This window comes from Eleutherodactylus coqui, chromosome 3, assembly GCF_035609145.1.
Source record: "Eleutherodactylus coqui strain aEleCoq1 chromosome 3, aEleCoq1.hap1, whole genome shotgun sequence".
Lineage (NCBI taxonomy): Eukaryota > Metazoa > Chordata > Amphibia > Anura > Eleutherodactylidae > Eleutherodactylus > Eleutherodactylus coqui.
Genome location: NC_089839.1, coordinates 148792991 through 148937169, shown reverse-complemented (window position 1 = coordinate 148937169; position 144179 = coordinate 148792991). Strand labels below are relative to the sequence as shown.

At 44.5% G+C, this 144179-nt stretch overlaps 2 protein-coding genes across 2 annotated transcripts; both read left to right on the top strand.

Annotated features, from left to right (window-relative positions):
* Positions 1 to 25492: 25492 nt before the first annotated feature.
* RAC2 (Rac family small GTPase 2) lies at positions 25493 to 119119 on the top strand. Its single transcript, XM_066594572.1, has 7 exons — positions 25493 to 25645; positions 81055 to 81126; positions 90217 to 90334; positions 92285 to 92347; positions 97659 to 97818; positions 104476 to 104608; positions 118792 to 119119. The coding sequence occupies exons 1-6, from the start codon at positions 25611 to 25613 to the stop codon at positions 104604 to 104606; spliced, it is 579 nt and encodes a 192-aa protein (XP_066450669.1). The 5' UTR covers positions 25493 to 25610; the 3' UTR covers positions 104607 to 104608; positions 118792 to 119119.
* A 7899-nt stretch (positions 119120 to 127018) lies between these two features.
* Positions 127019 to 128346, top strand: SSTR3 (somatostatin receptor 3). The gene has a single exon (XM_066594571.1). It carries the CDS (start codon positions 127102 to 127104, stop codon positions 128311 to 128313), a length of 1212 nt encoding a protein of 403 aa, XP_066450668.1. The 5' UTR covers positions 127019 to 127101; the 3' UTR covers positions 128314 to 128346.
* The last annotated feature ends 15833 nt before the right edge of the window (positions 128347 to 144179 follow it).

Here is a 144179-nt window from a genome sequence, read left to right as displayed (position 1 = left end):
GCACTGGGTCCCTTGTGTTTATTGATGACATAACAGCAGACAAGAGTAGCCGGATGAATTCTGAAGTGTACCGGGATATACTTTCAGCCCAGATTCAGCCAAATGCTGCAAAGTTGATCGGACGGCGCTTCACGGTACAGATGGACAATGACCCCAAGCATACAGCCAAAGCTACCCAGGAGTTCATGAGTGCAAAAAAGTGGAACATTCTGCAATGGCCAAGTCAATCACCAGATCTTAACCCAATTGAGCATGCATTTCACTTGCTCAAATCCAGACTTCAGACGGAAAGACCCACAAACAAGCAAGACCTGAAGGCTGCGGCTGTAAAGGCCTGGCAAAGCATTAAGAAGGAGGAAACCCAGCGTTTGGTGATGTCCATGGGTTCCAGACTTAAGGCAGTGATTGCCTCCAAAGGATTCGCAACAAAATATTGAAAAAAAAATATTTTGTTTGGGTTATGTTTATTTGTCCAATTACTTTTGAGCTCCTAAAATGTGGAGTGTTTGTAAAGAAATGTGTACAATTCCTACATTTTCTATCAGATATTTTTGTTCAACCCTTTAAATTAAACGTTACAATCTGCACTTGAATTCTGTTGTAGAGGCTTCATTTCAAATCCAATGCGGTGGCATGCAGAGCCCAACTCGCGAAAATTGTGTTACTGTCCAAATATTTCTGGCCCTAACTGAATGTTTAAGTAGGCTTGAGGTGACAAGTGTATGAGTGCAGGTTCATGATAGTCATATGATCTTAATAACATACCAAGTGCCAAAATAATGTACCAATATATGTAAAATTAATTAGAGTCTAAAAAAGTAAATAAAGTGCAAAACCATAATATAAAAAATATACGACTATCAGGTCCCAAAGCGTTTTTCTAGATCTCTTAAAACAATAAATAATAAATACACTCTAAACTGTACCTAAATTCATGTTTCTAATTAATACGTCTGTGCATAGTAAGTAATTAAACCACAAAAACTTATATGTTGATTAAAATAAAAAATAAATATTTTCCTATGGGAAAATATGAGCAAAATAGGAATCATGGTTGAAAAAGTGTGTGATCCTACATGTTCTTAGCCAACTCTATCACATAGTCAAGAGGAGGGTTATGGCAAAAGTGCAGCACCGACCAAAGAACATTTGTCAGAATTCCAGGGGACTACATGTGTATGCAGCAACTGTACCCCTCCCCCACCACCACCACCACCCACATGTCTTCTCCCAAGCCAGCTTTGAACTAAACCAATGCATAGAAAATAGCATTTCTATTTTTCATACTTTTTATTTTCATGACTGTCTTGTATATATTGTATGTTCCTTCCTTTGTATATATCCTGTTTTATACATTTTGTAAGAACTGCTATTTTTATTAATTAACCTTTAACCTTTATTAATCAGTCCTTCCGCTCTATAAAGACTCCATAGACCACAATAAATGTTGTAATTTTGGCTGCTGGAGATCTAGTAGGGTCTTTCACTTGGCAATGGTTGTTTTCGGATACGGCAGTTGAGTACAAAAAGGCTCTAGCTAACCAGAGAGCAAAGAGGCATTGACACAGTGAGTAAGACCAAGCCACAGATTATTTGGTTGCTTGTGGCGCAAGATACAGAGCAGCATATCATGGCATCTGAGCAAGGTACAAGTAACACTCAGGAGAGCCATACAGTGAATGTTGTTCCAGAAATAATTTTTCCTAAATCCAGTGAAACCATATTTTTTAAACTTAATGTGGAATATTTCGCTATTATGGAGAAGGATGGTGACCTGGACACTTTTCTAAGAGGATTTGAAAAATCTTGCTGGCAGTACCAAATGGGGCTAGGTACTGAACTCTAGGGCTCAGAGGAAAAGCCCTGAAGGGGTTTTCCGACTCTGCCCGGAGACCATATGGAAATTACAAGGCCGTTAAAGAGGCCTTGATCTGCAAATATAACCTCATCCCAGAGGTATATCATGGAAGATTCCAGACTCTACAATATGGACCAAGAAAGGCTTGCTGGTGCCAGCTTGAGGGAGGAAGGGGGTAAGCCAAAAGCTGATACATTGCCCCCTGTCAGTCAATCTTTGTGGGAGTCTGCTCCTCCTTTTAGCAAGCCTGCATTTTTGCAGGTGTTTTCTTCGCAACCAGGTAGGAAGCATCAGCACCACCTACCTGGGCAAAATGGAGAACACTCTCTCACGCAACCTAACTTCTTCCCCCCATCTGTTTCCTCTCCTGATGCTCTATTTGTAGGTGGGATTCGGATAAAACCCAGTGGCAATCTACAGTCTATTACGGTGGGCTCCAACATCACTATGGGACTGAGTGACACTGGCGTTGAGATATACCTTGCTTGTCCTATCTGTCCTTATGTCTCCCAAGAATATGATCTGAAGAAAAACCTGGACTCTCACTGGAGCCAACCCTGCTGTGCCTATGGCACGAGTGTACCTGGATTGAGGTGCAGGAAGGGGGTTGAGGGATATGAGGATGTCGAAGAACATTCCCACAAATGTGCTATTGGCGACTGATCTGGGACATTTACTGTCTCAATATGTGGCTCTGGTAAATCATGCAATGATAATGCTGATAATGATGAGGTAGTGACACACACCCTACTTCCCCCGGAGCGCTCTGATCTCTGCAGTACAGTAAAGTTTGCTGAGGATGTTAATGCAACCTGTGACATGGTCGAACCCTTGAGTGATGATGCTGAGGATCCTGAGGAACTGTGATGACGTAATGTGTCTGTCTCTTGACCTTAGTTATCACTGCAGAGGTATACCAGTGTGTGATGATTCTGTGATATGTGACCCATTGATCCCAACAGTAATGTAAATATGTGTAATGATAATGTGACCTGTGACCCTGTGGAGACCAGTGATGTTCTAGAGGGGTTTGGGGATGACAGTGATGGTGTAATGTGACCCCTCTTGAGCTCCCTAAACCCCACAATAATTTTCAATGATGATGAAGGGATATGTCACCCCATGGAAGCCAGTAGTGCTACAATTGAATGATGCTGTTGAGGTAATAGGTAATAGTTGTGTGACCATTAATGCTCCAGAAATGTGTTATGAACATGACACAATGGTATGTGCATAAGGTGGCCCCAGGACCCAGCTAGCCAGGGGCTAGCCCACCCATCAGCAGTGTCCCACAGTCAGAGTGTCCATGATACCCTTCTGAGTTCTAAACATTCACCCTCATCATCTGGGGAGGAAGCTGGCTTAGTTGAAAGGCCAGAGAGAGTTGCAGAGGGGCCCTGTGAGGTGGCTGCTGTCACTTCCATTCTGCCAACCTTGAGCCAGGAATTCCAGACTGCTGGGAATACTAATGCCAGTCTGGAGACCCCAGGGGACCATGCTGCAGTACCAGCATCTGAAACTGTCAAGGAGTGACAGCTCATTATACCCCACCAGTCTAGGGTGCCATTGCGGCAGATAATCAGGGAGATTCCATTCATTTTAATGAACCCGTTGGAATCCTGATTGTTTTCTAAAGCCAGATCTGTTGTTTTGAAATAAATAAGCAGCCAGGATCCTGCAAAAAAATTCTAAGTGATCCACGCAACTGCCATACTTTGGGGGAATACTCCATGGCTCCAGTCTCAGTAGTATGCATAATGCATTTTCTGGGTAACACCAGTTATATGGCTGTGCTTGCCGAATCCAACCATTTTTTATGGTCCAAGTGGCAGCAACAAAGGTGATCAGGAATCCCTAAAACACAATATCTGCTCAAGTGAGTAAGATATGAAAATATGTTTGGTGTGCATGTAAGAGGGGACCCATGCCAACACCTAGGCGAATATTCGTTTGCAAGTGTAAATATTTAATCACACAAGTGAATATTCGCTTATAGATTTAGGCACATGTGTGATGCCGTGCTCACAAAATGTGTGGGAACATTCTAGGTGCTCTGCAGGCATCTATCATAAGGAAAGGTGCTGTGTCACAGCTAGTGAACAGTTGATGTGAAACACAGACAGCAGACTGAGAGCACCAACATAGAGAGAATCTCCTAAAGTGGTGGAGGCTATGAAGTTGGGGGTAGCAATTGAAATGGCCCTTGTTTCATTAATATGAAGGTATCCCAGGACTGTGAGGTGGGCAGGAAGAGACCTGAGAAGCGTGGAGTGGAATTGTGCTGATTCAAGTTTGGACTCACAACAGCCTGCTGGCTCACCTGAATACAGCTAAATTAGGAGCATCAGAACAGCGATGGGTGGCCTTGCTCCTAAAGTACAGGCGGTAAGAAGATGCAGTGGTCTGAATATTTATCCAAACTAGTGTGGGCCTATGACTGTCACGGATAGGGAGGGGAGAGAAAGATCATTTTGACCGTTGTCTCCAATTTGTCATGGCAGAGTCCGACCACTCTATCGAGATTGCGAGTGTGGAGTTGCCAGACTACAAGTGGATTTGTAACTAGCTTTCATGGGGTCCTGCCACATGCAGACTGAAAGCACAAATCACCCCCTGATTTGGTCTAACGCACTCCAGCACGGCACAATGCCCTCGCACACACGATGCCACCACCAGCTGATTCTCAGGCAAGCCAGACACCAGATTGAATTACCAACACAATCTCTTCAGAGTATCGATAGTGTTAAAATAGACAAGGCCCAACTAATAAATTGCAGATTTATTCTAAAAAAAACTAGCAGTGCAAATATATATATATATGTATATATATATATATATATATATATATATACATTTATATCTATCTATAGATAGATAGATACATAGATAGATAGATAGATAGATAGATACACAGTGTGTTACACAGGAGTATAAGGGTATACAGGCATACACACACACAAAAATAAGCAGGGATAAAATACCAGAAAGATACCAGGCTGGGGATTGGTACAGGTTCTGGGAATGCGGAGTCACAGGAACAATGGACAGCCCTTCACCAAAGCGAATCTCTGAGGTCTAACACAGCAGAGAGAGGACCCCTCTGCTTTAAGGTCTCCTCGGACCACACATCCTCTAGCCTCCGTTCAACATCACTGAGGGGTGTGTTGAATGTATGCGTAGCGCAATTATGGCTGCCAGGCTGCATATTTTAACCCTAGCTAATTGGGGGTACCAAACACGATGTGCAGCTGATGAACTATAATGCATATAGGCCGATTGGTGGGTTCCGAGGGTCGCATAACGATGGGAGTGGATGCGTTAGATCTGCAGCACCCTCCCGGTTATGAAAATATAATTGCTGTTGCACTGGGACCTTTTGGTGATTCATGATCCCCATTATAGATTTTCCCTATGATCTATCTTTTGTGCCAGTTTGTTTGGCTCGTGTCTTTTGCTTCAAAAGAAAGCCAGGGCCAGTTACAAATTAGCACATTCTCCTCACTGTTCCCTTGTTTGTATGAGAAGGACAGAAGGACATTTGCTCCCCCAGCCTGGGGACATTAACACTTCCAAGACAATATGGGGGGGATGTAGGTGATTTCTGTGGAAGCTAGGAATAGCAGAGTGACAGCTGTCTCGCCACCCAGCTTTCCCTGGAACCTGAACGGTGGTAAACCAACATGCCAAAATGGGTGGTGATTTTCGGGTCGCCCTATATCACAATGACTACTGAGTCCATACTACCACAGGCTATGCACCGTATATGCTGCTCTTTGGGCGAGCTTGTAAAGGGATTGTTGAACTAAATCTGGAGCAACCTGGAGATGTAACAGTGATCTACTACCTCCTGGGTACATGAACATCAACACCGACAACAAACCATCCATCAGCTAGCATGTCAACGGGTACAAGAAATCATGCATGCAGCAAGGATTCCTGTTCAGAATACGCTCCTGCCACCCAGTGACAGAATACTAGTCAGAGAGAAGAAACCGATAGAAAAATTAAGCGAGCGGTGAGAAGTAGAACTCTATAGGGTAGTGAAGCGCATCTTACCTTATGGGCCTGTATAAAAGGTGCAATTGGAAAGTTCAGGAGCACCTATGAATCCTGCACTGGAACATGTTGAAACCCTGTCAATTTAAAAACCCACCTCAGCCCAAGACCAAGAGTCACCCTAGCTTAGCCCCACTCCAACTCCTGGGTATGACCCATCTGAAGAACAGTGGGCAGTGCAAGAGGCCTTCGAAAGTCTTCAATGAGCACATCTGCCCAAATGGAGGAGGGTAGCCAAAACCTCCAACAATCCACCAGGCCTTAAGTAGGGGTTCCACTACAGAAGTTCTTTCCTAAGAGTTTATTTGGTGAATTCATGTAAAATGTTTTATAATTCTGCCTAGATGTTGAAATGTTCTAGAGAGTTTTCTTGCCAGGCACTAGCAAATATTAGTGGAGTGGCATGTAAGGGACAGAGCCTAAGTAGTTAAGGCTGCCATGAAGATGAACTAGAAAATTCACCAAGAATTGTGCCAAATTTTGGTGCAGCAGATTTGGTTGATACCTGGCCATAAAAGGGGTAATTCATGCTGGTGAAGAGCTGCACGACAATGAGTCTCTGCCGGCAGCAATGAAGTATGATGGAGAACGGTACAATAATGAGTGTCTGCAGGTAGCAGTGAAGCACGGGGAAGAGCGGTGCAATAATGAGTGCCTGCAGGCAGTAGTGAAGCAAAGTGGAAAGCAGTACAATAATGAGTATCTACTAGAGATGAGCGAACACCAAAATGTTCGGGTGTTCGTTATTCGAAACGAACTTCCCGCGATGTTCGAGGGTTCGTTTCGAATAACGAACCCCATTGAAGTCAATGGGCGACCAGAACATTTTTGTATTTCGCCGATGCTCGCTAAGGTTTTCATGTGTGAAAATCTGGGCAATTCAAGAAAGTGATGGGAACGACACAGCAACGGATAGGGCAGGCGAGGGGCTACATGTTGGGCTGCATCTCAAGTTCACAGGTCCCACTATTAAGCCAGAATACCGGCAAGAGTGGGCCCCCCCCCCCCTCCCAACAACTTTTACTTCTGAAAAGCCATCATTAGCATGGCATACCTTTGCTAAGCACCACACTACCTCCAACAAAGCACAATCACCGCCTGCATGACACTCCACTGCCACTTCTACTGGGTTACATGCTGCCCAACCGCCCCCCCTCCCCCCACAGCGCACACCATAGTGTCCCTGCGCAGCCTTCAGCTGCCCTCATGCCACACCACCCTCATGTCTATTTAGAAGTGCGTCTGCCATGACGAGGGACCGCAGGCACACACTGCACAGGGTTGGCACGGCTAGGCAGCGACCCTCTTTAAAAGGGGCGGGGCGATAGCCCACAATGCTGTACAGAAGCAATGAGAAATAGAATCCTGTGCCACCGCCATCAGGAGCTGCACACGTGGGCATAGCAATGGGGAACCTATGTGCCACACACTATTCATTCTGTCAAGGTGTCTGCATGCCCCAGTTAGACCGGGCTTTTTAATTCATAGACACAGGCAGGTACAACTCTCTATTGTGAAGTCCCTGTCGACCGACAGCATGGGTGGCTCCCTGGAACCCACCGGCGGTACACAAAAATATCCCATTGCATTGCCCAACACAGCTGAGGTAGTAATGTCGTGCGTAATACAGGTGGGCTTCGGCCCACACTGCATGCCCCAGTCTGACTGGGGTTCTTTAGAAGTGGACACATGTAGGTTAAACTCCCTGTGGACCCACAGCCTGGGTGGGTGCCAGGAAGCCACCGGCGGTACATAGAAATATCCCATTGCATTGCCCAACACAGCTGAGGTAACGTCAGCTGGAATGCAGGTGGGCTAAAAATTCATTTGATTACACTGTAGGCGAGGGCCCACAAAAATTGCTGTATCAACAGTACTAATGTACATCCCAAAAATTGGCCATGGCCAGCCAAGAGGGCAGGTGAAACCCATTAATCGCTTTGGTTAATGTGGCTTAAGTGGTAACTAGTCCTGGAGGCAGCCCAGTGTAACGAAAAATTGGTTCAAGTTACAGTTCCAACGCTTTTAAGCGCATTGAAACTTATAAAAATTGTTCAGAAAAATTATTTGAGTGAGCCTTGTGGCCCTAAGAAAAATTGTCCGTTCAGCGTGATTATGTGAGGTTTCAGGAGGAGGAGCAGGAGGAGGAGGAGGAATATTAGACACAGATTGATGAAGCAGAAATGTCCCCGTTTTGGATGGTGAGAGAGAACGTAGCTTCCATCCGCGGGTGCAGCCTACGTACTGCTTACGTATCGCTGCTGTCCGCTGGTGGAGAACAGAAGTCTGGGGAAATCCAGCCTTTGTTCATCTTGATGAGTGTTAGCCTGTCGGCACTGTCGGTTGACAAGCGGCTACTCTTATCTGTGATGATTCCCCCAGCCGCACTAAACACCCTCTCCGACAAGACGCTAGCCGCAGGACAAGCAAGCACCTCCAGGGCATACAGCGCTAGTTCAGGCCACGTGTCCAGCTTCGACACCCAGTAGTTGTAGGGGGCAGAGGCGTCACCGAGGATGGTCGTGCGATCGGCTACGTACTCCCTCACCATCCTTTTACAGTGCTCCCGCCGACTCAGCCTTGACTGGGGAGCGGTGACACAGTCTTGGTGGGGAGCCATAAAGCTGGCCAGGCCCTTAAAGACTGTTGCACTGCCTGGGATGTACATGCTGCTCGATCTCCGCACCTCCCCTGCTACCTTGCCCTCGGTACTGCGCCTTCTGCCACTAGCGCTGTCGGCTGGGAATTTTACCATCAGCTTGTCCGCAAGGGTCCTGTGGTATAGCAACACTCTCGAACCCCTTTCCTCTTCGGGAATGAGAGTGGGCAGGTTCTCCTTATAGCGTGGGTCGAGCAGTGTGTACACCCAGTAATCCGTCGTGGCCAGAATGCGTGCAACGCGAGGGTCACGAGAAAGGCATCCTAACATGAAGTCAGCCATGTGTGCCAGGGTACCTGTACGCAACACATGGCTGTCTTCACTAGGAAGATCACTTTCAGGATCCTCCTCCTCCTCCTCCTCCTCCTCAGGCCATACACGCTGAAAGGATGACAGGCAATCAGCCGGTGTACCGTCAGCAGCGGGCCAAGCTGTCTCTTCCCCCTCCTCCTCATCCTCCTCATGCTCCTCCTCCTCCTCCTGTACGCGCTGAGAAATAGACAGGAGGGTGCCCTGACTATCCAGCGGCATACTGTCTTCCCCCGCCCCCGTTTCCGAGCGCAAAGCAGCTGCCTTTATGGTTTGCAGGGAATTTCTCAAGATGCATAGCAGAGGAATGGTGACGCTAATGATTGTAGCATCGCCGCTCACCACCTGGGTAGACTCCTCAAAATTACCAAGGACATGGCAGATGTCTGCCAACCAGGCCCACTCTTCTGAAAGGAATTGAGGAGGCTGACTCCCACTGCGCCGCCCATGTTGGAGTTGGTATTCGACTATAGCTCTACGTTGTTCATAGAGCCTGGCCAACATGTGGAGCGTAGAGTTCCACCGTGTGGGCACGTCGCACAGCAGTCGGTGCACTGGCAGCTTAAAGTGATGTTGCAGGGTGCGCAGGGTGGCAACGTCCGTGTGGGACTTGCGGAAATGTGCGCAGAGCCGGCGCGCCTTTACGAGCAGGTCTGACAAGCGTGGGTAGCTTTTCAGAAAGCGCTGAACCACCAAATTAAAGACGTGGGCCAGGCATGGCACGTGCGTGAGGCTGCCGAGCTGCAGAGCCGCCACCAGGTTACGGCCGTTGTCACACACGACCATGCCCGGTTGGAGGCTCAGCGGCGCAAGCCAGCGGTCGGTCTGCTGTGTCAGACCCTGCAGCAGTTCGTGGGCCGTGTGCCTCTTCTCTTCTAAGCTGAGTAGTTTCAGCACGGCCTGCTGACGCTTGCCCACCGCTGTGCTGCCACACCGCGCGACACCGACTGCTGGCGACATGCTGCTGCTAACACATCTTGATTGCGAGACAGAGGAGGAGGAGGAGGAGGAGGGTGCTTTAGTGGAGGAAGCATACACCTCCGCAGATACCACCACCGAGCTGGGGCCCGCAATTCTGGGGGTGGGTAGGACGTGAGCGGTCCCAGGCTCTGACTCTGTCCCAGCCTCCACTAAATTCACCCAATGTGCCGTCAGGGAGATGTAGTGGCCCTGCCCGCCTGTGCTAGTCCACGTGTCCGTTGTTAAGTGGACCGTGGCAGTAACCGCGTTGGTGAGGGCGCGTACAATGTTGCGGGAGACGTGGTCGTGCAGGGCTGGGACGGCACTTCGGGTAAAGTAGTGGCGACTGGGAACTGAGTAGCGCGGGGCCGCCGCCTCCATGATACTTTTGAAGGACTCCGTTTCCACAACCCTATACGGCAGCATCTCAAGGCTGATGAATTTTGCTATGCGGACAGTTAACGTTTGAGCGTGCGGGTACGTGGCGGCGTACTTGCGCTTGCGCTCCAACAGTTGCGCAAGCGACGGCTGGACGGTGCGCTGAACTACACTGCTGGATGGGGCCGAGGACAGCGGAGATGAGGGTGTGGGTGCAGGCCATGAGGCGGTAGTGCCTGTGTCCTGAGAGGGGGGTTGCATCTCAGTGGCAGGTTGGGGCACAGGGGGAGAGGCAGGGGTGCAAACCGGAGGCGCTGAACGGCCTTCGTCCCACCTTGCGGGGTGCTTGGCCATCATATGTCTGCGCATGGTGGTGGTGGTGAGGCTGTTGGTGTTGGCTCCCCGGCTGAGCTTTGCGCGACAAAGGTTGCACACCACTGTTCGTCGGTCGTCAGGCGTCTCTGTGAAAAACTGCCAGACCTTAGAGCACCTCGGCCTCTGCAGGGTGGCATGGCGCGAGGGGGCGCTTTGGGAAACAGTTGGTGGATTATTCGGTCTGGCCCTGCCTCTACCCCTGGCCACCGCACTGCCTCTTGCAACCTGCCCTGCTGATGCCCTTGACTCCCCCTCTGAAGACCTGTCCTCCTGAGTAAGCGTTGCACACCAGGTGGGGTCAGTCACCTCATCGTCCTGCTGCTCTTCCTCCGAATCCTCTGTGTGCTGCTCCCTCGGACTTACTGCCCTTACTACTACCTCACTGCAAGACAACTGTGTCTGATCGTCATCGTCCTCCTCACCCACAGAAAGTTGTTGAGACAGTTGGCGGAAGTCCCCAGCCTCTTCCCTCGGACCCCGGGAACTTTCGAATGGTTGGGCATCAGTGACGATAAACTCCTCTGGTGGGAGAGGAACCGCTGCTGCCCAATCTAAGCAGGGGCCCGAGAACAGTTCCTGGGAGTATTCCCGCTCCTGAGCAGGTGTCATTGTAGTGGAGTGAGGAGGCTGGGAGGAAGGAGGAGCAGCAGACAGAGGATTCGGATTTGCAGCAGTGGACGGCGCAGAACTGCGTGTTGACGATAGGTTGCTCGAAGCACTTTCTGCCATCCAGGACAGGACCTGCTCACACTGCTCATTTTCTAATAACCGTCCCCCGCGTGGACCCATTAATTGGGCGATGAATGTGGGGACGCCAGAAACGTGCCTCTCTCCTAATCGCGCAGCAGTCGGCTGCGACACACCTGGATCAGGAGCTCGGCCTGTGCCCACACCCTGACTTGGCCCTCCGCGTCCTCAGCCGCGTCCACATCCTCTAGGCCTACCCCTACCCCTCAGCATGCTGTATTACCAGTGATTTGATTTCACAGGCAGGAAATAAATTGGCGCAAGACTGCAGCCAATTATAATTTTTTCCGTTTTTTGAAAACGAAAGGCCCCACTGCCTCTAGTGAATGAATAATCTAAGTTTAATAACTGTGCTGTGTCCCTGCTAATGTGTCACAGAACGTGAGGGTAGCAGAGTTATTAACTCTGGCAGAGCAGGTATTTTTTTTCCCAATTAAGGAAAGCAAATGGCGAAGCCAGGAGTAAAACGTAGCTGGGTGCGTCTGATTTTTAAACGTTGCACACGCAGCCGACACGTGTCCACCGCCCTTAGGACGGACAGAGGCAGGACAAATAGAATTATTTTCAGTTTTTTTCCACCAAAAGGCAGCACTGCGTATATTCAATGAACATGAGAAGTTTAATAACTGTGCTGTGGCCCTGCTAATGTGGCACAGAATGTGAGGGTAGCAGAGTTATTAACTCTGGCAGAGCAGGTATTTTTTTCCCAATTAAGGAAAGCAAATGGCGAAGCCAGGAGTAAAACGTAGCTGGGTGCGTCTGATTTTTAAACGTTGCACACGCAGCCGACACGTGTCCACCGCCCTTAGGACGGACAGAGGCAGGACAAATACAATTATTTTCAGTTTTTTTCCACCAAAAGGCAGCACTGCGTATATTCAATGAATAATAACTGTGTTGTGGCCCTGCCTACACAATTCTTTCCCTGCAGTATCAATGGAGGGTGCAATGCTCTGCAGAGGCGATTTTGAGAAGAAAAAAAAAATGCAGCACAGCTAACAGCAGCCAGCACAGTACTGCACACGGTTAAATATGGCCCTAGAAAGGACCGTTGAGGTTCTTGAAGGCTACACTCACTCCTAACACTCTCCCTCCCTATGCAGCACTTCTGTCCCTAATGCCGGGTGCAACGCTCTGCAGAGGCGATTTTGAGAAAAAAAATAATTGCCACTGCTAACAGCAGCCAACACACAGCTATCAGTGGCCCTAATAAGGACCTTTGGGGGTCTTGAAGCCTACACTAACTACCAATTATTTCCCTACAGCAGCTCCGGTACAAACAGCACTGTCCCTCATCTAACTCACACGGCATCTGAGGCGAGCCGCGGGAGGGGCCGACTTTTATATTCGGCGGACACCTGATCACCCCAGCCACTCACAGCAGGGGGGTGGTATAGGGCTGGAACAACACAGGGGGAAGTTGTAATGCCTTCCCTGTCTTTCTATTGGCCAGAAAAGCGCGCTAACGTCTCAGGGAAGGAAGTGAAAGTAACCCGAACACCGCATGGTGTTCGTTACGAATAACGAACATCCCGAACACCCTAATATTCGCACAAATATCAAGCTCGGACGAACACGCTCGCTCATCTCTAGTATCTACAGGTAGCAGTGAAGCAAGGTGGAGAGCGGTACAATAATACATGTCTGCAGGCAACAGTGAAGCATGGTGGAGAGCAGTACAATAATGAGTGTCTGCATGCAGCAGTGAAGCATAGTGGAGATCGGTACAACAATGAGCGTCTGCAGGCAGCAGTGAAGCGTGGTGGAGTGTTGTACAACAATTAGTGTCTGCAGGCAGCAGTGATGCATGTGGAGAGCGGTACAATAATGAGTGTCTGAAGGCAGCAATGAAGCATGTTGTGGAGAGCCATACAATAATGAGTGTCTGCAGGCAGCAGTAGAGCACATTGCAGAGCCGTATAATATGAGTGTCTGCAGGCAGCAGTGAAGCATGTTGGAGAGCAGTACAATAATGAGTGACTGCAGGCATTAGTGAAGCATGGTGTGGAGAGATACAATAATGAGTGTCTGCAAGCAGCAGTGGAGTATGTTGCAGAGCTGTATAATAATGAGTATCTGCAGGTAGCAGTGAAGCATGGTGGAAAGTGGTACAATAATGAGTGTCTGCAGGCAGCAGTGAAACATAGTGGAGAGCCGTACAATAATGAGTGTCTGCAGCGACAAGTGAAGCATGGTGTAGAGAGATACAATAATGAGTGTCTGCAGGCAGCAGTGAAGCTTGGTGGAGTGCAGTATAATAATGAGTGTCTGCAGGCAGCATTGGAGCATTGTGTAAAGAGATACAATAATGAGTGGCTGCAGGCAGCAGGGAAGCATGGTGGAAAGTGGTACAATAATGCGTGTCTGCAGGACGCAGTAAAGCATAATGTGAAGAGATATAATAATGAGTGTCTGAAGGAAACATTGAAGCTTGGTGGAGAGTGGTACAATAATGAATGTCTGCAGGCAGCAGTGAAGCACAGTGGAGAGTGGTACATTAATGAGTGACTGCAGGCAGCAGTGAAGCATGGTGTGGAGAGATACAATAATGAGTGTCTGCAGGCAGCAGTGAAGCATGTTGCAGAGCTGTATAATAATGAGTGTCTGAAGGTAGCAGTGAAGCATGGTGGAAAGTGGTACAATAATGAGTGTCTGCAGGCAGCAGTGAAACATAGTGGAGAGCCGTACAATAATGAGTGTCTGCAGCGACAAGTGAAGCATGGTGTAGAGAGATACAATAATGAGTGACTGCAGGCAACAGTGAAGCATGTTGGAAAGCAGTACAATAATGAGTGTCTGCAGGCAGCAGTGAAGCATGGTGGAGAGTGGTACAATAATAAGTGTCTGCAGGCAGCAGTGAATCATGGGGAAGAACAGTACAATAATCAGTGTCTGCAAGCAGCAGTCAAGCATGGTGGAGAGTGGAACAATAATGGATGTCTGCAACAGCAGTGAAGCATGGTGGAGGTTGCATTCACGTTTAAGGGTGGCTTCACACGAGCGTGTTTTTGTGCGTACATAGATGCGTACATAAGTGCGCACCCATGTACGTGCAAAAACACGTGTGAATGCAGCTCCGTGCACTATTTTCAAAGGAGCCGCAGCTGAAAGAGGTGAATGTGATTGGCTGAGGTGCTCAGCCAATCACAGGCAGCTCTCGCCGAATGAGTGACGGGCGAGAGCTGCCTGTGATTGGCTGAGCACCTCAGCCAATCACATTCACCTCTTTCAGCAGGTGGTGATTTTAAATCCCCGCCTGCTGATAGATCAGCACCACAGTGCAGGGGACAGTAGGAAAAAACGTGGCTGAGCCGCAGCAGCTGAAGCAAGGTGAGTATCTATTTTTTTACAGCACTTTTACAGGATTTTCAGGGAAGGGCTTATATTTAAAGCCCTTTCTTGAAAGCAAATGACAGGGTGCCAGCAACAGAATCCTCTATTGCAGCTGTCATGTGTGACAGCTGCGGTAGAGAATTGAAGAATTCCTCTGCTGCATCTGTCATAAATGTGGCAGATGTAACAGCAGGGAATTCTTTTTACTAGCGGGGATGAAGGAGACATCTGCCGCGTGTGGCAGATGTGTTCTTCATCCCCGCGGGGGACACAGCAGCTGCGGAGGGTAAGTTTATTTTTATTTTTTACTATATAATTTTTGTTTTTCAGGCAAGGGCTTATATGTAAAACCCTTCCCTAAAAAACAATGCAGGGATGCTGGCATACCACTGTTTTCAATGGAGCCGCCAGCAGCAGCCACGGCTCCATTGAAAACAATGCGTGCATTTCCTATGGTGCACATATGTCCTATTTTTACAGGCACACGCCTGTAATGCATGGACATGTGCACACACCATAGAGAATGCATAGGGGCTAATAGACGCGTGTTTTTGTGCGTGCTTATGCCCGCACAAAATACATGCTTGTCTGAAGCCACCCTTAGGCTGCATTCCAGCAAATGAAGTTGGGGATTTGGGGGTTAAAGGGGCTGTCCCACGGCGAAATGCAATTTTGTTTTCAACCTACCCCCGCATTCTGCCCCGTTAAAATCAATACCGTTTGTAATTTTAAAAAAAAACAAAACGCTTAACTCCTTCCCAGTTCGCGCAGCATCTTCTTTTCTTCTTTTAAAGATGGCCGCCGGTCCTTTCCCAATGATGCACTGTGGTTTTCTCCCATGGTGCACCGCGGGTCTTCTCACCATGGTGCACCATGGGCTCTGTGTGGTCCATTGCCGATTCCAGCCTCCTGATTGGCTGGAATCGGCACATGTGATGGGGCGGAGCTATGCGATGACACGTAGAAGGGGGTGGAGCCAGAACACCGCTCGTGCCCGAACCGACCAGAAGGGAGAAGACCCTTCTGCGCAAGTGCATCTAATCGGGTGATTAGACGCTGAAATTAGACGGAGCCATGGAGACGGGGACGCCAGCAATGGAGTGGGTAAGTGAATAACTTCTGTATGGCTCATATTTAATGCACGATGTATATTACAAAGTGCATTAATATGGCCATACAGAAGTGTATAACCCCACTTGCTTTCGCGGGACAACCCCTTTAATGGTGTCCTCAAAGCTGACTAATACAGGCAGATAATAATCCATCATATAATTCCAACAGGGAGGTCTCTGTTTGGCTCCAAATGTATTCTGCAGCAGCATAACAACCCCAAAATACAGCCAATGTCATTAAGAACTATCTTCAGGATAAAGAAGAACAAGGAGTCCTGAAAGTGATGATATGGCTCCACAGAGCCTCACATCCAGTCGGTCTGAGATTGCATGAATAGACAGAAGGATTTAACATCCACAAAAGATCTACATAGCAACATAGTATGTTAGGCTGAATGAAGGCAATGTCCATCTAGTTCAGTCTGTTTCAACCCTTCCTTGTTGGTCCAGAGGAGGAAAAAAAATGAGCGAATTTAGCTCATTTGGATGAAGAGAAATTCCTTCCTGACTCCATAATGGCAGCCAGAGTAATCCCTGGATCAACATTTGAGATAAACTACCCCACTGGTCACCTAATGTCTATATCCTGTAATATCACAGCGCTCTAGGAAGTTATCACGTCCCCTCTTAAACTCCTGTATGGATTTTGCCATCACCACATCCTCAGGCAGATCTGTGCTTAGTTCTCCAAGATGTTTAGAACAACCTCTCTGTCGAGTTCTTTCAAAAACTGTGTGCAAGTATGCCTAGAAGAATTGATATTGTTTTGAATGACAAAGAGATGACAACAAATATTGCTGTGATTTAGATTTCCCTTTTGTTCATTCACTTTGCATTTCGTTAGTTGAGAAAATAAACTATTAACACTTCGATTTTTGAAAGCATTCTTACTTTGCAGCATTTTTTTCAGAACTGCCTAAAATGTTTGCCCAGTGCTGTATACTTGTATATATGTGTACACATATATATACTGATCGCAGTACTATTTCTCTGCGACACAACAGCAGAGACAATACGCTATATTTACTTGTCTAGCAGGACCCCTGGTGGCCATTATAGGCACGACTTGAAATAAATGCATGCTTTCAGGACTGTAACATATTACATGTGTACTATGAGGTCACCCAAGGACATTTATAATATATACGTCTTGTAGCCACATTATACAGTTTATGTACTTCTCAGCATATGTGAAGTGAAACATATTACCCAGAATTAGAATCTATGGGCATACTTTAAAAATTATTTAGATTAAACATATCATTCTTCGTGAAATTATTGGCATTGAACCCTGAAGACCCTCCCAGCTGCTGAGACCATTCAGGCCTTGAAATAATGGGTGAAGGACTATGCAGTACAAGACCCAAAATCTAGGACTCTCTTTAAAAGCTTCCTAGTTACTGGTGCAGCTCTGTATACTTACAATCCTGTAAGACCAGCTATAGTATACTGTAAATAAAAGTATTTCTATCATGATGGATTGCAGGAGCGCTCCTTTCCCCATCACTAAAAGAAACACGGACAAGTTTATAGTTGGGTATAAAAATGGCGAAAGTACATATATTTCATCAATTACAACCAATGACTTCAGAGGTTACTCATCAAACAGTATAGAAGTTTCTCAGAGCTTTCCAAGTAAGTTAACACAGTGTTTGGATCACTGTCATACTCCACCGCAGCATTTGACTTACGTAAGCATGCGCTCAGGCTCCCCTTTTCCTCATAATTTCTGCTCATAGAACTGTCTGTAGCCTTCATGAAACCTGATGCCAATGACACGCATTGAAACCAAAATACATTACCCGGTCGACCGACTGCCATGTAACATACATTCCACCTACTTGGAATTATTGTATTGTCTCAATAAAATTCCATATGAGTTTAATATAGAATACACCCTCTTGAATCAGGTATCTTCATTCTTATTTATTATATAAAATTAACATGAGCTTCCATATACATGGCATTGTAGCACACATAAAGCAGAATAACCTTAGTTCCACTAGCTACCCATGGACCCTCCTGTTGAAAATACTGACCCCAGGACAATATTCCCCCTAACAGCATCTGAAATGTCGGTCTAAGTAAATAGGCTCTAATGTGCATTATTCTATTTTTTAGGGGAGACACAATGCCTATCGCGACAAGTTGACGGGTTGGGGGTAACCAGGTCCAAAATTTTCCCCGAAGCACATTGGGCTCTTAATCTTGCTCCCAAATTATACTCTTGTCTCATCTTTTGGCTTTGTAGTCTGATTCCTGTGGTTCTATGTATTTACTCCTAGCCTTTATTTTGACTATGATCTACTTTTCTGTTGAGTAATATAACATTATCTTCAGGCCAGGGATTCGAAAAGCCCTACAATGTGTACACCGCTGCCTGTACTTATGATCTTTCCACAAAGTAACTCGGCAAGGAAATTCTGAACATGAGATTGTGTGTTCACTACAGGGGATATCAGCTCACTTGGACACTTTTCAACCAGCACCTCCTATGACATCCACAGCATTAGTGTTCCAGAAGACAGCTAAAGTGATTTCCATCGGCTGTACTGTTCCTCCTCCTTTAATGGGGATCCTAAAAACTGTTGTGGTTTCATCAACGAGTATACGATTCTTTTTGAACTTTGTCCAATTTATACTTGGGCTGAGTTAAAGTATATATAGTTTTTTTGCAGTCTGGAAAACTCTTCCCTTATGGGAGTGTGATAATCTAGTGGAGTCCTCCCTCTCCACCTAATCCACTTTCTGGCTTACTTTCAGAAAGTCTTCAAAGAAACTGTCCATAGTTCTTCGTTTTGACTGCATAAGTCGAGTCAGAGGAGGCCTCTCTACACATGCCAACCACCAACCACCCACCAGAATTCTTCAAACACACTATCCTTTTCCCCATTAAACAAAGAGACAGAAAAGGCATTGAATGTGCACAGCATCCATTTATTATAAAAAATAAAGAACAATTTCTACAAAAAAAAATAATTCCTGGGGTATTAATAACATTAAAAAATAACTTTTACACACTCTTTTCCATCCACTTAACCCAACTGTAGCAAATCATACTTCCATCCATCCAAACAATACAGGGGAAGTCCTTGGAAGTACAAACTGGTCATATTCTGCATTAAGCAGCTTACCCTCAGCTGTAACCCGGCTCACGGGCATCGAAGAGACCACTTGTAGATGCAATAAATTATGACAATGAATGACCCCAAGGAACCAATTAATATATACCACCTCCACTTAACTCACAGGACTGAGTGGCCATGATGCATCGCATCACTGAATTTAACCAGCAACTCCCAGGACCCCCCACAGCTGCCATGACAAGTGCAAAATCACCCCAGATGCCTTTCCAAACAACATAGTTGACTACCCTAACCCAAGACTCACAGCGGGGCAGGGAAGCATAGGCAGGAGCAAGTGTCAAGAAAAACAGGAGGGCAGGAAGGGATGCTCTTGCTATTCTGGCCACACGGTGAATAACCAAACCTCCTTTGGTCTGCTGTACTACTCTATCTTTTATCCCCTTTCAGAACTATCTCTCTCCATCATGGAGACCTCCCCTGAACAGCAGTCCAACCTCTTTTTCTCACCACAAGCAGTTAATCAGATGCCTCCACAATTGGTCAATATGCTGTCAAATTTTGTATCCTAATGTCTGAATTAGCATGGAACAATGAAGCTCTGGTTGCTGCTTTCTATGAAAATGTATAAGGCCATATTAAAAATGATCTAGCGGATTTTGATTTTCCTTTAACACTGAATTTGCCCAGCGACCAGAGTGCAAATTCATTTCCAGGAAAGAAATCTCAAGAAAAGGAACATACTCCGTGTTTCATATGTCTAGCTCTTACCATCAATAAACCACCAAATGAGCCCATACAAGTTGGCCATACAGTATTGGCAATAGAGGTACAGAGATATGCCTCTATTGTGGACATGAAGATCACCTCATTATCAATTCTCAATAGCGGGAAAACTTGAAGGGTTAGGTCAGGGGTTCACAACTCCGGTCCTTAAGGCACCCCAACAGGTCATGTTTTCAGAATTTCCTCAATATTGCACAGGTGATGTAATTATTGTCGGTGCCTCAGACATTGCCACAGGTATTCTTACTATAGGATATCATGAAAACATGACCTGTTGGGATGCCTTGAGATGTGCACCCTTGGGTTAGATGAAAAATAATGGAGATCATCTTACTCCTGACATTTTCTTTCTCCTATGATTGAATTCTAGTTCCCAGTTTCCAAGTTTTTCAATAGTCCATTATATACTGCTGCATAGCTAAATATCAGCAGATTAAAATAGGGTTTAGATAAAGCCGAATGCCTAAAACCCAGCATGTAAAATGTTAAAAGATTTTGTATAACATTGATCTATTTATGGAAAAGCTTTATAGTCTTCCATGTAAAAAGATCAATTAATACAAAGGAGGCCCCAGCTTGCATCTCTTGTTTCTTGGAATCTGCACTTGCAGAGAGAAACTTTTTTGTTGCAGGCAAAGATTTTTTAATCAGGTTATATTATGTCGATCATACGGTGTAATGATTGTTTAATATATTACGGTCACGACAGCAAAAGGTTATTTCTAATTTCAGTGGATTCTATGCAGGCACCAGTTGCGTGACCTTCAGCTAACATTCCCAATGGACTATTCACTTCACTGATATTCTTATTTAGTATGCACTCATTAAAAAAGCTTACTTATGTGGAATGATGAGAATATACTGTGAAGTGAAAGTAATATTAAAACTTAATTGCTCAAAAAAATAATAATTTAGGTTTGAGTGCAGCTATCCTACTTCTGTAGAAAGTGTTAAGCTTGCAAACATGGCAGTAATGGGATCAAGGGGGCCAACAGTGAACTATGTTGCGTGGCTATGAAAATAGTGTTTCTGCAGTCATAATAATGTACTGCATCTAGTATATTATTAGATCCTTAAAGGGGTGTTCAGGGCTTTTATCTGCTTTCAGGATTGATGACCTATCCTCAGGAAAGGTCATCAATAGTGATAATCACTCACTGCAGAGAGACAGATGTTGACAGCTCCATCCACACTGGGGTTAAAGTCGAAAATGCAATAGATTTCAAAGGGAGTGAAGCCTTTTAATACCCTTCCGGCTCCGACCCCAATGTGGACATCAGACCCTGCTGCAGTGAGTGCAGGGGTTCAGATCAGCTCATAATAATAATAATAATAATAATAATAATCTTTATTTGTATAGCGCCAGCTTATTCCGCAGCGCTTTCAGGCATGGATAAATGCAAAACAATACAACCATTACAATGTGAGGTACATTGGGTTTGACACAAATGGGTTGGGGGTGGTACAGGAGGTGCAAGGGGTGTGGGGTGTGGGGGGTAGGAGCAAGGCATGGAGAATACAGGCAATAGGAAATTTCATGTGCAGATCAATTATTAGAAGGCAAACGGGGTGGGGCACCATAGGGAGGGGCAGGGGACTAAGTCAGGAGATTTGGTATGCTTCCCTGAAGAGGTGCGTTTTTAAGGCACGTCTGAAATTTCGTGCATCTTGAATTGTCCGGATGCCTTGGGGTAGAGCGTTCCAGAGGATGGGTGCTGCTCTGGTGAAATCCTGTAGACCAGCATGTGAGGTTCGTATTACAGGGGTGTTTAGTCTGAGTGTGTTAGCCGATCGGCGTGAGCGGGCTGGGTGGTGTACGGACAGTAGGGAGGCGATGTATGGTGGTGCAGCGCCATGCAGAGCTTTGTGAGTGAGGTAGAGGAGTTTACATTTAGTTCTGCAGTGGATGGGCAGCCAATGCAGCGACTGGCATAATGCAGAGGCGTCTGAATAACGACTGGATAGAAAAATGAGTCGAGCTGCTGCATTTAGTATGGATTGGAGTGGAGCGAGTCTGATGCGGTGAAGGCCAATGAGTAGCGAGTTGCAGTAGTCAAGCCAGAAGTGGATGAGGGCAACCACGAGTGTCTTTAGCGTGTTCGTGGTTAGGAACGGACATATTTTAGCAATATTTCGGAGGTGCATGGGGCATGTTTGGGCCATAGATTGGATATGGGGGTAAAGGAGAGGTCAGAGTCCAGTGTGACCCCAAGGCATCGGGCATGCCGTCTGGGGGTTATGATGGTGCCAGACACTGGAATGGAGATGTTGAGGGGAGGTCGGTTAGAAGGGGGAAAGACAAGGAGGTCAGTTTTAGAGAGGTTTAGTTTGAGAAAAAGGGAGGACATAGTGTTAGAGACAGCGGACAGACAGTCGGTGATATTTTGGAGGAATGGTCCAGAGATCTCACGAGAGGAGGTGTATAGTTGGGTGTTGTCAGCGTAGAGATGGTATTGGAGGCCAGATTTATGGATGGTTTGTCCAATTGGGGCAGTATAGATAGAGAAGAGAAGGGGACCAAGGACCGAGCCCTGGGGTACCCCAACAGCGAGAGGAAGTGGGGCAGAGATAGAACCAGCAAAGGAAACACTGAAAGAGCGGTCAGAGAAGTAGGAAGAGAAACAGGAGAGAGCAGTGTCCTTTAGACCAATAGAGTGGAGCATAGCTCATGACTGGAATGGGTTAAACGTCCCTTTATTGCTGAAAATCCAAACTCTTCTAGGGTTTAGCTGAGTTATGTCCAATGCATGGGCACCTTTAAGCAATACTTTTTCTGTCGGAATGTGGAATAATACTCTCAATGTATGTCCACATGTAGCTAAAATGCGGCAGATTTTCCGTAGTGGAAAATTCCGCAGAAAATCCGCAGCATTTCCGCGTCAAAAACCTTGTTATAGTCCGCACCATTGTTGTGGATTTTCACTCGAAATTAGCTTTGCATCCACCACTAATTTTCGGCTGAATTGGGCTTCTGTCACCTCCCAGTGCTGCACGGTGCTGTAACCAGAGCACAGCGCACACCGGCAATTGCAGAAGTGGCATCACATGAAAGCCAGCGATGGTGCTCAATAGCAATTGCCGGTGTGTGCTCTGGGTTGTGGATTTAGTGTTCCACTGAGAAAATCTGCTGCATTTCTGCTACATGGGAACATACCCTTGAAGATACCATTGTTATATTACAATGTATGAACTACCTGTATGTGGAAGCAATTTGTAAGTTACAGATTTGTTGGTACTCCACTCCACTGAGATTTCAATATAGGCACAACGACTCATCATTCCTTTGCTGGATGTAATGAGGTACTAAAAGTGCTCTATATTATTTTTAGTTAAACTATCCTGGAAGAGAGTGTTTAAATACACCCTCTATAAAAAACAAGATCCCTCCCCTGGAAATGGTGTAGCGATCTGGATCAGGGTGGGAGTCCCTTTGTCGTAACCAGTGCAGATTGGTAGCATGGTCAGGCAAGCCAGAGGTCAGTATATGGGTAGTATCAGTTGCAATACAAAAGGAGCAGACAGGTAGCATAATCAGGGAGAAGCCAGAGGTCAGTGCACAGGTAGTATTGGTTGCGGTATAAAACGAGCAGGCAGGTAGTGTAGTCAGGGAGAAGCCAGAGGTCAGTACACAGAAACAGTAATTGTAGGGAGAGGAGTAGTTGGTAGGAGAGCTTGACTACTGGCTGGGAGCAGAATAATCACGCAATGGAGGTAGGTACAGGGCCAGGCTTAAATAGAAAGTCCAATTAGGAAGAGGGTGAAGTTAATCAGGACCTGGGTTGTGGGAACAAGGAACTGGGACACGATTCAGCAGGGGAGCTATCCAACATGCTGGATAGCTCACCAGGTAGAGCTGCCACCTGGAAAACAGGGTTCAAGCCCTAACAAATGGTTCTGACAGACACAGGGGCTTGCAACGATGGTGCCACCTGTTTCTGGATGGCGGACAACAAAACAGTTGAAGCTGCTCATGCTTGATGGATGATCAGACAATTCTCTCTATTAGTAGTCTGTCAAGGCTGTCCTGATTCCGGTCACCTTGTGTGCATATACACAATGTGTTTAGAATGGCCAAGGTGGCGGGCAATTTATCAATATGACAATCCAGCTTCTTGTATTCCAATAATGCGCTCCTCTGTTAACGGGGTGAAATCTCTTTGATTACATCGTAGAGGCATCTAGTGGACAACAAGCTCAACACAAGTCCAAAAAGAGGTCACTGCACACAAGTAGCCTCTGAAAGCCTTTTATAGGTTAAATGTGGAACAACTTTTAGGGCCTCAGGGGCAAGACCAAAATCTAATCACACCACAACTAAAGCATTTGCATATCTTTCTAAGATGTAACCGCATGCCGAGTTTTGCAGCAAAAGGACAACTCCTTCTATGTTGCTTGTTTTTTTGTTTTTTTTACAGAGATTGTATATTCCTGATATGAAGAGTCTTAGACCTTGTTCACATCCACCTCCGTCTCCGGGTTCAGTCTGGATCGGTAAAAACAAAGCACACTTAGACAAAGTTGCTTGATCTGGTGTTATATTATACCATACGCATAGTTGTGGCCTATTAGATTTTACATGAAGTAGCACATCTGTGTTTTTCTGTAGGAAAGCATCCCCTACAATTATCTAAAAGACACTGCAACTGTATTTGTGAGCTAGCCTTACAGGTCACTTGCAGTTTCCTATTTGAGGCCACTAAATTACTACCGGTAGCATGTCATATCTGTACAATTTAGCAAATAAGGAAGATGGAACAATAACTCTGCAGCGCCACCTATTGGATGGCAGCCTTCTTTTAAACAATGATTGACCCTTCATACAGGTTTGTAGAGCAATGCCTGGGAATTGTAAACCCAGCCAGAATCCATACACAGACAGTCGTTTCGGGATTTTTTCGCCCCGATTTTTATGATGCCTGCATTGTGGACTACATTTTCATGCTGACAGATTCCCTTTAAAAATGTCAGCAATGAAAACAAATTCTGACCCATTATAGGAAATGCCACCAACATTTCTGTTTTATTGTATAATGTACAGATGTCACTGGAGTTAAAACTGATAAGGGCGGCCACACACGGGCGAAAGCACATATACGCTCGCTATTATAAGGTGTATATGCGCTATGCAGGGCGCACGATCGCGGGCTATTGCACCCGGATTAGTGCATTTTACTGTACTTTATTGTGCTCTTGGGACTGTTCACATTGGCACTGTCCTAGCAGTGCCATGTTTTAGTAGGTGGAGCAGTCTACTTAGTAGGCAGGTCAGATGACTCAATAAGTGGATCAGCTGACTGGTAGGCAGGTCAGCTGACCTAGTAGGCCCAGGTGGCATTGTTTAACCCCACAAAATTGCGCAGTTCTGTGCACAATTATGTGTAGGTAGGGGCATTTGTTGCGCAATTGCGCCCAAAAATAGAGCATGTCACCTTTTTGTCCCTGTGCTCGAAATGCCCGATTAAAACCACATGTGTAGGAATCCTATAAAGTCAATGGGTTCTTTTTACGGCGCATTGCGGGCGCAGATGTTGAAGCCACAAGTGTGCTCTTGTGAGGCCACCCCAAGACTAAAGGATAGCAGAGATCTGCTCTTGTTTTATGTTGTCCATATCCTAGAGAGTGTGAAAAAGTATTTGCCCCCTACTAGATATTCCCAATTTTTACTCAGTTCATACGGACAATAGATTCAAAAGAAAAATAGAAACTGTAACCTTCAAGGATGTAACTTACATTGCTCTAACACGTAGAATGAGCTGTACATGACAGTTACTTGTCAGTTAAAGGGTTACAGCTTTTAGTTCCTGTATAGTTGGGGAAATATCTTTCCTGTTTTACAGCATTGAGCACTTGTGGTCTGCTCTCTGTGTAGACATCCTCCTCTTCTCTCTCTATCTTCTAAGTTCCTTTTTTCAGCGACAAGTGCATAAGACAGAGGATCACTTCTCTAACTAGCCATGCAGGCCATAAAGTGCGTCGTGGTGGGAGACGGGTAAGTAGAGGAATATTCATTATATCTATACGGGGATATAAGTTGGAGAAGGCATATACTGACAAAACGGAGCGTTTCATGTAAACTTGAATAAGCGGAATGAACTTTTATGCTCTGCAACCTGCAGCACTTCCTGTATGTGTGGTTTATGATGTGACATTCATGTGTCTGTCCTTTTTTTAAAGAGTAGTCAGTTCATTTTTGGGTATTTATTTATACAATCTCTCTGATTTTGAGGTATCCTATAGAAAATATAAGACAATTGCATGTAAAATAGTCTATAATATGAGTCCCATTGGTAGACTATTATCTGCTTTAAGTATCACGCTGCAGACCATTAGGAGCTCATCATACAAGATGTAAGACTCCTATAATTTACCCGGGTCACCGCAGGACTGATTTTGTTAGACCAATGACGATTCCAGGGACTCTTTGTAGAATAATGAAGGATTGGCGGACCGATCTGGTCTCCGGTATGAATGCGACTTATGGGTTGAGGTTCACATTCCTAGTGTCATTAGTGTAAGTGGAACCAACATTTACCGTATGTTCTCCTAATGTCACTGTTCACTTCGACATGTTTTCCAACAAGCCTTTACTAATTGACGCTGCACTCACAAGTGATGACTACATTTAGAATTACAGACATGTATTCATCACCTGATTATTAAATACTGGGCTGTAGGCCATTGTTTCATTTACTGCCAAAGCGATTTGGCATCCATGTGCCATTAATACCTACAGTTCAGATAACAACACACAAAAATCACCTGTTTTCTTCCTTTTGCTGTACGATTACTAAAACCTGTTATTTGTACCTCACCGTTACTAGATGTATTACTTCCTCATAGCGTGCAATTACAGAGATGTGTTTGCTTAACTGCAAACGTTCAGATGTAGGGGGCGAATTTAAAAGGGCCACAATTGTGGAAACTGCCATGAATTATGGTACAAATCTACGCCATCTCATAGCTGGTATAGATTTGACTTTTTCGCTCAGGGATGTCTTGGGATGTGGCAATGTTTTTGCAAGCCTTTTAATATATTTGTTGCATCCTTAGGAATAAGCGACATCGGTCTTAGTAAATTGGTACCCCCTTATGTATTAGGCTCTATTCACACTGTCTTCATGTTTCCATTTACAGAAGAGCTGTGATAGCCTTGCTGGATCAATTTTCAATCTGATGCTGGTTAACCCTGATAGACCCTATTAGCATTTAAAGGAGATGTCCCGCGCCGAAACGGGTTTTTTTTTTTTTAAACCCCCCCCCCCCGTTCGGCGCGAGACAACCCCGATGCAGGGGTTAAAAAAACCACCCGCACAGCGCTTACCTGAATCCCGGCGGTCCGGCGTCTTCATACTCACCTGCTGAAGATGGCCGCCGGGATCCTCTGTCTTCATGGACCGCAGGGCTTCTGTGCGGTCCATTGCCGATTCCAGCCTCCTGATTGGCTGGAATCGGCACGTGACGGGGCGGAGCTACACGGAGCCCCATAGAGAAGAGGAGAAGACCCGGACTGCGCAAGCGCGGCTAATTTGGCCATCGGAGGGCGAAAATTAGTCGGCACCATGGAGACGAGGACGCCAGCAACGGAGCAGGTAAGTATAAAACTTTTTATAACTTCTGTATGGCTCATAATTAATGCACAATGTACATTACAAAGTGCATTATTATGGCCATACAGAAGTGTATAGACCCACTTGCTGCCTCGGGACATCTCCTTTAATGAGGTTCACTGGAGTATCATAAGGGGCCCAGAATTTTTATAGCATTGCACACCTCACTATATGATTAAAGGAGTAACTAACAAATAATATCATAATTTTAAAATAGCCATTAAAAGCAGTTATATAACAGCACTTCTCTTTTTGAGGGGTCATAGTGGCAGGTCAGCGAGCCATCCTCCTCCTCCTCATCATCGTCATTTACAAGGTTCTGGCACCTGTTTTACATATTACTCATTCTAACTACTTCTTAACAGTATAGCAAAGCAGATTGGTAGAAAAAATGAGAATGCCACCGAGCCACCACACCCAGGCTGGTAGAGGAAGTGGTGCTGGCGTGCTTTAGTTTTGTGAGAAGTTCTGTCAGCACTGAAGCGTTATCTGAAACACAGATGCTTATTTTAAAATGGTCACATATTTGTTCTTTCATTGCAAGAAACTCAATGTATGAAATAAAATATACAGGGGGTGGACAAAAATATGGAAACACCATACGAAATGCTTGCCTTAAAATCGGTCTCTACATGTTGTATTAAAATCTGATTTATAATCTCATGTAACTTGAGTGGAGGTAATATGGCACAGATAGAAGTGAACATCTGCCCAAGCAACAATGTTCCATTAGTCAGGGGTTTCAGCCACTCAGCTGTTGTTACCAGCTGGCTCTGAAAACCACAAGGAGCAGGGCAAGAAGTGAAGTAAACACAAATTTGACAGGAAAGCTCTCAGCCAAGCAGGGGTCAAAAGGGCAGCCCAGTGCTACTGATTAAAATCCCATGCATTTTGTACCGTGGTCCCATATTTTTGTCCACCCCCTGTATGTGTCCTATATTAAGCAAACGTGTCCACTTAAACCTTCTGGAGGTTGTAAAGCTGAAGATGTAGCCCAGATATACACCAGTCTAGGTCTACACTGCCTTTTTCATTTGCATTCTGGGAAATCCTACTTGTCAACACTTTAAGGAGCACAACCAGTTTCATGATGAGCTTATTGGTTAGCACATTAACCTTAATATACCAGTACATGTGGTGAGAAGCATGACATGACATTTCAGTCACCATCCTCCCTATAGTACAGTGTTTCCTAAACTCCAGTCCTCACTACCCCCCAACAGGCCATGACTTGAGGATATCCTAAAAACCTGACCTGTTGGGGTGTCGTGAGGACAGGAGTTTAGGAAACACTGCTATAGTGCTAAGTGAGTAAGAGAATTCTAAGCATTTTCAATATACAAAATCTGGACAACATTAAAGCCAATGATGGGATGAAAACCCAACAATAAATGGATTTTGGAAATAAGTGCTTAAAGGGTTGTCCAAACTGATCTCCGCAGGTTCTACTGATCAAACCCTCAGCAATCCAAGTAGTTTATCGGTGGGAGCTGTAGCGATAATAAATCAAAAACATGGTCTTCCTGAGTTCACCTGAGCAGGAGCCAAAGTTTAGATAAGCTTTGTACGGGCTAATAGTTGCTGGTTTTGAGATATTCTAGGGCAAAAAGATAGTTTGTCTAGTTAGGACAACTCCTTTAAGATCCTACATAATAATATGTGAATAAATGGAACAAGTGTTCTATGTGAGCACTTGATGAAGGAAAGTAAAGCGACCCTCTGGTTTCAGAACAAAATTCGGTCATGGAGGGTGGAAGGGGTACATTACCTGTAGTTGATTTTGTTGGCCATCAATCAGTTCCGATGGTTTAGAGTCCTGTTTCTGGATGGCCAACATGGCTGCATCATCTTTAGACTACCTAATTGTCCATAGTGCACTGGCAGTGTTAAGATTACCAATGTACTATATTTTCCCTGTAATTGGCTAAAGCTGCCCAAATGAGGTGGTGGCCATTGTAGCAATTTGAAATTGACACCGCAGAATGCAACTATGAGCAGCACAATCAGCTACACTGACCACCCTGTAGTCCTCAGACTGAATTTTCTTCTGAAACTGTAGGGTCACTTTAACGCAACCCTCACATTGATAAAGCCAATATATCAGCATATAGGGGTGCTCAACAAATGCTACAAAATATAAGATGATTGGCTATAAAAGATATAATCAGTAACTTTGTTTCTCCTTTCTCTCTTCTTTGACTGTCAGAGCATGCTGGGAGTTGTAGTTTTGTAACAGTATCATTGTTCTATGCATTGAGAACTCTAACTAGATACAAGTTTTTCTTTTTGAGAGTAGTTCCTGTTTTTACTGTTGATCTGTCAAAAGTCCCTTGTGTTTCAGTTTTTATCTCTGACAGATAATGTTATCTATGATCAGTAATCTGACCTTGTTGTTAACATATTGGAAAGTTACAATGATGGTAGACTTTCCACTAATCATGATTCTAATTTCAGCATAGCTGCTATAGCAATTTAGGGGGCCCTGGACAAAGAAAGTAGAATCTTAAAGGGGTTGTCCCGAGGCAGCAAGTGGGTCTATACACTTCTGCATGGCCATAATAATGCACTTTGTAATGTACATTGTGCATTAATTATGAGCCATACAGAAGTTATAAAAAGTTTTATACTTACCTGCTCCGTTGCTGGCGTCCTCGTCTCCATGGTGCCGACTAATTTTCGCCCTCCGATGGCCAAATTAGCCGCGCTTGCGCAGTCCGGGTCTTCTTCCTTTCTGAATGGGGCTCCGTGTAGCTCCGCCCCGTCACGTGCCGATTCCAGCCAATCAGGAGGCTGGAATCGGCAATGGACCGCACAGAAGCCCTGCGGTCCATGAAGACAGAGGATCCCGGCGGCCATCTTCAGCAGGTGAGTATGAAGACGCCGGACCGCCGGGATTCAGGTAAGCGCTGTGCGGGTGGTTTTTTTAACCCCTGCATCGGGGTTGTCTCGCGCCGAACGGGGGGGGGGGGGTTAAAAAAAAAAAAACCCGTTTCGGCGCGGGACAACCCCTTTAAGGGTAATTATGAGTCACTTCAGATGATGGACAAATTAGAATGTGTAGGAAAATGTGATAGTGATCATGGTGGAGTTGGGTTACTTGGTTGCTTGTTGCACTCTTGACTACATGTTTGGTTGGTTCATATGCTCACATACAACGTAGGCACGATAACATCATTCTTTTTCTCTTAGTGAGTCTCAATATGCACACGGTCTTAAGGCCCATTAACACCAGCCGATGATTGCTAAAAAAATCGCTAATCGGCGATCATTTGAACGATCATTGTTGCGTCTAAATGTGCGCCCATCGTGCGCTTTTCGGGCACTGCTAGCTGATCGTTAAATTCAGGCCAGCCTAAAAATCATCAGTCAGCCTTATCAGCAGTTCTCCATGGGGAGTGCTGATTGTTTCCCCATGGAGAACAAAGGATCTGAGTGCAGTAGATTAACAGCCCTTGGGCTATTAACTACTTTCAGCTAAGGCTTCATTTGCACACTTAATTGCTCTTAAGTAGCTGAGTATCTACTTGATAGTTTATGCAAAATGATCGCTCAAAGCAGTCACTCAAACTGTCGTTTGAGCAATCTTTGAGCGATCATCTGCTGGTGTAAATGGGCCTTTACTCCAGTGGAGATTATTTTCCTTAGGTGGTGCTCACACTTATCTGTAGACATCTTCTGTTTGGTTTCCATGGATAATTAAGGCCAGACTCACCTGAGCATATGCGCAAAAATGCTTGCGTAAGTGCAGTGCATTTGAACCATGAATGACACGCTTTTGTAATCATTTTTGCATATATTACTGTACTTTATGAGCTTGCAGGGGCATTTTACATGGGCGCAGGACACAACTATACTGTGATTTAAAAGACCATTTAACCTAATTAATTCCAGATGTGTTCTATTTCCACACAATTGCACAGTGAATGGCGCAATTGCATGGGTATCGAGTGCGCATTTGGGCACCTCCCATAGACTTTTGAGGAGACCCTTTGGTGCGCAAGTGCGCAGCAAAATAACGCATGCTGCTTTCTTTTTCACATGCGCAGTCCGAAAACTGAGTAATGAGAAGGAACCCATTGAAATCAATAGGTTCTATTCTCAGCATATTGCGCATACAGATTCTGCCCTAAGGGCTCCTTCAGAGGAGATATGCTTGCGATAGTGTGATGTTATAGTGTTGTGAAGGGAGCGCTATTGCAGGCTATCGCGTGCATATCTGCGCATTTTAATGTACTTTTCTGCACTGCCGGGCAAGTTCACATCGATGCAGGACACACTCATGCCATGATTGAACCGGCTGTGCAGCCTAATACGTATCCAATGTTATGGGTTAACACTGTGAAATCGCGTAGTTCAATGAGCAATTTCTTGCCAATGGGGTACGCATTTGCACACGCTCATAGACTCCAAAATCGCCCACCTGCAGAAGCCCTAAGTGCAAATTTACAATCTGTGTTTGCGAAGCTAATTCACTGGTGACAACCAATATTGCTGCACTTTCTGTAGTTATGTTTGCAAAAATTGCCACCACTACAACACAGAGAACTAGCAATAACTGAGCGTACAGATTATTATAAGGAAATTGGACTGGCTTGGGCAAGGCTTGTGTGTTGAGCCAGAATGTCACTGGGTGTATTTCCTGCCACAATGCACTTGCGGTGATGATATGCTAATGTTCTTCTGTGGTGCTACTGATGATTGAGGGCTAATCCTCTGTGGATGGACTCTTGCATTCACTAAATTGGACATATGAGCTGCTTTTGATATATCTTTGCTTAAACATACAGATGCATCCTTCCTTAACTTGTCTGTAAACCCAACATATCCCAAGATGTATGACTCAAGATGTTTAGCAAACATGAAAAAAGTATGTATCCGACGGATGCCGTATGCTGATGATGATGGTTATCCATTCAGTCGAGGCCAGCTTTCAACCGCTTTATGGATCAACATGCCATATGCTATTACATTTTAAAAAATAGAATACAATAGGTTTAATGCATAAGTTTTTTAAATGGTTGGTGTGAGACTGTATTGAATTGGTAACATGTCATGTTGTATACAGTAACTTAATGCAATTCAAGAAAGGTTAAGGGTGGACACATAGGTAATTACCTAAATTGGATGAAATACACCTCTATCAAGCCAACTTCAGCTGCTGCGAGGAGCCAAAAAGAAGCAAAGACAGCCGAAAGGGCACAGCACTTTGGAGAGCACTGGAGCCCCCATGTCAGGGTCTCAACAGTAGGACTCCTACTGGGTACTAGTACATTATGTCTCCACCGGATTTATGGGTAGAGACATGGGTTGGCCGGGTTGCGTTAAAGAGGATGGCCAGCTGATGGCCACAGCTGCAGATTGGCTGATGCACACACACCTCCCTAGACACACATGTAGCGGTCATCCCTGCTGACAGCTCACACATCTCCCCAGCGTTCTGCCATCTATGCTCCCAACCCTGCTGTCACTCTCCCCACCAGTCTCCTATCTCCCCTCCCGGCTCCTGTCACTCCCGCTGGCCTCCCATCTCCCCTCCTGGCTCTGCTGTCACTCTCCCCGGCGGGCAACCATCTCCGGTCCTGGGCCCGCTGTCACTCTTCCCGCCGGCCTCCAATCTCCGCTCGCATGCCCACTCCCATCCTCTGACACTGTTGAAGTTGGCCTCGCTCTCACATGGATGGATGAATAAATGGAGGCACCACCGCTGAAGCCGGCTCAGCTGTCACATGGATGGATGGATTGAGGTCACCGTCGGCTCACCTCCACCCCCGCACATGGATGGATGCACTTACCACCGCTGAAGGCAGCCCCGCTCTCCCGTCCCCCGCCGGGTGTCAGCCGCTGTCTTCAGCCACCGGCAAGGTAGCCAATCGCCAGCTGTGGGTGTTTCCTATAACTCAACCCGGCCAACCCATGTCTCCACCCATACTTCTGGTGGAGACATAATGCACTAGTACCCTCCTACTGATTAAAACTTTGGACATGTCAAAAGTGTCACCAAAGTACAGTTACTAATTAACTTGGCATATTTACTAAATTCACAGAGTTTGTGTGTGGCTTGCAGTTTTTGTTCTATGTTAGAGTTTAATCAAGACCAAGGCAACATAACAGACTCATTGCTCAAGACAATCTCATAATATGTGCATTAGCTATATTGGAAAGTAATGCAGTATTTGAATGTGAAAAAAACTCTACTGTGACATACCCATGGGTGTCTATAAGTAAGTGTATGCTAAAAGAGCGTCCTTTTGGCATATGTTCAACAGGTTAATATCCAAAAAAAGACTAGAAAACTGATAACAGCAGATTGGAGGCATTAATAGGGACAAAACACTAGAGTGTTTGTCATTATGAATAGCCGTATAGACAGTATATGTCAATAACATTAAATAATTTTCTATGGACATATCTCATCTATCTAATCCCCTCTATATCCAAAGAGCTAGTCTCCAGTGCTAAAGAGATTGTAAATTTGTATGTAATTTGTCATTATGTAGAGGAGACGGGGGGAATACTTGGGATATATCCAAAGCAATGAGCAATACTAAACAATTTATTGATTACCCTGCAGCACCAACCTCTGAGAAATAAAGTATTGCACTGTGCCCATTAAAATCAGTGGACAGTCCTGGCAAAGCATGAGCATGGTCAATCCTATGAAGTGAGAAACTCTTGTTTGCCATTGCTCTCTACTCCAGTTAAACATTGATATTTAAAATCTATTTTACTCAGAATGTCATATTAGGGAGTTTCAAAAGGAGTTTTCCGAACAAAAAATCCCTTTAAGGGCTTCTTAACATGGGCCTGTTTTAGTCCCCTTATGGGGACGTGATAATCATGGCCGCATAACTAGACAAAACAAAACCATTGATTTCAATGGTTTCATTTTCACTAGCTCTTTTCTCAGTCGTGAATACTACACCTGAGAAAAGATAGAACTTGCCCCATCTTTCCCTACATAGTTACTACTACATGCGAGAAAGATCAGGACCTATCATCCCACTATTTTTTCAAACTCCTACGAATGGCCGGAGAAGAAGAAAAAAAACCTAATTCATGTGCAACTACTCTCTGTAGTGGCGAGCGTAGTTGCGCCTAAACTCGTGTGTTTTTGCCCTAAGGACTTGATTTTAATTCTACCATTTGAGCAGTTTACAGCATATCAAACGAGTGAGCAATTTAGTAAGCAATTACACCCCGCTAAGAATAAGAACACTAGCTTCTTATGTATTGTAGCATTGCTTATAAAGAGCCAAGTCAATTAATCACTAGTAAATTAATAATTCTGTCCTTCAGTTCTATTCTTCTTCTGTGAAGTAATTAAAGTTTATTTTTATCTTTTCAAGAAATATCTGTTTCTGGGAAAGATGGCTGACTGCTTTCTGGAAGCTGTAATGGCAGTCATAGGTTATTTTGTATCCAGCTTACCCCCCAAAAAGCTAAAAGAAGTAGTCATATTCACCAGTGATTTATTGATTTTGTTGGAATTATTGTTTTTAGCTATTTGCAGTCAGGTTTTGCATTTGGGAATATTAACATCATATTTAACATCCTTGAAGGGGTTTTCAGATTACCGTATATACTCGAGTATTAGCCAACCCGAGTATAAGCCGAGACAATAAGTTTCACCACAAAAAACTGGTAAAACTTATTGACGCGAGTATAAGCCGAGCTATACTCGAGTATATACTAGGTAAAAAAAAAACCTCCATACTCACCTCCGAGCCGGCGTCTGTGTCTGTGCGACAAGCTGCTTGAATTCTCCCTGCTGTTATCCCCCACCATCCTCTCTGCTTGGCTCTGCCAGTGCTGTGTAAGTAAGCACTGTGATTGGATGGAGCTCGATCCAATCACAGCACTTACTTACACAACACTGACGGCAGGGGATTTGATAGCCGAGCAGGAAGAATTCTAAAGCAGCTTGATTGGCTGTGAATGATTGAGCACCGGCTGTGATTGGCTGACGCTCGATCCAATCACAGCTCTTACTTACACAGCACTGACGGCGGGGGATGATAGAGCCGAGCAAAGAGGACGGCGGGGGATAACAGTGGAGAAAATTAAAGCAGCCTGCCACCTGAGACACAGATGCCGGCTGGGAGGTGAGTATGGAGATTTTTTTAAAAGCCTTCCCTGACTCTAGTATAAGCCGTGGGGTTTTTCCAGCACAAAAAATGTGCTGAAAAACTAGGCTTATACTCGAGTATATACAGTACTTAAAATTGCTGCACAGCCACTCTGTACTTCCTGGTTGCTGCTGACAGGGACATGTGACTGCTGCAACCAATCACTGGTTATAGAATTCCACTGCTGTTGCCAGTGATTGGTTGCAGCAGTCACATGTCCTGGTCAGTAGCAACCAGGAATTACAGAGTGGCTGTGTAGCAATTTTAAGTAATCTGAAAATCCCTTTAAGCATGTTGTGTATGAAGAGGATCACACGATAAATTTTCATGGCTAATATTCCCAAATGCAAAATTTGACTAAAAAAAAAATAAAAAAATAATAAGTAATGGGAAAATCCCTTTAAAAGCTTACCCATTGTATAATGAAAGGTTATGCAACTTTCTATCAAACTCTTACCATGTTTCCCTGAAAATAAGACACTGACTTATATTCATTTTTGCCCCAAAAGAGGCACAGTGTCTTATTTTTGAATGACATCACTGAGTGGCTGTGATTGCCTGGCTGGGGCTCGATCAGCCAATCACAGCGCTCGCTTTGCTGGAGGCGGGGGATTCAAAGCCCCATCACCAGGAAGAAGCTCAGCTGTCAGACGGGGAAGATGCAGTTTGCCGCAGCACTGCCGGAGACCATTGGGAGGCATCGTGATGCCCTGGACAAGGTGAGTATTGATTTTTTTTAATGCAGGTTAGCTAGGTCTTATCTGGGGGGGAGGCCTTATATTTCAAGCCTCCCCCGAAACCTGGGGTACGTCTTATTTTCAGGATAGGACCTATTTTCATGGAAACACGGTAGTTTCAAATCCTAATTTACCATTTTCAAGATCACTGTTTGTCATCAATAGATGAAAACTGGTATAGACCCAGCTCTACTCATAGCCAAGAGCTTGCCAAAATGTATTATTGTGGTAAAATGTATCTGTCTGGAATCCAGACTGTCTCAATCACAGAAGTTTGCCTATACAACTGTTTCTACCGCTTTTCTATGGAAAGTATTAGGTTGTATGAGCTTTCAGTCTCTGGATGTAAGCAAGAATGTTATATTCACTGACAGCAAACACAAATGATGATTGAAAATTATGAAGAACTGAAGCATCAGAGTCAGTAAAAGAAATACCCTCACAGATAAAAGTAAAACTTAAATAGGCATTGCACTTTCAACAGACTTTGCATAAATGAATAGTACAGACAAATGTAAGAAACTTTGTGTTATATTTTATAAGAAAAAATGCTTCTTCCTCCATTTATCAGGCTACTTTGCTTATTCCTAAACTGCTTGCTCACTCTAGCGAACAGTTTGCTGATAGATTAGATTACATGCTGCCCATAGAGATCTATGGAGAGGTGAATAAGGAGCAGCAGAGAACTCACACACATGCCTGTAGCAGCTAAAAGTAAATGTTTTACTGTCTCACATCTACTGGAATCGCATCTACTCTGGTCAGTACTTTTCTATAATGACCTCCATACTGCTGCTACTTCTCTGTATATGAGAGATAGTGACAGGAAGCAGAAGCTCATCTTCTGTATATGTGCTGCGTATGAAAGTTATCATAGCAGCTACAGTAGTCTGCACCCACAGGCTTAGGGAAAACTGAGAATTAGAGATGAAGTCTGCAGGGGGAAACCTGCTAAAAATGTTGAATTAAAGTCATGTAATGGCCAAAATAATGTTATTCCTCATGTATACACACAGCACTTTACTCTGAAGTGTCACATGAAAGCTGAGGTATGCTGTAACTTTTATCAATGTTGATAAAATCAAGCAATGTATTGATTGCATAGCTACAATAAGCAGGAAACCTGAAAGCAAACTGATCACTGAATACTGTGTCCAGTTCTGGGCATCCCACTTTAAAAAAGACATAGACAAACTGAAGCAAGTTCAGAGAAGAGTTACCAAGATGGTGAATGGTCTGCAAATCATGTCCTATGGGGAACGGTTAAAAGATCCGGGAATGTTTAGCTTGCAAACAAGAAGATTGAGAGGAGACTTAATAGCTGTCTACAAATATCTGAAGGGCTGTCGCTGTGCAGAGGGATCAGGCCTATTCTCATTTGTACAAGGAAAGACTAGAAGCAATGGGATGAGACTGAAAGGGAGGAGACACAGATTAGATATTAGAAAAAACTTTCTGACAGTGAGGGTGATCAATGAGTGGAACAGGTTACCATGGGAGGTGGTGAGTTCTCCTTCAATGGAAGTGTTCAAACAGAGGCTGGACAGATATCTGGCTAGGATCATTTAGCAGGGGGTTGGACATGATGAACCTTGGGTATCTTTCCAACTCTGCCATTCTATGAAAGCCCTTCTCTGCTCCTTAGTATTCAATAGCTAATCAAAGTAACCTCCGTGAGAGAGGCAACCCCACACACAAGCTTGACAAAGTTGAAGATCACTAATTCCCACAGGCAAGTCAAGTCATAAATGTACAGTAGCCAAACGTGATAGTGACCACTTAAGGCTGGAGTAGGAGTTCTATTAGCAACAATCCAAATTGGTACTAATACTATACATTAAAAAAACACAAGCACGGTAAAGTATCAGGTAAATGTGGGAGTCAATAGAGATCTTTTTGCTGTGGAAGGAATAACTACTCAATAAGCCGAGGAAGAGGAAGACCATTTGTTGGAAGGTCCCTCAAAAAATATGTAATGCAGAACATGCCTAGAAAAAGGCTTTACAATACAGTCAATCACAATATCAAAATATAAGAACTTCTCGATGCGTCTCTCCAACATTTAGTACATTCATCAGGAGAATTGAAGCACGACGCATGTTAGCAAGTTGCAGACATCTTCACTCTACAATGATTAAGCATTATTTACACAACACCGGAAAACCTGTTCATGTATCAAAGAGACAATTTGGAAGTCACAGTCGTAGCACGTAATGATAATCTGTTAAATCAGCCAGCTGGATGTTGTATTCCTCGCTAAACACGCGGGTTCCGTGCACCTCGGCACCCAGACATGAGCAAAATGTAAATAATGCAATCGTCTCTCTTTATAATGCAAATCGCAGGCATGTAGGAGGATTGATCTATTGCATATGAATGGTGTTTGCAAAAGTTTTGACACTTCCGCCATTTTACCACACCGTGTTGTGTCTAGGTGGGCATAGCTTGGCAACCGATCTTCCCAATACATCCAAATATAGTGATTCTGAATGGAAATGTAAAGTATGTTCTAACAGATTGCCTGTAGGGTTGTGCTTCGTATATCAGAGTGGAAGTGACGGGGAAATGCAAACAAATAGTAATAATGACAACAGTTGGTGAATTTCAATCATTTTTGAGTATTTTTGCTGGCTGTTTTTATTTTGTTACATATCTAGAGCGTTCTGTATCTCCTAAAGACACCGCCGGGCCCCAAACTGCCCCCAAAATATACTTTGTATAAAGCCTCTTCCATACTTTGCTATATACTTTAAAGTGAGCTTTGTCAGCAGTGTTTTTGACAAACAAAAACAACTTTTTGGAATAGGTCACATGACACACTGCAAGCTGCGGTAAATTCAGCACCAAAGTCCACAAGTTGTCTGCAGATTTTGATAGAAATTCAAAATGGCTTAAAACTTGCCTGTAAATCTGCGGAATTCCACAGTGGCGTAATTACGTCCTGCGTGAAAGGTCCCAAACACTACAAAATGCTAGGCGTGAATCCAGCCTTAGAGCTTAAACACATGGCAGTGATTTTGTCACATTTTTCAGGGGTGTGGAAATCACATCCGCAAATTATAAAGAAATGACACCATTGATATCAATGGTTTCGTTTTGAGTAGCGTGATTCTACTACGCCCTCTTTCCGTGGAATTTAATAGCTATTTCAGCCAAATAAGGACCTTCTCTTTCTGCGTTTTGCAGTGTTTCACTCTTCCCCTTGTTTATTTGCGCACCTGTTATTGACTTTTATGAGAGTTTTACTGGGCAACACACAGGAAAATAAAGCAGGTCTTGTTTTGTTGCGCATGCACAAAATGAGCACGCCACAAGCACTTGTGAGAGCGAATCCATTGAAATCATGGGAGAGTATGGAAAGCTGATCTGCATTACAGTAAAGGCAGACTCACACAGACATATTCACAAAAACACATTAGCGCAATGTATTTGCATCTTGTGTTTTTTTGTGTGTATTTTTGCACATTTTAACATACTTTTTGTGCTAGCATGGACCTGTCACATGGACGCGGTACACAGCCCTGCCCCAATTTAAATGCCTATTTTGCCTAATTAGTTTCAGATGTGTGATTTTTCCCCTGTAGGTATTGGGTGCATAAATGCGCACAAAAATAGAGAATGCTGCGGGGTTTTTTTTATAGGCATGAAATGCGTGTACAAATACAGGAAATGAGAACTATCCCATTGAAATCAATGGCATCTATTCTCTGTATATTGAAAATACATGCGCAAGCACGCTCGTGTGAGTCTGCCCTAAGAAAACGGTTACAGACTACAAGCAGCTCAATCACAAGTGTTGCATGTTCAAATTTTGTGTGCGCAAATACACCTGAGTGAATTACGCCAAGCTCACACAGGCAGGTTTGTATTGTGGATTCCACTATCGCAGTCTGCACGGAAGATCTGCGGTAAAAGACGGGCAGTGAGAGGCATGCATTTTCAATTTTCATTCACACTCACAGATACAAATTGCGTATTCCGCGAGCGGAAGAAAAATCGCAGCAACATTTTGCCATGAAATCCACATGAATGACCTTTATTGATGTCAATGGAGGCTGTCCGAAGTGCAGCCCATAAGCAATTAACATTGCATGTGGGCTACGGGTACCCATGTCATCGCTGAGTGACAATCAGGAAATACAAATAACCCCCCAAATAAGCTATACTGCTCATGATTGCCTGCGAGCCTCCACGTCATTCGCAATGCAGTTAAGGGAGATATGCAGGGTCACCAGCCGGCTCACAACCGGAATCCGCTGCGGGCCTCCCGTTCTTGTGAGCCAAGCCCAAGACAAATGGAGCAAAATGAGCCATACAGTGGAGATATTGACATCTAGATCTTCGGATGTGATTGATAGCTATGCTGCAGGAAATGCCACATACACATCATCTCCTAATGGAAAGTATTTGACTATCAGGATTTGTCGCTGTCCCGGATCTACCAGCCGCATTATGCAAAATCTCCCTTACAATGCCTTCCTTCTACAGTCTCCTAGAAATGGAATTGTAAAACCCCGTACAACTGCCAAACTGTCACTATGGCTAATGAAGTCAGGATTCATGTGCTCAGTTTCAGCTGCCAGTCCTAAAGTACCCACATAAATAAGCCTAGCAATATATAACCAAACAGAAGGGGGCAGTAGAAGCTTACGCTATGTTTCCCACTTGGATTCTATACACTGCAAAGTATTTTCTGGGCACATGTCTTCTGCAGCATAAGCAGCATTATACATCCGCATATCCCAATTTATTTATATACATAAAAGCTTTCATAAGTCAACATTCAAAGGAACATTATGTAGATGCACAATATGGTGAGATCAGTATGCAGGCTCTGACTTCATGCGAATCACCTTATACAGGATGCATGGGAATCAGACAATGAGCTGCGAAATTACAAAAATGACAAATTTTTCGCAGAACAGTAACATTAGGAATAGAGATGAGCGAACGTACTCGTCCGAGCTTGATACTCGTTCGAGTATTAGCGTGTTCGAGATGCTCGTTACTCGTAACGAGCACCACGTGATGTTCGGGTTACTTTCACTTTCATCTCTGAGACGTTAGCGCGCTTTTCTGGCCAATAGAAAGACAGGGAAGGCATTACAACTTCCCCCTGCGACGTTCAAGCCCTATATCACCCCCCTGCAGTGAGTGGCTGGCGAGATCAGGTGTCACCCGAGTATAAAAATCGGCCCCTCCCGCGGCTCGCCACAGATGCATTCTGACATACATCTGGGAAAATGCTGCTGATGCTGGAGCTGCTATAGGGAGAGTGTTAGGAGTTATTTTAGGCTTCAAGAACCCCAACGGTCCTTCTTAGGGCCACATCTGACCGTGTGCAGTACTGTTGAGGCTGCTGTGAGCAGTGTTGCACTTTGTATATTGGCCGTGCAGAGAATTGCGTCCTCAGTCTGCAGTAATTTTACATAGTATAGGCCCGTAGTGGTGAGGCAGGGACAGTGGGAAAGGTGAAAGAGATATACTGTCTACATAGGCAGTGGGCTTTTTCAAACAAATTTGGGAAAAAAAATCTATTTGGGCTGCCTGTGACCGTCCTCAGTGTACTGCGTCTCTGCTGGGGGTAGTAGTCCTAATTAATACGCAGCTAAGTGTTACAGCAGGCTTGCGCAAAAGTGTTTCCTGGCTCTGCGTTGCCCCTTACATCACCGCCGTCATCCCGTCCAGAGGGAAACAGTCTGCAGTAATTTTACATAGTATATGGCCAGTAGTGGTGACGCCGGGACAGTGAAAAAGGTGAAAGAGATATACTATCTATATAGGCAGTGGGCTTTTTCCCAAAAATTTGGGGAAAAAAAATCTATTTGGGCTGCCTGTGACCGTCCTCAGTGTACTGCGTCTCTGCTGGGGGTAGTAGTCCTAATTAATAGGCAGCTAAGTGTTACAGCAGGCTTGCGCAAAAGTGTTCCCTGGCTCTGCATTGCCCGTTACATCACCGCCGTCATCCCGTCCAGAGGGAAACAGTATACATATATACGCTACCTACAGTATCTGTCTGCTGTCTCAGCTCAGCCTTTAAAAAAATAGAAGCAAAACACTTAAGGCCTACTAGTGGCCTTTGGACACTTGACTGCTTCTGCGCTGTGAATTCCACTAGCTCAGTCATACGCACCTACGTCTCACTACAGGCTTGCACAAAATTTTTTCCTGGCTCTGCTGTGCGTTCCGTAAGCGCCAATAAGCGGCACATAAGCGGGCCAATAAGCGGCACATTTAACTACAGCGTTCTGTTTCTGCACTACTGGTAATACACCATGCTCAGGGGTAGGGGTAGGCCTAGAGGACGTGGACGCAGGCGAGGACGCGGAGGCCCAAGTCAGGGTGTGGGCACAGGCCGAGCTCCTGATCCAGGTGTATCGCAGCCGACTGCTGCGGGATTAGGAGAGAGGCACGTTTCTGGCGTCCCCACATTCATCTCACAATTAATGGGTCCACGCGGTAGACCTTTATTAGAAAATGAGTAGCGTGAGCAGGTCCTGTCGTGGATGGCAGAAAGTGCATCCAGCAATCTATCGACCACCCAGAGTTCTGCGCCGTCCACTGCTGCAACTCTGAATCCTCTGGCTGCTGCTCCTCCTTCCTCCCAGCCTCCTCACTCCATTACAATGACACATTCTGAGGAGCAGGCAGACTCCCAGGAACTGTTCTCGGGCCCCTGCCCAGAATGGGCAGCAATGGTTCCTATCCCACCGGAGGAGTTTGTCGTGACCGATGCCCAACCTTTGGAAAGTTCCCGGGGTCCGGGGGATGAGGCTGGGGACTTCCGGCAACTGTCTCAAGAGCTTTCAGTGGGTGAGGAAGACGATGACGATGAGACACAGTTGTCTATCAGTCAGGTAGTAGTAATTGCAGTAAGTCCGAGGGAGGAGCGCACAGAGGATTCGGAGGAAGAGCAGCAGGACGATGAGGTGACTGACCCCACCTGGTTTGCTAAGCCTACTGAGGACAGGTCTTCAGAGGGGGAGGCAAGTGCAGCAGCAGGGCAGTTTGGAAGAGCCAGTGCGGTGGCCAGGGGTAGAGGCAGGGCCAGACCGAATAATCCACCAACTGTTTCCCAAAGCGCCCCCTCGCGCCATGCCACCCTGCGGAGGCCGAGGTGCTCAAAGGTCTGGCAGTTTTTCACTGAGAGTGCAGACGACCGACGAACAGTGGTGTGCAACCTTTGTCGCGCCAAGATCAGCCGGGGAGCCACCACCACCAGCCTCACCACCACCAGCATGCGCAGACATATGATGGCCAAGCACCCCACAAGGTGGGACGAAGGCCGTTCAGCGCCTCCGGTTTGCACCACTGCCTCTCCCCCTGTGCCCCAACCTGCCACTGAGATCCAACACCCCTCTCAGGACACAGGCACTACCATCTCCTGGCCTGCACCCACACCCTCACCTCCGCTGTCCTCGGCCCCATCCACCAATGTCTCTCAGCGCACCGTCCAGCCGTCGCTAGCGCAAGTGTTTGAGCGCAAGCGCAAGTACGCCGCCAAGCACCCGCACGCTCAAGCGTTAAACGTGCACATAGCCAAATTGATCAGCCTGGAGATGCTGCCGTATATGCTTGTGGAAACGGAGGCTTTCAAAAGCATGATGGCGGCGGCGGCCCCGCGCTACTCGGTTCCCAGTTGCCACTATTTTTCCCGATGTGCCGTCCCAGCCCTGCACGACCACGTCTCCCGCAACATTGTACGCGCCCTCACCAACGCTGTTACTGTCAAGGTCCACTTAACAACGGACACGTGGACAAGCACAGGCGGGCAGGGCCACTATATCTCCCTGACGGCACATTGGGTGAATTTAGTGGAGGCTGGGACCGAGTCAGAGCCTGGAACTGCTCACGTCCTACCCACCCCCAGAATTGGTGGCCCCAGCTCGGTGCTGGTATCTGCATCGGTGTATGCTTCCTCCACTAAACCACCCTCCTTCTCCTCCAACGCAACCTCTGTCTCGCAATCAAGATGTGTCAGCAGCAGCACGTCGCCAGCAGTCGGTGTCGCGCGGCGTGGCAGCACAGCGGTGGGCAAGCGTCAGCAGGCCGTGCTGAAACTACTCAGCTTAGAAGAGAAGAGGCACACGGCCCATGAACTGCTGCAGGGTCTGACAGAGCAGACCGACCGCTGGCTTCCACCGCTGAGCCTCCAACCGGGCATGGTCGTGTGTGACAACGGCCGTAACCTGGTGGCGGCTCTGCAGCTCCGCAGTCTCACGCACGTGCCATGCCTGGCCCACGTCTTTAATTTGGTGGTTCAGCGCTTTCTGAAAAGCTACCCACGCTTGTCAGACCTGCTCAGAAAGGTGCGCCGGCTCTGCGCACATTTCCGCAAGTCCCACACGGACGCTGCCACCATGCGCACCCTGCAACATCGGTTTCATCTGCCAGTGCACCGACTGCTGTGCAACGTGCCCACACGATGGAACTCTACGCTCCACATGTTGGCCAGGCTCTATGAGCAGCGTAGAGCTATAGTGGAATACCAACTCCAACATGGGCGGCGTAGTGGGAGTCAGCCTCCTCAATTCTTTACAGAAGAGTGGGCCTGGTTGGCAGACATCTGCCAGGTCCTTGGAAACTTTGAGGAGTCTACCCAGATGGCGAGCAGCGATGCTGCAATCATTAGCATCACCATTCCTCTGCCTCAAGTTCCCTGCAAAGTATAAAGGCAGACGCTTTGCGCTCGGAAACGGAGGCGGGGGAAGACAGTATGTCGCTGGATAGTCAGAGCACCCTCCTGTCTATATCTAGCGCGTTGAGGAGGAGGAGGAGGAGGAGGTGGAGGAGCATGAGGAGGAGGGGGAAGAGACAGCTTGGCCCACTGCTGAGGGTACCCATGCTGCTTGCCTGTCATCCTTTCAGTGTGTATGGCCTGAGGAGGAGGAGGAGGAGCATGAGGAGGTGGGGGAAGAGACAGCTTGGCCCACTGCTGAGGGTACCCATGCTGCTTGCCTGTCATCCTTTCAGCGTGTATGGCCTGAGGAGGAGAAAGATCCTGAAAGTGATCTTCCTAGTGAGGACAGCCATGTGTTGCGTACAGGTACCCTGGCATACATGGCGGACTTCATGTTAGGATGCCTTTCACTTGACCCTCGCGTTACACGCATTCTGGCCACTAGGGATTACTGGGTGTACACACTTCTCGACCCACGGTATAAGGAGAACCTTTCCACTCTCATACCCGAAGAGGAAAGGGGTTCGAGAGTGATGCTATACCACAGGACCCTGGCGGACAAGTTGATGGTAAAATTCACATCCGACAGCGCTAGTAGCAGAAGGCGCAGTTCTGAGGGCCAGGTAGCAGGGGAGGCGCGGAGATCAGGCAGCATGTACAGCACAGGCAGGGGAACACTCTATAAGGCCTTTGACAGCTTTCTGGCTCCCCAGCAAGACTGTGTCATCGCTCCCCAGTCAAGGCTGAGTCGGCGGGAGCACTGTAAAAGGATGGTGAGGGAGTACGTAGCCGATCGCACGACCGTCCTCCGTGACGCCTCTGCCCCCTACAACTACTGGGTGTCGAAGCTGGACACGTGGCCTGAACTCGCGCTGTATGCCCTGGAGGTGCTTGCTTGTCCTGCGGCTAGCGTCTTGTCAGAGAAGGTGTTTAGTGCGGCTCGGGGAATCATCACGGATAAGCGTACCCGCCTGTCAACCGACAGTGCCGACAGGCTTACACTCATAAAGATGAACAAAGCCTGGATTTCCCCAGACTTCTCTTCTCCACCAGCGGACAGCAGCGGTACCTAAACAATACGTAGGCTGCACCCGCGGATGGAAGAATCGTTCTTTATCACCATAAAAAACGGGGACCTTTTAGCTTCATCATTCTGTGTGTTATATTCATCCTCTTCCTCCTGCTCCTCCTCCTGAAACCTCACGTAATCACGCTGAACAGGCAATTTTTCTTAGGCCCACAAGGCTCAGTCATATAATTTTTGTAAACAATTTTTATACATTTCAATGCTCATTAAAGCGTTGAAACTTGCACCTGAACCAATTTTTATTTTAACTGGGCTGCCTCCAGGCCTAGTTACAAATTAAGCCACTGTAACCAAAGCGATTAATGGGTTTCACCTGCCCTGTTGGTTGGGCATGGGCAATTTTTCTGAGGTACATTAGTGCTGTTGGTACACCAATTTTTTGGGGCCCTCGCCTACAGTGTAATCCAATTAATTTTTAGCCCACCTGCATTAAAGCTGACGTTACATCAGTTGTGCTGGGCACTGCAATGGGATATATTTATTTACCCCCGGTGGGTTCCAGGGAACCACCCATGCTGTCGGTCCACACGGAGTTGTAACTGCATGTGTCCACTTCTAAAGAACCCCAGTCTGACTGGGGCATGCAGTGTGGGCCGAAGCCCACCTGCATTAAACATGACATTACCTCAGCTGTGCTGGGCACTGCAATGGGATATATTTATGTACCGCCGGTGGCTTCCTGGCAGCCACCCATGCTGTCGGTCCACACAGAGTTGTAACTGCATGTGTCCACTTCTAAAGAACCCCAGTCTGACAGGGGCATGCAGTGTGGGCCGAAGCCCACCTGCATTAAACATGACATTAACTCAGCTATGCTGGGCACTGCAATGGGATATATTTATGTACCGCCGGTGGCTTCCTGGCACCCACCCATGCTGTCGGTCCACACGGAGTTGTAACTGCATGTGTCCACTTCTAAAGAACTCCAGTCTGACTGGGGCATGCAGTGTGGGCCGAAGCCCACCTGCATTAAACATGACATTACCTCAGCTGTGATAGGCACTGCAATGGGATATATTTATGTACCGCCGGTGGGTTTCAGGGAGCCACCCATGCTGTGGGTCCACAGGGACTTCACAATAGGGAGTTGTACCTGCCTGTTTCTATGAATTAAAAATCCCGGTCAGGTTGGGGCATGCAGTGTGGGCCGAAGCCCACCTGCATTTAATCTGACGTTAGCTCTGCTGTCCAGGGCACTGCAATGGGATACATTTATGTACAGCCGGTGGGTTCCAGGGAGCCACCCATGCTGTGGGTGCACACGGAATTCCCATTGCGGAGTTGTACCTGCCTGTGACTATTTATAAAAAAACGCGGTCTGACTGGGGCATGCAGACACCTTGACAGAATGAATAGTGTGTGGCACATAGGTTCCCCATTGCTATGCCCATGTTTGCAGCTCCTGATGAAGGTGGCACAGGATTGGATTTCTCATTGCTTCTGTACAGCATTGTGGGCTATCGCCCCGCCCCTTTTAAAGAGGGTCGCTGCCTAGCAGTGCCAACCCTCTGCAGTGTGTGCCTGCGGTTCCTCCTCATGGCAGACGCACTTATAAATAGACTTGAGGGTGGTGTGGCATGAGGGCAGCTGAAGGCTGCGCAGGGACAAGTTGGTGTGCGCTGTGGACACTGGGTCGTGCAGGGGGGGGGGTTGGGCAGCATGTAACCCAGGAGAAGTGGCAGCGGAGTGTCATGCAGGCAGTGATTGTGCTTTGTTGGAGGTAGTGTGGTGCTTAGCTAAGGTATGCATTGCTAATGAGGGCTTTTTAGAAGTAAAAATTGTTGGGAGCGGGGGGGCACTCTTGCCGCTATTGTGGCTTAATAGTGGGACCTGGGAACTTGAGATGCAGCCCAACCTGTAGCCCCTTACCTGCCCTATCAGCTGCTGTGTCGTTCCCATCACTTTCTTGAATTGCCCAGATTTTCACAGCGCCCCCATACAACTCTCCTTTGCATCAGTGGGTCTTTTTAGAAGCCCTTCAATGCAACACTAGCATATGGGGCATTGCTAGAATCTTAAAAAATAAGGCAAAGGCTTAATATAAGGAGACCCTAATGCAAAATCTGCAACTTGGCCCCCCAACCATCCATGTGCCTTTTATAATACTGGAGTTTTCTTATATGATAGAGGGACTTCCTAAGTCTCCAGGGCCCAGTAGTGACGGCAACCTCTGCATCCCCTATAGCTATGCCCAGAGGCATAACTTGAAGCTCCTGGGCCCCAATGCAAAATCTATAACAGGGCCCCCAACTATAATGCTTTATTCAGAGTGCTGGGCTCCCTATATGGAGAAGATAGGCCTTATGGGCCTCTTAATGCTCAAGGGCCGGGTAATGACTGCAACCTCTGCATCCCCTATAGCTGTGCCCCTGAAACTTGTTACCTAAATCTTAAGATGGCTAACTGCAGTAATTTAGAATGAGACAGTGATGCTATTAAATTGTACTGTAAATCTCAGCTACATACTATAGGCACAGAGGATTGAGAACAAAACCTCCTGGATGCAACTGTTGGGGCTTAAGCAGATGGGCGTGTTATTGTCTCGTAATAATCACGGCCGCATAACTGGATAAAATGAAAACATGGATTTCAATAGTTTCGTTTCCACTAGGAACTGTGAATACTATGTGTGGGGAAGATAGGGCAGGACTTATCATCCTGCTTCTTTTTTGAAACTCTATTCTGTGGAGTTTAGTGGCCAGAGAAGAAAAAAAAACTGTTCATGCTCACCTAGCTCCATAGCGGCAAGCATAGCTGCGCATACGGCCGCCCTTACCCATTCTAATAGTTGTCCACATCCAAGCCTAAAACAGTAAGGCCGCTCCCACACAGCGTGCTTTTTACCACGATTAGCGTGCCATTTCAAACGCCGCGCTAACCGCAGTACAATGCTGCCATTGATTTCAATGAGGCTTCGCAAACCAGTGCTTGAATGCGGCATTCCTAAACCAGCGCCAGAAATTCCAACTTGAAGGCACTGTAGTTCTGCTCATTTCTTTCAATACTTCTGAGGGATAGTCTGGCGAAGGCGATGACTCTTTCTAGCCTGTCTTGCACTTGGCTGAGTACTGCACCTAAACCCTGGAGACTAGCATCAGTGTACAGGTGAAATGGCAAAATGTATTCGGGATAAGCTAAAATAGGAGGGGTAGTCAGGCTCTCTTTAAGAACCTGGAAAGCCTGTTGCTGCTCTTCCCACCAGTGCATAGCTACTGATCTACGTGATTGAATTTTGGGATGCCCTCTCAGTAGTTTTTGTAACGGAGCTGCAACAGTGGCAAACCTTGGGATAAACCCTAAGAAACTGCGTACTTCTTTGGCTGTCTTTGGGGTAGGCCACTTAGTTACAGCTTCTATCTTTTCAGGGTCAGGACTCACTTCTTCTGTACTGACTATATGCCCTATATAGCGAACGTGTTTCTGCAGGAAATGACACTTGGAAGGTTTTACTTTCAATCCGTGCTTGATCAGTATCTTGAATACCTCATCTAAATGTTCCAGGTGTTCTTCGTAAGTTTTGGAGTAGACGATGGCATCGTCTAAGTACAGCAGGATGGTTTCAAAATTCTTATGCTCCAGACATCATTCCATAAGTCTCTGAAACGTTCCTGGAGCATTACAGAGACCAAAAGGCATGCAGTTGAACTTAAATAGACCCCTAGGTGAAGTGAATGCAGTCTTTTCACAATATAGTTCTGCCATGGTAAGATCAAGAGTGGAAAAATAAACAGGAAAGCCTAGCGCAGTAAAGGTTTCTTTGATTTCGGGTAGCGGATATGCGTGTTTATGAGTGATGTTTTTAAGCTTACGGTAGTCTATGCAAAATCTGATTTCTCCATCCCTTTTCTGAACTAACACTTAGGCCTCCTTCCCACGAGCGTGACGGGCTCCGCAGCGTAATATTCCGCTGTGAAGCCCGTCACGGCGCCCCCCAGAGCCCCTATACTTACCTGCGGGAGATAGCGTGAAATCGCTTCCCCGCCCACCGCCGCGCGTCACCGCCCGTCACCGCCCACCGCCCTCGCGTCACCAGCCGTGTCACGTGCACGGCCGGCCGTGTCACGTGACGCGGCCGGACCGCGTCATTTGGCGTCATATGACGCTCGGCGGTGGGCGGGAAAGCGTTTTTTCACGCTATCTCCCGCTGGTTACAGCGGGAGATAGCGTGAATGGACGGCTTCCATTGACTGCAATGGAAGCCGTCAGTGCGTACAGCCCGTCCTCACCCGCAGAAAATAGAGCATGCTGCGGGTGAGGACGGGAGAAATCGCGGTGCGTAATTCCGCGGTGGAATTACGCATCGTGAGCATTGTGCTATTAGGTTTAATAGAACCTAATAGCTGCGGGCAACGCAGCGGATTTTCGCCGCGAATTACGCGGCGGAAATCCGTTCGTGGGAAGGAGGCCTAAGGGAGCCGCCAATGAACTATAGCTATCCCTGATCATATTAGCCTCTTTCATGTCTTGAATCATGCCTTTCACAGTCTGATACGACGAAGGGTTCAGAGGTCGATATCTCTCTTTGATAGGAGGATGACCATTCATGGGGATAGTGTGAGTGATGTGTTGCACTTGACCAGAGTCTGTGGCTGAAGGCTGTGTGATTTTAGCGAGCTACATCAAGTATTCCTTCTTGTTGTTTCTCGGGGGTTTCAGGAGTGCCCACATGAAGGTTAGACCACCATGGTGCTTCAGTGGAAGAAGATGCCTTCTCTGTCTGTTAAAAGGCTTGTAGAAGGGTAAGACGATCAGAGTCTACAACATCCTCTAGCTGGAGTAAGGAATCCTGAGCTGCAGCACAGTATCTCTTTAGAATGATGACAGTGTCACCGGTATTGAGGACTCTAACAGGCACTTGACTTGCGTGGACAGTTGTGAAACTTCTGGCCACCATCAGAAAAAGGTGCTCTTCAATGTGTATGGATTCAATAAGAGTTTGGTAGTCCTCTCCTTGCAAACCCGGTCTCTGGTCTGGCACCACAACAGCATCTCTGTGCCAGGTGGTATGATAACGGGCCTTATGTCCTTGATCCTTGCTTTTCCCACTCTTCCTTGGGGATTTGTGAATTTCTGCTGGACAGAAAGAATCTTAATAGTCTTCTTCAGCACTCCCTGTTGGGCTTGGAAAGCGCAGGTGACTTGATTCTAGAGAGCTTCAAGCCTTTCTCCAAAACAATTTCAGCACATTCATTCCCAAGATCATGGACGCGGCATTTCTCTCTGCTACATCAATCACCAGTACACCCTGCTGTACCAGCTCAGTCTGTCCCACGAGGATAGTGGGTTCCCAATATCTTATTACTGGCACAGGTTTGCCATTCGTGGCGATGAGATCCCAAAAGTGTTCTGGGGGTTGCACAAGAACTGCGGAGTCCCAGTATAGCTCGAAGAGCGCCTCCATATCATAGTCACTTGAAAACCGGTGTCACAGATGACAGCTGCGGTAGAGGATCCAGCTGCCGACACCCCGTAATTGTTTTTCAGGGAAGGGCTTTAAATAGTACTGAGTCGGGGACAGCACAGACAGGATGCGGCTGAGCCCCAGTAGCTGAAGAAAGGTAAGTATGTTTTTTTTAAAAACTTTTTTACACTAGTTTGGCTTGTTTTTAAGGGAAGGGTTTATATTTAAAGCTCTTCCCTGAAAAACAATTACGGGGTGCCGGCACCTGGATCCTCTACCGCAGCTGTCATCTGTGACAGCTGCGCTCGGAAATTATTTATTCCTCGCAGGGATGAAGAATTCCTTTGCTGCAACTGTCACATCTTTGACAGGTGCAGCAGGAAATTCTTTATACCCTGCGGGGATGAAGAACACATCTGCCGCAAGTGGCAGATGTGTTCTTCATCCCCGCGGGGGACACGACAGTGGCGGACAGGTAAGTATATATATATATTTTACACTAAAAGGGATGATTTTCAGGGAAGAGCTTATATTTAAAGCTCTTCCCTGAAAAACAATTAAGGGGTGCCAGCCACGTACAGGGATGCACACCTATGTACGCACTTATGTACGCACACGCTCGTGCGAAGCCACCCTAAGATAAACCAGATGGCTCTAGATGTAGGCAGGTGAGTTATATGCCAGGATAAAAAGGCTTTTTTGTTACTTCCCTATTTGAATAGACTAAATTCCCCATAAGATTAGAATCCCGCATCCCAATGGGGAAGCACTTACTGTATAACGCACCTCAATGTTTGATTCTTTTAATGGAACTTCATAAACGTATTGCAGGACGCTAACTGTTTTCTTTTATCTCTTGTCCGATAAAGAAAAACTCCCTGTCCCTGTGCTGCCATATACTGTAAGTCTGGACAGACCCTACTTCCTATTTAACCTTTATGTTCTTCTGGTGTCTTTATTTAATTATCCTCTGAGTTTTAACCATTAGGGCTCCTTCACACTGGCAATGACCACAAGATAATCGTGGCAAAATCGTGACTTTTTTACCATAATTTTTAAGCCTGAGCCTTGCTTTTTCTCAAAGAACCATCAGTGCCACTTGCGATTTTCTTGCATTTTTTTAACGCAATTTTGTAGTGCAAAACGCAATAGGACTTACTCATGTTAAAAATGCATCGCACAAAAATGGCAAATTCATGCTTTGCGATTTTTGTGCTATGCATTTTTATCATTAGAAAGTCTTATTGAAATTTGCGTGACAAAAACACAGCGATATCGCGTGAAAAGAGAAAAACGCCAGTGTGCAGGGGCCCTTATGTTGTTTTTCGCTATACAAATTATGACATAGATGAATTGATGTAAACTACTGTAACAACTAGCTGACATCAATTTACATTAGTTTTTCAATCTGTTAAGTAATAAAAAAGATCAAAACAACTGCCTTAAGGCCGCCTACACACGAACTGGTCAGATTCTGCATGCGGGAGCCCAGAGCGGAATCTGACCCTGTGCCCGACTGGCATCCGCACATACCTGTATTTTCTTCTTCTTTTCTGTACTGTGGATGGTCCACACCACTCGCCGTCGGACATGTGCAGGACAGATTTTTATTTTTTTTAAACTCCTGCATTTCCCCTGGAATCCGCGGCCCATCCGCAATGTCAATGGAAGCTGTTTGCGTGGAATCCGAAGGAAAATGGAGCATGCTGTGATTTTTCATCCGCGAGCGGAAACCGCAATTGGTTTCTACTTGTGTGCATGAAGAATCACTTTGGCATGGCATGCTATGGGCAGTATTTGCTGTGGAATCTGGAGGCAGTCTCCAACTCTGAATTCCGCAATTAAAATATCCGCCCGTGTGCATTCACCCTTAAAATGTAGTTTATTTCCATGATACAATTATAATGGCCTAATCTAAGGAAACCATACGGAATAGAAATGGAACAAGTGCCTCATGTGAGGACCAGGGTATTTTTGGGAAGGCATAGGGTAAGTACTGTTCTCCTCTATTGAGGCTGTATATTAGACAACCGTCAATATACGGAGCATCTAGATATGCCCAGCCACTGCCAATGGTGGTTCTGTCACTTGGGGATGATTCTCTGGTGAAACCTTAAGAGTTGCGGCAGTTTTTTAAAAACGTTTGACATGTCAGTGACAAGTCAAAAGTTTTGATTAGTGGGGATCTGGGACAGAATTCATTAATGGAAGTGAAAAGCCAACAAAAATATTATAGCCAAGTGCCTGGCTACGAATCCTTTAATATACACTACCAGATGAATTATGCTGTCAGTGCTTGAAACACAGTTTTTTGTGTATATGTCATAAAGAAGAATACTTGTTCCCACTGTATCCTGAGCATAACTGCACTTATTAAAAACTTTTGACATGTGGGGATAACATGCCAAAAGTTTTGATCAGTGGAGATCTAGGTGCTCAGAATCCCGCTCATCGCTCAAATGAAGGGACTGCAGTGTTCAGTCAAGTGCTGTGCCCCTTCCGCTGTCTTTGTGACCTGTCAATTCTTCTCAGCAGTTAAAGACAGGCGCGTAGATGTCTATAAAAATGTCTATGATCCGTCTTCAGCTGCCAAGAGGAGTCAAGAAGCAGCAAAGACAGCTGAAGGAGCACAGCACCTGGGTAAGCGCTATAGCCCCCTCAGTTGTTAATCGATCAGCAAGGGCTCTGAGCACCTCGACCCTCACAGATCCAAGCTTGTGACATGTTATCCCAATATGTTAAAAGTTTTTTAAAAGTGCAGTTACTCTTTAAGAAATGGATGCAGAAGGAGACTACTACTAGTATGGCGTAAGAATAACTACTGCGCGTTTCAAGCCCAGATAGGATTCTTCGTCAGGTAGTGTATGTTTAAAAATTTGCTGCCAAGCTCTTCACTATAATACTCTTGTTGGCTTTTCACGTTCTTTAATCGATTCTGTCTGAAACGTGTTGTGTAAATGAAATAAAGACGAATATTTACTTATTCCCACTGTATCCTGAGCATTTCATCTGCCACGGACCGACATCAGTAGTGGTCTTCTATATCCTATCCTCAGGAAAGGCTATCAGTGTAGGATCAGTGGGTCTGACCGTTCCTAAAGATACCTGCAGGTATACCTAGCAGCTAGAGATGAGTGAGCACACTCGTCCAAGCTTGATGCTCGTTCGAGCATTAGGGTACTCGAGATGCTAGTTACTCTAGTCGAACACCAGGTGGTACTCGAGTTAATTCCATTTCCTTCCCCGTATGTTTAGCGCCATTTTCTAGCCAATAGACATGTAGAGAAAGGCATTACCACTTCCTGCTGTGACGTGCCAGCCCTATCCCACCCCACAGCAGTGAGTGGCTGGCGAGATCAGGTGACCGCCGAGTACTTAAAGTGGTCCCACCCGCGGCTCGCCTCAGACACACGCTGGCAGAGGTTAGGGAAAGTGCTGCTGCTCATTCAGGGACAGTGTTAGCGTAGGTCCTATCTTCAAGAACCCCAACGGTCCTTCTTAGGGCTACATCTGACCGTGTGCATTACTGTTGTGGCTGGCTGGGAGCAGTAGTGCACCATTTTTTTTTTCATCTCGGGCTCTGCAGGCCATTTCATCTATAGCGTTCTCAGTCTGCAGTGTATTATACAGAGTTTAGGGAAAGAGCTGCTGCTGATATAGGGAAAGTGTTAGAGTAGGATCCTGTCTTCAAAAACCCCAAAGCTCCTTCATTGTGCTACATCTGACCATGTGCATTATACTTGTGGCTGGCTGGGAGTTGTAGTGCATCCATTTTTGTATTACGCATCTAGGCCTGTTACCAGCCTTTCAGTAATAGTTTTTTCAGGAAAGTGTTTGAGTGGGATTCTGTCTTCAAAAACCCCAAAGCTCCTTTATTGGGCTACATCTGACTGTGTGCATTATACTTGTGGCTGGCTGGGAGTTGTAGTGCATCCATTTTTGTATTACGTATCTATGTCTGGTCCCAGCCTTTCAGTAATAGTTTTTTCAGGCTGCAGTGCCGTACAACCAGCTCTCACAGTGAAACTGCACTCAAATATTTCCTACCCTGCTGCAAACTACTTCATTTATACCGTTCTGTGTCTGCAGTGCATTAGACAGAGGTCTCACCGCTAAACAGTACTGTAATACTACCTGGGCCACTGCAAAGTATTTAAGCTCTGCCACTGTGCAGAGCGTCTCACAATACCCTTTCCTTGGTGGGGTTGAGATAGCCGCAGTTACCAGCACTATCCACTGGCTTTAGAGTCTTCTCCCACTCCACACAGCCTCTATTATCTACAAGTCTCTGCGAGCAGTGAATTACCCCTAGGTATCCATGCAAAACAGCGGGTTAATTTTTTCAAGTCACAGCATAGAGCCTCCTCTATCTACAAATCTCTGTGTGCGGTGAATTAAGCCACAATTGTCAGTGCTGTACAGTGGGGTAATTATTATTTGGACCCTGCTCTATTCTTAATCCGCCATGATGAGGAATAGGGGTAAGGGTCGAGGACGTGGACATAGACGCGGACATCCAAGTGAGGGTGTGGGCACAGGCCGAGTTCCGGGTTGTGGTGAATCACAGCCGGCTGCTGAAGGATTAGGAGAGAGGCAAGTTTCTGGGGCACAAGGCCCCCGAGCTGTTGCAGGGTCTGACAGAGCAGACCGACCTGCGGCTTTTGCCGCTGAGCCTCCAATCGGGCATGGTCGTGTGTGACAACGGCTGTAACCTGCTGGCTCTGCAGCTCGGCAGCCTCACACACGTGCCATGCCTGGCCCACGTCTTCAATCTGGTGGTTCAGCGGTTTCTGAAAAACTACCCCCACTTGTCTGACCTGCTCGGCAAGGTGCGCCGGCTCAGCGTACATTTCCGCAAGTCCACCGCGGACGCTGCCACCCAGAGGACCCTGCAACATCGGTTTCAGCTGCCAGAGCACCGACTGCTGTGCGACGTGCCCACACGGTGGAATTCTACGCTTCACATGTTGGCCAGGCTGTATGAGCAGCGTAGAGCTATAGTGGAATACCAGCTGCAACATGGGCGGCGTAGTGGGAGTCAGCCTCCCCAATTCTTTACTGAGGAGTGGGCACGGATGGCAGATATCTGCCAGGTCCTCGGAAACTTTGAGGAGTCTACCCAGATAGTGAGTGGTGATGCTGCAATCATTAGCGTTACCATCCCGCTGCTTTGCCTGCTGAGAAGTTCGCTGCAAAGCATAAAAAGCCGACGCTTTGCGGTTGGAACAGGAGATGGGTGATAGCCAGAGGAGGGGGAAGAGAAAGCTGGTCACACTGCAGAGGGAATCTATGCTGCTTGCCTGTCATCTGTTCAGCGTGTATGGGCTGTAGAAGAGGAGGAGGATCCTGAAAGTCATCTTCCTAGTGAGGACAGCGATGTGTTGTGCACTGGTACCCTGGCACACATGGCTGACTTCATGTTGGGCTGCCTTTCTCGTGACCCTCGCGTTAGACGCATTCTGGCCAACACGGATTACTGGGTGTACACCCTTCTCAACCCACGGTATAAGGAGTACCTTTCCACTCTCATTCCCGAAGAGGAAAGGGGTACGAGAGTGATGCAATACCACAGGGCCCTGGTGAAAAAAGTGATGCTAAACTTCCCATCTGACAGCGCTAGTGGCAGAAGACGCAGTTCTGAGGGCCAAGTAGCAGGGGAGGTGCGGGGATCAGGCAGCGTGTCCAGCACAGGCAGGGGAACACTCTCCAAGGCCTTTGCCAGCTTTATGGCTCTCCAGCAAGACTGTGTCACCACTCCCCAGTCAAGGCTGAGTCAGAGGGAGCACTGTAAAAAGATGGTGAGGGAGTACGTAGCAGATGGTACCACTGTCCCCCGTGATGCCTGTGCTCCATACAACTATTGGGTGTCAAAGCTGACACGTGGCACGAACTTGTGCAGTATGCCCTGGGGGTGCTGGCCTGCCCTGCCGCTAGCGTCCTGTCAGAGAGGGTGTTTAGTGCAGCTGGGGGAATAATCACAGATAAGCGTACCCGCCTGTCAACTGCCTGTGCCAACATTTCCCCAGACTTCTCTTCTACACCAGTGGAGAGCAGCGTAACCTAATGATTCTTTTCGCTGCAACCGGAGAAAAAAGTATTCTCTATCACCGGAAAAAAAGGGGAAATTAGCTTTGTCAATCACTCTTGGATATTATTACTCCTCCTCCTCCTACTCCTCCTCCTAAAACAGCATGTCATCACGCTGAACTGCCAATTTTTCTGCGGCCCAAAAGGCTCTGCTTACAATTTTTTTACAATTTTTCAAAGTTTCAAAAGTATTGTATTGATATTTTAACAGAAACCAATTTTTTTCACAGGGCTGCCTCCAGGCTCTGTTACAAATTAAGCAACAGCGAGCTGTATCTTTAAAAAATGTTTATGGGTTTCACCTGCCCTCGCGGTTGAGCACTTTTTCAGGGGTACACTTATACTCTTGGTACACAAATTTTTCTGACCCTCGCCTATACTGTTATCTAACTAATTTTTCCAGCCTTCGCCTACACTCATGATACACCAATGTTACAGGGGTCTGCCTATACTTCTGCTACAGAAATGTTACAAGGGTCTGCCTATACTTCTGCTACAGAAATGTTACAAGGGTCTGCCTATACCTTTGCTACATGAATATTACAGGGGTCTGCCTATACTTCTGCAACAGAAATGTTATTGGGGTCTGCCTATACTTCTGCTACAGAAATGTTACAGGGGTGTGCCAATACTTCTGCTACAGAAATGTTACTGGGATCTGCCTATACCTTTGCTACAGGAATGTTACTGGGGTCTGCCTAAAGCTTTACTACAGAAATGTTACTGCAGTCTGCATATACTGTGTTTGCACAAAGACTTCCCATCACAGTGTTTTACCTATCTGGCACAAATTCACTGACTGACTAGAGCAGAAATGTGGGCTGAGGCCTAGGTCCTTGGTGGGGTGAATCTCTGCCATGTTTGGGCACTCTGCTTTCTTCCTGTGTAATACCATCTTGTGCACTGAAAGCTTAGGCGAGCCCAAGGAACTCAAAGACTTCCCCTTGCGGTGTTCAGCTATCTGACACCTACTCAGAATAAATAGTGTGTGGACACATGGATTTCCAATTGCTATGTAACTTAGGGCACCTTGGGTCACACAAGGTGGAGGCTGGGACCAAGCCTGACCCTGGGCCCGCTCACGTGCTTCCCACAAAGACTATTGCGGATCCTACCTCGGTCACGTTTTTTTGGCCTTGTTATGCCACCTCCTCCACCTGCTAGGGGTCAGGGGATCAGCACTGGGTAACATGTATTTTCTCTTGTGTTACCACAATTATCTGAGACACTGGTTTGCGCCAAATAAAAGGAGCGTTACTGCATAAATAAGACGTTCACAGCTGTACTAGCATCGGAGTCCGCTTTATGCCCACGATTGCTGAGGGTGTGTGCAGAGACCGAGATCCTCGGCGGCATGGAAGTCTGCCATGTTTGGGGACTGTAATTGCTTCATGTTTAATACTTTCCTTGGGTTCCTTTGGCTCGCCTATGCTGTGGGTGCACAAAGACTTCCCATAGCAGTATTTTACCTGTCTGGCACAAATACACTGACTGACTTGGATAGGGTGCAGAGTGCAGATGGCTTTTCCTTTGCGTTGTTCAGCTATCTGACACCTACACAGAATGAATAGTGTGTGGACACATGGATTTCTCATTGCTATGTAACTAAGGGCACTTTGGGTCACACAAGGTAGAGGCTGGGACTGAGCCTGACCCTGGGCCCACTCACGTGCTTCCCACACAGACTATTGTGGGTCCTACCTCGGTCATGGTTTTTTGGCCTTGTTATGCCACCTCCTCCTCCTGCTTGGGGTCATGGGATCAGCACTGGGCAACATGTATTTTCTCTCGTGTTACCACAGTTATCTGAGACACAGGTTTGGGCCAAACAAAAGGAGCGTTACTGCATTAATGAGACGTTCACAGCTGTACTAGCATCGGAGTCCGCTTTATGCCCATGATTGCTGAGGGTGTGGGTAGAGGCTGAAGTCCTGGGGGAAATGCAACTGCGCCAGGTTTGGCCCGTGGAACTTCTTCCTGGTTCATCCAGTCTTTTGAGCGATGAAAGCAACTGCAGCTAATTAAATGAGATGTTCACAGCTGTACTAGCATTGGAGTCTGCTTTATGCCCACGATTGCTGAGGGTGTGGGCAGAGGCCGAGGTCCTCAGCGGAGTGAAAGTCTGCCATGTTTGGTCACTGTAATTGCTTCATGTTTAATGCTTTCCTTGGGTTCCTTTGGCTCGCCTATGCTGTGAGTGCACAAAGACTTCCCATAGCGGTGTTTTACACAGAATGAATAGTGTGTGGACACATGGATTTCCAATTGCTATGTAACTCGCGGCACCTTGGGTCACACAAGGTGGAGGCTGGGACCGAGCCTGACCCTGGGCCCACTCACATGCTTCCCTCACAGAGTATTGCTGCATTGTGGAGATGTGTAGAAGTGCTGGCACCTGAGTCCCCTTTATGCCCACGTTTGCGGCTCCTGACAATTTTGTGACGGAGGTGGCACGGGATTAGAATGATGATCGTACATCAATCTATCATTAATTCTCAACAGCATCATGGGCTATCGCCCACACTTTCAAAGAGGGTTGCTGTCTGGCCCTGCCAACCCTCTGTAATGTGTGCCTCCGGTTCCTCCTCATCACAGACGAACTTATAAATAGACATGAGGGTGGTGTAGCTATGAAGCGAGCGTGCGGCATGAGGGCAGCTGAACACTGCGCAGGGAAACTTTCGGGTGCGCTGTGGATGCAGGATCGTGCGCGCGCGCGGGTGGGGGTGGGGGGGGTTGGACAGCAGTGCCAGCATGTCACCCAGGAGAAGAGGCAGCGGTGTCACCCGCAGACAGTGATTGTCCTTGGTTGCAGGTAGTGTGGTGCTTAGCTAAGATGTGCCAGCGCGTGTGCCTTGCTAATGAGGGTTTGTCCAAAGTAAATTGTTAGGGGGGTGACGCCAGACTCTTGCCCCCATTTGGGCTTAATAGTGGGACCTGGGAGCCTCAGATGCAGGCATGCATGCTGCCCCTCGCCTACCCTATCTGTTTCTGTGGTGTTTCCATGACTTTCTGATGTTTTTTGGTGTTTGACAAGTCATCAGCTATGCGAAGCATCGGTCCCATACAAAAATGCGCGAGTCGCCCATTGACTTCAATGGGGTTCGTTACTCGAAACGAGCTCTCGAGTATTACGGAAAGTTTAACTCGAGCAACGAGCACCCGAGCATTTTGGTGCTCGCTCATCTCTACAAGCAGCCCATTAATCAAGTGTATTCTTGAAAAAGTCTATGAAGCAAAATTCCACCAGAAAATAAAAATATTAAGAGGAATAGTTTTTAAAAAGAAATGTTACTGTTCTATGATACTTGTATACAGTATCATGTTAGCAAGTTAGGAGCAAGCAAATTGTTTGGAGTGAAAACTTGAGCTTTGTTGCAGCATAGCACAACATAACAAATGTGCCTTTCCTGTGCTCTGTGACAACTTGGGGGTTAGTCAACTCATGGATCACCACCTCCGAAACAAGCTGGTTGGCACACACGTATGAAGTCACTCCAATTCACTAGGTTTTCATTTTCAAATAGACCTAGAGATAACTTTATTATTCACAGCAAGCACTCAGCACACCTGGATACAAACAAGATAAAGCCCAGGCCTGTGTGGCCTCTCGTTAAATATTTGCAAATTGCAGTCACAAGGTTTACCGCTCCATGACCTCAAACAGAACTCATTCAGGGGACTTAAACAGTGCTTTGGCATAAGCCTGTCTCTTCCACAGTTTGGGAGCCAGGAGAGGCTCTCACCTGTTTTATTGAGTTCTCTAAGGTGATACATTATTAAAGGGGTCTTCCAGTTACACAAAATTGCTGTCAAATGAATTCTAATCAAATGTTACAAAAGTTTGCAGTGTGGTTTTGCTTTGGATTTTGTGTCTATAGTTCTATAAACCATTACCTTCTCTTGGCACTTTTGAAGTGTTTATTCACTGGTTGCCTTGGATACGTCCTGTAGACATTTCAGTGCTACAGGTCGGGTGTGCTCAGTAGGAACAACCAAAGAGGGGGAATTTAGCTCTCAGGTCTTCATTGCTGACCAATAACAGGGCAGCACTTAGTATGACACACACAGGAAGGAAGTACAGAGAAGGAAATTTGGTAAATGTAGTTGCAAGCTGCATGCCAGCACTAATGTGGCGGCCATCTTTGAAAATAGCAATGTAGGGAAATTTCAGAAAAGAAGTATGTAATAAGAAGGTAATAGCTGTGTGATCTATACCCCTAACCAGCTTTGCAAAAACATAACAAAAACAGGATTCAACTGAAATTTTTGAAAATTCACTTTACAACTGGAATACCCCTTTAAGCTCACTAGCCATCCCAAAATCCAGACTTTCTGCACAGATGGAGCAAAGTTTGTTCTTTCAGCACTGAAATAATCTTTTTTAATATACACCGTCAGGGATGTGTATCCCCAGCAAGTACTGAGGAAGCGGTTCACATACCTCAAAATGCGTTTACAGGCTGGTTCTTATTAATAAACTAAAATCACAGAGGTGAGAGAACAATCTGGCTCTGTGATTTGAATCTAGATAATAGTGAGATAGCGTAGGTTTTGACGGATGCGTAGTGGCCTTGCCGCAGCACGTCAGCTTATTTGTCTTGGCCAAAATGCTAACTTTTGTCTGGTTTAGACACAACGGTTATCGGTCAAAAAATCTTTTGAGCGATAATCATTGTGTACTTTTTTACAGTGCAAGGTGATCGCTCAAATGTTGAGCGATCACCTTGCGCTCTGAGCGGGGGATGCAAAAGACAAGCGGAGCCGCTTGTCTTCTGCATTCAGTTGTCGCTTGTTCGGAGCACCCGGCTGTTATACAGCCGGGTGCTCCGAGAGGGGAATGAAGAACACAGCTGATCAGCGATAAGCGACGGCAAGTTCGGGTGTCGGCAGTGGGAGCGGGGCGGAACGGAGGGGAGATATCTCTCTCCCCTCCACTCCCTCCTGCTGACAGCCTCTACTCACCGTTCCCCCGCGCCGGCACCCGAACCTGCAGTCTCGAGCGGGGGAGATACTCGCTAAAGGCAATGCTCGCTCGAGCAATTGCCTTTAGCAAGTATACCCGCTCATCTCTATTAATAAACTAATACTTCTTTTGGTGAAAATATGTATGACAATCATCTTAGTCACCCCTCCAAAAAAGTTTTTTTAATTTTGTCATTGACTTCTATGGGGATTTTGAGTGTGCAGGAAAACAGAGCATGCTTTTTTTTGCGCAACTGAAATGCACAGTAAAATATGCACATGTGAATGAACCCATTGAAATCAAGGGGTTTCACCTTGCGCTCAATGGGGCTGGCAGCAGCAGCACTGACCCCATTGAGAACATATTCTGAAGGTCGCTCTCCCCTGCCATAGCTGTGACAGCTGTGACAGAGGAGCGCGATGTTCTCCTATTGAATTCAATGAAGCCTGCAATAGGGCTGCCAGCAAGCGCTGCAGTGATTTTCGGGAAGGGCTTCAAATATAAGCCCTTCCCTGAATATCAATCCAAAAATCTGTAAAAAAAAAAAAACTATACTCACCACTCTGCATCTGCCGGGGCTCAGCCATGTCTAGCCAGTTCTTCCGAGTAGTATTCAGCAGGCGGGGATTTAAAATCCATGCCTGCTGAATGGGCTGCCTCTGATTGGCTGAGCATTGTAACCAATCAGAGGCAGATCTCAACTATTGAATGACAGCCGAGAGCTGCCTCTGATTGGTCACAGTGCTCAGCCAATCAGAGGCAGCACTTACCCATTCATGAATTCAAATATTTCTACGGGGTCCTACCTGTGGTCAGATCATGCTCCGCTGTGGGGGTCATAGCTGACCGTTAAACAACAACCTGTAAAATGACGAGGTATGCTTACAAGACATTCAACGTGCAGTTGAACACTTTAAAGCTGACCATGCGACTGACAATACCTCAGCGCCTGTTAAATGGGAAGTGCTTAAATGTGTGTTGAGGGCTATTTTTATTTTTCACAGAACACGATTCAAGAGAGAAATAGCTAAATCATTAGAAGGGCTGTATACCCAATTGGGTCTCTTAGAGTCTTCAACTAAGACCATACTCTCAGACCAAAAATCCACTGAAATCTCAGCTGTTCGCAAAAAGATTCTCCTCCTCTTGGAGTTTCTATAAATATGCTAATAAGTGCAGTAAGGGGCTAGCTAGGGCTCTTAACCCAAGGTCCCTACAGACATATATTTTTTCCATCCAATCTAGAGGGCAGGGCCTGGTCCATTCCAATTCCAAAATAGTGAATGGCTTTTATTCATATTACCACCACCTCTATAACTTAACGGAGACTTAAAGGGACTCTTTTCTACTTAACTATGTTTCTGAGAGTATCTTGGCAGGCGACAGGTACATCCTTGAGGAGGATTTTTCCTTGGAGAAGGTAACTGACATAATTCAGGCCCTTAAAATAGGTAAGAGCCCAGGACCAGACGGCTTTACACTGCGTTTCTTCAAGATGTGTGGAGAAGCATTGGTCCCTCTTATGTTAGAAGCCTTTAACACCATTTCCTGTGACTGCCCTTTTCCTGCACAGGCATTGCAGGCTATCATAACCGTTCTGCCTAAAGCGGTCGAAGAACCCTTCAGAGTGCAGTAACTACCGGCCGATTTCACTGCTGAATATTGATACCAAATATACTCAGGGATGCTGGCTGCTCGTTTACGACCTCTCATTCCCTCGCTGATACACAGGGATCAAGTAGGATTTCTTCCAGGAAAGGAAGCCGGGGACAATTCGATTAGGACTTTGGCCATGGTATCAAGGGCTCACAAATCAAGGGACCCTTTGTGCCTGCTGTCGGTAGATGCCAAAAAGTTGTTTGATAGGGTGGATTGGGGGCACATTTAGGCAACCTTGAGAAGGATAGGCATAGGCCCCAGATTCCTGGGTTGGGTCATGGCTCTCTATCGCAGCCCTTCGACAAGGGTCGGCGTCAATGGACAATTATTGCACGCAATTCAGATCAGCAATGCACTAGGCAGGGTTGACCTTTGTCTCCCTCCCTATATATATTAGTAATAGGGTCCCTGGAAAACACTGAGAGCAAATCCCAACATACTTGGGGTAAAGATAGGGCAGGTAGAGCATAAAGTTTATATCACCAACCCAAGAGTAGCATGTATTCTGAAAGAATTTGAATGGTTCAGCAGGCTATCCAACTTTAAGGTAAATTTAAATAAGTCTGAAATACTTAATGTGACTCTCTCAAAATCAGAGGTCGAATCTCTTCAGCTTGCATTCTCTCCCTCCTGGACGGAAGAGGAGATCAAATATTTGGGGACGGTGATCACGGTGAATGCTAACAAAGTCTTTAAGAAAAATTATAGACCTCTCCTGACGGCTCTTGAGGTGGATCTGGACAAATGGAGGACCCTCAATCTGTCTTAGTTTGGAAGGGTTAATGCAGTCAAAATATTTTTTTTTCCGTCTAAATTCTTGACTCCTGGGGTCACTCTTAGCCTGTATCAGGAAATCAGTAATGAGGTTTGTTTAGGGTAGCGGCAGGCCCAGGCGGAGATGGAGGGCCCTTACTTGCCCTAAGGAGTCAGGAGGCATGGGACTACCAAATTTCACGTTATATAACAGGGCCTCACTGACTAAATGCATTTTAGACATTGCACAGTAGGGCATGTTAATTATGGGTAGAAGCTGAACAGGATCTAGCCGTATTTAGGGGGATGGGTTGTCTCTGTCTGACAGGAAGAGGAAAGCATAGGAATCTGGGGATGTCCCCGTTTTTGGATAATCTAATTGCAGCCTGGATAGGGCCTGTCACCAAACAGGGGTTGATTTAGCAACCAGCACCTCTCACCCCACTGGTAGGGAATCCGGAAGGCCCGGCCTTCTTTCGGGGCTCCACCTTGACACCTAGACTGGCGAATACAGTTGCCATGGTTCAGGATTTGCTCATCGGCAGCCAGGCTTAAGCTTCTGCAGGACTTTTTGGAGGTGGGGGGCCCCATGACTAGAGCATGGTACTAGTACTTACACCTTTGTCACTACATTAGGTCTTTGGGCAGTTCGCAAACCTAGGGCAGGCTACGACCCCTTTTGAGAGTATGTGCCTGACGGCGCCCGATAACCCAATGAATATCTCAGTCTTATATAAACTGCTTTTAGAGGAGGACACCGCAGAAGGGGGCAGGTCACTGGAGCTGGCTTGGAAGCGGGATTTGGGCAGCCGTCACCCAGGGGAGTCATGGAGAAAGTCATACATCCTGACCCATAAAATGAATGTTTCTAGCAAGATGCAGCAACTCAACTATAAAATTTTAACACGATGGTAGAAGACCCCCATTGGGCTGGCTAGGATTTACCCCCAGTATCCAGATATGTGCTGGAGGTGCCTACAGGATCGAGGGACAATGATCCACATATGGTGGTCATGCTCACTAATCCGTCCGCCATGACATGAGGTGGGCGCCTTGTATACAGCGGTAAGTAAACAACTGATTAAGCTCTTACCGGAGATTGCTCTGTTGTCAATGATTCCAGGCTCATTGGCACAAACTAAGGGGTTTTTCTTCAGATTCTTTCTGCTTGCCATGAGGCAGATTATCCCCAGGCTATGGAAATCTACTTCTCCTCCTACCAGGCTGATGTGGCTGGAAGCATTAGACAACTTAAAATAAATGGAAGAGTTGTGTGCTAAAGATCATCTAAGATATACTAAATTCTACTCGACGTGGGCTGTTTGGATAAAGTTTCGATCCTCACCAAGACTAAACTCATGGCTCACTAGTGGTGCTATTGTTCCCTAGCTTAGTCTAAATTGCCATCTGTCAGTGGATCGCTGATGATTGGACATTATTCTTGTGGCTGATCCCTCACCAAACTGGACTAATTATCCCTAAGTCTCTGTTACCTTTCTTTCCTTCAAGGTACTCTTTACCATACTTTCTCTTCTTCTTCTATGTGGGGTTATCTTTTACATCTCTATTCCTATGGTTCTCGCTCCAGCAGACACTGGGGGGTCATGGACAGGAGAGTTAATTAAAAATACTGCATAAATTGCTGAGTTTTAGTACAAATTAAAACAGATACAGTTTAGTGCTAATGCTATCTTTATTGCAATTTTATGGATATACTGTAAACAGTGTGATGCCGTTTGAATAAAATACTTTTGAACCAGTTATAATCTCGGATTACAGGGTGTAATGGTGATGGTTTGAGTTGGGGTCGGCGGTGGGTCATTTTCTTAATTTTTTTTTTTATTCTGTAATTTTTTAAAACATACTTTTGTAGATATTTTTTACCATCTATGACCCTCATGACGTCATACAAGATATCTGCGGCTCATTCACATTGTCTTTTTTTTATTACACACTTTTCCACTGTAGCTAGGGCAGCCATAGGAGCCCCAGTTAGAGGGGAAAACATCCCCCTGTAGTGACAATAGTCACTGGTAAAGCTGATCTGGATCTACTAGAACTCTGCAGCTCTGCTGTAACCGAGCACCCGATGGTCACATGATCGCCGGGTGAAATAGTGGAAGCAAGACTTCCGCATTCTCTCTTTAGTACATAGCACTTAATGAGCGCTATGTAGCCTGTAAAAGAAAAGGCAGAAGTGGTTATAAATCTTTGGTCAGGTGAGTAACTGCCGAGGACCCGACCTGTTCCTGCTTGCAGGTGCAGAAGCTTTAATCCGTGCCATATTTCTACTATTGGCCAGGATTAAAGCCCAGGATAAAGCATCATATATTTACTGTGCTTGGTCCTTAAGAGGTTAATTGAAACACAAGTATACTGAATCTTCATGTGTTCTTCATTCATATAATAGCACTTTCAACATTTCTATGCTTATTCCTTGAAAAGAAAAATTTATCTTCAGTTCATCATAAAGGCCCTTTTACATGCAAAAATAATCTTTCAAACGACTGAAAGTTTGAAAGATTTAGCAATCTATTTGCATAAAGTGTACATGGCCATTAACACATTATCAGCTTCATTTGTATGTAAAAGGACCTTCAGGAGCTGTTTGCAGAGCCCAGTGTGTGTTTAAATACACGCTGAGCTGCGCAAACAGCTGCCAAACTTTCCATTGTTCTCCTCCTGGCTGTCGACACATGCTATTGTTCTCCTTGCAGCTAATGTAAACATGCTGCGGGGAGAACATCCTGCAATCTTTTTAAAAAAATGAGCGAAATATATTCAAATGGAGTGTATTTGCTCTGTATTTCAGTGACTGAACAATGGATTTAATGTGAAGTAAAATCCATCTTTCAAACAAAAAGAAAGTGCACAATGCCTGCGTTTACATGTAGTGATTATCGCTCATTTTCGGACGTTTGGACACATTTTGAGTGATAATTATTGCATGTGAAAGGGCCTTAAAGGGGTTGTCTCGCGAAAGCAAGTGGGGTTATGCACGTCTGTATGGCCATATTAATGCACTTTGTAATATACATCGTGCATTAAATATGAGCCATACAGAAGTTATTCACTTACCTTCCCTGCGCTGGTGTCCACGTCTCCATGGCTCCGTCTAATTCCAGCATCTAATCTCCCGATTAGACGCGCTTGCACAGAAGGGTCTTTTCCCTTCGGCTCGGTCTGGCAGCAGCGGCGTTCTGGCTCCGCCCCTTCTACGCATCGTCGCGTAGCTCCGCCCCATCACGTGTGCCGATTCCAGCCTCCTGATTGGCTGGAATCGGCACACGTGACGGGGCGGAGCTACGCGATGACACGTAGAAGGGGGTGGAGCCAGAACGCCGCTGCTGCCGGACCGAGCCGAAGAGAAAAGACCCTTCTGCGCAAGCGTGTCTAATCGGGAGATTAGACGCTGAAATTAGATGGAGCCATGGAGACAGGGACGCCAGCGCAGGGAAGGTAAGTGAATAACTTCTGTATGGCTCATATTTAATGCACGATGTATATTACAAAGTGCATTAATATGGCCATACAGAAGTGCTGAACCCCACTTGCTTTCGCGAGACAACCCCTTTAAACTTCTGTTCACCTGCATTCCAGTTCAAAACCTTGGACAAGCTAGTGCAGAAAGCTGTAGTATTTTGTCCAATGAAATGCCTGTCAGCATGATGAAAACCCAACGTACCCCATTATAGTCAATGTAGTCTGTTGGGCACCATTTGTGTCAGTGAAGTGCTGGTTCTGGCACTTCCGTGATTTCTATTGTTCGACTCCCATGACAGAGATGGAAACACCTACAAAAACTTGAACATAACCTAAAACATGTTACTTAATAACTGTGTGCAACTATGTAACTTCTCTGAGCTTCCATAATGCACCGCTTTATGGTGATAGGAATCCAGATGAATTCTAAATTTAGCCCTTACATAGTTAAAATGTGGACCTCAGGTAAGTAGGCCTCCCTCACACAGACGTTTGCAGAAATGCAGTGTTGAAAAACACTGCATTTACTGCGGTTTCAGCACAGCCAGCATTTTGACTGCGCTTTGAGCACAGCTAAAAACACAGCCAAGGAAGCTGAAAAAAAAAAACAATACTCACCTTGCTGGCACTGTCCGGGTCCCTGCGGCTGCTCTCCGGAGCTCCGGGCATGATTCCTTGCACTTGTCAGTACCGACAGAGCATCTCTTGCTGGTAAAAGGGCCTTAAGACCCTGCCTCCAGCAAGAGATTGCTCTGATTGGTTCATCAAGCACTGTCCATTCATTGGTTCATCAGTCGCTGCCCATTCATTTAAATGGGCGACACACAGCTGAGAGCGGCAAAAAATAGAACATGCATCGCTTTCAAAGCGCAGCAATGGAATCGCTGCATTTTGATGCTTGTATGAGCGCCCCATTGAAATTAACGGGAGCGTTGTACAGCGTTTAGCGCAGTGCTGAAAAGGCAGCGCTAAAACGCTGTACAAAACCGTCTGAGTGAGGGAGGCCCATCTCATTGTCCTGACTTACCAATGGCTCTGCATCGCTCCCAGCAGTTATGATAAACATTTTTCTTATCTTACACATTTCCGGTTTTGATGATTGTCTCTCTTCGCTGACGGTCACATGACAACGGTTATTTTTCCATTTTGAAAGAGTGAAGGAAGCAAAATGTTTGTTTACTTCCAAAATTTCTATCAAGTCCTAGATAAAAAGGCATAAAACCAGTGAATGTGAGCGCTGGTGTTCTTTGGCAAGAGTTAGGGCTCCTTCAGATGAACGTAAACATAGAAACCCTCATGATTGTGTGATTTTCTGCACTGTGAAGGTTGCGCTATTGTGGACGTATCTGCGCTTTTTACTATACTTTCTGCGCTGCCGGGGACCGTTCACATCAGCGCAGGACGCACCCGCACCGTGATTGAAAAGACTGTGCAGACTAAGGGCGCCCACCCACTGGCGTTTTTTTACCTGCGTTTGCGTTTTGCGTTTTTCCTGCACAGGCATAGAGATAACGTGTTCCTGTCCACTGCCGGTTTTTTTTCGGTCCGTTGCGATTTTTAACATAGGAACTGTCAGTTGCATATGTGTCCTTATTTTTCTCTTAATGCACCCATGAATGGCAATGGAAATTAACGGAAAAGCCGCGAAAACGCCGCAAAAAACGCCGCGAAAAACGCGCGGAAAACGCGTTTTTCACGCACGGAAATCACAAACGCCAGTGGGTGGGCGCCCTAACTAGTCCCCTAGTGAAATTGTGCAGTTCATTGTGAAATTTTGCTGGGATCGGGTGTGCAGTTGCACATTTCCATAGACTCCCATGATGCTTTAGGTGTGCAAATGTGCACAAAAATAGAGCATGTTGCTTTTTTTTTGCGCAAAAGTGAGGATGAACAATGAGTTCTATTCTTTATGCAATGTGTGCGCAAATGTGTTCGTGTGAGTCAGAGCTTCTGCAGAGGAGCGTAGGCATAAATATACACGCACATGCAAAAATATAGCGCAAAAGCACTGGATGTGAGGGAACCTATTGAAATCAATGGGTTCTATTTTCTGCGGTTTGCAAAATTGCCTGTGTGCAGAAGCCCAACCAGTTTCCGTACTGGTTAGCAAACAACCTTGCCAACATTCTGAATGCTAAATGTGATGAGTCAGGGCTTCGACAGACATGTGTGTTACGCAATGCGCTTGCTCCTGCACATTTTTTTGCACAGTTAATTAATGTATTCTGCGCTTGTGCCTGTGCAAATACTGAGCGTAGTTGTGCAGGCACCGCTCATTCACATGGTGGCAGTATCACCACGTCCTGATTTAAAAGGCTAACACAGTGCTGATGCTCACGTCTATGCTCTGCGTTTGGCTCATACCCACGTGGGCAGATGTGCGTGTTTTCGCTCCTCCCATAGACCTCCACGGGGCTCTCTGGTGCACAGCACACAAGATAGAGCAGCTGTGCGCAAAATCACGGCATATCACGTTTGTCTGCTTTTAGCCCTTATTAGAGATGAGCGAGCACCAAAATGCTCGGGTGCTCGTTACTCGGGACGAACTTTTCGCGATGCTCGAGGGTTCGTTTCGAGTAACGAACCCCATTGAAGTCAATGGGCGACCCGAGCATTTTTGTATTTCGCCGATGCTCGCTAAGGTTTCCTTGTGTGAAAATCTTGGCAATTCAAGAAAGTGATGGGAACGACACAGCAACGGATAGGGCAGGCGAGGGGCTACATGTTGGGCTGCATCTCAATTTCCCAGGTCCCACTATTAAGCCACAATAGCGGCAAGAGTGGGGCCCCCCCCCCCTCCCAAAAACTTTTACTTCTGAAAAGCCCTCATTAGCATGGCATACCTTAGATAAGCACCACACTACCTCCAACAAAGCACAATCACTGCCTGCATGACACTCCACTGCCACTTCTCCTGGCTTACATGCTGCCCAACCGCCCCCCCTCCCCCCCACAGCGCACACCAAAGTGTCCCTGCGCAGCCTTCAGCTGCCCTAATGCCACACCACCCTCATGTCTATTTAGAAGTGCGTCTGCCATGAGGAGGAACCGCAGGCACACACTGCAGAGGTTGGCACGGCTAGGCAGCGACCCTCTTTAAAAGGGGCGGGGCGATAGCCCACAATGCTGTACAGAAGCAATGAGAAATAGAATCCTGTGCCACCGCCATCAGGAGCTGCACACGTGGGCATAGCAATGGGGAACCTATGTGCCACACACTATTCATTCTGTCAAGGTGTCTCTGCATGCCCCAGTCAGACCAGGCTTTTTAATTCATAGACACAGGCAGGTACAACTCCCTATTGTGAAGTCCCTGTCGACCGACAGCATGGGTGGCTCCCTGGAACCCACCGGCGTACATAAAAATATCCCATTGCATTGCCCAACACAGCTGAGGTAGTAATGTCGTGCTTAATGCAGGTGGGCTTCGGCCCACACTGCATGCCCCAGTCTGACTGGGGTTCTTTACAAGTGGAAACAGATGCATTTATAATTCCCTGTGGACCCACAGCATGGGTGGGTGCCAGGAAGCCACCGGCGGTACATAGAAATATCCCATTGCATTGCCCAACACAGCTGAGGTAGTAATGTCGTGCTTAATGCAGGTGGGCTTCGGCCCACACTGCATGCCCCAGTCTGACTGGGGTTCTTTAGAAGTGGAAACAGATGCATTTATAATTCCCTGTGGACCCACAGCATGGGTGGGTGCCAGGAAGCCACCGGCGGTACATTAAAATATCCCTTTGCATTGCCCAACACAGCTGAGGTAGTAATGTCGTGCTTAATACAGGTGGGCTTCGGCCCACACTGCATGCCCCAGTCTGACTGGTAATATGTACCTTAACAGTAACCTCGTTGGTGGTAATGTGGTGGTGACTGCGGACCTGGTAGCGCGGTTTAATGTAGTTGGTTTTCGGAATGTGGCCAGGATTAAGTGGGCCGTGGCGGGGGATGTTTTGGAGGCACTACATGTCCTCTCCACGTGTCCGTGGTTATATGCACCTTAACAGTAACAGCGTTGGTGGGAAATGGCCTCGCCGCCATCATGTCTTTGGGAAGCCTCTGTTTCCACACCCCAGAGACATACCATTAGCAGCGGTATAGGCAGAGCCCAGAATTAGTAACATTTCAGCCGTAGCATTAGCGACAGGCCCCACTAACATATCACTAGCAGCATGATAGGGGGAGCACAGTCTTAGTTCCATTTCAGTAATAGTAGCAGCCTACACAGGCCCCAGTAACAATTCCGAAGCAGCAGTATAGTGGGAGCGCAGTCTTCGTTCCATTTCAGTAATAGTAGCAGCCTACACAGGCCCCAGTAACAATTCCGAAGCAGCAGTATAGTGGGAGCGCAGTCTTCGTTCCATTTCAGTAATAGTAGCAGCCTACACAGGCCCCAGGAACAATTCCGAAGCAGCAGTATAGGAGGAGCATAGTCTTAGTTCCATTTAAGTCATTGTAGCAGCCTACACAGGCCCCAGGAGCAATTCCGAAGCAGCAGTATAGGAGGAGCATAGTCTTAGTTCCATTTAAGTCATTGTAGCAGCCTACACAGGCCCCAGGAACAATTCCGAAGCAGCATGATAGGGGGAGCACAGTCTTAGTTCCATTTCAGTAATAGTAGCAGCCTACACAGGCCCCAGTAACAATTCCGAAGCAGCAGTATAGGGGGAGCACAGTCTTAGTTCCATTTCAGTAATAGTAGCAGCCTACACAGGCCCCAGTAACAATTCCGAAGCAGCAGTATAGTGGGAGCGCAGTCTTCGTTCCATTTCAGTAATAGTAGCAGCCTACACAGGCCCCAGGAACAATTCCGAAGCAGCAGTATAGGAGGAGCATAGTCTTAGTTCCATTTAAGTCATTGTAGCAGCCTACACAGGCCCCAGGAACAATTCCGAAGCAGCAGTATAGGAGGAGCATAGTCTTAGTTCCATTTAAGTCATTGTAGCAGCCTACACAGGCCCCAGGAACAATTCCGAAGCAGCAGTATAGTGGGAGCGCAGTCTTAGTTCCATTTCAGTAGCTGCAGTATAGCCAAGGCCCAAGTTACATTTATGTAGCTAAAGTGTAGGCCAACCCCACACACACTTCTGTACCATGAGTGCAGGCGAAGAACATAGAAATTGCTATGATTACACTGTAGGTGAGGGGCCCAAAACATTGGTGTACCAACAGTACTAATGTACCTCAGTAAAAATTGGCCATGCCCAACCAAGATGGCAGGTGAAACCCATTAATCGCTTTGGTTAATGTGGCTTAAGTGGTAACTAGGCCTGGAGGCAGCCCAGTTTAACGAAAAATTGGTTCAAGTTAAAGTTTCAACGCTTTTAAGAGCATTGAAACATATAAAAATTGTTTAGAAAAATTAGATGAGTTAGCCTTGTGGCCCTAAGAAAAATTGCCCGTTCAGCGTGATTACGTGAGGTTTCAGGAGGAGGAGCAGGAGGAGGAGGAATATTAGACACAGATTGATGAAGCAGAAATGTCCCCGTTTTGGATGGTGAGAGAGAACGTAGCTTCCATCCGCGGGTGGAGCCTACGTATTGCTTACGTATCGCTGCTGTCCGCTGGTGGAGAAGAGAAGTCTGGGGAAATCCAGGCTTTGTTCATCTTGATGAGTGTTAGCCTGTCGGCACTGTCGGTTGACAGGCGGGTACGCTTATCTGTGATGATTCCCCCAGCCGCACTAAACACCCTTTCCGACAAGACGCTAGCCGCAGGACAAGCAAGCACCTCCAGGGCATACAGCGCTAGTTCAGGCCACGTGTCCAGCTTCGACACCCAGTAGTTGTAGGGGGCAGAGGCGTCACGGAGGACGGTCGTGCGATCGGCTACGTACTCCCTCACCATCCTTTTACAGTGCTCCCGCCGACTCAGCCTTGACTGGGGAGCGATGACACAGTCTTGCTGGGGAGCCATAAAGCTGGCCAGGCCCTTAAAGACTGTTGCACTGCCTGGGCTGTACATGCTGCTCGATCTACGCACCTCCCCTGGTACCTGGCCCTCGGAACTGCGCCTTCTGCCACTAGCGCTGTCGGATGGGAATTTTACCATCAGCTTGTTCGCCAGGGTCCTGTGGTATAGCAACACTCTCGAACCCCTTTCCTCTTCGGGAATGAGAGTGGGAAGGTTCTCCTTATAGCGTGGGTCGAGCAGTGTGTACACCCAGTAATCCGTAGTGGCCAGAATGCGTGTAACGCGAGGGTCACGAGAAAGGCATCCTAACATGAAGTCAGCCATGTGTGCCAGGGTACCTGTACGCAACACATGGCTGTCCGCACTAGGAAGATCACTTTCAGGATCCTCCTCCTCAGGCCATACACGCTGAAATGATGACAGGCAAGCAGCATGGGTACCGTCAGCAGTGGGCCAAGCTGTCTCTTCCCCCTCCTCCTCATCCTCCTCATGCTCCTCCTCCTCCTCCTGAACGCGCTGAGATATAGACAGGAGGGTGCTCTGACTATCCAGCGACATACTGTCTTCTCCCGGCTCTGTTTCTGAGCGCAAAGCGGCTGCCTTTATGGTTTGCAGGGAACTTCTCAAGAAGCATAGCAGAGGAATTGTGACGCTAATGATTGCAGCATCGCCGCTCACCACCTGGGTAGACTGCTCAAAGTTTCGAAGGACCTGGCAGATGTCTGCCAACCAGGCCCACTCTTCTGAAAAGAATTGAGGAGGCTGACTCCCACTGCGCCGCCCATGTTGGAGTTGGTATTCCACTATAGCTCTACGCTGCTCATAGAGCCTAGCCAACATGTGGAGCGTAGAGTTCCATCATGTGGGCACGTCGCACAGCAGTCAGTGCACTGGCAGATTAAACTGATGTTGCAGGGTGCGCAGGGTGGCAGCGTCCGTGTGGGACTTGCGGAAATCTGCGCAGAGTCGGCGCACCTTTACGAGCAGGTCTGACAAGCGTGGGTAGCTTTTCAGAAAGCGCTGAACCACCAAATTAAAGACGTGGGCCAGGCATGGCACGTGCGTGAGGCTGCCGAGCTGCAGAGCCGCCACCAGGTTACGGCCGTTGTCACACACGACCATGCCCGGTTGGAGGCTCAGCGGCGCAAGCCAATGGTCGGTCTGCTCTGTCAGACCCTGCAGCAGTTCGTTGGCCGTGTGCCTCCTATCTCCTAAGCTGAGTAGTTTCAGCACGGCCTGCTGACGCTTGCCCACCGCTGTGCTGCCACGCCGCGTGACACCGACTGCTGGCGACGTCCTGCTGCTGCTGACACATCTAGATTGCGAGACAGAGGTTGAGGAGGAGGAGGAGGAGGGTGCTTTAGTGGAAGAAGCATACACCGCCGAACATACCACCACCGAGCTGGGGCCCGCAATTCTGGGGGTGGGTAGGACGTGAGCGGTCCCAGGCTCTGACTCTGTCCCAGCCTCCACTAAATTCACCCAATGTGCCGTCAGGGAGATGTAGTGGCCCTGCCCGCCTGTGCTTGTCCACGTGTCCGTAGTTAAGTGGACCTTGCCACTAACCGCATTGGTGAGGGCGCGTACAATGTTGCGGGAGACGTGGTCGTGCAGGGCTGGGACGGCACATCGGGAAAAGTAGTGGCGACTGGGAACTGAGTAGCGCGGGGCCGCCGCCGCCATCATAGCTTTGAAAGCCTCCGTTTCCACAACCCTATACGGCAGCATCTCAAGGCTGATAAATTTGGCTATGTGGACGGTTAACGATTGAGCGTGCGGGTGCGTGGCGGCGTACTTGCGCTTGCGCTCCAACACTTGCGCTAGCGACGGCTGGACTGTGCGGTGCGAGACATTGGTGGATGGGGCCGAGGACAACGGAGGTGAGGGTGTGGGTGCAGGCCATGAGACGGTCGTGCCTGTGTCCTGAGAGGGGGGTTGGATCTCAGTGGCAGGTTGGGGCACAGGGGGAGAGGCAGCGGTGCAAACCGGAGGCGGTGAACGGCCTTCGTCCCACCTTGTGGGGTGCTTGGCCATCATATGTCTGCGCATGCTGGTGGTGGTGAGGCTGTTGGTGGTGGCTCCCCGGCTGATCTTGGCGCGACAAAGGTTGCACATCACTGTTCGTCGGTCGTCAGGCGTCTCTGTGAAAAACTGCCAGACCTTAGAGCACCTCGGCCTCTGCAGGGTGGCATGGCGCGAGGGTGCGCTTTGGGAAACAGTTGGTGGATTATTCGGTCTGGCCCTGCCTCTACCCCTGGCCACCGCACTGCCTCTTCCAACCTGCCCTGCTGCTGCCCGTGCCATCCCCTCTGAAGACCTGTCCTGTGTAGGCGTTGCACACCAGGTGGGGTCAGTCACCTCATCGTCCTGCTGCTCTTCCTCCGAATCCTCTGTGTGCTCCTCCCTCGGACTTACTGCCCTTACTACTACCTCACTGCAAGACAACTGTGTCTCATCGTCATCGTCCTCCTCACCCACAGAAAGTTCTTGAGACAGTTGGCGGAAGTCCCCAGCCTCATCCCCCGGACCCCGGGAACTTTCCAATGGTTGTGCATCAGTGACGATAAACTCCTCTGGTGGGAGAGGAACCACAGCTGCCCAATCTGAGCAGGGGCCCGAGAACAGTTCCTGGGAGTCTTCCCCCTCCTGAGCATGTGTCATTGTAGTGGAGTGAGGAGGCTGGGAGGAAGGAGGAGCAGCAGACAGAGGATTCGGATTTGCAGCAGTGGACGGCGCAGAACTGTGGCTGGATGATAGGTTGCTCGAAGCACTTTCTGCCATCCAGGACAGGACCTGCTCACACTGCTCATTTTTTAATAAAGGTCTCCCGCGTGGACCCATTAATTGGGCGATGAATGTGGGGACGCCAGAAACGTGCCTCTCTCCAAATCGCGCAGCAGTCGGCTGCGACACACCTGGATCAGGAGCTCGGCCTGTGCCCACACCCTCACTTGGCCCTCCGCGTCCTCGGCCGCGTCCACGTCCTCTAGGCCTACCCCTACCCCTCAGCATGCTGTATTACCAGTGATTTGATTTTACAGGCAGGAAATAAATTGGCGCAAGCCTGCAGGCCAAATATAATTTTTTAACTTTTTTTAAAAAGGAAAGGCCCACTGCCTCTAGTGAATGAATAATAAGTTTAATAACTGTGTTGCGGCCCTGCAAAAGTGTCACAGAACTTTACTGTTGCAGAGTTATTAACTGTGGCAGAGCAGGTATTTCCCAGGCAGGAAAGAAATTGGCGCAAGGCTGCACTCAACCGTAGCTGGTTGCGTCTGATTTTTTTACGTTCTCCACGCAGCACACACGTACCCAGAGCCCTTAGGACTGACAGAGGCAGGGCAAATATACTTTTTTCCCTTTTGTTTAAAAGGAAAGGCCCACTGTGCCTATTCACTGACTAATATAACTGTGTTGCGGCCCTGCAAAAGTGTCACAGAACTTTACTGTTGCAGAGTTATTAACTGTGGCAGAGCAGGTATTTCCCAGGCAGGAAAGAAATTGGCGCAAGGCTGCACTCAACCGTAGCTGGTTGCGTCTGATTTTTTTACGTTCTCCACGCAGCACACACGTACCCAGAGCCCTTAGGACTGACAGAGGCAGGGCAAATATACTTTTTTCCCTTTTGTTTAAAAGGAAAGGCCCACTGTGCCTATTCACTGACTAATATAACTGTGCTGCGGCCCTGCAAAAGTGTCACAGAACTTTACTGTTGCAGAGTTATTAACTGTGGCAGAGCAGGTATTTCCCAGGCAGGAAAGAAATTGGCGCAAGGCTGCACTCAACCGTAGCTGGTTGCGTCTGATTTTTTTACGTTCTCCACGCAGCACACACGTACCCAGAGCCCTTAGGACTGACAGAGGCAGGGCAAATATACTTTTTTCCCTTTTGTTTAAAAGGAAAGGCCCACTGTGCCTATTCACTGACTAATATAACTGTGTTGCGGCCCTGCAAAAGTGTCACAGAACTTTACTGTTGCAGAGTTATTAACTGTGGCAGAGCAGGTATTTCCCAGGCAGGAAAGAAATTGGCGCAAGGCTGCACTCAACCGTAGCTGGTTGCGTCTGATTTTTTTACGTTCTCCACGCAGCACACACGTACCCAGAGCCCTTAGGACTGACAGAGGCAGGGCAAATATACTTTTTTCCCTTTTGTTTAAAAGGAAAGGCCCACTGTGCCTATTCACTGACTAATATAACTGTGCTGCGGCCCTGCAAAAGTGTCACAGAACTTTACTGTTGCAGAGTTATTAACTGTGGCAGAGCAGGTATTTCCCAGGCAGGAAAGAAATTGGCGCAAGGCTGCACTCAACCGTAGCTGGTTGCGTCTGATTTTTTTACGTTCTCCACGCAGCACACACGTACCCAGAGCCCTTAGGACTGACAGAGGCAGGGCAAATATAATTTTTTCCCTTTTGTTTAAAGGGAAAGGCCCACTGTGCCTATTCAATGACTAATAACTGTGTTGTGGCCCTGCCTACACAATTCTGTGCCTGTAGTATCAATGCAGGGTGCAATGCTCTGCACCGCCGATTTTGAGAGAAAAAAAAAAAAGCAACACAGCTAACAGCAGCCTGCACAGTACTCCACACAGTTAAATGTGGCCCTAGAAAGGACCGTTGAGGTTCTTGAAGGCTACACTCACTCCTAACACTCTCCCTGCCTAAGCACCACTTCTGTCCCTAATGCCGGGTGCAATGCTCTGCACTGCCGATTTTGAGAAAAAAAAAAAAATTCTCCACTGCTAACAGCAGCCTGCACACACGTAGATGTGGCCCTAAGAAGGACCGTTGGGGTTCTTGAAGCCTACACTCACTACAAACACTCTCCCTACAGCAACTCCAATAGAACAGCACTTTCCCTCAGCTAACTCACAAGGCATGTGTGGCGAGCCGCAGGAGGGGCCGACTTTTATACTCGGGTGACATCTGATCGCCCCAGCCACTCACAGCAGGGGGGTGGTATAGGGCTTGAACGTCACAGGGGGAAGTTGTAATGCCTTCCCTGTCTTTCAATTGGCCAGAAAAGCGCGCTAACGACTCAGAGAGGAAACTGAAAGTAACCCGAACACCGTGTGGTGCTCGTTACGAGTAACGAGCATCCCGAACACGCTAATATTCGCCCGAGCATCAAGCTCGGACGAGTACGTTCGCTCATCTCTAGCCCTTATGCAATGAAATAGCCTCTGCTCCCATTGCTTAATTGGGCAGTGAAGTACTCCTTCCATACAGGGTTGGATTAAACCCCGTGGAGCTCTTGGCAGTCGAAATCTCGGGACCCTTCTGCCAATTATCTTACAAAATACCAACTAACAATTTTAATATACTAATTTAGTTATAGAAAACAAACCTATACAATTATTAATGTTATAAAACAAAAAGTATTAAATATCATTAAAGAATATTATACATAGGTTTACGTCATGAGCGCACGGTTCTTGGTGCAACAGGACATAAACTTAAACTTAAAATTTTAAAATGTCACCACAGTGCCAGATGCAGCGACACTTTAGTGATGGCTGCTAACATAGTTAGCAGCCTCTCACTACTTATAACTGGTGGATTAATCACAGCGGTCCTGCCTCAGTGATCTCTGTAATTGGTAAGTCAGCACCGACTGACAAATCAGAGCGCAGCAGCCCGGGTTCGCACTATTTACATTGCAAGCTCTCTACCCAACCACTGCAGTGTGTTATCAGCGGTTGGAGATGGAGGGCTGAGGAGAGAATTGTGTCCAAAAAAGAAAAAAATATAGTAATCGGTGTATAGATACTGTAGTGTAGTATTCATGTGTGTAGTGTTGTGTAGTATTAGTATAGGTAGTGTAGTGTAGTATTACTGTAGTGTACTATTAGTATAGGTAGTGTAGTGTAGCATTAGTATAGGTAGTGTAGTGTAGTATTAGTGTAGTGTACTATTAGTGTAGGTAGTGTAGTGTAGTATTAGTATAGGTAGTGTAGTGTAGTATTAGTGTAGTGTACTATTAGTGTAGGTAGTGTAGTGTTGTATTAGTATAGGTAGTGTAGTGTAGTATTAGTGTAGTGTACTATTAGTGTAGGTAGTGTAGTGTAGTATTAGTGCAGAGTAGGATTAGTGTAGGTAGTGTAGTGTAGTATTAGTATAGGTAGTGTAGTGTAGTATTAGTGTAGGTAGTGTAGTGTTGTATTAGTATAGGTAGTGTAGTGTTGTATTAGTATAGGTAGTGTAGTGTAGTATTAGTATAGGTCGTGTAGTGTAGTATTAGTGTAGGTAATGTAGTGTTGTATTAGTATAGGTAGTGTAGTGTAGTATTAGTATAGATTGTGTAGTGTAGTATTAGTGTAGTGTACTATTGGTGTAGGTAGTGTAGTGTAGTATTAGTGCAGAGTAGTATTAGTGTAGGTAGTGTAGTGTAGTACTAGTAGAGGTAGTGTAGTGTAGTATTAGTATAGGTAGTGTTTTTTTATACTCCTCCCATAGCCAGGCATCTGTGCTTTCCGTGCCTGCTTGAAACAAGTAAAGAGTGAGAAACCATTCTTAGGCTACATCGACATGTAGCTGAAATTGGATGAAAAAAATCTGTTGCTGATTCACCATCAAATTTATTGTGTGGTCTACTGCAAAATGCACTTGTTATATATAGCAATCGATTGCTAAGCCCTACTATTGTCTGCAGCCCCTCTCACATCCTGAAAAACTGGGTAGCACTGCCACTGTAAACACAGACCGGAGCGAGGGACAGAGCGCCGGTGTGGGATGTTATTGCATGGGGAAGGGGTTGCAAAAAGATCTCACAACTCAGCCAACTTTTTAAAAGTTTGCTTTGTAATTGTCCTGGGCTTTACTGTTAAATAAATAGATGTGTTCTATGTAAAGTGCAATACAGAAACACCATGATGTCTTTGTTTCTCTCTTACAGAGCGGTGGGTAAAACATGTCTTCTCATCAGTTACACAACCAATGCTTTCCCTGGAGAATATATCCCAACTGTGTAAGTACAATTTTTTGCTCTCTGGTTTAGTTGGAGGATACTTGGTAGGAGTATGAAAAAGTCTTTCTCTTTTCATATGGGAGCCTATGACAGAACCAGAGCAGAAAGGAAGCGATTAAAGAAAAAATGTCCTGCACTCAGCGTACAAATTCACCTTTTTATTAGCCAGAGCAAATAGCCATTAACAAACAGTAGCTCAAGCTCTGATGGGCCCAGTCTGTCCATATATTACATGGTCGCCCATTCATTTGAACTCCTGATTTGCAGTTCTACATTTCAGTCATTACAGGGAAAATGCATGATGAGTTTCCTCTGGACATAATAGATGAAAGTTTTTGAAACTGGATCTGTGACGATCAGTTGATGAGCACACTCACTTTTATTTAAAAGTGGACAGATTTAATTAGACAATACCCTTTAAATACATGTAAACACAGAGGGTGGACAAAAATATGGAAACACGGTATGAAAGATTTTAACTATTGACCCCTGCTTGGCTGAGAACCTTCCCACTAAATTTGTGTTTACTTCACCTCTTGCCCTGCTCCGGGTAGCTTTGGGAGCCAGCTGGTAGCAGCAGCTGAGTGGCTCAAACCCCTGACCAATGGAAGCTTGTTGCTCCGGCAGATGTTCACTTCTGCCCGGCAATATCTGTGACATATTACCGCCACTTAAAATCTGTCTCTACATGTCTTATTGAAATATGATTTATAATCCCATGTAACTTAAGGCATGCATTTTGTACGGTGTTTCCATATTTTTGTCCACACCCTTTATATTATTCAGACATGAAATAATATTCACTTTAATCAACCAGTGTACATGCCCATGCCGATGCAAAATGTATCCAAAAACTCATGTATATCAGCATTATCCTTGACAGAACAGTACAAATCTCCCCATGTCACATCTTATGTGTAGCTTGTGCCGCTTGTCCTTTCCTACTTGCACTTTCACAGTTTATCACCGGCCTCCGCTGTGAGTAAATGTAAGATACAAAAAACATAAAGAGTAGAATTTTCTTGTGCTATATTATCAACTGGGCTAAAATGCTGTAATCTGCAGTTGACTGCAAATGCTTTAAGAAAATAGTTTTTCTGACATCTTTCAATAACGTTCTGTCTACAGAGATGTATTTATAGAGCTATTCAGTAGTAATTTCTACTGTGTGTCAGAAAAGTTAAAATGAATCTAAATTTTCAAATTAATGATCCTGTCAAAATCTCTGACAAAAATTGCTGTTTTTTTTTCCTTGTGATCATTTTTTTAGTTCTGGTTTCCTCTAAGACTACCTCATTAATATCTGTCTTTACTGGAAAAATTCTGGATTATCTAATTTATCTACATACATAAGCATTTTCCTTAATATTCAGAATCAATGTAGGGACTTAAAGGCCATTCCAGATGGTAAATCATCCAAGTTAAGGGGACACGTCTTTTTTGTAGCTAGTGTTCACATTTTTATGTTGTTTTATGCATACAGATTTAATTCATGCAATATTGAATATTTTACATTTGCCACTAAATGTCATCAGAACAGAATGTATATTCTGGACTGGTAGAACATTGTAAAAGGCATCTCACCCGGGGCAAAGCTATAGGGGATGCAGAGGTTGCAGTTACTACCGGGCCCTGGAGACTTAGAAAGCTCAAAGGCCCCTCTATCATAGAATAAAGCACCAGTATTATAAATGGCACATGGATGGTTGAGGGGGCATGTTACAGATTTTGCATTGGGGCCTCTACCTAATCTTTTATGATTCCAGCAATGAACCCGCCTGCTAGTGCTGTATCGATGAGCTTCTTAAGAGACCCAACGATGAAGAGGAAACTTGTGGGTGGGCCCCCATGCAGAACTTCTAAATCCGGGCCCACGAGCCTTTAGCTCCGTCTCTGCATCTCACTTTACAGTTTACTGTGACACCGAATGTAATCACCTGATTATTACTAGCAAGCAGAGAATTGATGACAAAATTACAGGGCAGTTTTATGGCCGAAGCAAGATAAGCAGCCTTCACACCGACAACATTATAGTACACATGTCAGACAACATTATAATACACATGCCAGACACGATGCCCGTGGCCCAAATCTAGACCGCCACCTTGTTTTATGTAGCCTGCCATCCATATATTAAGACTTAAAGGGGTTATCCAGGCAGCACCCGCAATGATACACTGGTTTCCGAGTGGAATCCACTGTTCTGACCCCTGTGTAGCGGCTGGCACTTGTAATTGGAAGCCAGGGTCAGAGCGTTTCTGCTTCGACCCCAGTGTATCCTGGTGGGCATTTCCTGGATAACCCCTTTAAAGGAATTCTACTCTCCCCACCTGTATCCGATCCAGCGACGAAGTGTAAAGTCTGTGATCACCGTCATCTGTGGCGAAGTGGGAGATCAAAGGTCACAGACTCAGCGGTGTGTCACCATACAAACAGCAGCAAGGCCAGTGTCACATGGGTGTAAGCATATTGCGTATTTGCATGCCCGTGTGTGTTTTTCTGTACTTTTTGAGTGCATATTTGCAAATCGTGTACATGCTCCCATCATTAAGATGGGCAATTACTGTAATTGGTTCACAATGCACTCTTTCCCTGTGCAAATGCAGGTGCAAAATACACTTATGTGAACGCATCCATTGAAATCAATGGGTTCTACTCATTGCATATTGCAAGTGCAATTGTTTTGTGCATAATGTGCTCGCAAGTAAATTTGTATGAATCCAGCCTAAGGCTTTATTCACATGAGCGTATATCGTCCGCTGTTTTCACGGCAAGCCGATATACGCTACCATCTCATGCATTGGATTCCAATGCATCAGATCACACGGGCGTATTCCCGTGGCGTAGATGTGCCCAGCCGGCCAATATAGCACTGGGTGCTTTTACGCCGGGCAGGAAAGATAGTCCTGCAACTAACTCTCCGGGCCGGAATACAGTGGCTGCATAGACTCCTATGGGAGCCTTTGACAGCTGCCGGAGAAGGGAGGGAGTTTAACTGTGTGCCCCGTCCTGAGAGCCAGTGAGGGGGGGTGGAAGGGGGAGACAGCTTAGCAGAGTCATTAACGGGTCATTACAAATAAGGCGTCTTCACATGAGCATATCTGCGCACGTTTTTGCATGCGCAAAATCTGCGCACACTTATCAAAAAGAACAGAACCCAATAATCTCAATGGGTTAATTCCCATAATCCTGTTTTTTGCACTTACAAAAAAATAGATCCTACTCTATCTTTCTGCGTTTTGCACAGCAAAATTGTGATAGAAGTCTATGGCAGGTGGGCAAATACGCAAGGGGAGGGGTGAAACACTGCACAAAATGCAGGAAAAGAAGACAGCTGGCCTTTATTAGGCTTTAATAGCCATTCTATTCCACGGAAAGGGTGCTTGTGAACTGGCCCTACGTGCAAAAATTACAGTAATATGTGCAGGTATGTGTGCAAACCTTGATTATAGCCCTATCCAAACCCCATCCATGCGCAAATACACTGAGGCAAGCAGATTTATGCAAACGCTCATGTGAAGCTGCCCTTAGTGTGATACAATGAAGAATGGTAAGAATATGCTGAGAGTTGTCACGCACCAGAAGGCTGCAGACCTTATATGTGATCACAATACTGATGAGACACAATACACATTGGCATTCAGTGATCTTCCTCCTTGTCCACTATTTAGCTCAGCTCTAATAGAACAGAGTTGTGATCTGTGTCTATAGTTTAGCTACTGTGCCTAATTTGAAGTAGTCTAAAGGCCCATTTAGACACAACAATTATCACTCAAAATGCACTTAAAAGCCGTCTTTTGAGCGATAATCGTTGTGTGTAACTGCATTCACATCGTGCAGTTCTCGTTAAGCCGTCGCTTATCGTTGTCTTTCAGCGTGCTGAAAGACAATGATGAGTCTTATCAGGAATTCACAGCAGGATACAGCTGATACTATTGCTTCAGCTGTATCATGCTCCCTGAACACAGGCGCGGTATGAAGAACACAGCTGTCCAGCTGTGTTCTTCATACGGCGCTCGGAGCGCTCGACTATATAACAGCCAGGTTCTCCAAGCAGGAAACAGCTGGAGGCAGAAGGCAAGTGGCCCCGCTTGTCTTCTGCATCCTCCGCTTGGAATGCCCAGCTGTATAACAGCCGGCCGCTCCAAGCGGGGAAGAGCTGGATGCAAAAAACAAGCAGCCCCATTCGTCTTCTGCATCCTCCGCTTGGAGCTCTCAGCTTTATAACAGCCGGGCGCTCCGAGCGGGGAACAGCTGGATGCAGAACACAAGCGGTCCCATTCGTCTTCTGCATCCTCCGCTTGGAGCGCTCAGCTTTATAACAGCTAGGTGCTTCAAGCGGGGAAGAGCTGGATGCAGAAGACAAGCGGCCTCGCTTGTCTTCTGCATCCTCTGCTCAGAGCGCAACGTTTGAATGATCACCTTGCACTGTAAATGGACACAATGATTATTGCTCAAAAGACATCGTTGTGTCTAAATGAGCCTTAAGACATATCACCTTTGTCATACAGAAAGCTCCATAATAGCCTGTGGGCACTATATTGCTGCTTTATACAACTTGATGGTTGTGTGAATTGGTAATGTGGATAAGGTGACCGTGAACAATACAGCAGTGCTAACAATTGTACTTTATCCAATTGAGGAATAAGATGGACCATGGTACACTGAAACAATTGGGACACTGAAGCAGTAAGTGTAGCAATTTGGCAATCTTTATTTGGGCAACCTGTGTCAGCATTGAACCAATGCCTTTCTCTGGCCACTACTATATTACACAATCAACATGCCTAAAGGGGTTGTGCATTGTTACAGCAGTGATGAACAATAGTAGAACAGCAAGGGGCTTCTGCCAGAGAACCCCGCTGATGAGCTGTTCTCTAGGCCAGTGTGCTTGGGCACTGAGCTGATTTCTGCAGGAAGTAGATGACTGTTCTCACTGCAGTGGACAGGCTTGGTATTGCAGCCAAAGTTCCCATTGAAGTAAATTGAAACTATGCCTGTAATACCAAGCCCGTCCACTGCAGTGAGAATGGAGCTGTCTGCTTCCTGCAGAAGTCAGTTCGGTGCACAAGCACACTGGTCTGGAGAACAGCTCAACAGAGGGGGTCGCGGTCGGTAGATTGCCATCAATCTACTATTGATGGTCTGCCACAAGAACAGTCTATCAATCATTTATAACTTGACAACTCATTTAAATGATTTTTAAAAAGACAGCAAAAGGGCTAGAGTGTGACATCACTCATCCTAATAAACAGATTTCTATGAATGAACCGACCAAATGGAAAGCAGTAAAAACAACAATAGTAACAAAGTATAGTAATTAAAAACAAGAGGATATGGTGTCCGTTACAGAAGTAAAAAAATGTTCCATTACGTAATTGCAAATCTGAATTCAAATGATTAGGACAAATAATGTCTCTAGCAGCAGTGTAAAAATCGTACTGTAGCATGTGAGAAATTAATAAGGACCAAATGAAGCAATTAGGATGGAAAAAATAAATGCAGTTATAAGAGATGTAATAATAAACGATTAAATCATAGTAAATGAATGGATAATTTCGTAGATACAGGAGATGGTAAATGCATAAGATTAGGAGAGATAATAATTGGTTATGAAAATGAGTTAATAATAATAATAATCAAAGTGATAAAATATCATTAGAGCAACTAATTCAACAGCTCAGAGACAGCAAAACAATTCAAATATAATGTCCAGAAATAATGGTCTTAGTATTAATAATAAACCTAATAATAAAAACCAATTAATTATCACAATCAAGGCAATTATTATACCTGAGATACACAACCAGTGCAATGGCTGGGACAAGAAAGAGAGGAGTGGAAAAAAAACTAGGGGGGGGGGGAGGGATTGTATAGCAAAATATCAATATTTGCAGATGACACAAAACTATCTCAAGAGAGGATGCAAGGCAGTTACAAGAGGATAAGTTGAGGGCTTGAAAAGTGGCAAATGAGGTTTAGCACTGATAAATGTCAGGTTCTGCACATGGACAGAGGAAATACATGTCACCATTACATACTGAGGCTTCTTTCGTGTGAGCACATATCAGACGGCCGTTTTCACGGCCGGCCGATATACTCTACGTTGGGGGTAAAAAATCTAGTGAACGGGCGCACAAATCAAACATTTGTGCGCCCGTTCATATGGCCAGGTGAGGCCAACGCAAATGCGCCAAGCTCACCTGGCCATCGCCCATTTCCCCTCCTTCCCCATCACAGGCTTACCTCTCGTTCCCCACTGCTCGTTCTGTGCAGTGGGAGGGGGTGGGATAGAGGCGGAACTAAGCACCGGCCCGCTCCGCCTCCTCCCATTGATGGATATGGACAAGGGGCGGGGAGAGGGTGGGTGCTTAGCTCCGCCCACATCCCACCCCTTGCCCACTGCCATCAATTTGAGGAGGCGGAGTGTGCCGGTGCTTAGCTTCACCCCAACTCGCCCCCTTCCATTGCACAGAACAAGCGGGTAGAACCTAGAGGTGAGCCTGCACGGGGGTGGGGGGGAGAACGGAGGAAGAGAGTTTAGCAGCCATGCTGCTAAACTTCCTCCCACCTACGGCTGCTTCCATGGACTCTCATAGTAGCCCATTCAGCGGCAAACGTATTCCGGCCCAAAACATAGTTCCAGGACTATCTTTTGGGCCCGACGTAAAAACGCCCGGTGCCATATTGGCATTTTTACCTCTCAGAAGTACGCCCATGTGATCTGATGCATTGGAATCCATGAAAACATACGGCCGATATGCGCTCATGTGAAAGAAGCCTTAATGGGAAACCACTGGGTAACACTGACGTGGAAAAGGACTTGGAGGTTTTAGTTAACTGTAAACTTAACTGGAGCAACCAGTGTCAGCCAGCTGCTGCCAAGGCAAATAGGATCATGGGGTGCATCAAAAGAGGTCTAGATGAATAACCAGAGAGAAAAGGGCATTGTAATCTACAGTGATTCCCACTTTAGGACTCATTCAGACAAGCAATTTTTATTGCACACCCATGTGCGCAAAAAATTTGCACTGCACGAATGTGCAAAATGTGCCTGACCAAAGCTCCATGCCCATTGCTTCCAATGGGGCCAACCCCATTGAAAACATACGGAGAAGATCGTGATCCTCTGCCACAGCTGTGACAGCTGTGACAGCTATGGCAGGGGACCATGGGGATGAGGGAATCCCCTGCCACAGTTGTTACAGGTGTGGCAGAGGACCGCGATGTTCTCCCATTGCTTTCAATGGCACCAGCACTGCTGCCGCCTCATTGAAAGCAGTGGGATGCAGGCAACCACCACAGTGATTTTCGGGGAAGGGCTTGAAATATAAGCCCTTCCCTGATAATAAGCCCAAGCTGCTGGTAAAAAAAGTATATATATACATCACCTCTCCGGCACTGTCCAGCTTCGGTGTGTCTTCTCCCTGGTTCCCGGCACTCTTCTGAAGTACATTCTCCTGGATTGGATTTAAAGATTCCCGCCTCCAGAAAGGGTCTGATTGGCTGAGTGCTGTGTCCAAACAGAGGCAGTGCTCAGCCATTGAATGACATCTGATTGGTCACAGCTCTCGGCTAATCAAAGCCAGCACTCAGCTGTCATTCAATGGCTGAGCGCTGCCTCTGATTGGACACAGAGTTCAGTCAATCAGACCCAGTGCTTTCTGGAGGCGGGGATTTCTAAAATTCCTGGCCATGAGAACATACTTCAGAAGAGTCTCGAGAGTGTCGAGGAGCCAGGGAGAAGACACGCCTGAGCTGGACAGCATTGGAGAGGTGATGTATATATTTTTTTTATTTTTCAAGCATCTTGGATTTATTTTCAGGGAAGGGCTTATACTCAAGTTCTTCCCCAGAAAACACTATGGGGGTTTCTTTGGGAGAACATACGATGAGGGGACTGCAGTGGGGATTTTTCATCCCCGTTGCAGTCCCCTCATCACTGAACACTGTTACAGTGTTGTCACAATGATGAGGGGACTCCCTGTAACATCACCCAATGTTACACGCAGCACAGACCTTGCCGGTGCATGCATGTCCTATCTTTTGCAGGTGCGAGAATTTTGCGCCTGTAAAAAACGAACATGTGAATTCTGCATAGGGAACCAATGGTTCTAATAGATGCAATATTTTGTGTGCACATAGGTGCGCACAAAAAAACGCTTATTTGACTTCGGCCTAAGACGGTTTTCAAGGGACCTAGCAAATTAAATGTCAAGTGGAAAAACTTATTAGGCCTTCTTAAGACATAATGGTAATACATAAAATAAACTTCTTAAGTGGGAAATGGCAAAACAATTACCATTGAAGGCGACAACAATATTTGATTGGTTAAAGTGTCTTTAATCCAGTGCAATGAACAGTACTTTGTACATGAAATAGTTCAACAACAGAATACAGAACACTGCGCAGAGGCTACAGAAGTGACAACACTGCAAACAGTTTAGTCTTCCTTCATGAACTCATCCAGTGTGGTTTGTCTTCCTTTATTTTCAAACAAATCCACCGTGTAGTCCTCCAGTGCTGACAGGCTTCTCATTAGGGGGTACAGAAGTTGACGTAAACTATGTAGTGACCTGAAGTATGGCACTACAAGAAAGCACTTGTAGTGCTTTCAAGCTAAGATCCAAGCTAAGATCCACAGTCATAACTACTTTTCTTTGAAAAGAGGTGGTGATGTTAGTGAGAGTTTATTAGGAGATGTGACCAGAACAGAGTTAAATTAGTGTAATCATAGCACTCCAGGGCAAAAGCTTGAGGAGCTTGGAGAATACTAGGTACTGGCCAACAGGACGTTCTGCTCCCATTGGTTCACCTGACCTAGGAGGTGAAAAAAGCTCCCAGATTGTTCAAGGGGCTCTGTAAATACAAAATAGAGAGTTACTGCTGGTATTCCCTCATATCTACCCCAGTAACCTACACATTGGGGAGACGTTTATTCTTTACCTACTATTGTCTTTTGACAACATTATCAATGCCTAAGAATTTCGAATTTTCTAATCTTTTATCTTGTATTTCCATATAATCCTGATAAACTAATGAAGAAATAGTATAAATAAAAAAAGACTAAATAGCTTCATTTTGTAACAGGTTCGATAACTACTCAGCTAATGTCATGGTGGACAGTAAACCCGTGAACCTTGGATTATGGGATACAGCAGGGCAGGAGGACTATGATCGCCTAAGGCCACTTTCTTATCCACAGACTGTGAGTATTCTTAGGTGATAATATATTGGACAATCACTTTTGCAGGGACGCATGATAGATAATTATTCAGAAATTGCAAAATTGCCAAAGAGGACTTTTTTTTAACCAAAATTTAAATATGGAAAAAGCCGCCATAGCCCCTACCAACAAATTTTGTTATATTTTTTCTTGTATGTCTTTTTTAAAACAGATGTGTGAAAAGTGTTTGAGTGTCATGTTAGTTATTTCCTACAGGGGAAAATCACATGCATCTTGTGACTGACTACTGGAAAAACTTACAGCTATATTGGAGACTTCTGCTATAACATGCCGTTTTCACATTTTTAATGACAGTAAAGAGTGTTTTTATGTTTTTTCTGTAGTTTGCCTTGAAACCCCTGATTAGAGATGAGCGAGTATACTCGCTAAGGCACATTACTCGATCGAGTAGTGTCTTAGCCGAGTATCTCCCCGCTCGTCTCTAAAGATTCGGGGGCCGGCGGTGGGCGGGGAGCGGCGGGGGAGAGCGGGGAGGAACGGAGGGGAGATCTCTCTCTCCCTCTCTCCCCCCCTGCTCCCCGTCGCAACTCACCTGTCACCCGCGCCGGCCCCCGAATCTCTAGAGATGAGCGGGGAAATACTCGGCTGAGGCACTACTCGCTCGAGTAATGTGCCTTAGCGAGTATACTCGCTCATCTCTACCCCTGATGTTACCTGAACAAGAATTCCCCATTAACTGCTAGAAAAGGATATCCAAGTAAAAAAGGCTATTTTATAGTTTTATTAAGGATGGTTAAGCCAGTGCTCACATTATTAAAAGCTTATTTGTCATCTTAAGAGCAGTCTGTGACCTAATAATTTGGGGTGGTTGTTTCATGAAGGAAAGCCCAGTTCATATGCCTTAGTATGGCATATGGATGTGACAGAGAGGGGTCCCTCACTTGGCATTCCCTCGCCATAAGCCAGTATGGAGAGCCGCTCTTGCTCTAGCAGTTACAAGCCATCTTTGTGTAAGGGGTCCCAAACAGCATGTTTCAGGCTCTCTTGGTTTTCTGGGTCGAATATCAGCCTGATGGACATGGGGCGCAGGAGTTGCCATTCATGAACCAACAATACTTCCTTAACTGTAAACCACTCTGCCAAGATCAAGAGCCTGTATGATAATCAGAGCCCTGGATCAGTTGCCTGGGATGGGCAATAAATTATAATTATCTTACTAAAAGTCTTTAGGTTCACTCTACTCTCAGATGACCAGAGACGAATCTCTTTCAGGCCAGCTGGCGTGGGTTCAGCATTGTTGAAGGGAAAGAAATGGAGGAACTGCACCGTCAGCTTTACAGGTGTAATGTCTTTCTCTGACAGGCCTGTAACTTTTTTCTTAGAGGACATTGTCCATAGGACTGTGGCTGCTACACTGCAGCACAAATTAGGATAGACTCCCTTTTCTCCTCATTTACAGTTTAGTTGCTCTCTACACAATCTGCAAGTTTCTCAATGGCTGTGTCTCTTTCACCCAGAGAGAACCATCCTTATTACTGTATCTGCGACACTGCAGTACACCAGGAGAAACTCCTACTTCAACCTCTGTCCTGCATCAAATACCTCTCCTAACACCTTCCTTTTCAACTCTGTTCCTCTAGTCCTGCCCCTTTTAAAGAGACAGTAGCATTATAAAGAAAACAATGTCATGCTATCATTAAAGAGTGATAAACCATACCCTCCTTATACTTATATTATACGGACAGCTATTTATCTACATGGCTGGCTGCAGCTTCCCTTTGCAAAATCAGCTATTTGCTGGGGATGTAAAGAGCAAAACTCTGCCTTGTGTCTCATGTGAGACAACCACTTTATGTTAGTTAAACTACCATTTAATGTGCCAACTTGGGTGTAGGTAATTTTCATATACTTAATCGACTTCTACAGGAACTTTCACATTAAATAATAATACTTGTACTTTTCTTCTTGTAGGATGTTTTCCTCATATGTTTTTCATTGGTGAGTCCAGCATCCTATGAAAATGTGCGGGCAAAGGTGAGAACTTTTATTCATTCACTTATTAACAAGTACTGAGTAATACCTCATTTATGAAATGCAAGAAATAGAGTCTAGTGCAAGCCAATATATAGATACTGTGCAGCAGAGCTGGTAGATGTTTAGGAATATGGTCCAGGCAAATCCTTTATGTTAAATGAAGCACAATTTACCTCGGCACTCAAAATGATGTTTATGTTCAACCAAATTATCTCTTTGAGAGATTCCTATCCAGACTTCATAAACAATTTTCTTCACAAGGAAAACTTTATTGTATTCAGAAGACTTAAAATTCAAAGCAAACTCATCAAGAAAATCTTGTAGCACAATAAGTAATGGGTTTTGCAATTTTTTTTACTTTTCTGGGACAATTTGTCATGATTCATTTACCCCTTAAATACCAGAGTATTTCAGTCCTACATAATCAAACACTTTTTAGTAATTTCATGCATGTGGTGGTCCCATTTTTCTCGGGCTGTCAAAATTATATTTTCAGTTGTTTTTTGCCTCCGTGACATATAGAGCTGTTTTTAGTAGCAATTTCACAGATTTTTTTTTCAGTTTTTTTAATTAGGGGTGATATGTATAAAAAAAATAATTAAATTTAATTTAGCTTTACTATATTAATTTTAAAGCTAAAGTATAGTAATGACATATGACTATGATGACAGTTTAGGTTGGCGTGGGCAGTGGGTGTTTTTTCTTTTTTTATATCTTTGTATTTTATTCTAGAATTTTTTTTAAAGATCTATGTCCTCATGATATCATATATATATAACACTTCTGGGGGACATTCACAGCCATTTTTTTTCTTTTATTTTACAAGTTTCGACTATAGCTGGGGCATTCATAGGAGCAGCATCTGTAGGAGGCCCAATTACAGGGAAAAACATCCCCCTATAGTGACAATAGTCACTGGCAGAGTTGATCTGGGTTTCTTAAGACCCAGAAGCTCTACCATGCCAAGTGGTCCACAGCGATCACGTGATCACCAGATCCAATACAGGAAATGGTACTGCCGCTCCCTCTATTCACTTCATAGCATTGATTGAACACTATTATGCCTGAAGAATAGAAGGCAGAAGCTGTGCTAAACTACTTCTGTCTTCTCCTCATGGTCCTCAGCTGTCTCCTACAGTTGAGCACCCACCCTGCTCCTGCTAGATTACAGAAGCAGGAGCTTTAAACATATGCCATATTTTTACTATGGTGTGGAATTAAAGCCCAGAACCAAGCATTGTATTTTGGGTCTAAAATGGGTTAAAACATCTTCTATGCTTATTACAACTATACAATCATATTAAAAAAATAGATACAAAAAATTTGCTTTCAAACTGTAATGTTATGTAGGACACTTAGATAAAATTAAGGTTTTCTTATTTTTAAAACTTATCACAATCTCAGGATTTTGAGTGCTGATTGTAGGTATATGTTGCTGATATTTTTTTAATACAGGCTTTTATAATTGTGACTATAATCTCAGGGAAATTAAAAGGGAGTGAATGTGTTCTGCATCCTCTACCAACCAGACACGACTGTATATTCATTTTCTATAGATTGTAATATGGAATAATCAATGCTTACTGATTGATTATTCTTGAGTATAGTTGTCTGCGCCATGTTATTGAATGATTCTTCTCACTTTCAGCTTTTTTGATCAGGTGATAAAGATTTTGTTTAAATCGTAATCAGCCTTTCAACAATATCAGAATTACAGATTTTAATAATTCAGTAGAGAATATTGCCCGTGGCCATGAGGTTGCAAGTAATAATTTTTCATTTTCCCCCAGCTTTACATAGAAGAATCTCAACAATGGTTCATCCATGACAGTCTATGCCTCCTTTAACGCATTCAGTCCATTTTACTTTAAAATGTTTTTTACAGATGGATGATAGTAAGAGATGGTAATTCAGTTATTGGCCGTTCCAGACTACAAGGAAGCTACATAATCATATTTTCTATTTGATTCCTTGAAAGATGTCTTCTGTAAGGGACTGTTTATGTGACATTTAGGTCTGTTTCCATCATTTTATACAGGTCTTTATTAACACAAGGTTTAAGGTTGTTCGATAATGCACCAGTCATTATCTTGGTAAACCTTGGACATGAAAATGTTACGTGCAGTCACTTTAAGACATTGATAATAATAATAATCGTTATTTGTAAAGCGCCAACATATTCCGCAGCTCTTACATAGACAGGGGGAATATAGAAAGACAAAGCACAAAAATTACAGAACCACGGTTACATAGTAAATGCTGCGGAGAGGTCGAGGAGGATCAGTAGGGATTAATCACCCCTTGATTTGGTTGTCAGTAGGTCATTGGATACCCTTGAAAGGGCAGTTTCTGTCAAGTGTTGGGGTCGGAAGCCAGACTGTAGGGGGACGAGGAGAGAGTTCTCTGATAGATAGCTTACAAGACGGGAGTAAACTAGGCGTTCGATTAGTTTGCAGATGAAGGGGAGGTTAGAGATGGGTCCCTAGTTGGCAGCATCAGTCACGTCAAGATAGGCCTAGTGCAAAGATTTCATCATTTTCCCTCTTCTCCGGTAAATTTTTGTACCCTCTTTTTGAAAAAGGAAAGAGTTAACCACCACAGCATAAAAGAGAACTGAATAACTTGGTGTTAGAGCAATCTTAGCCCCAATTTTACCATAACAGTAGATCGCCAATAAATTGATCAGATGTCCTCAAGCAGTGCTCAGTCTTAGAATCCATCATGCAGCTCCTTAGTCAAAGTTGCCTCTCAGGATGCCTTCCAGATATCCAAATGTAGTCCTTACACCAGAAGCGTCTAGAGTGCCTGTCACTGCATTGAGGAATTGACCTGTGAAGTTGATAGCAGCACACAGTGCCCAAGGTCCAGAGGTGAGGCCCCATGTTGATCTATGAACTGAGATGACAGGTCCATGGGTAACATGCTACATGGCCTATACTGCTGTACCTGTGTTCTTTATGAAAAGGGAAGAAGAGGGTGAAGAAAAGAGGAGACCTCCTCTGTAATATGCAGAGCAGTGAGAAGGATGGAAGTATGGTACTCATACTGCAAGGGAGCCCCATAGAGATGCACTTTTTTCTATGGATAAAGTGATCCTGCATGCAATGTTTTTCTACCAGAAGCAAACAATGCTGGCAATCCCAATCAGACATCCGATACAGTCCTCCAGCAATTACACGTGTCCACCCTTACTTTTCTGTGAATTTCTCAAAGGAATCTAATTTCTCACAATGCAAATGTGATACATTCTCCTGCGGTCATATATAGCATAAACTATATATGGCAGAATAAATATACATTTGTTTTTCAAAGTTGGTCATCTCATGCTACTTATCTTGGGATATATTCACCCAAAAGGAAAAATAAGGAAGGACATATGAAGTCAGTTTGTCAATGGATGCAATGATTGGACAGAAAACATCAATTGTTTCTGTCATTTATCTCATTGAATTTAATGTTAATATTTAAGAAATTAAAAAGGTGTCCATGAAAATTAAGATTTGTCTTCAGTAGAGATGAGCGAGCACCAAAATGCTCGGGTGCTCGTTACTCGAGTCGAACTTTCAGTGATGCTCGAGAGTTCGTTTCGAGTAACGAACCCCATTGAAGTCAATGGGTGACCCGAGCATTTTTGTATATCGGCGATGCTCGCTAAGGTTTTCATTTGTGAAAACCTGGGAAATTCAAGAAATTGATGGGAACGACACAGAAACGGATAGGGCAGACAAGGGGCTACATGTTGGGCTGCATCTCAAGTTCCCAGGTCCCACTATTAAGCCACAATAGTGGCAAGAGTGAGACACCCCCCCCCCCCCCCCGCACTGTCAGCATAAAGATCGCTCTCCTCTGCCACAGCTGTAACAGCTGTGGCAGAGAAGAACGATGTTAGCCCATTGAATTCAATGGAGCCGGCAATACAGCCGGCTCCATTGAAAGCAATGGGCTGCCGGCGATCACGGGATGAATTGTCGGGAAGGGCTTAAATATATAAGCCCTTCCCTGCAATTCATCCGGAAATGTGTAAAAATAAAAAATATATATATATACTCACCTGGTCCCGGCAGACGGAGTTCAGCGCGGCCGGCGGCAGTCCTCCTGAACTGCTCTGAACAGCTGTGAGTAGTATTCAGCAGCCGGGGATTTAAAATCCCCGCCTGCTAAATGAGCTGCCTCTGATTGGTCACAGCCTGACCAATCAGAGGCAGATCTCACTCACACACCCATTCATGAATTTATGAACGGGTGAGTGACTGCTGCCTCTCAATTTATGAACGGGTGAGTGACTGCTGCCTCTCATTGGCTCAGCGGGACCAATCAGATTGGTCCCTGCGCTGAGCCAATGAGAGGCAGCAGTCACTCAAATAACGAGCACCCGAGTAACTTGGTGCTCGCCCATCTCTATTGATGACCTATCCTAAAGATAGGTCATCAATAGTATTTTCCCCTGAAAACCCTTTTTTAAGTAGCATTTTTTGTGGAATTTGGAAAAATACACTTGTTAAATTAGCTGTGAGGAGCTATTTAAATTGTTCTTGTTTTGATTGGGTTTTTTAAAACAACTGAAAGTGTGTAAATTTGACAAATAAACCTAATTTGCAATGGGGGTTGAATAATTTTGTTTGCAACTGTACATGTCTGCAGCAATTGTGTAGACATATATTCAGTGCATACCCACAAGTGACTTTCCCTAATAGATACGAAGACCTTTCTCCCACTTGGCTCGGATGCTGTCAAGATCAACCCATTTATTGCCTTTGTTACAATCTGTGGATTCCTTTGCAATGTTGTTTATTTTGTCCAAATGAACAAAAGAAACACATGATACCATCATAAAAATTAGAATTAGTAGGTCAGTCAGTGCTCCAAGGATATATAAAAATCAGTGTTTTGATTAAGCCGTTAGACGCACCCCAATGGAGTGCTATTACTGGCTTCCATGGATATTGAATTTTTATATTTCCTTTGAGCATTTGCACTATTACCTAGTAATTTGTATAATAGTGCTTGAGCAAGCATAGTCTTGAGATGGCTAGAGAGCTACTTCTCTGTGACTTGACAAATAAGGTGTTTCAGCTGAAGGTAAGTTTGCGAGCTTATAAACTAACAAATTTGAAAAAATCAAGATGTCAGCATTTTCTATGTGATTGTTGTAGTAAGATTGGTTTCTCTTACTGAGAACAATCACATTTTGCTCTATTAGCTAACACTGTACCAAACTTTTAGCATTTTCCATTTAACAAGCTATTTTAGCTATAAGAGTTCATGGAATATTTACTCAATGAATAGTCTAACCTTCTGTCACCCTTTACAGTGGTTTCCAGAAGTCAGACACCATTGCCCAAGCACCCCAATAATCCTTGTTGGAACCAAGCTTGATCTCCGTGATGACAAAGAAACTATTGAGAAGCTTAAAGAAAAGAAGTTGTCCCCGATTTCTTACCCACAAGGCTTGGCTCTAGCCAAGGAAATTGGTAAGTTTCTACTCTGAAAATGGACTGAATGAACATTGTGTCGCTAACTAAAGCTGTGAATATTATTAGCTATCTATAAAGCTCTAGCAACTTCCATGGTACTTTAACCCTTTCCAATCCAATTTGTATCCTGGTTTTCCTAGGGGATTTACTCTTTTCCTGCCATTATATAACAACTCTATATGTTGGCTAAAGCCATTACTGCATGAGGTGACACGTTGGATAGGCTCCAACAGCAGAGAGGCTGGCAATATACAGTAAGAGAACCCGGATGGATGTCTTCCAACATCAGAGCTGTACAGCCTTAATTCATAATGTCTTCAGATGTCAGACAGTGGATTGGAAAGGGTTAATATAGCACAATATTTAAAGGGTTGTCCCACGAAAATATCCACAAGATAAGTGATAAATATCTGACTATTGGGTATATGACTGCTGGGACCCCTACTGATCATGAGAAAATGGACCCAGAGTTTTCTTAAATAAATGGAGTGATGGTCACATGTGCACCCTACCATACTACTCCATTTATTCTTATGGGACTGCCAGAGATACCATAGCCCAGTAAAAGCGCTCACTAGTATTAAGCAGTCCCATAGAGATAAATACAAAGGTAGAGTACACACAGGGGAAGGAGTGAGGACCTCTAAACATGCTAGGTGGTGGTGGTAAGTCATGCCTTATGGTCTTTAATACCTAGCACAGGAACAGAGACACAATTGCAGTTTCTTCGTTTTGCAGTGTTGAACCTAAAAGCAGTCACCTGCTATGTCAGTAAAGTACTACAGATAATGAGACACTCATTTGGGCCACAAAAATGGAAACAATTTGGTGTTTCACAAGACAAAAAGTAGATGTAACCAATCATGAGACTTCACAAATGCAGGGCATACAGGGGCGTAGCTAAAGGCTCATGGGCCTGGGTGCAAAAGTTTATCTTGGGGCCCCCCGACTTCTCTTAATCCCTTAACGCAGAGGTGTAACTTGAAGCCCCTGGGCCCCAATGCAAAACCTGTAACACGGTCCCCAACTATAATGCTTTATTCATAGTACTAGGCTCTCTATATGGAGAGGATAGGCCTTATGAGCCCCCTAAGGCTCCTGAGCCTGGGTGCAACCGCATCCCCTATAGCCATGCCAGTGAGGTTATAGTCAAAAAAACTGACTCAGCATGATATCTCAATACTGGTGCTCTATATTGAAATAACAATAGCGTACTTGAATAGGAAGGCATGGATGCTCTACAAAATGGTATGACAAATGAACCCCTTGGTGCCCCAAAACATGAATTTAAATTCTGTGTTGTGGCTCCTGTAAAGGATAAAGAGGAAAATCCAATTGCAAAGTTGAAGAGTAGTGTGTGAGAAGCAGAAATCCACTTTCCAAATCTCTAAGTCCCATGGGTCTGCTGCTATGACTGAACTAAGGAAGGTGTACTCAAAGTGGCCTCCTCCTGCTATGATACATGCATGGAGCAGTTTGACAATTTAGTCCAGGCCTGATCTAATTATTGCGGGGCCGTATTAGTTAACGGCAAAGCGCAGATTCAGTGCATGTGCAATACAAATTGCTAGTAAGAGCACAACCCAGTCAGAAGACAATGCAAATTTCAGTATGTGTGTTGGAATTTGGTGTGATCACTTTATTGGACCAGTGTTCGTTCTAGGGACTGTCAATGTGGACCAGTACCTATATCTTCTGCAGAAAATGGTTATGACTCCCTGGATGGTCTGCCCCTATTATAGCAGAAGGAGGCCACTTTGAGTATGCTTTCCTTAATTCAGTTATAGCAGCTGTTCCATGGAACTTAGAGAGATGCAGCAGTGTGCTACTGGAAACCCAACAGAACCACATGTCCCAGGAGCATAACATGACAGAGCATACGTATAGGAATGCTATGGATTTTTCATGTTTAAAAAGTCCAACATACAGGGGGTGGACAAAAATATGGAAACACCATACAAAATGCATGACTTAAATTACATGGAATTATAAATCATATTTCACAATACTACCACTGCATTTTAACAATATCAAAAAAGGCAGCTCAGTGCTAATGATTAAAATCCTATGCGGATCCCTCTAATGGTCCGGGATCCATACATGTGTACTACAGCAGAGAAAGTAGGCAGTGCTGTAGTTGTTGCTGTAACAGCATCAACACGTGGTAAGCGTCATTTGTCTTTGAGACAACATTCTGCGCAGTAGTGAGGGAATCATGGCAGAGCTGATGGAATTCCAACATGGGGAAATTGATGGGGCCCGTATGGTGGGTGGCTCTGTAACACGAGGCACAGTAGCCAACATTATGACCGCATACAGTAAGACTGGAAAAAATGCATCCAACAAACACCAGCATGGACGGAAATGTGTGCTGAGTGACAGAGACAGACCTAGGGTTGTGATGAAAAAGAGGCAGACTACAGCTTTAGTGTTTGGCGTTTCCATATTTTTGTCCACCCTCTGTAAATCTGGCAGTTATTTAGCTGTGCATCAGGATCTACATAAGTGCATTTTGATGCTGTGCATCTGCACCAAAATCCACTGAAGAATTTTCTCTGCGGAAATTCAGCTCCATGTGAACATCCTGTACGCTAAGAAGTAGTAATATTCTCAGGAAAAACGTAATATTGATTATGTAATTCTTAATGTAATTATGTTCATGAGGCCAAAAATAACAGAAAAATTCTAAATTCCCCCGCTGCTTCCACTGGAAAATACATTTTACCGACTTAACTTAGATGTACAATATGTATAATAATGCATCTGCCATAAATATCTTGTGTCCTATAAATAATATTCATATTCTAAAGAGTTTAAATGACAAGCAGTCATATTGTTCTGTGAATCAATTTTGAGACACATTGGTTATAATTGGTGTTCTAGTGGCATTCTGCCTAATAGACTGAATATATGATAATTAATGGATAATGGATTTATATGACTTAAGACATCTGCTTATCCTCTCCCAATTTCACGGTTTTGACATCTCTTGTTAATTATACATAGCACTCACATGGGAATGCAGATTTACAGCTGAATGTTTAAATCTCTATTTTATCGCTGTCATGATATGCTATAAGACTGGAGGGAGAATGGAGCAGAAAATGAAAGGCAAAAGAAATTGTAACTTGGGGTTATCTAGAGACATGATGCAATGGCACTGGTGTTGTTTATGCTACGCAAGCCGCCAAATAAATCAGTGCTTTTCCTGATATAGAACTTTGCAGAAACTTCAACAAGCATCAAAAGGGTCTACATGTAGACAACCGGGAGCCACCAGCTTGAAATCAGAAGGTTGGGCAGTTTGAAGCTCCTGGAGTGGTGACTTGTGGATAACTGAAAATGACTTGGGGATGGTAAACCCACCGGATTAGTAGAGGTCATTTATCCATCTGCTTCATTGTTCACACTTTTATGATTACATCTCTATTTTAGTCTGAGCCTTAAGACTAGGCTTCAGTTTGAGAAAGTTTCATCCTAGGTCTTTTGGTTCATACGATTAAGGTCCTTCTCCATTTGGAATGGCCCTAATTTAAATACTTTGATTAGAGAGTCCATGTGACCCACTAATAAATCAATTTAGGACATTTGCAAAAAGTGCTCTGAAAATAGCATTTTTTGTCTAGTATGGCTCAGGATCTGGCATGGCCACAATCACACTTAGGAGTTTCCCCAGAACCGATTTGATTCATTGTCAATTATTGCATCCTGGGTCATGTATCAAGTTTGCAATGTGCACTAATTTGCTTACTTACCAGAATAGTCCTATCTGACAGTCGGTCATGTGCTATATGTCTATATGTGCTACATATGACATATGACATATGCTACATGTGCTATATGTCAATTTTTCTCCTTCCACTGATATCATGTCCATCAGGTTCATCAGCCCACTTCTGGTCCCATCTGAGAGCTAGTGACATCTGTGGTGATGCACATTAGCTGGATGTAGAGACAGGACCACAAGCCTTTGTTGACAATGCAGTGAGGTGGTAGAGTAAGGAGACTGATGTGTGCTGCAAAAAGTGGAAGTTGCTGCGGTCATAACCTTCAGATGTAAGCATTGAGGGTGAGCCATAGTGAGAGCAGAGGGAACGTTGAAAAAATATATAAAGTACCGAAAGAACTTTAGTTTTGGGTTTAAAGTGTGGGGAAACATTTTTGTAAATGAAAAACTCCTCGGACTTGTTTCCTGTTAAATGCTGGTGTTCTGGGCATACAAAGAACATTGGGAAGGAGGGGATCAGCCACCTATCACTCCACTTCTCAATACGAGGGGCATTCAAGTTCTATGATCTCTTAATTTTTTTTCTAAAAAAATTACTTACTCCAGAAAACTAGAAGTATTGTTACTTCTCAACATAATCTCCTTCTTGACATGCATATTTTTCATAATGTTAATACTACAAACACTTCTTTAGCGGTCTGTCTTGCCCAATGGAAAATCGCTGATGCAAGGCAGGACAGGAAAATGTGCAACTATGGAAAGAGTCCTTCATCGTTGGAAAAAGCTAAAAATCAATAGGTGCAAGGTCAAGTGAGTAGGGAGTATGAGGAACAACTTCAAAGTTGCTGTTATGAAAAAAAACCCATAAATAAGAGCCGCCCTATGAGCAGGAGTGCTGTCTGGATGGTTTGGCAGTACCCACCCGGAGGAAACTTTCTGCATCCTCAGGTCTTCACGCAGGATGGTGTGCACAGAACCTACAGAAATGCCGACTTTGCAGGCATTCTATTCCACAGTCAATTGGTGGTGCTCCATAACCACTTGATCCACCAATCATGTTGTTGGACTGATTTTTGACCGAGCTCTTTTGGTTCATTCTCATGCCATATTTGGCCTTCTTTCAACTGTTGCACCCATGAAAGCAAATTATTCACTGACACCAATGCAAATGTGCATCAAAATAGGACATGCTGCTGTTTTTTTTTTATGTGCATAAAAGCAAAAGTGAGAATGAACCCATTGAAAACAATGTGTTCTATTATCTGCACATTGCATGCACAAGCATGCTTGTGTGAAGCTGGCCTAAGGCCAAGCTCACATGGCCATAAGTCGAAACTGCTTGTGGAGGCCCGCAGCAGATTCCAGCCGTGACCCTGTATAGGGCGGTAAAATTGTACTGCGCATGACTGTGTACTCACACATGTGGTCACGCGCAGTACACCTTTTTTTTGCTTTTATTTTCCTTACCAATGACATGAATATCCGCAGCCCACCTGCAATGTAATTGTGTACGGGCTGCGGATATATCCATGACCCTAGGAAACAATGGGCTCTATGTTGGGTATATCCGTGGTAAAATAGAACATGCTGTCTTGTATTTTCCGCAAGCGTATTACGCAATTCTCACACGCTAATGTGAGTGGAACTGTGTAATTAAATGCATTTAATTGATCCACGTATTACCACGGATCATAGACTCTCGGAATACACAATTCAAATCCAGTCATGTGAGACCGGCCTTAAAGTTAAGAAATATTGGTAAAGTCAATATATTACCAAATCTATTTTAGATTCCACATTTTGGGTAAATACTAGCCAACAGTATCTGCATCAGTTTTTCCCAGTTTGAGGGTGCGTTCACACGAACGTATATAGGCTTGGTTTTCACGCTGAGCCGATATACGTCCTCCTCGTGTGCAGGGGGGGAGGATGGAAGAGCCAGGGGCAGGAACTGAGGCTCCCACCCCCTCTCTGCCTCCTCTCCGCCCCTCTGCACTATGTGCAATGAGAGGAGGCGGGACGAAGGTCTGTGAATTAGCCCCGCCCCCGTCCCGCCTCTCCCCATTGCAAATAATGCAGAGGGGCGGAGAGGAGGCAGAGAGGGGGCGGGAGCTCAGTTCCTGCTCCTGGGCTCTTCCATCCTCCCCCCCCCCCCCTGCATACGAGGAGGACGTATATTGGCTCGGCGTGAAAACCGAGCCGATATACGTTCGTGTGAATGCACCCTTACAGTCGCTCTCCTTGCTATTATTTAATAGGGACCTTGATTGTTTACTCGTAAATAAGTCTGTGTCAAGTGATGGATCCTTTTACAGTACAGTTATCAGGGCTATGCCATGTAATGAAGCGTGTACCTTGTGTGTCCATCATATTATTAGCCCAATTTGTATCCACTGGCAGTAAAAAATAAAAATGCCTATTAAATGATAGCAAGGAGAGATCGTTAAAACAATGAGGAACTGATCCAAAAGTAACTTTTCATTACATAATGAATAACTTTTACCTGCTAAAACTGTAATAACTCTTTAAATGTCTTAGTGATCACTCTTTGGATAAATGTGTCATTGACTAAGAATCTAATCTGAGGCAGGGTTACGGAAATGCTGTGTGTCCTCTTGATATTGCTGGTATGGAGAAAGGATTCATGAATGCAAGCTGTGGGAAATAGAAAAAGACTAATGATGCTGTTGAGAAGAATGGATAATGATCTTGTTTTTAGTTGAGCAACGACAAGGTGTGAATGTAAACGCGCTAAACTATGGTTCCGTAATAAATAATACACCCTCCCGCTGCCTAACCTGCTGACGTACAGCGGTTTCCGACAATGTCGCTTTTTATTCATTTGTGAGCCTACCTGCATTCCATGTACTGTATGAAAGCTTCACTTTTTGCTCTTCTTTTTATGCTTTGTTTCCTTGTATCTGCAGAGTCTGTGAAGTATCTAGAGTGCTCAGCTCTTACACAGCGCGGTCTTAAGACAGTGTTTGATGAGGCCATTAGAGCAGTGTTATGTCCACCACCCTCCAGGCCTAAGAAACACGGATGCGTCTTGCTGTAAAGGTGAGCAAAAATCATAACTGTCATTTAATGTTATATTAGCATTAAAAACTGTTGCACCAAACAATTCAACGGGCCCTAGGAGAGTGTTGGACGTCATTTCTTTCATTTTCCACTAAATATTAAAATATAAAAGTTTGGACTCCCTTTGGCAAGTTTTTCCATTGTTTTTTTGCCTCATTCACCTAGACTTTATTTTTTACTAATAACAAGGCAGATTTGGTGGGAATCCACATGGTGGTTCAGATGGTGTGGATTTTTCTGCATTCAGGTAGTGTAGTCTTATTTTTGTATTCTTGTATTGGCTTGGAGCCCTCCTGGGTATCTACCAGCTCTCTGGTGGGCTAGTGTGAGCCATTATTCACATCCATTGTGGCAACTTGATGACAGTGATAGAGCCTCTCAATGCATTTGCCTCCACAGCCCTGTTTCCTCAAATCCGATACCTCTCTGATGTTCTGAGGCATCGGATTAGAGGAGTCGGGGAGCAAAATCGAGGCCAGTTGGAGGGGTGATGGACACTGCTGACATTTTTTTAATGTAACTGAGGCGCCTAGTTTCAACTGCGACCCCTATAGCTATGCCACTGCATGCTAGGTGCTGTTATGCAGAAGTACACCAGCGTATTGTTAGTAAAAAAAAAAAAAATGGAAAAGTTCCTACTGTATGTGGAATTACAAAAAACTTAAAAAAAATATATACAGTTTAGTATAATATATAAATGAATGAAAACATTTTATTTAATAAAAAGGTCTTAATAATTCTCCTTATATTTGATTTCCCCATGTGCATAGCAACCACAAATGTAAGAATAGTAAAATTTTGTTTTGTAGGTTCAAAATTAAAAAAAAAATTACACTATGTTTTTGCACACTCGAAAAAGAAAAAAATACAAAGGAGGATAGGTCATCCATATTTCAGAGTTGGGCATCCCCTTAAGGAGTTATTTTCCTCATCATTTCATTAACAATCTTCCTCCAGATCATGAGGGATTTTTTGCATTCAGGTAGAATGACACTTTAAAGGTGAATCTGACATTGAACAATGTGAAGCTGTTCCCTGGTTACTGATTAACCTATGGCTGATGTAGGATGCTGTGGTGGTCTGCTGTATAACTATGTATTCATTGTAGTATGTGTGTATAGTTGTATGTTTCCATCTGCATTTAATCAGCTTGGGTACACATTAAACTGTATGCAGGTACAGTATATAGCAGAGGTGTAGCTGGGGGAGGGTGGACAGGTGGGGCTTATGCCCCGGGTGCAGTTAGAAGGGAAGGCGGGGTGGGGAGGATGTAGGACCACACACAGAGAAAAGGGAACATTATTGTCCATTGTACACAGGTACGGCCACATTTGTCATTATATTGCCCTACCTACAGACTGCTCCTCTGTTGCTGCTCACATTGCTCCGTCTCCCCTCCATGCTCACCAGCTGACCATGAATCTGACACAGAGTTCTTTATTAATTAACTAAAAAAAAATCTCAGTTTATTATTAAAGAACTCTGTGTCAGATATACTTTTAGCACCTTTAGATGTGTAACCCCGGCAATTACTCAGGAATAGGTTTCTGTACCCCAAATGCATATACAAGCTGGTTTTAATAATAAGCTGATATCTTTTTGGCAAAATAGCCAATCTCAAGAATTTTTATCACGTTTGAAGGTTACGCCACATTCACCCCTCCAGAAAAAAAGGTTTTCTCTTCTCTCACAGGCCTGAGAAGAGGAACCCCCACCAATTAACTATTAACCCTTCCCAAACCACTGTCTGACGTCTTGCTACGTTCTGATTGAAGCTTGTACAGCTCCAATGTCAGAAGACGTCCGACAGGGTATTCTTACTGTCTTATTGCCAGACACTCTGCTGTTGGAGCCTCTCTGAAGCACACACACTGGCTTTAGCCAGCAGATGGCACTGTTGTATAACAGCAAAAAGAGAAAGCATTTTAGGAAACCCTGAATCCAAAATGGGATTGGAAAGGGTTAATGACTTTTCCTGAGGCTTGCTCATCAATTGTGTGCTCCTGAAAAACCTCTTTAACCCCTTTAGGATATAATTATGATAGGCTTAAGGCTTAGGGCTCATTCACACAGGCATATTTTCTGCCCATATTACATTTATATTTTTACGGATGTAATACGGACAGCATACAACATGATTGATTTGCATTAGTGTATTCCGTCAAATTTTCTATACACGTATAAACAAAATTGCAGCATGTCCTATTTTGGTCTATATCCACAGACCAAAATTGGCCATGAAAGTCTATGGGAGCATAAAAAAAAAAACTAAACAGTGATTATGTACGTTATAGGCGCATTCACTGCATGTGTTTTTTACACATGAAGCCAGGAGACAGTATTAGGGCTTATTTAGACGACCGTATATCGGCTCAGTTTTCATGCCGAGCCGATATACGGTGTCCTTGTCTGCAGGAGGGGAGGATGGAAGAGCCAGGAGCAGGAACTGAGCTCCTGCCCCTTGCCACTATTTGCAATGGTAGGGCAGGACAGGGGCAGAGCTAAGCGCCGGTACTTAGCTCTGCCCCCGTCTCGCCCCCTCCTATTGCAAATAGTGGAGAGGGGTGGAGAGGGGGCAGGAGCTCAGTTCCTGCTCCTGGCTCTTCCATCCATCCTCCCCCTGCAGACAAGGACACCATATATCGGCTCGGCGTGAAAACTGAGCCGATATACGATCGCCTGAAATAGCCCTAAAGGCGTAATCACACAGGGGCGTTTGCACATGCATTTGTGTGCGCAAAATATGCGTGAGCATTGCGCTGGGAATAGAACCCATTGCAAATGCGCACCTGATCCCATGAAATTGCGCAATTTCACGAGGAAATTGAAAACACCGGGGACTATTTAGGCTACGCAGCTTTTTAAATCATGGCGTGGGTGTGTCCCATACTGCTGTTAATAGTCCCCAGCAAGGTAAAAAGTAGATACACACAGATACACACAGGATAGCACGACCTTCACAGCTCAGAAAGTCGTGCTATTGCAGGTGTGCCGTCTGCAGGAGCCCTAAAAAAAGCAACATCATTTGGTCATTTGTGGTTCATTTTTTGAATGTGTAAAAAATATAGTGAATACATGCACAAAAAAAAACACTGGTTCCTTCACACGGATGAAGAGAATAGAAGCCATTGACAGCAATGGGTTTGTACACATTTTCCCAATTTTGCGCGTGCATTTCTCATGTGAGCAAAAAAACAGGTCTTGCTTTATTTTTGTGTGCTTTTGTACACTAAAGGGCTTAAACAGCTGAGCGTGATTTTGTCCCGTTATGCGGCTGTGATTTTCACGACGCATAACAGGATGAAACAAGATCACTGCTTTCAATGGTTTCGTTTTCATTAGGGATATTCTAACGCATTAATACTACGTGCAAGAAAGATAGGGCAGGACTTATCTTCCCCCTTTTTTTGAAGACTTGTGCAGAATAGCATGGAGTTTAAAAGGTAAAAAAAAAAGATTTTAACCTTGTTCATGCGCAACTATGCTCTGTATCGGCCACCGTAGTTGCACATACAGTCATATGAAGGAGCACTTATGGCCCCATTTAAGTCTGAGAGGTGCGCAAAGGCACACACAATACGCAACAGCATGAGTAATAGGCTGCGCAATTCCAATAAAAAAGGAACACACCTGAAACTCATTAAGCTAAATAGCCATTTAAATCGGGACGTGTTTGTCTGCTGCGGGCAAATAAACATGCCCTGCATGCGCAAAAATACATTAGAATACACCGTTACGTGTGAGAGCTAATATGCTGTGCTGAGGCGTGTGCAAAAATGCATACGTCCATGTGAAGGGGGCCTTTTACTTGTCAACACTCTTAGATAATGCCCTACAGTGTTCATATAGTGCATATAATGTCTAGATTGATAAAGAATATACAGGGGTGGACAAAAATATGCAAACACCAGAGAAATGTATGGGATTTTAATCATTAACAATGAGCTGCCCTTTTGACCCTGCTTGGCTGAGAGATTTCCCACCAAATTTATGTTTACTTCACCTCTTGCCCTGCTCTTGATGGTTTTGGGAGCCAGCTAGTAACAGCAGCTGAGTGGCTCAAACCCCTGACCAATGGAACCTTATTGCTCGGTCAGATGCTCACTTCTGCCCGGCATCTTCTGTGTCATATTACCTCCACTCATAATCAGTCTCTACATGTCTTACTGAAATAGGATTTATAATCCCATTTAACTTGAAGCATGCATTTCGTACAGTGTTTCCATATTCTTGTCCACCCCCTGTAGGTCCAGATAACTAGTGTCATGTAGCATCCAGATGAATAGGGTATACTCCTCATTATATCTGCATACATTGTGCAAATGAGACCTACATATTGTTCCCGACACAGCAGTGGTGGGTAAGGTGCAGAGTGGCTGTCTTCCCGAGGCATCTGGCTTAGCATGCACCCTGTGTAGTACACCGCGCAGCTTATTGCTATTTATTGACAAAATGAAATAGTGACTCAAGCGACAAGCTGACAGAGACGCTTGCACAGCTCAAGTGCGACTGCTTCATCCTCTTCAGTCTCCTGTTATAACATAATATTTTTTGCCACATTAACCAATAACAATTTTTTTAAGAGTTGCAATTAGAAAATGTTGTCACCCTTCATCAAATTGCTAGATGTTTCATTCAACAGTCTCTTATTTACCCGTATATCTCTTCCTGGATGATGAGCTTTTCCAGACCTCCAAGCAGGGATGTGAGATTGGATATTAATTAGATTTCCTTTCAGGAGTATTGGATAGCTGGATAATAATTAGAGATAAGCGAGCATACTCGTTAAGGACAAATACTCGAGCGAGTATCGTCTTTTTTGAGTATCTGCCTACTCGTCCGCAAAGATTCAGGTGCCGGCGGGAATAGGGGGGAGATCTCTCTCTCCCCCACCCCTCCCCCCTGCTCACTCCTGCAACCCACCACTCACCCCGCCGGCACCCGAATCTTTGTGGATGAGCAGGCAGGTACCCGAAAACGATGATACTCACTCGAGTATTTGTCCTTAATGAGTATGCTCTCTCATCTCTAATAATAACGTTAGTGTGCTGACCGCCATATTGTTTGTCACAATGCGTTCCCACAGAAAAGGAAGAAAACTCAAAGATCTTCATACTGGCGATTTTTTTTTTATTAAGTTGTTGTCTAGTAGTTCAAAAATATATTCTGATTAGAGATGAGCGAGCATACTCGTCCGAGCTTGATGCTCGTTCGAGTATTAGGGTGCTCGAGATGCTCGTTACTTGAGACGAGCACCACGTGGTGCTCGTCTCGATTAAACGAGCACTGACCATTGAATTCAATGGAGCCGGCAATACAGCCAGCTCCATTGAAAGCAATGGGCTGCCGGCTAGCGCAGGATGAATTTTCGGGAAGGGCTTAAAAATATAAGCCCTTACCTGAAAATCATCCTAAAATGTGTAAAAAGTAAAAAAAAATATATACTCACCTTGTCCCGGCAGAACGATGTTAGCCCATTGAATTCAATGGAGTCGGCAATACAGCCGGCTCCATTGAAAGCAATGGGCTGCCGGCGATCGCACAATGAATTTTCGGGAAGGGCTTAAATATATAAGCCCTTCCCTGCAATTCATCCAGAAATGTGTAAAAATAAAAAATATATATATACTCACCTGGTCCCGGCAGACGGAGTTCAGCTGCGGCCAGCTGGCAGTTCTCCTGAACTGCTGAATGAGCTGCCTCTGATTGGTCACAGCCTGACCAATCAGAGGCAGATCTCACTCACACCCATTCATGAATTCATGAATGGGTGAGTGAGTGCTGCCTCTGATTGGCTCAGCGCAGCTCTCAGCTGAATGACAGCAGTTCAGCACCACAGTGCAGGGGACAGCAGGAGAAGACGCTGCTGTGCCCCGGCAGCTGAAGGGAGGTGAGTATCTATTTTTTTTGTTTTTTAAATCACTTTTAATTCATTTCCAGGGAATGGCTTATATGTAAAGCCCTTCCCTGAAAAAGAATTCAGGTGTGCCAGCGGACCATTGTCTTCAATGGAGTCGCCGGCAGCAGCAGCGGCTCCATTGAAGAGAATGCCTGTATTTTTATTCTTTTTTACACTAAAATCTTTCTTTTTCAGGTAAGGGCTTATATTTTTAAGCCCTTCCCGAAAATTCATCCCGCGCTCTTTGGCAGCCCATTGCTTTCAATGGAGCCGGCTGTATTGCCGGCTCCATTGAATTCAATGGGCTAACATCGTTCTTCTCTGCCACAGCTGTTACAGCTGTGGCCGAGGAGAACGATCGTTATGCTGACAGTGGGGGGGGGGGGGTCTTACTCTTGCCGCTATTGTGGCTTAATAGTGAGACCTCGGAGCCCGAAATGCAGCCCAGCTCCTCGCCTGCCCTATCCATTTCTGTGTTTTTTTACATGACTTTGGTGATTTACTAAGATTTTCACAAATGAAAACCTTAGCGGAGCACCAGTCATATACAAAAATGCTCGAGTCGCCCATTGACTTCAATGGGGTTCGTTACTCGAAACGAACTCTCGAGCATCACTGAAAGTTCGACTCGAGTAACGAGCACTCGAGCATTTTGGTGCTCACTCATCTCTAATTCTGATATTTGAAAAAAAAACGGTCAATCAATCCCTTGATGATCCAGCATGCATGCTCTGGTGGTTTCCTACTGGTCCTTGCTTATCAGGCGAATGCCCAGGACGATGCCCTTATACTAGGACGTCGCCACTTCAGACAATCAGTAAGGGCTTCTTCCTATGAGTGTATTTGCACACGATCCAGAGAATAGAACCCATTGATGCCAATAGCTTTGCTCTCAGTAATGATTGTTTTGCGCACGCAAAAAAATAGGTTCTGCACTATCTTTCTGCGTATTTGCATAGCAAGGGACCCCATAGAAGTCGATGGGAGGTGCTCAAATGCACGGGAATGCGCAATATGCTGCACAAAACTGTGGGAAACAGAACACATCTTGACCTTATTAGGCTAAATAGCCTTTTAAATCAGGGTGTCTCGCGGGTACACGAACAGGGCCTGCACGCATACAGTACAATGTGCAGACTCTTGAGCAAATCAACCTAGTTCACTTCGTCTGCAGAACCCTAAAAGAAAAAGCATTGATCAACACTCCAGCTTCTTAGCGGTGCACATGGGAATAACTGCAACAAAGAATCCCAGCCCTCGCTAGACTGCTGAAGAGTCATATATTGCATGAAGGCAAATAACATATTCAAGACGTGTTTTGACATGGATATCAGTTGACAAAAGCGTGGAGGGGCCGAAACATGTCCTGAATATGATATGTGCCTTCATGCTATAAAAGATTGTTCAGCAGTATATAGCAAGTGTCGGGATTCTTTGAAAGCAATTGCAGCTAATCACCGGCCTCAACGATCACGTGCCATACTTACTGATATCACAAGCAATTTCCATTTATGATCCAGTCATCAGAATAATTCCCTTTAGTTATGTGTCCCAACAATTATCAGTGGGTCTCTGTATAATGTTTAATCAAGTTTCCAGCAATTTTAACACTGAGCAACTGCTGATAACTCTATGTAGGTGATGGGGAACGGTTCTCAAGCATACCTATACCTATGCTATTTGTATCTCCAGCTTGTACATAACATAGTATGTAAGGCCAAAAAAAGACATATGTCCATCCAGCTCAGCGTATTACCCCCCAATGTTGATCCAGAGGAAGACAAAAAAACACAATGAGGTAAAAGCCAATTTTCCCCCATTTAAGGGGGAAAAAATCCTTTCCGACTCCAATCTCGCAATCAGAATAATTCCAGAATCAACAACCCTTCTGAAGTTATTAATGATAATAGCATATAATATTATATAGCTCAAGAAAGGCGTCCAGACCCCACTTGTACTCTTTTATCGAGAACAAGTTTTATTTCCTGCACCACTGCCCCCATATGTCTCATGAGGGCAGAATTCTTTGATGTGCCCTCTACACCACCCATTGAGACGCTGTGATTAACAACTGTAACGGCATCCAGATTTGACATTATGGCTGTCAATCAAGGCTGTGCAGCAGTTGAATAGAGGGCACTTCTGAAGGAAGCAAACAGCCGGTTTGTCAGAACTAGAAAGAATCGGCTGATCCCACCCCTGCTTAGAAATACTCGATGATGTAAAGGGTACACGGTCCATCATTTCTTTGGAGTTCAAGGTTCCCAATACTCTTATCCCTTCTTCAGAAGTGTGAATGGGATGGCATGACAAACAGAGGTCCTCGTTCATATTGGTCCCCAATATTGTATGTTGAATTGCATTGATAGGAATTACATTCACTGCAAGCATCATGCTGTATATAATTTGCAAAGGTATGAATGTTGACGAATTTTAGAAACAATGTTGGGTTGAGCCTATATTGTTCAGTAGCTGTTGTATAGTCTTCAACATCTGCGTGTATTGTGGAAAGATATTTCATTGTTTCCATGCGTTTTTCCAACTCATATACCTGTACTTGGATACGCCATAATCCGTGAATATGAGTCAATGTATTGAGTTTGATTCCGTTTCTTTTCTTTATGGATGAAAATTACTCCTACACTCATAATACAAAAGTACATTCAGAATTACAGGTTTTTTTTCTATGACTATGAAAATTTTGCTCTCATTGAGATCAGCAAAAAGGCAATGCATAACGATGAATGTTCCTAAAATGAAAGTATATGCACATGTGGTGCATTTGTGATCACTGAGACTATCGATTGGAGTCCCACCGCTTAGGAAGTAATCACTTTCTGTGGTAGGAAACCCCTTCAAATGTTCAAGAATATTTCAATCACAGAATATTAATCATCACACTCGGCATATGCATATACCTGCCTTTATCCTGGTGAGCTGACCTAGAAAATACAGCTAACGAGATGAGTCTTGTATTACGCACTGTTAGAGCTGTATTCTGGAGTACAGGTATTACAGTTGGAGGTCTTGCCATGAATTAACATTTGTGAAGAAGAAGGCTGAGTCATCCAGTGTCCTGCACTCAGCAGTGTAGCACATTATCCTTCATCGTTCAGTCACTGCTAGCATTTATGCTGACCTATTATTGATCAGATCCCCACGATTCAGTGAGAACGATTATCATTCAGTGTCCAATTCTATCCGTTCAGTCATATCCGACTCTTGGATACTCTGTAGGCCGGTCCTCTCCACGCTTCTCTATTCTCTACAGCTGCTTTCAGTTGCATGATGCCCATTCCCGTATCCTTCTTGATGGTGTCCAACGAACGTGTCTTTTGTCTTCCCTGCTTCCTTTTACCACTGACCATTCCAAACAGCATTTTTATTTCTAGCAACTTCGCGCTCATCCTGTGTCCAAACTAAGTCCGTCTCTATCTGGTGATCTTGCCTTCCAGGGACGCCTCTGGTTGATACGGTCCAAGAAAGCTTTGTTGTTAACCCTACCTGTCCAGGGGATTCGTAGAAGTTTTCCCCAACACCACAGCTCAAAAGCGTCCTTTTTTTTTAGTCTGCTATCCTCCTTTTCAAAGTCTCACAGTTGTATGCAGCAATCGGGAAGATGATGGCTTTGGTTAACCTTCGTTTGATGGTGACTAAGACATCCTTGCACTTCCATATTGGGTTCATGCACACCATGGTCATACGCTTCAATGTTAATCAGCACTTTATCTGACTTGTTGAGCTGCTACTATGATTTATGAGGGACTGAAGGAGTACAAAACTATTACCGCTTTGATTTTCTCATTGTTGACCTTTATGTGGAATTCCTTGTTGACAGTGGTCATCATCTTTGCCTTCTGGATGTTCAAGTGAAGTTCCATCTTCTCACTTTTGTCTTTTAACTGCAGGATCAGAATTTTCAGATGCTTCGCTGTCTCTACTACAAGGGTTGTATCATATGCATGTCTTAGATTAGTGATGGTTCTTTCACCTATTTTCAATACAATATCCTGATCATTTAAGTCCAGCCGCCTCATGATCACTTCCACATAGAGTTTAAAAAAAAAGCAGAGAGGATGCATCCTTGTCTTGTGCCCTTCTTGATCTTGAACCATTCTACATCCTCATAATTGGTTCTTACTTTGGTTTCTTGATTGCTGCTTCGTAGGTTGATGCTTTCTCTGTGCTTTTCAAAGATTCCATGCTCAATGCAGTGGAAAGCTTTTTTTTGTAATCAATTAAAAATACTAGTAAAGCTTCTCTTGATACTCTCCTACCTTTTCCATGATTAGGTTTGTGATGTGGTCACGGGTCCCTCTGCCCTTGCAAAATGCAGCTTGAACATCATGAAGTTCCTGGTCAAGGATATTGTCCCAGCGCTTTTGGATGATTTTCAGAAGCACCTTGCTGACATGGGAAATAAGAGCAATAGTTCTTATCACCTTTTCTTGGCAGTGGGATAAAAACTGATCTTTTACAATCCTTTGGCCATGTGCAGGTACTCCAGATTGTCCAGCATAGTGTTGTCAGTGCAGCTCTTGGGACTGGTTTGAGCAGCTCTGCAGGGATTCCATCGATGCCGGGTGCTTTGCTGTTTGGTAGCTGTCTCATCACCCACTGCACTTCACTTTTGAGCAGGTCTGGTACCAGATCCTCCTGGTCCCCATGTTCCTCTGGGTGGTCATTGCTGGAGCCAGTGTATAACAAGAATTCTTCTGTATATCATTTACATCTCTTTTTGATGTCCTGATTGTCGCTGATTTAATTCCTATTATGGTTCTTGATGGCTGCTTGAGGGGCAGAGAAAGGCTTCTTCACCTATTTGGAGTGGTAAATAATTCCCTGGTGTAACCCTTCTTATAGGCTTATTCAAGGCTCGTAAAGTTTTTCTTGTCTTTCCTGGCTTCACTTTAGAAATTGGAATAGAGTCGCCTCGGCTCATCCAGCCTTCCCGTAGCCTCTCTCCTTTTATCAGCAATCTGGAGGGTAGTTGCATTTAGCCAGTTCCCACTGCGAACTGGCTTCCTCTATGGCACATGTTCTTGAGTGATTTCAATGATGTTTTCCTTTATCTCTGCCTACAGTTTGTTTGGGTCCCCACTTTCCGGAGCTGAGGAAAAATCACAGCATGCTCTATTTTTAGGCGGATTCCGTGTGGACGGCTTCCATTGAACTTAATGGAAGCCGACCGACGGCCCTTCCGCAATCATCACTGCAAAAAGGTCGCAGGATCCACATCATCGCCTAGTGACAGTGCTGCAAGATCTGTACTGCGCATGAGCACCAGCCAGAGCATCCGCAGTACAGATTAAGAAGATTCCTGACAAGTACGTGGGGTCACCGGCCGGGCACAGGATCGGATTCCACTGCGGGATCCCACACGCGGAATCTGACTCATTCGTGTGCAGGCGGCCTTATGCATGTTATTGAAATGGTGGATGGATATGTGGATATGAAACACTTAAAAAGTATCTTATGTCAGAGGAAATAAAATTGCAGAGATACCAATCCAAAGCGTCAAATATACAGTATGTTTCCTTTAGTGGCAAAATGGATTGACAACCTAAATAGACTTTGGATTGCCAATAGATCCCACCAAAATCAGTCATACTGTTCAGGAATCTAATGTCTACCATTACCATAATAGACTTACCTAAAGTATGCAAGTTATCATCACATCACGTGGGAATTTTGAGAATATTGCTTACAAGACACTGGATTTGGTTGACCCAACAGTTTATGCATAAAATGAGTTAAGAAAGCATTAACAGGAGGAAAGTGGAAAATGGAAGAAATGTCATGTTTTGCTATGATCTAAGATGATAAAGATATTTGTTCTGTTAAGACAAAGTGTATATTGTCTTTTATGTAAATAGAACTGATGTTATTCTCTTTCTTTGGACTGTTTCCAGTTGACACAGTCACTTGGTTCACTGGATTTTCTGGCCTAGTCCTGAACCAATTGGGGTTTCCACTGTACCTGGACTTTGCAGCATAGCTACTGGGGTCACAGTGGTCACACTTGAGTCAAGGACAAAGGCCCCCTTCACCAGTAGAGCAATGCTCCAGTGAGTGTTGTTTGGTTCCAACTCCCAAACCACAGGCTAGCAGGGCACACAGATTAAACTTCATGATGACCTATACTTCTGGTGGTCATAACCCAATTCCTCCCCCATCTCCTGCTCTTAGTACAGTATGTGCTCTAAGTGCTAAGGAGCAGGAGATGGGGGACGGGGAGGTGGGCTGTGTCCAGCAGCACGAGTGATCATGAAGTTTCATCTGATTGCACTGCTGAGAGAGGTTTGGGGGCAAGGGACTGTGGACTGGAGAAGTTGGGGGTCTTTATTACTGTGTGTCGGCATAGAGAGACGCTCAATTACTCTAGCAGCATGGAGGGAGACTCTATTGGGGGCATAGGAGGGGCACTAATTTTTTTCTGGGGTATGGATGGGGCTCTATTGCTCTCTTGAAAGGCATGGTGGGGGATGCTCTAATATTCTGATGGGGTACTGAAGGGGTATGAAGGGAAGAGGCAGGAAGAGGAGACTGTGCATATAAGAGTTACAGTAGAATGAAGTCTTCATGCAGAAGCGTATCTATAGGGGATGCAGTGGATGTTGTTGCACCCGGGCACATCATCCCTAGGGGGGCCTATAAGACCTCAGTTCTCCATATAGGAAGCCCAGTACAATATGAATAAAACATTATAGTTGGGGGGCCTGTTACAGATTTTGCATTCGGGCCCAGGATCTTCAAATTACGCCTCTGTCTTCATGCCGATCATGAAGAAAAGTAAAAGTGAAGGACTAGAATAAGAGAAGATGCCACCTGTGATCACTGTAGATTCGAGCCTATTGTGTTATAAAAGTCGTCTCATAGATATATTGTTTTCGATATATATAAAAAGAAATTTCTTGGGAGGAGGAGACAGCAAAACATATGTCTTGTGGCTTGTGCCTCTAGTCTTTAAGAGCCTAAGCTGCTAGTGGTGCATCAACGGGTCACTTAAAAGACCCAGCAATACAGCAGAATGTTCTAGGCAGATCACGGCCGGTGGCTGATCTTGTGCACCAAGACCCACGAGCTTTTAACTACACTTCCGCTTGCACTGAGGCTTCTTCTGCAATGAAAACCAAGAGCGATTTCCAAACACAATGAAGATAAATTACGACACAATACAGGATAATGCACAGCCGGGCAGAAGTATTCTTTGTCCTATAATGCAACCTCTAACATTTTGTGAGCTGTATTATAACATAGAGTAGATTTATGATTGTCATTGCTTTTATTCTTTGAACAATTTGCGCACAAATGCTATACTCCATAGTGATTGTTATTGACAGTACTCGCCATGGCAACGTTCTTGTATCGTACACAAATCAATGACATTTGAGTCCGATTTCTGTGGTGCCCATGAATTTGTAGCTGTATTATGCTGAAATCTCAGGGTTGGGTTGCATTGCAATAAAACTGCCACTTGCTGTCCAGATCACTCCGTCAGAGCAGAGTTTTCATTTTCTTCACTGAATTTAAAAAATTTATGGTGGACAATAATCATTCTTACGGGCACTTAGAGATGAGTTTTAGGGAGGTCAAAAAATATAACTGCTATTAATGACATAATATGGCATTTGAGAACTACCTGGATCCAATTCTAACATTTATAGCCATTGTAACATATCATGGAACTGCAAAACTAGTACTTTCCTTAAATAACATTTGCATTGAAATCATTCCATTTACAACTGGAGTGATTCAGTAATAAACCCGCAGACATCAGTCTAATGCAGGCATCATGTCAATGTGCTTCTGACGGAGCCTGTCACTGTGTGCTGATAGACATCCTTTACTGTCACAGCCTGTAGATGCTGCATTGTGCATCACATTCATGAGCTCTACAAGTGCAATGAAGTGAAGTTCAACCTTAAACATTAGACTAAATTTCCATTCTCTAATCTACTAACCAATATAGAAAAATAGCTTATTTTTATATTGGCAACTGCTACACAGTTATTTCCTAGAAACATTGTATCTGCAAGGCTTCTACTAATAATGTACTTTCCCTTATTATTCAGATACAGTATGCAAGCGCATGCATGGAAATACTAATGATTATGAATGCCAGGCACTGACATGATTTCTCCTTTGATATTAAGTTGGGTCTGGTATATCTTGTATCCTCTCAATGGTATATCTTGCATCCTCTTCATGCTCATTTTGCTTCAGACACGCTGTTTCTAATTGCCTTTCTTTTGTCTTGCAGAGGATTGCAGCAGAGGATTCCCCAGCTGGTCTCAGAAGACAATGACGTAGCCTTTACGCCAAACTGTCGTGTTTGCTTGTCCTTTCTATTGCCTATCAACCCCCTCCCCTTCCCCCAGACACTGATGTACTTCTAGCTTCTGTCCAACACATCGTTCGATATTATTAATTGCTTTTTTTCCACGATCGTTCTACTTGAGTCATTCCTAAATTTTACATCCCGTGTTTTAAGAACTGGAACAAATATGTCTTATTGGGTTTCCTGTACATGAGATGCTTTGATAAATTACTTTGAAGGGTGTAATAAAGTCATCTTATGTTGTTCTAAACAGGTTTTCTATTATTTCGCTTGCTGGACCATGTGATGAGTAGACAGTAATGTATGTGATGATATCTCTGCAGTCCACCCAGATGTCTGATGTGACTGTATAATGTGGCTGCATTGGTATGTGAATGTCAGTGCGCAAGGGTTAGCAGAGGAGAGGAAATGAATGGGGTACGATGGATGCATGCGGAAAAATGAATGAGGCAAAGAGGGGGAGATTGAGTGTAGGGAATGACGCAGTAAAGGGGGGGAGGTCACTGTATGGCTCTCATTAACCCATTGTTTGCCACTTAATGAGACACTCTAAAAGATATATAATGCTGTATGTTGAAAAAACAGCTAAAGGTTGTTCTTGCCCCCCCCCCCCCCCCCCCCCCCAGGCTCTTTGAAGAAATAGTCTGTTTGCTGCATGCACTCTGTTATAAAAGGCTTGCAAACATTTTGCCTAGAGGTTGAGGCAATAAATATAATGCAATGTACAGTATTGCTGAGCAAAGGGTTAATGCTTCTATGTATAGCTTTCTTCATTATTTCTCTCCAGTTTTTCGATTTCCATTTAAAATTCTTACTCTTTCTGTCCGTCCATCCCTCTCTCCCCTTATGTATTTATAGCTCTCTCTCTCCCTCACTCCCACTCACTCCCCCTCTCTCCACCTTCTCAGCCCCTGATTGGTTTGCAACCTGTGTGCCACTGACAAATTCTTGATACGGAGAGATAGAGACAGAGGGATAAAGGGAAACGGAACAGGTTAAAAGAAGGGGGAAAAGGAGTAGGAAATGGAACAAAGAAAAAGAGGCAACAGCACCTGAGATCTGCACTTGTACCTGAGACTGACCCATCAAGTCACTCCTAGCAGCACCTACATCTGCTCTACCTGTAGAGAATGGCTGCTGCTGAATAGTTCCATGCAGCTGAAAAGACCAGAGTGCTAGAACAGGTAGGTACCTACACTGGGGAGACATGATAGTCACCTGAGAAACACCTGAGAGTAATAGAACTAATCATGATATGGAGAACTCTATTCTTTCTGTATCTGCAGACATGATATATACTGTATATATGTACATGTGTATTGGACTATGATTATCATCTATCCCTTTTTCCACATTGCATCTGCACTGGAAAGTCAAGCACTAGCTATGACATATATCATATTGCTGTTTCCTTTTGCAACTTGTATCACTCTCATTGTGTTTCACAATACCTTGTGTCGCAACCTCTACTTAAATCATTTGGTTAAAACAGCAAGCTATGTGTTAATTGTCTTGCATGTATGTACTGTATCTGTGTTTATTGGGAACTTAATATCTACATGTCTTATATCTTCACATCCTAATTGTGGAATTGTGTAGAAAAGACTCTGTCAATACATCTGAAGCTTCGATGGTTCGTAATATCTGTGTATAGGCTTTTGTATGGATGATGAAGTTGTACGTGGAACTCTTTGTATTACTACTATATTCTTCTGGATTTCAATGGTTTGTTATGCTTTACTTTGTTCCTTTCATACATTGCTCAATGTGTCTGCGTCATCAAGTAACTCTTAGTCACTGTCCTTGATTTCTTTTTGACAGTATACAAATACAGTCTAATTGTGTCTTTTTACCCCTGCAACAGTGTTTATGTGTTTTTACCAATATACATATTTATTTGTTTAGAGTTTGCATGTCATTCTCATTGTCTCTCTCTATTCTGTATATATTAGATTAGGTCATCCAGAATCAAGTGTAGGAAAGTTAATACCAGTCAGGAAGTTGATTATCAGTGTCCGGTCACATAGTGGCCACAGACCATAGGGCACAGCAACACATGTGAATTTAGTGATAAAGATTAGAAAGGAACAAAATATATTTTAGCATTACTACACATGAATATTATGTATCATCCCTGCAAACCAGACTTTGCGGCAAAAACTCTAACAATTGTAAAGAAACTATAATCAATCACATTGGGATATAGAATTTTTTAAAGTGATACAGAATGATTGGCGTTCACTTGCTAATAATTTCAAAGTTGCTGAAGCGCACAACTCTCTGCATAGTTGTTGGCTATTAGTCGAAAGATGGCGATTACCTGTTCACATCAGATGATACATAATCAACCAGCGACTACTTTTAGCTGAGCTGAAATGAAGCCACTGGGGAACAAATTCTCACTTGTTACTTTGCTGGTGGTCATGTTCAAATGGAACAACTGTGGCTTGATTATTATCCGTTCAGTCGCATCCGACTTTCGGTCACTCTATGGATCAATGTTCTCCACGCATTTCTGTCTTTCACCGCTTCCTATAGTTCTGCGATTGCCATGTTCGTGGTGCCTTGATTGTCGCTTACATTTTCTCTATTATTTGGGCGACAGTTGTCCTGTGTAAATACACCCCTAGGGCTCATTCCCATGGCTGTATTTGCGCTGCATATTACGTGTCTATATTTTAAGCGTATATTACGCAGTGCTGAAGCCCCATTGATTTGCATTGGGACATTCAGACCTGTGTTTTTCACGCTCGTATTTATACACAAGACAAAAATCGCAGCATGTCCTATTTTGTCCTGCATTGCGGACCTAAATAGGCCATTAAATTCGATGGGAGAAAGTAAATACTCATGAATTAAAAGGGATTCTTGTGGTTTATTTTGCGTCTGTGAAAAATACAATGTACACGTGCAACAGAAAAGACCGAGTTTCAACTGCATATTTCACGGACAGAAACTAGGTACACCCGTGTAAATGAGCCCTTGTGCTGAGTTTAAAATAGTGTTTTTTCAGCAGATCCTGTTTTTACAAAGAATACAGAACTGTACAAAATGGAATACCTTTCCTTTTTTTTCAGTCTTCCATTGACTACAATATTCTTACAGAAGGGATCTGTTTTTGTTCCGTTTTTTTAACTACAAACAAAAGCGCAGCAGTTGGCACTTTTGTTCCAGTATAACAAACGCAATGGAGATAAAAAAGTTGAGAAATGGATTGAAAATGAAGGTCTTCAGTTTTGATGCATTTCAGTGGGCAGGAAAGCTAAAACGTTTTCCATCCATATTGCTGCTACTATGACGGAACAGCTGGACAGAAATCAAAAACGCCGCAGCAAAACGTTCCTTATGGTTATTCTAAAAGGCAAAAACTCTTACTTAGACCCAGTTGCGCTCAGATATGGTAGATCCTCTCTCCCTTTAGATTAAAGTAAGGAAGAATTGGATTACACTACAAAGGAATATTTTCATGAAAATACTGGGGATTTTTCCCCTATTCCCTGTAGCGTAATCTGTTCCCCTTTTAAGGATTCTTTCCATAAGACAAGGAAAAATGGCCCCATCTCATAAGGTGTTTTTGGCTTTTTTCTGGATCAAGTTTGTCAATCTCTTTTTGCAGCTTGACAAACAATGTTAATATGTTTTGTTCTAAATAAATATATGGGAGAGCGGATTTCCCAAATGTGTTGTACGGGGGCCTAATTGTGAAAATCAGTGCTGAAAATACATTCCTCAAAATTGATTTGCGAACAGTTGGCAGCCATGTCCTCTGTAATAGCTATTGCTTCAGAACACTACTCGTTCTTTTTAATTATTTACCAGTGAAATTCACAAAGCCTTGATTAAGTTACTAACATCATTTCTATAGCAACCAACATAACCCAAGAGGAAAGCCATATTTGAGGTGTCAAAGTTTGGCCCATTGAGCTGTCAAGTATCATTTAGTGGATGGGCAGCTTATTTTGTGTTAACTTTTTCATGAAATCTTATGTAGTAAAATAGTATGTAAGACCAAAAAAAGACACATGTCCACCAGATCAGCCTTTTATCCCCCAATGTTGATCCAGAAGAAGGCAAGCAATACTCCAATGAAGTAGAAACCAATTTTCCCCATTTAAGGGGGAAAAAAAATTCTTTCCTGACTCCAAGTTGTTAACTTACAAACTTTCTTTCTGTCCATGTCACAGATGACTTCATATGTTCAATTCACAGACAATTGTACTCTCAACTAAAATTTTAGTTTTGGTTGTAATATGAAATATGAGATGATGAGATTGACACACTTGCAGTCCCCAGAATGCCATCTCCAGTTGTGTTTCTGCATGTATATCTTGTACTAATGATAATGTAGTACTGAACGTCTGATGACATCAAACCAACGTGGGACACTTAGACACGTCGCCCGGTCTTGCATGGGCATCCAGACAAATTCTCAAATTGACATGGCAACCAATCACCTGAAACACTTCAATGGTATCCATTTGTAATATCTGTTGCAATCAAAGACCCAGCAATTCCATGGCCGAAACCAGAGCTTGGCTGAGGACTTATGGCACTAATGTAGTGACCAACCCCAGAGTCTTGACTAGCAATTCCATAGAGATCAGCAACAGGGCCTGGGAATCCACTAGGTCAAGCTGGGATGGTACTTGCTGAAATATAAACACCAAGTAAGCAAGACTGTCTATGGTTTCATTGATTTTCTTGCTAAAAGCTAAGCATCAATAAGATTCACTATGGTCACAATATGGAGAAAGTAAAACATAGTTATATTTGGTATGGTATAATTTCATCGGTACCACTGTAACTTGAAAGAAGAACTTTCGCTTTTGTTACTGATGTGTTGTAAAGATATGCCAAAACAACACTGCAGAGAGTCCATAAGCTAGGATCCTCTCCTACCCCTACAATACAGCACCACTGATATCAGTAGCACTTTTGATTAAGATCTCCGGAGGAGATTCTTAAGTTATGGAAATCTCTGACAAGCACAAAAAGGATGTAATTGCTTTACTAAATGTTTCAGGGTCTTTGATCTAAAAATATGGGCTCTAGTTAACAGAGCGCCAACAGCGTTATCTTTCTGGTATTTCTGAGAGACGTCATATAAAGAGCAAAGGATATAATAGTAATATTATTAGTAAGATAGAATAGTAATATGACACCAAAAACATTTCTGTAAATCAAAGAGGACCTGCCACCTTTCCTGAAATATGTGTTTTAGTAAACACTAATTAAGATACATCTGGAAATAACTCACTTTGCTTAAAGGAGCCTTCAGGTTGTAAAGCAAATTTTCAAAAATTCCAGATATGAAAGGTGTTTGCGCCATGTTTATGCACAGCTGGTTATGGATGTAAATCGGGCAGCCTTACCTCCTTAGGGCTCGGTCACACAACCGTTTTTTGGTCCGATCTGCAGACGCGCTTGCTGTCATTCAATAGCTGAGAGCTGCCTCTAATTGGTCCCTGCGCTCAGCCATTCAGAGGCAGCACTCACTCACCCATTCATGAATTCATGAATGGGTGAGTGAGAGCTGTCTCTGATTGGTGAGGGCTGTGACCAATCAGAGGCAGCCCATTCAGCAGGCGGGGCCCATCCCCACCTGCTGAATACTACACAGAGCAGTTCAGGAGAACTGCCGGCCGGACGCGGCTGAACTCCGGCTGCTGGAAAAAGGTGAGTATACTTTTTTTTTTACACATTTTCAGGATTTTTTTAGGGAAGGGCTTATATTTTAAGCCCTTCCCCGAAAATTCATCCAGCGCTTGTCGGCAGCCCATTGCTTTCAATGGAGCCGGCTGTATTGCCGGCTCCATTGAATTCAATGGGCGAACATCGTTCTCCTCTTCCACAGCTGTGCTACAGCTGTGGCAGAAGAGAGCGGGCAGCGCTCCTTTGATTGGGGCCCTTTCGCTGAAAATGCTGCTAGGTGCAGCTTTTTCAGTGAATCGTCGGCCCTGGTCACATGATTTGCGGATGCGCATCCGTTATGCGATCCGCAAATCGCGGGAAAAAACGCCCATGTGACCGAGGCCTTACCCTGTCCTCCGCTTCTGCTATTTCCCTGCATCACTATTTTTCAAGATGGCTGTTGCATCCCTGCTGATATGAAGCTTAAAACTACATTTTGTACGATTCCCCACTTTATAGTTTTTTTCGTGCACTTCCCTGCTAAGCGCTGCCCTGCTATTGGTCAGCAATCCGATTTGGAGAGCTGAATAAAGAAAAGTCGTCCCTGATCATTCCTACTGACTAAGCCTGATCCATAGTGCTGGAATGCCTATAGGTCGTATGCAGGGCAGCCTGTGAATAATCGTTTCTGAAGTGCCAGGAGAAGGTGATGGATCATAGAGCTATAGACACAAAAGCCAAAGCAAAACCACATTGTAAACTTTAACAACATTTGACTATTATCATTCATTTAAAAACAATTTTGCGTGACCGGAATACACCTTTAAATATTGCCTTGTAGACATGTAATCAAAAGCAAAAGGATTTGTACTGTACAGTACAACAATTCTGGGCCATATTTTGCATTGTCTCAACCCTCTGTTATTCCTCTTAGATATTCATGAATGAATTTACAACTGGGTGTTACCATTAACCAAATAAAAGAGGTGTGTCCTTACATAGCCTGATACTGGCAACAGTGATTGGACAATTTAAGGACACCCCCAACTGGTACAAGGCAGACGTCTAAGAGCTTAAACAGACGACCCTGTTTTTGGAATGTTTTTCGGGCGTGAAACATCACACCTGCAAATGAAGAAGCTAAGCCATTGATTTCAATGGTTTCCTTTTCATGAGCATAATTCTCGTGTGATATTCCAACTGGCAAGAAAAGATAGGACTTGCCCTATTTTTCTAACATTTTAATTTTGCACGCGCAATAGTGCGAAGTTTGAACGGTGAAAAATAAGAAAGACTTTTGACTGGTTCATGCGCAAATACGCTCTGTAGCGGTGAGCGTATTTATGCATGATCTCATCTGTCAAAGCCCTAGAGGTGCTTTAACATCTAACGAATTATCACTCACACGAGCGAACAATGTCAGAGTTCGCTCATTCACTTGTGCAGCCTGTTTGTAATGGCAGAGAAATTATTTGCTCATTCACTGCCCAAATCATTTAGTCATTCTTATTCACTGTACCAGTGAATGATAACAAATGAATGATTGGTATTTAAACCTAACGATTAGCGAACGAGCCAACAATTATTTTCATGCTTGTATGAAATGAATGATAAGCAAATTATCGGTCATCTAGGCCATATTTACACTATGATCATTCATTTTCACTCCATGAAACGACTTTTTTAACGAATTGGTCCATGTAAAAAAGCCTTAAGTAAAGATGCTCCCAAATAGTAATTTCATATGGAATACAATTATTTACTAAAACCATTAATTCAGGAAGGAGGGGTAACAAGTTTAAACACTAGAACACCTTTATTAGTTTGTCACTTTTTTCACATTCTACCTGGAAAAAAATGTAGATTTCGTATTTCTGTGTGACCAACAGCATCAGAATCAGCCAGACTTCTACAGGGCCAACTAAACTTGGTGAGGGCACAGCGATCTAGGTCAACATGGTCTCTGCTAGGTAAACCAAAGATTTGACCTTGATCATATGTGTGAAATGTGAACACCAATATGGAATGTGGGACTATATTTTACCAGATGATACATTTTATTGGTGTATTTATTTAGTTACTATAAAAAAATAAATAATTGTATCTGTTTTGTTCTTTTTCTTAGAGCCTAGATCTCCCAGTTAAAGACTTTGGGATAGCTACTGAAATATGACCTGAATGAAGAGGTGTGTTCACTTGGTACCAAAATATAACACGGGATGACCTTCAAAGAAGCAATCCTTAATACATTAATTGCATCAGGTAGTTTGCTAAAAATCCAACCATAAAGGGAACAAATGTCACCAAATGCATCTTTAACTAGAAGATACTACTTTATCCACCCAATAAAACATAACACATAATCCCAACCAAAGAGCCAAATACTTCACCATATACTGAACAAAGGTACATCTGAAAAAAAAACAACTACCAGAAGCTTTTTTTAATTTCAAGATATTTTTTCTCAAAATAATCCTTTTTCTATTACAAAAATGTGAACCTCCAGCTGACATCACCCTACATTTGTGCAAATATGCTAAAGTGCCCATAAGGTGTTGAGAAGATCACTTCAAAGAAACCTATTCTGACCTCTTTGCAAAGATGACGCCAACTTCTCCTACAAGCCTCTTTTCAAATTATTACGGCGATATTAACACAACACTGTATGCCAATATCTCTTCTACATCAAATGCGGCTGCTCCAGGACTACTTATTCCTTTAGTCTACTTAGTTGTATGTGCTGTAGGGTTGTGGGGTAACACCTTAGTGATCTATCTGGCATGGAGGAGTCCTGCCGGACAGAATTCAGTCACGGCTCTTTATATTTTAAATTTGGCGTTAGCTGATGATCTTTTTATGTTGGGCTTACCTTTTCTAGCCGCTCAAAGTGCCCTGTCTTACTGGCCCTTTGGCTCACCTGTTTGTACGATAGTAATGACTCTGGATGCTGTAAACCAGTTTACAAGCATTTTCTGCTTAACAGTTCTCAGCATGGACAGATACTTAGCTGTTGTTCGTCCTATACAGACAGTAAAGTGGAGAAGACCCAAAGTAGCAAAAAGTGTCAATGTCACAGTGTGGATTCTCTCATTTTTGGTTGTGCTCCCAGTAGTTTTCTTTGCTGGAGTTCCAAAGGAATCTGGTATGTGTCATATTGCTTGGCCTGAGCCACAACAAGCATGGAGGACTGGTTTTATTTTGTATACTACTGCACTTGGATTTTTCTGTCCATTGCTTGTTATCTGCATCTGCCACATACTAATTGTGGCCCAGCTAAGATCATCTGGCAATCGTGTTAGAGTGGCTCCAGCTCGACGACAGGGACCAGAACGTAAAGTTACCAAGATGGTTGCCCTTGCAGTGACTGCCTTCATACTATGTTGGCTACCATTTTACGCTTTAAACATAATCAATCTCCTGTGGCCTCTGCCAGCAGGTCCAAGACTGTATGGACTTTACTCTTTTGTTGTAGCTCTTTCATATGCTAACAGCTGCCTGAATCCTATTATTTATGCTCTGCTTGCTCGTCCATTCCAGCGTGGCTTACGACGTGTCCTCTGCAGGACCACTGTGAGGGTAGCAGATGGAGTTTTGAATGGAGGAAATAACACAGCACAAGGGGAGCTGAGTAGAGTAAGTGGCATTTCTGAAGAAAGGAAAAGTCCAAAAGTGGTTGGAGTGGTTGAGAATGGGCAGATAGATGGAAGTGAAGAACCACTACAGCAAGATGTTGGATCTTCTTCACAAAATGCTCTGCCGGAGGAGCTAGGCGTTTCTGAAAAGGAAAACATGTTAGGTATCAGCTATTTGTGAAAATCTACTCTGCACAATCAATATTTCTCAGAAACTGAAGTGGAAATGGCAAGTTCTATAGCCTTCAAATACAGCATGACTTACCATACCAGATGCAATCACTTTCGACTTTGTCTATTTTGGAGAAGTTAATTTTAAATCACACCTTCAAAAGGAACATTTAGAGTTATAAATCTGTAATTGTATCAGCACAAGTTGGAAAATTCAATTTGGGATTAATTTCCAAAGTTTATTTTTAAATTCCAGACGGCTTGAAATATAATCCTTTTTTTCTTCTTCTTAAGCACTTGACAGAACATTCAAGTACTTGAACGGAGGGATGAAAAGGACTGGGAAGTCTACAAAATGAGATTAAGCTTTCAAATTTCTTATGTCAAATAAAATCTATAGCTGGACTCTATAGAGTCTTAAGGTACCTTTACACAGTTCGACCATCCCAGTGACTGCTGCTTCTTGCTGACAGAATGGAGGCCGAGTGGGCCAGGGAGCATATCTGGCCACTTGTCCGTCCAACTCCATTTAGTGCAGACGGGCATTCGCTTAATGATAGAGCGATTCCTGTTTACTTTGAGCGAGATGTCACTCAGTAGACGTTCCATTTCAGTGAGCTGAAACAGAACGACTAGCAACTACAAAGTGCTTAGCGCCCTGTTGAGGGCCACATGTCCACAGGCTAACAGTTGCCCGTAATCGCTCATTTGAGTGATTAGTCAGGTGACTATTGGCCCATGTAAAGGTACCTTTAGATTGTTACCTCTGCGGGCTGGAGTTGTAAAAAGCCAAAGAACTTTTACATATAATGATCTACTATTATATTATTCTTATCTACAACAAACATTGTAACATTTCTACTTGGAGAGACTACCAACAGAGATCACTGATGCCAAAAGATGACTTTTTCTGTATTTCATGCTGCATTTATAAAGGTAATGAGCAAAACATATTGTCCTCAATTAATGCTACAGAAGGTGCCAGAAAAAAAGCCTGTTTATAAGCAGAAAGCTTCAGTTCCATTCACACTCTATCCCTCTCATGTTCCCTTATCCTGTGTTTTTTTGTAATATTGCACTGACTGCCAGTAGAATATTCCGAACAATGAAATCCACTGTAAAAAAAAAAAAAAAAAGTTGTCATTAATTAAAAAGTTTGCCAAGCAATGATATGAATGCATTTTTCTCACGTTGACCGACAGGGGTGGAAAGATCGATAATTATTTTTTACTCATCAAAAAGATTCTGCTCCTATTTTTATCCACCGCAGAACATGATGATGAAGTCTATGAGTTAGCAGCAAAACGGAATAGAATGTCTGTGGCACAAAAAATGCAATCTGTCAATATAAGGACCTGTGACATTTCCCTTTGGCCTTGAGCAGCCTGTATTTCTTCTTGTGCCTGGAAAAGTAAATACTGCTTTTAAAGCCCAGACAAATAGTTTATTGTGTTCTAATCACATTTCACTAATTATTAGATTGAATTCTATAGACAAGCAAATTAGAGTTTATTAAAATATCCCATTTTGTTCAAATCCTTTTGAATGCAGCTGGCGATCAAAGCATTAAGTATGCAAATATTGAAATAAGCAAAGCAAAGGATGGAACCTAAGGGGAAAATTAAAGGAAAGAGAAAGAATTGAGGAGTAGATGGATAAGGATTTGCAGCAAATCAGAGGGATTTTCATTTTGGAGAATCAATGGAGAAAAGCATATTTAACCCCTTCCCCACATGCGTCGTACATATCAGGTGTCTGTGTATGGAGCAGGCTAGGGAACTGAGCATAATCGATATACGGCAGGTGTCGGCTGACTTTGACAGCCGACACCTGTTCACAGTAGCTGTGGTCAAGGATAACACAGATCATGGCTGTTAATCCTTTAAATTGCATTTAAATGCCCCAATCAGTGTTCAGGGGCCGAAAATAGCTCCCCCATCTGTGATGAGATTGTGCAGTGCCGTCTGGGTGTAACGACAGCCTGGGGACTTCTGAAGGCCACAGGCCTGCCATAAATGAGTGGCACTAGTCAAAGTACAGTATGAGGGTGGCTTCTGATGGCACGATATGCACGCAATACATAGAGAATAGAACCCATTGACGTCAATGGGTTCTTTCATATTGATGATTTTTCAGTTGTGCGCAAAAAAATAGGTCCTGCTCTGTTTTCCTGCATATTTGCACACCAAATGAATAGCATAAATAGCTAAGATAGTGCTATTCATGAAAGAATAGCTAAGCACTATCAGTAATTGGCTGAGCACTCAGCCAATAGCTAAGCACTAGCTGTTATTGGCTGAGTGCTCAGCAAATCAGCACAGCCCTTTCAGGAGGCAAGGATTTTTAAATTCCCGCCTGCTGAAAGTGCTGGATAGCAGTGTCGGGGAGCCAGCCAGAGGACGCGTCTGAGCGGCTGATAGGTGAGTACTTTTTAAAATATTTTTTTTAACCACTTATTGATGATTTTCGGGGAAGGGCTTATATTTCAAGCCCTTCCCCGAAAATCATACTGCAGGGTTTGCCAAAAACCACTGCTTTCCATGGGAACGGCAGCAGCGCCAATCCCATTGAAAGCAATGGGAGAGCATGCTGCACTTCTGCCACAGCTGTCACAGCTGTGACAGCTGTGGCAGAAGTCCGCGGTATTCTCCACATCCTTTCAATGGGGCATACGCTGCTGCCGCTGGCCCCCTTGATAAGACTGTCGATATCCCGGTCTCATTCCGGCATCTTTCTTGTGCTGTGAGGCGAGTGTTTTCACTTGATCTCGGAGCACAAGATAGAAAATATCGCCAGTGGGTGTCAGTCCTCTGTGTGTCTCTCTCTCTATTTGCCGTGTGTGTCTCTATCTCTGTGTTTCTCTCTCTCTTTGTCTGCCGTGTGTCTCTATCTCTGTGTCTCTCTCTCTCTTTGTCTGTCGTTTGTGTCTCTGTCTCTGTGTGTGTGTCTCTCTGTCTGCTGTGTGTGTCTCTCTGTCTTTCTCTTCCTGCCGTGTGTGTCTCTGTGCCTCTCTCTCTGTCTGTCGTGTGTGTGTCTCTCTCTCTGTGTCTGCCATGTGTGTGTGTGTGTGTCTCTCTCTCTGTCTGCCGTGTGTGTGTCTCTCTCTGTGTCTGCTGTGTGTGTCTCTCTTTCTCTGTGTCTCTGTCTGCTGTGTGTGTCTCTCTCCTTCCCCATGCAGCCTCACTGTTTGCTGGCTATGGCTTCCTATCAGTGTTGCTTAGCAACTCAACCCTTTACCCTCTGGGGCTGACACAGCAGAGCAGCCATAGACTTAACATTGTAACTTTGAACTCACCTGACTGCTCCCTGAACCTATTAAACTCAAGTTTAATTATTTAACATTGGTGTTGAGCACGTGCCTCATCTAATGACACTAAAATCAGCCACCAAAGTTAAAGCAAAGGGGTCAAAGTGTGGTGCAAGAAAAAGCATGTAGGCTTATTTATATCAGATTATATGGTAAAGTAAATGGTACCAGTGAAGAGTACAACTTGTCCTGCAAAACACAAGCCCTCATGTAGATATGTTGTCAGCAAAAATAAAATAAGAATGCAAACAAGAAAACAAAAAAGCGCGGCAGCGGGAAGGGGTTATGTAACTGCTCATCCCTTGGATGATATTCTAGAGCTGCCCAAATAATAAGCGATATTGTTTAGTTTGCAATCCCATCAAAATTTTTAATATTATGTGTAATGGATTGTCTGAGATTCAAAAAATATGGCTGCTTTCTTTTTTCAAGAAACAGTATCAGTCCAAAAATTGTTCTAACGACCGAAAACGAACTCTAATCGTTCAGTGTAAATGAGGTCAACGATCAAACGACGAACAATCAATCATTCGCTTTTCATTCATTGTTCATTTTATGCAGGCATCAAAATCATGGTTGGCTTGTTCACTTATCATTCCGTTTAAATAGCACTTGTTCAGTCGTTCTCATCACTTATACAGTAATATGAACAACTGAACGATTTCTTGTTTTAACGAGCCAACAATGTGTCTGCCGTATAAACAGGCTGCCTGAGCAAACTCTGACATCGTTTGCCCGCTCAAATGAGAAATCCACAGGACTAAATGAACCCTTAGGGCAACCTCACATGAACGCATTTGGGGCCGCAAAATGTGCATCTGCAATGTGCAGAAAATACAACTCATTCACTTCAATGGGTGCCTTGACAAGGTTTTTTTTTACCCGCTATAGCAAGCTGGGGTTAACTCATGTTGCCCATTTTATGGACCTCTCGGACCATAAAATGGGCACCACATAAGCATAAACAGGCTACAGGAAACTTGACTTCTTTTAAATCTGGCACCTGCCAGCATTTATTCAGCATCACAGCGCAGAAAATACAGCATATAAAACAGTCCATGTGCAATGTTTAGGGTACACAACCCACAGGGCCCCTGTCACTAACCTCTACCTGGGGTGTCTAGACGGTGTTCTCCTCTTTCAGACTGGGTGACAGGTCCCACAGTGGTCCGCAAGAGACCTCAGGCTCCGAGTCCATGACATGGCACCTCTGACTGCCTGTCTTTTATGGCTAGCAGCCAGCTTTCTTTTTTTCTGAGTGTGGCAGGAACTGATCCTTTTATCTCACTTCCTGCCACACCCATAGGTGATTTCTCTCACCTCAGGTATCAGTATGCCTGTCTATTGCCCTCTACTAATTATTCTGTGTAATACACTCCCACACCATGCATTTTGAGCACGGTGAAAAAACTGTAACATGCTCTATTTGAGCACTGAAAGCCCCTGTCTGCACAAAATTGCGAAAGGAGCAGTTCAATTTCGTGGGGTTAAACGATGTCACCTAGGCCTACTTGGTTAGTTGACCAGTTTACCAAGTTAGCTGACCTGCCTGCTAACTAGGCTTTCCCGCCTACTCAAACATGGAGCTGCTGGGACTGCGCAGTCCTGGCAGCGCCATAATGTACAGTAAAATGAACTGATACAGGCGCAATAGCCTGCGATTGTGCACCCTGCATAGTGCATATACATCTCGCGATAGTGAACATATATGCACTTACGTCAGTATAAGGCCGTCCTTGTGGGGTTTTTTTTATACAGGCCAAGAAAGGCCCAATGCAATGAGCACCAATCAGCATGCACAGTCATCGGCACTAATTTCATTTTTTTTCACATGGACTGAGAATCAGCTTATGATAATGAACATATGCTTATACAGTCATTTGTCCCTGATCAGCAAGCATTTTTATCCTCTGTGGCAAGGCAGTAGAGGGCCTCGGAGTGCAGATTACTACTTTTATTGAGCCTGTCTGAAAAGGTTAACACCTGCTGGGTGTGTCAGGAAGCAATAAAAGTCTGTACCTTGCATACTCAAAAGAATGAGAAGTTGGCTGAGAAAGCCAGAGGTCCAGTGTGGACCAGAAAGAGACGGTGAAGGAGCCGCATCAGGGACTGGGAGCCTGAGGTCCGGTGCGGACCAGTTGGGCCTGTAACTTGTCTGATGGAGGAGATCGCCCAACGGACCCCCAGGCAGGGTTAGTGACAGGACCCTGTGGGTTTGTGAACCCTGAATTTATGGATTATGCTTATGGTATGCTAATATACGTTTGCTGTGATGTACAAATAAATGCTTGGAGGCACCAGTTCTAAAGAAATCCACTTGTCCTGAGCATTATTTTCATGTGAGGTGTGCCATTTCTGGTCCGAGAGTTCATGGATCCGCAGGCTAGTAACCCCAACTTGCCACACCTCAAATAAGAGATGTTTGCTTGTTTGTTGGCCAATCGCTTGTCCATGTACATGGTCTTATTGTTGGGCAAATGAACCTTCGAAGGAATGCTCGGGCCCAATAATCTGCCATGTACAAGGACCATTCCTGGGTCCCCCAGTGCAAGATATACTTTTTGTAGCATCTCTTAGATAGGATCCCACCTCTCTCTAATTTCCTAAAGGATGGTCAAACATTGTTTTCATAAGGCAAACAACCCATTTCAAGTAGGTTTATTGGTGAAACTCCTCTTTAAAAAGCAATTATGGCTTTTTCAGTAAGCTCACTCAGTCTAGAATGTGGTTTATCAACTGTAAAATGTGCCGACAATTACCCCCTCTTGACTGTTTTATGCTTTCATGAGGGAGAAAGAAAAGGGGTGTAGCAAACCCAATAAAGTCACAGGTTCAAGTCCCAGATAAATATCCAGGACTCAAAAGCCTTAGAGAGGGTTGCAAAAAATAGATAATAGAGCCTCGTGTGAAGAAGCCCTAAAACTGGAAAATAATAATTGGGCACAAGCACATTTGTTATGATAGCGGTGGCACCAAAATAAAAAAAGCAGAATCTTCTTTTCTGTCGTGTTTTACTAGTCATGGAATATCAGGGTCTCCCGTAATTCAGTGGAAAGGGAACGTGATTGCAAAGAAAACCATCATCCACAATTAATAACTAATATTCAGATCAATTAACTAAATATATCATTATTAAATTCTCAGCCTCTTGTGGTGCAGAGTTTTAAGGCAACCAAAATGCAGTCCCAAGCTCTTGCTCACGACCTGAAGATTGGGAGTTCAATCCCTGCATGGTTCAGTTAGCTGGCTCAAGGCTGACTCAGCTTTCCACCCTTCTGAGGTCAGTAAAATGAGTACCCAGCTTGCTGGAAGGTAATAAATGAATAACCTTGAAGCTCTGCGAAATAAGTCGGCGCTATACAAATAACTTTCTTTATTTATACATCTTTGCTTTTCATGTCACTTTGTGTAAATAAGGAATAGGTGGCACTACAGAGGTATTGTTCCATCTGCCTTATTTGCATATTTCCCAGAGGAGCATGGATGGCCTTATATGTCTTCTCACTCACCTTCTAGATGCTCTTCCTAAGGTGTGATGATACCCCTCCCGACCTTGTGTGAAGACATCGTCCAGTGGCAGAAGGCTGCTAGATCTCCTCATCCTCTCATCCGGGATCTCTCTTGTAGGGTCAGAGGACAGATGTATTGTATGATAATTGACAGATTCTCCGCGCACCATTTATTCTGCAGAGCGTGGCTGTCATCCCAAGTGAAGGACAGGCTTTTCAGTTGTCACAAATGCTCAAAGCTGTTCTAAAATGTTGTGTTCTTGTGGCAGAAATTCATGAATGATCGGCGCAGTATTCAGTAAGCGGGTCCTAATATTCGGTGACATCACTATAAACTTGTTATATTCCTGACACAGCTCATAAATTAGTTTTTTATTCTTTTTTTAAATTAATTTTCTCGTTTAAAACAGCAATAAAAATGTAAATTGTAATTTGTTTATAAACATTTGCAACAATACCAAAGATTTACAGATGACATTCAATGATGGTGTAATGGTGAATGAAATCTGTACAGAATTACAATCAGAACATGTTACTGAGAGCCGACTCACATAAGTGCAAAATTTCTACCCGCAATGTACACCAAACAGAACCCATTGACCTAAATGGGTTTCTTCGCATGTTGTTTTTTTTTTTTTTGTGCATTTCGTGCGTGGGGAAAAAAAAGGTGACATGCTTATTTTTGGGGGGCAACTGCGCACCGAAAGCCCTCATCTGCACTAAATTGTGCACGGAACTGCGTGATTTCACAGCGCTAAACAATATCACCTGAGGCTACTAGGTCAGCTGACCTGTCTCCGAAGCTAGCTGACCCACCTACCAAATCAGCTAACCCGCTTTCCAAGTCAGCTGACTCGCCAGCTAAGTAGGCTGCCCTGCCTACTCAAACATGATGCTGCTGCGACTGCGCCGATGTGAGCTGTCCTAACAGTGTATTAAAGAACAGTAAAATGTGCTGATATTGGTGCCATAGCCCGCGATCATGTGCCCTGCATAGCGCATGTACGTCTCACGATAGCGACAGTATATGCGCTTAGACCCGTGTAAGGCCGCCCTTAAAGTTGTTTTCTAAGGGCTCCTTAGAAAACAACATACGATTTTGCGTATGTAAAATTGCTCAAGCAAACCACAAAGAGTAGAACCCATTGATTGCAAAATGTTTGAAAACATTCAGCGCTTTTGCGCTATACCCAATATGTTTTAATTTTGTGCACATTTGCGCACCCAAAGCACCGTAGCAGCTTATGGAGGTGCGCAAAAGCGCACGCCAACTGCATGAAATTGCACATAGAACTTCACAATTTTGCAGTTTAAAATTGATTGCAACGGGGACTGGTTCAATAACGGGTGTGTCCCACGCCGATGTGAATGGGCCAGGCAGCATGGAAAAGTACAGAAAGCAGTGCTGCTATGTGCGCAAAGACACATGATAGCACTCCTTTCACAGGAGCAATCATGTTATGCTTTCACAAGCATATATACGCCTATGCTCGTATGCAGAAGACCTAAGGGCGGCATCACACAGGCGTACTGCGAAATACTCTCGCTACTGTGTAACAGTGAATGAGGGTACTTTGCACGACTCCCTGTACGCGCGTAATACGCGGTAAGATAGAACATGCTGTGTTCTTTTTTACGCACATATTATGGGAAATAAAAACGCTAGTGTGAGGGGATCAATGAAAATCAATGTACTTTTATTAACTCCATTCACTGCGTTTTATTTATGAGTGCTGCTGCTACGTGTTTCTGCTCGTAGTCTAGGGGGATTATTACCACGTGGGGCATACCATAAATGGGGGAAGCAATACTTTGTGAAGAGCACATTATGGGTATCACTACTGGAGGCACAAAGGGGGGAACTATTACTGTTAGGAATTTTTATTGTGTGGTAGCATAAAGTACAAACTGTTTCTAAAGGGCATGAAATGGACATTATACTTTTTGGGGGATTCTTTGAGTGTAAGGGTACACAGGGTGCAAACCATTATTTTGTGGGGGCACAAACAGAGAATATCATAACTTCGTGGAGGCACAAAGGAGGGCACTTTTACTGTGTTGGGCGGCACTGAGATTTGCATTGCTGGTAGCCTCAGGATGTGGATTATGTGTACAGAGATATGTTGAAGCTTAAAATGACTTCAGAATGATATACTGACAGGCATTCTGTTAACCTATGTCTGCAGCAAATTTGGGGCCTTTGTCAGACCTACACATGCATTGTTGCCCACCACTGCCTCGTAGTCATGCTGTAGGGTACCAGTGGGTTAACAGACAAAGCTTCCTTCTTTTATTAAACACCTTGGATGCCATGCTTAGTAGAGGCTAAACTATTAGAGTGATTTCAGATGGCTGTATGTGCAACTATGTGCACCACTACAGAATGTAGTTGCGCATGAACGTTTTTTGGGGGGGTTTTCTCCGGCCATTCAAACTCTGCACCATAGCGCAGGAGTTTGAAAAAAACTGTGAGAAGATAAGTACTATCTTTCTCGCCTGTATATTTGCTGAAGAGAATCCTGATAGTGAAAGCAAAACCATTAAAATCAATGGTTTTGTTTTGTTCCATTATGTGTTGGTGATAATCACGGCCACATAATGGGAAAAATACATGCCCATGTGTTTAAGTCCTTAGGGTTGGAGTAATGTCTGATGCTGACAGTTACAGCAGGAGACCAGCTGCGTATTACAACCACACTCCTGCCACAATCTCATGGGTACAATGGGTAGCACCCATGTAATCACTGTAACAGATATACCTCTGCGGTGTCCGAGCCTGAGGTGCACCTTTTTGGAAGAGACCATGGGGAAGTTCTCCAGATCATGGTCACTGATGGCTCTGTGATCTCCCCCTGGAAATGGCGGCAGAGGCCTAGCTTAGTTACGTGTAGGTGCTAAAACAGAACAGGTAAAATATAAATAGTGGTAATCAATCTCAACAGTGTTGTCCCGTGACACCAGTACCTCTTGTTCCATAGATATGTATAAAAAGAAATAAAAACTTATCCCGCGCCTTAGCTGGAAACTAATCTTTTTTTTATTTTAAAAATAAACGACGCGTTTCGAGACTATAAGTGTCTATAAGTTTTTATTTCTTTTTATACATCACTTTACCCGATCGTGCCTGCAAACACGATCCTAGGAAATCTCCGGACGCCGCTCCAGAACAAAGGATACATGGAGAAGCAAGAAACTGACTGAAGGCTAAGGTGGACAACAGGTGCAGAAGGGTTAACTCCTTCCTCACCGGATTAACCCTTCTAGCACCGGGTAAGTCCACTTTTATTTGGCAATAAGCATTATTTTTAATTGCATGAGAGGCGCATTTCAAATTGTATTTTTAAATTGTTCCATAGATAGCTACTCGTCTGCAAATAGCAGAGTCCACAAACAAAGATAATTTTCAAGACCGGAGGTACAGTTTCCATTACTCACGGAATCCAACCTTGATTTTCCAAGAACACAGCAAGATCACAGTTCAGACACAACACTTTAAGCAGGCTTCCTTTCGATTTATCTCTGTTACACACACTCTCACACGTCCCTTCAGGAGGCATTTTCCTTCCCGTTCCTAGGTGTCTTCAGTCCAAGTTATCTAATTTGATGATCCCCGGAGGTACTCTCCTGACATGGTGTTCTCCTCAACTCTCCTGTCTCTTTCACTTGGAGTTTAGCTACTCTTGTCAGATGGTACTATTACAAGCTATTGCTTCAAATTTTAGTCTAATTTTTGGTATATGTCTCACGGAGGCGGGGGCAGAAGCACAAGTCAGCTTCAGCCTCATGCTGACACATCCTTCTCCACTGACTACATCTTGGCACTGTCTCTTTCCTTCTCTCTAACACCACCTCTCACTAACTCCTCCCTCCTCTCAAGACTAAGTACAACTCCCAGGTTAAGGGGGTAATGGGGTGACAAGACACAAGACAGTTCAGTAGCACACACATATGATATATATATACAAAACAGTTCACGCAAAACAGGCATACACCTACCCTAAAGAAACCCCAACTCTGGGCCACTACATACTGTACCTGCTAAGATGCAGAAATTAGCACTCACTCATAACAAATGTAACAAGCAAGAAAACACAAAGAGGATAAATGGCCAAAATAATAAAATACAAAGTTTTATTAATTAATTCATCATTAAATAAATAGCATCTATCTCAGAAAGACAGGGGGGAAGTAAGAAGTGAGCAGGCATATGTGAAAATTAACCCACATATCGTAACAAATAAACATACACAAGGCACAAAAATAATCCAGATCCATGTGCCCCAAAATACATTGGAAAGAAATCTGAAGTTGAGAAGGGAAGAAATTAATATAGAGAATCCATCAATAATGAATGTAATAAATGAATGCTCTCTCCCAATCACATCATAGTAACATAGTATGAAAGAGTGAAGAAAGACATATGTTCATGCAGTTCAGCCTATTACCCTCCCAATGTTGATCCAGAGGAAGGCAAAAAAAAAACAATGAGGTAGAAGCCAATTTTCCCATTAGTGCCTATAGCATGGGTGATACTGATACACATTTGCCATGATGCCTGAACCGATCCCGCATGCTAGCGTCCCCACGACGACATCTGACGTCATCACCATGGCAGCACAAACACTATTGGAGCTGCAAAATGGGATTCAAGGCTCAGTCACGCAGGTGCCGATCCGCCCATGTTTCTGCACGATAAGACGACCGCACCGCGTGCGGATGACTCTCTGCATGACCGGCTCCATTGCCAGCCATGTGTTCTTTCTTCTGGTCGGTGTGGAGAGTCGTCCACACCTGCAGTGCAGTGGTCTTATCGTGCAGAAACACGGGCGGATCAGCGCCCGTGTGACTGAGCCCTCAGGCAGCACATAAGCAGCGCATGTCCACCACATTCTTACGGCCAACAGGAACAGCTAAATTGAACAAAGTCCAAATGTGCATAAGTCAAACTGGATAGGCATAGAAGATCAGGAAAAAAATGAAAGAAATATTAAATACATATAAGTATCCAATCATCATAATGGTAAAATATGTATCACAAGATAAGTAATTAAAAGATAAAGTGCAATGGGAATAATAATATATATGGTACATAAATAAAAGTGCATATAAATACATATTGTAATATATAAAATGTATAAATCAAGTGCAGAACCCATATTATTCCACATGTATTTATTACTTCCTTAAAAGCAATCTAACAAACATTAAAAAATATCAATGTATGTGTAAATGAATATATCTGTGCCTTCTGGTTCCAGAAATTGTAGTAGAACACAACATCAATATAACATCCCATGAAAGATATGTTAATATCATATCTAACAATACAAACACACAAATTAATCCCCCACTAAAATGTGTGCTACCAAGAAGACTATAAAGCTCACTGACTTATTTAAGCCATGTGGTGATGCTGTTTTTAGCAACACTATCCATCCGCTCTCTCCATAACAGCATCTTAGTTATATCTCCACCCATAAATACATTGATATTGATTTACTAGGTCTTTTCTAGCCCGTTAATTGTACGGCCGAGAAGAGATGGGACCTGCTCTACGTTTCCCACACGTAGTAAACACTACATGCAGGAAAGATTGGGTGGCACCTATCTTTCCGCGTTTTTTTTCCCTCTCTGGCGTAGAGTTTGAAAAGCTGGCGAAGGGGAAGGAATTCCCCTTGTTCAGACGCAACTACCACATGTGTTGGAATAAGCCCTATCACGCTCACCAATGTGCAATTTCCCCATTTTTATATCAAAGTATATAAAGTAGTGATCCTCCACTGCACTTGTCAACCGCGGTGGAGGATCATGGATCACCTCACATTGTACTCATGTGCACCTAGTACGTGGTGCGATGCTGCTGCTGGCCCCATTGAAGATAATAGACCATGTAAATGTGAGAGCACGGCCAAAGATAGGACATGTTGCCATTTGTCTCATGCATTGCATCGCGATGAGTTGCAAGAACATCGCAATGAGTTGCAGGAAAAATTTGCTCATGAATTCGCTCATGTGTATGACCACATTCAGAAGAACAGGGTTCATATTCATGCGAGATTTTTTCGTCTTGCAATACAATTGCAAGTCCTGTTTGATTTTTTTCGACTATGTGAAAATGGTCTAAAGGGTTAAAGTTATCAAATCATTAAAAAAGGAAATATAACTATTGAAAGAAACTTTAGGAGACTTCCAGGTATAAGCATCTTTTAAAAACATTAAAATGCAAATTACAAAGTGACAACCATTATGGGGTGTCTGGGGGTGTATCATCCAATGTATGGTAAGCATTATCAAAAATCTGATGGAAATGCAAAATGTTAAATTGCCCATTACAATGCCAAGATTTCTGACTTTGTTTTCTTCATCTCTTATAAGCTTATTCAAACAATCAAAATATTACTTTTCCTTTTCTTTTTTTAAACCAAATGAGAAGAATTAAAGAAAAATGACAATATTGCAGTCTTCCTCTATACACAAGAGTGAACATTTCTTAGTTTTTGGAGCACATTTTTTAGCTTTGCTGTGTAGTCAAACAGATTCATCTCATTACACTGAAAGGGAAGGGTTTTAATGACAGATCTATGTTATTGCTTTAGGCCTTAACAACATGGAGGCATACAAAGAGGCGATTACACAGCTTTAACCCCCCCCCCCCCCCCCTTGCACTCCTTTCAACTAAATCTACCTTCTCAAAACACACTAAGGGACCTTCGGTGCTGAAACGTGTAAAAAATAGAGCATGTCCTATTTTTGCCCCGCCCGTGCATACAGGTGGGATCGAACCCATTGATGTCAATTTTTCAGAGGCTCTTTTACTGTGTGGGTATGTAAAGGGGGTACAGATCTTTGGTTGACTATTTATTGTTCTATACTATATTTTGGTATGTGATATTAATGCTTTAAGAGGGGTTCAGGAATGAGGGAACTTGTCTTTGAGCTGTCATGGAGGAGTTAAAGGGATTGTCTGAGTTATGTTACTCCATGTCTTAAAATAAATATTCAGAAGCTACTCAATCCTCCCCACTCCGTCCTCCACCATCATGTCCGGTTTTTATTGCCTGTTTACAAACATCTGTGACGTCCGGTACACCTGCTGTAGCAGCCGATGACAGTGCTCAACCACACAACAGCACCTCGTTTGCCTTAATAGCCATTTAAATCAAGGCGGGGAGATTTCCACACCCCCTTCCCCCATGTCAACTAGCGGAGCCTGTGCTAATACACGCAGTATTTGTGCAGGCATGCGCACATAAAAAGATTTTTTCAAGGCACAAAAACGTGAGCATTTTTTGCGCTTTCGCTCATGTGAGGCCACCGTAATGGTAAAACCTACTTTCCTCTAGACATGTCTCTTATAATAGGGGGATTATGAAGGTCTGTATCAGAAAAATAAAACTCCAGCAGCTATAAAAACATAAAGGAATTAATCAGCACACAATTTTGGAGCTATTTAGCATACAAAAAATGATAGATTTCAAGATAGATTTTTCTTTATAAGCTTCATGTATAGTTATGTGCTCAGAGAAAGTAAGGAAACAAGATATCCATAAATCCCACCACTATCTTCATTAAATTGAGTCCTGTAATTTACCACCTAGATATTGCTAGCATGATGTATAAAGAAGATGCATCTGCCCAGCAGCAAAGTGTCCCAGTAAATTACATTAGAATGTTTGGCAACTGTGAACATTACGCACATAATACTATCATTTAACAGCTGCCCTTGCCTGGTGACACAATTATTCCGCACTACTTGTGTTGCTGTGTACACACAGTTGTTTGCACTAGCATTGCTGTGTCAATAAGTGGCTTTTAGCAACTGGTATTTATTACCACTCTGTGCAGTAATTCAGGTGCCAACCCCAGGATCAGGATCATTAAATATACTTCCAAGCGATACAAGGTACTGTATACAAGCCTTGTGACACAAGAACTGTAGGTTCACACATATCCTGGAACATTGTATGTGTATGGAAACCTATGCAGAATTAACATTAGTAGTAAACATTGATAATGATCCACATCCATGGAATACAGAACGATGTTGATTTCCATATATTAGATTGCTATGTTATGTTTTCCTTGCTTCACGGGTATCAGCAGCAAAGAAAGACCCAGCAATCAGCAATGTTGCCCACACCTACTGTTATGTGTCATTCTGTACTACTATCCTTTCAGTTGCAATAATAGAAGAAAGAAAGGAAGAGACAAAAAGAAATAGAGAGAGAGACAGACAGAAAGAGAAATAAATGAAAGAAAAAAAAAGAATGAAAGTGAGACAGAAAGAGAAAGAAATGAAAGAAAGAAATAAAGAGATAAATAAATGAAAGACAGAATGAGAGAAAGTAAAAAAGAACAAAAGAGAGACAGAAAAGGAAAGAAAGAATGAAAGAGAGAAAGAAAGAATGAAAGAGAAAGAAAGAGAGAAAAAGAGCAAGAGAAAGAAAGAATGAAACAAAGAGAGACAGAAAGAAAAAGAAAGAATGAAACAGAGAAAAAGAAAGACCTGTGCTTATGGATGGATGGGTAACAAAAGCTCTATGATCTACAGTATAGGTCCAATTACCCAAATGTCAGACCATACAGAAATAATAGCATGGCTACTTCTCCTTACATTCCCCCACTATTTTAACATTGCCTGTCCCCGAGAAAGGCACCAAAGCATGAACACTATAATGTTATAGAACCGTGAATAAAAACATTAAAATCGCACAGGGTATATTCAACGATTGCCCTAGGATGGGAGCTTCCCATAGGTAACTTAAGAGCTAAACACATTCCCGGTTGCACAGCCACCCACCTGAATGACAATCCAAAGGGGAGCACGGGGATCAGCAGCAGCTGCAACTAGTCCCTCGTGCCGCTTGCTGACAGAGGCAGAAGAGTTGGAAGCATGGTGCCTCCTTTCTTTAGAATGGTCGGAGTCATCAATCCCAAGTAGCAAGACTGCTCAGTCATCTGGATGGCAAACAACTACCTCCCAGACTCCATGAGAGCCTGCCACCCTTGTGTAGAAGACTTGTTCTCTGAGCATAAGTTCATCTAGCCACATAAATAGTT

What these genes read in the sequence shown, in the direction of transcription:
- SSTR3 (XM_066594571.1), top strand. Translation starts at nt 127,102, where the DNA reads ATGACGCCAACTTCTCCTACAAGCCTCTTTTCAAATTATTACGGCGAT.
- RAC2 (XM_066594572.1), top strand. Translation starts at nt 25,611, where the DNA reads ATGCAGGCCATAAAGTGCGTCGTGGTGGGAGACGG. An exon ending in GGAGAATATATCCCAACTGT is followed by an intron (nt 81,127 to 90,216) that starts GTAAGTACAATT and finishes ATTTTGTAACAG; the next exon opens with GTTCGATAACTACTCAGCTA. An exon ending in GGCTCTAGCCAAGGAAATTG is followed by an intron (nt 97,819 to 104,475) that starts GTAAGTTTCTAC and finishes TTGTATCTGCAG; the next exon opens with AGTCTGTGAAGTATCTAGAG.